This window comes from Lutra lutra, chromosome 3 (genome assembly GCF_902655055.1).
Source record: "Lutra lutra chromosome 3, mLutLut1.2, whole genome shotgun sequence".
NCBI lineage: Eukaryota > Metazoa > Chordata > Mammalia > Carnivora > Mustelidae > Lutra > Lutra lutra.
This window is the reverse complement of record NC_062280.1, coordinates 140,036,705-140,137,642: the sequence shown is the minus strand read 5'-3', so window position 1 is coordinate 140,137,642 and position 100,938 is coordinate 140,036,705. Positions and strand designations below refer to the sequence as shown.

Genomic DNA, 100,938 nt, shown 5'->3' with positions numbered 1-100,938 from the left:
AAGAGAGTCTGACAGTTTTTTATAAAACTAAAGATATTCTTAGAATATGATCTAGCAATTCCACTCCTTGGTGTTTACACAAATGAGTTGAAAACTTATTTCCACACAACAAAACTGCCCACATGTTGTTTATAGCAGTTACGAAAAACTGAAATTCAAAATCTGTTTATTTGTTTGTTTATTTATTTATTTATTATTTGTTGAACATTGAAACTTAAAAGATATTTAAAATAGCACCTCCTAAAATAAAAAAAAAGCCTATAATCTATGATACCTGTGTAGGATCTATATGAGGAAAACGACAAAACATTGATAAAATAAAGCAAAGAAGATCTGAATAAACGGAGAGATATGCTATGCTTCTGGATTGGAACACTCAATATTGTTAAGATGCCAATTCTCCCCAACTTGATCTACACATTGAGCACAATCCCAAGAAAAACCTCAGCAGACATCTTTTACGCTTGATCTTAGCCAAAAGGCCGAGAAGTGATCAGCAGACATATTTTAGATATTGACAAATGGATTAGACATTTATATGGAAAAAGTTATGAAACTAGAAGAGCCAAGTTTATAAAAAATAACAACAGGGGACACCTGGGTGGCTCAGTGCTTAAGCCTCTGCCTTCAGCTCAGGTCATGATCTCAGGGTCCTGGGATCGAGTCCCGCATCGGGCTCTCTGCTCTGCGGGGAGCCTGCTTCCTCCTCTCTCTCTCTCTCTCTCTCTGCCTGCCTCTCTGCCCACTTGTGATCTCTCTCTGTCAAATAAATAAAATCTTAAAAAAAGAAAAAAAAATAACAAAAATGAAAAAAGTTGGAGGAATTAAGCTACCCAATTTTAAGGCTTATTGTAAAGCTATAGTAATCAAGACATTGTGGTAGTGTTAAAAGGATAGATGTATATATCAATTTATCTATTGGTAAGAATAGAGAGGCCAAAAATAGACCTACAAAAATGTAGTCAATTGGGGCGCCTGGGTGGCTCAGTGGGTTAAAGCCTCTGCCTTCGGTTCAGGTCATGATCTCGGGGTTCTCGGATGGAGCCCCGCATGGGGCTCTCTGCTTGGTGGGGAGCCTGCTTCCTCCTCTCTCTCTCTCTCTCTGCCTGCCTCTCTGCCTACTTGTGATCCCACTCTCTGTCAAATAAATAGAATCTTAAAAAAAAAAATGTAGTCAACTTATTTTTGCCATAGTTACAAAGGCAATTCGATAAAGATAGTGTTGTCAAAAAATGGTGCTGGAATAATCATTCATCCATGTGTAAAAAAAGAAACCTAGGCACAAAACTCATATTTCATACAAAATTAAGAGACCTAAATGTTAAACTGTAAGACTTCTAGGAAAAAAAAACCCCATTGGTGATCTTGGATTTTGTGATCCATTTTTAGATATACCACCAAAAGCACAACCATAATACAAAAAATTGAGAAACTGAATTTTATCAAAATTAAAAACTTCTGCTCTGCAAAATAATCTGTTAGGAGAATTAATAACAAGCTGTAAATGGGAACAAAATCTTTACAGATCACAAACCCAATAAAGAACTTGTATTCAGGGATGCCTGGATGGCTCAGTTGGTTGAGTATCCAATCTTGGTTTCAGCTCGGGTCTTGATCTCAGGGTGGTGAGATCGAGCCCCAGATTGAGCTCCACACTCAGAGTCCTGCTTGAGATTCTCTTCCTCTCCCTCTGCTCCTCCACCCCCCTCACACACTCTCTCTTTCTCTAAAATAAAATGAATCTTAAAAAAAAATACACACACACACACACACACACACACACACACACAAACACACATAAAACTTGTATTTAGAATATATGAAAAACTGGGGCGCCTGGGTGGCTCAGTGGGTTAAAGCCTCTGCCTTCAGCTCAGGTCATGATCTCAGGGTCCTGGGATCGAGCCCCGTATCTCAAGCCCCATAGTATCTCGAGCCCGGTAGTATCTCGAGCCCCATATCGGGCTCTCTGCTCCGCAGGGAGCCTGCTTCCTCCCCTCTCTCTCTCTGCCTGCCTCTCTGCCTACTTGTGATCTCTCTCTCTCTCTCAAATAAATAAAATCTAAAAAAAAAAAAAAAAGAATATATGAAAAACTTTTTTTTGGCTGTAATTTTTTAAAGTAGGTTCTATGCCCAGTGTGGGGCTTAAACTCACAACCTTGAGATCAAGAGTTGTATGCTCTACCTGCTGAGCCAGCCAAGTGCCCCTGCTATAATTTTTTTTAAAATTTAATTCCAGTATAGTTAATGTAGTCTTATATTTGTTTCAGGTGTACAAAGTAGTAATTCAACAATTCTCTACATTACTCTACAATTCTCTACAATACTCTACATTACTCAATTCTCTACATTACTCAGTGCTCATCACGATAAATGTACTCTTAATCCCCTTCACCTATTTCACCCATCGCCCCACCTACCTCCCCTCTGGCAATCAGTTTATTCTTTATATTTAAGAATCTGTTTTTTGATTTGTCTCTTTTCATTTGTTTTGTTTCTTAAATAACACACATGAGTAAAATCATATGGTATTTGTTTTTTTCTGACTGTCTTACTTCACTTAGCATAACACTCTCTAGTTCTATCCATGTTGTTGCAAATGGCAAGATTTCATTCTTTTTTAATGGCTGAATAATATTCCATTGTATATATAAACCACATCTTCTTTATCCATTCATCTATCAATGGACTCTTAGGCTGCTTCCATATTTTGGTTACTGTAAAATAATGTTGCAATAAACAGAGGAGTGTGTGTATCTTTTCAAATTAGTGTTTTTATATTCTTTGGGTAGATACTCAGTAGTGGAATTACTGGATCAAAGGGTAATTCTCTTTAGAATAAATGAATAACTCTTAAACCTCAACAATAATAAAACAAAATAACCCAATTTAAAAATGGGCAAAATTTCTGAAAAGAAACTTCCCCAAGGAGATATATGGATGGCAAATAAATACATGGGAAGCTGTTTGATATCTTTAGTCGTTAGGGATACATAAGTGAAAACCACAATGGGCCACTATTACACACCTATTAGAATGGCTAAAATAAAGAGCTAAATACAAAATGTTGGCCATGATGAGCAGCGACAGGAACTCTCATTCATTGCTGCTGGAAAAGCAAAATGGTACAGTCAATTTAGAAAAAGATTTAGCCATTTCTTATAAAGTGAAATTTATATTTATCACATGACCCAGCAGCAATCCCACTCCTAGGTATTTATCTGATCAAAACCTATGTTCACGGGGCGCCTGGGTGGCTCAGTGGGTTAAGCCGCTGCCTTCGGCTCAGGTCATGATCTCAGAGTCCTGGGATCGAGCCCCGCATCAGGCTCTCTGCTCAGCAGGGAGCCTGCTTCCTCCTCTCTCTCTGCCTGCCTCTCTGCCTGCTTGTGATTTCTCTCTGTCAAATAAATAAATAAAATCTTTAAAAAAAAAAAAAAAAACCTATGTTCACATAAAAATGTGTAGGTGAGTATTTATTTGTAATTGCCCCCAAACAAGCAATCAAGGTATAAATTAATAAACAAACTGATAATCCATACAATGGAACATCATTCAGTAATAAAAAGGAACAAACTATTGTTTCATGTAACAATATGGGTGAATTTGAATGCATTTTAGGAAGAGGAACATGATTGTTGGGGCTGGTTGATAAATCCACGGAGATCCATTATTGTATTTTCTATTTTTGTATGTAATTGAGAATTTCCATAATAAAAGTTTTTAAATGGTATTTTGATAGAGTATTTTAATGACATCACAATGTCCAGATATGACACAAACGTGATTAAAGTTCCATATTCTGATGCCAAAAGCCACATCTAAAATGTTGCACAGCAAAATGCTAAATGGAGACCAAATCTGATAATATAATTTCATTTAATATCTTAAGATACATAATCAGAAAGCTTTTGAATGGTTTCCAGTACACAATTCTGAAAGGAAATAAGACTCTGGCTCATTGGTTTTAAGAATTTAACTTGCCTGCATACTAGAAACAGTACGGAAAGCTACGTAGAACAGTCTGGACTCTGGCATTGAGAGTCAGGCCAACCGAGTTCCAGGACAGAGTTCGGGGTTCCAAGTGAGTACTTTTCCTTCTGTGTGTCTGTCAGTGTACCATATGTTACAGAACAAAGAAGTTGGCTACAAGCTGTCTCTACTAGTATTTTCTTTAACTTGAGACTGAGGTTCGGGGCTGCCTGGGTGGCTCAGTGGGTTAAGCCTCTGCCTTCAGCTCAGGTCCTGATCTCAGGGTTCTGGGATCGAGTCCCGCATCCGGCTCTCTGCTAGGCAGGGAGCCTGCTTCCTCCTCTCTCTATCTCTCTCTCTCTACTTGTGATCTCTCTCTCTCTCTGTCAAATAAATAAAATCTTAAAAAAAAAAAAAGAGACTTAAGTTCAAGAACAGCCAGTAATCAATCATTCCTACGGATCTCTTGAGATCACTTCTGAAGATGAGGCTCATAGAATTCAATTTACTCCCCAGTATAGGACTACCGGAAAGTTTCCCCCCACTATTCTAAGCTATAATCAGACCATGCTGAAGTTTCAACACTTCTATCCACCCTCTACCAAAAAAGTCACCACTCTTAAAAAATTCTGAGTAGTTTCTGAGCTAATGATAGCGTTCTATTTTCTTGATAGAGATTTGGGATACAGAGTTGTAAGCATTTGTTAAAATTTGGGGATTTACATGTAAGATTTCGCATTTAATTATATATAAAATGCACTTCAAAATTTGAAAAATTTGAAAAAACCAGGGGCTCCTGGGTGGCTCAGTGGGTTGAAGCCTCTGCCTTCCATTCAGGTCATGATCCCAGGGTCCTGGGATCGAGCCCCACGTGGGGCTCTCTGCTCAGCAGGGAGGCTGCTTCCTCCTCTCTCTCTGCCTGCCTCTCTGCCGACTTGTGATCTCTGTCTGTCAAATAAATATCTTTTTAAAAAATTTTGGAAAAACCATCAACAAATCTTTAATTCTATTAATGATATGCGTGTTGAATTATTTAGGGGGACATATAATGATGTATGTAACTTACTTGGGAATGCATGAAAAATAAGATGAATAGATGATTGGATAGAGAAATGAATAGACATGTGATAAACTAAGTAAAATGCAAAATGTTAATGGTAGAATCCAGATGGTCAGTGTATAATATGTACTATAAAATTCTCTCAGTTTTGCTCTATGTTTCCTAAATTTGCATAATAAAGTGTTTGAAAACTATCAAGAAGCTTAATGCCACCCTAATTCAGCAGGAAATGCAAAAGAGGCCACCACCATGATTAGATCTGTATTCTGATTACCAGGTGTTATATAGTGCTTTAGACCTAATCTAATTTCCTGGATTCTGATCTCTTGTGGTTTTTAGTACTTAAAACTAGTTACCTTATCGTCCCTCCACTTTGACTTTCTGGTTTACCTGTTAATTTGCTCATTCATTTTCAAATACTTATCTTTGCCTACTATGAACAAGGCCCTGTGTAAGTGTTGGGGAATATTGCCTCTGTCCCCACGGGGTTTTCATCTATGGCTTATTCCCAGTAAACAGTACCTCTACTCCCTTAATTCTGTGAGGAATGTTGGTTCCTGCATCTCTGGCTCAGGCTATACCATCAGGACCATTTTATCGTGGAATACTGTTGGCTCCACCCAAAGGGCTAGGAGGTTTTTTTGGAGGGGGGTGTATGAAAAATGTTTTATATTTGAAAAAAAATTTTCCAATTTACAAAAAACACTGGAAAATCCTCTACATTCTCTAGGCTGTAGAAACAACTTCCAGTCATCTTGAGTTCTCCCTTTCTCACAGCTTTGGATCCCAGAGGACTGCCAAGTGGCATTTCTGTTCCCAGTGGCAAATCTGATCCTAATGTGGATGCTGGAGTAAGGAACCCCAATAGTCAGAAGGATGCCTGAGATATCATAGCCTTAACCACTGTGACTTTGCTCTTTGGCCTCCCTTGGGCTGATTCCTTGTTTCCCAGGCCATCTTCTGATTTCCATGTAGGTCTGCAGAGAGAATGCAGTGTTTGAATATTTCCCGTCCCTGTACCAGTGGTGACTCAAGTCAATAGGTAAAGTAGCTTAAAATTAAGAGTTGTTACATCACATGTCTAGAATTCAGGGAGAAAAAAACCACCAGTCATGCCAACATCCTCCCCCCGCCCCATCATCATTATCATCTCTTGTGGGCATTAATTTCTCAGTGTAAATTAAGTTGGTAATATAATGACTGAGGAAGGGGGCGGAGGCATATTTGGGCCCACTCTATCAGCCACAGCCTTAGCTTCAAATGGTTCTGGTTGACTCATGGGTCCTACAGTGTTTTTCTCAGCTTCTGGGTTCTAAATGCCCTTCTTCTCCCCTTGTTGACTTGCCCTCTGACCTCACGCAAGGCCCATTTTACCAACTGGGACTTTAGCTTTTGTTTCTCTACTTTTAGCTGTGTTATTTCAGGATCCCTTGGTCAAGACCCAATCAACGCAGGGCCCTTGGGCCACAGTGATGCTCCTGTGGCTTGTGCTCACCGTGTACGTAGAGCTGGGACCTAGACAAGTTTTTTGAACATAAAACTCTATAAAGATTTCCACCTAGAATGTATTGACAGATACAGAATATTAGTTTTAAAGCATTTGTTTGAACAAAAGCAAACAACAGAATAGTGCCTTATAAACCAGTATTTAATGAAGACTGAGAGCACTGTGGATATTTTATTTTTATTGGTTGGTAATTACGCCTGCATGATTCACAAAATTACTGTAACATTCCTGATTTTATTGTTCCCCCAGGAAATCCTTCTCTCTTTTAAATGAAGTGCATTTTATTTGTCGAATGCATGGGGCACTCTACCCTGTTATAGAATTCAACACGGTAAATACACATAAAGAGCTATGTGGTTTGACTATTTTAACAGAGGATTAGCTCCCTACAGGGAACAGTGATTTGTATCCCCTACCCTTTGGAACCAAAAGGAGACTGATGACAGCAGTTCGCAAAGACTATGTTGAGATCATTGAATCTTGAGTCATCTTCCCATCTCTAGTCTGTTGTGTTCACTTGGATAACTATGAACAGATGGAAATCCATTTCTCTGATAGGGACCCCACAGAACTCACTGCATAGGACCTACCCCAGCCTGGCATTATCTTTTCTGCATTTTTCTTCTGTTACTGTTCAAAAAAGTTATAGAGAAGAAAATGAGTACACGTGTGTGTGTGTGTGTGTGTGTGTGTATAACTTGTTTCAATTACCCTCAGTTTTGGTACTCAGTATTATTCAAATATATTCATCTAATATTATGGCTGCTTAATTGACTCATTTTTTCATGTACTTATATACACAGCCTCGTAGCATATGGTTCAATACAATTTAGCACCTCGATGTGAAAGGCACTGAACCATTTTAAATCTTTTATGGAACGAAGTAGGGTATAAACCAACCAACTAACAAACCATAGAATACAATGTGGGAGATGCAAAGAGCACTATACTAGTCCTAACCTTACTAGAACCTAGGGGATATTCTGATTAAAGGCCAAACCAATACTTTATACTTCATAAAGAATTGTGATATAAAGAATTATTAGGGGCGCCTGGGTGGCTCAGTGGTTTAAAGCCTCTGCCTTCGGCTCAGGTCATGATCTCAGGGTCCTGGGATCGAGCCCCTCATCAGGCTCTCTGCTCAGCAGGGAGCCTGCCTCCCCCTCTCTCTTGTGTGCCTCTCTGCCTACTTGTGATCTCGCTGTCAAATAAACAATAAAATCTTAAAAAAGAAAAGAATTATTAATAAAATAATGATTAGGGGCACCCAGACATAATGTGTCTGTTATGAAGGCAGACATATAACACAGTTATGTATCTGCCTTCAGCTCAGGTCATGATTCCAGGGTCCTGGGATTGAGTCCCACATCTATATCTCTGCTCAATGGGGAGCCTGCTTCTCCTTCTCACTCTCCCTCTCTCTCTCTCTCTCTAATAAAATCTTTCAAAAAATTTTTAAAAGATTTTATTTATTTGTCAGAGAGATGAGAGAGTGAGAGCACAAGCAGGCAGCAGAGTGGCAGGCAGAGGCAGAGAGAGAAGCAGGCTCTGTGCTGAGCAAGGACCCTGATGTGGGACTCGATCCCAGGACCGGGGAATCATGACCTGAGCCAAAGGCAGTGGCTTAACCAACTGAGCCACCCAGGTGTCCCTAAATAAAATCTTTTAAAAAAAGAAAAAAAAAAATAATGATCAGAGCTCTTTTTATAAGTATATGAAGGAGAGTCTACATTTACTCATAAATATTTATTATTTGTTAAGCATTACATAAATAGTATTTATTATTATTTATATAATAGGTAAAGTACTATATGTTAACCATTCTTCAGGATTAACTATTTTATGTTAAAGCTATATGAGAAGATACTGTCTGAACCTCTCTACCAGATATATGAAATTTTAACATAACTATGGAAATTCAACATGTTTTAATTTGTCACCAGGCACAAGACATTGGTCACCATCCCCACCTGCCCATCCTGGCCCTTCATCACTCCCACCCCCAACCTCCCTTGAATTAGGATAGATAAGAGAAGTATAAATGTGATATAACCAGGCAAATCTTCTGATGAGCTTTCACTATCGCATACCAACTACCTTGGTCATTACAGTGGCATTTGTATGTTTCACACACTTTCAGTTTGTTCCACAAAGCTTAATGTGCTACGTGCAAAATTGCTACAGATACATTCTCAACACACATTTAAAAAAAAATGGTTATGTTTTTGATGATTGAATAAAATCCAGAGGTGGTGGTTTTTTGCTGTTGTTTGGTAATAAGACTCACATTTGCTGAGAATTAGGTGAGGATTTTCAGGGGCAGGAAGCTTGTTGAAGCATTTGCTGTTAAAGTCAGCTGACAGCGTTTGTCAAACCACAAGTATCCCGGGCTGGGCTTCAGCAGGTCAGAGCCTGGCCGATTGCCTTAGGTGCTCAGGGCCTCCCGCCTGCCCCTGCTGCTGCACCCTGCCCACTGCCATCCACGGTGTGCCTTTGTGAGGGTGGGGTGGGGGGAAGGGGCTCTCACCTTTCACCCCATGCACTTCTGTGCGGCCGGCATTTCTCCCACATGTGCCTTTTGGTGAGAACCTCTAAGTTCTACTCGCTTTTGTCTGCTCTTTTCAAAGACATGTATTTCTTACACTTTAATTATGAACGTCAGCTGTTCGTCATGGGCCGCCCTGCACCCTGGCTTCTCATACTTTGTACTCCTTCCTGCTTCCCCAGCCTTCTCCTTTCTCCATTCTCACCTTTTGCTTTTCCTCCTCTCTCCTGGGGTTCCAGCTCTGCCTTTACTTTCTTTCTTCTTTTGTGTGGGTTTTGGTGGACTATACCTCTGTAGGATCTGTTTTAGAGATTTACTGAATGTCCTCATTTGTAATTACATCCACTATTTGTTACTGTGATGGTTGTTCCTTTAGGCCTTGGTTTCAAGAGAGTTGTCCAAAGTGACTTCTGCATATTTCTCAACTTCCCTTATTTTCTCCCCTCACATATTTTGAGAAGGAATTAAGGAAAACATATGTTCTTCCTCTTCCTCCAAGTTCTTTTGCCCCCTGGCTTGTACAGCATATTTGTTAACAGCAGAATTTTCTTTTAAAGCAAAAGGAAACCATTGCTAGAGGAGACAAAATTAACTAAAAGGCACACTGAGTGGCTGGGTATGTCCAGAGTCTGATTTAGATGTGAGAAGAGGAGTAGAAGTAGTTTTTGTATTTTAGAAAGTGAGGAGGCCTTCTGGACTAGTTTCAAGAATACCACCAGAGAAACTCTATTAAAAAAAATAAAAAATAAAATCCAACAAAATTGAGTGGGGGAAGATAAGCCAGGCTCTCGTTACTATAAGTGTCAGAGATCCTGGTTGTGTATTTTAAATGCACTTATTTACTTAATATCAAAAGGCATACATATCCTCCTGGCCCCTGTTCTTAACCTCCATTCCCTCTCTGTGGAGTCCTGACCTTTCCGCGGTAGCCCCTCCCACACCGACCTTGGATGGGGGCTGTCAGGATTACTCCCAGGTAGTCTGGGTCTCCAAGGCAACACCAGTTAGCCAGATTGCTCTTAGGCAGGCCATCAGTTTCTGTGCACGGAGAAAATGCTAGAATGAGTCATAGTCCTCCTTTCCCAACAAAAGGACATTGTATCGTGCTGTTTGATTTGGGCTCTTGCATGCCACTTGTGGTTGCAAACTTATGGTAGAGGAGGCACCGTTCCAGGGACACACCTCTCAAGTTACATTATAATGATTTGATTTGGGTGTGCCCCAATAGATTGTGAGATCTTTTAAGGCTGCGAACTTTTCTTTATCTTTGATCCCCAGCCCTAAGCACATTTGTGCCTAGCTCGGGATATGTACTAAACAAAGGTTGCTTGGTTAGAATGCTACAGCAGGCGGGGAAGGGCGAAAGCTGGGCTCTACCCTTGAGGGGAAGAGGTCCCTGTACGTGACCGCAACACCTTCACAGGGCCAGCAGAGGGCGCACTTGCATCAGTAGACAGAGAGCGGTTCCTTACCCCCATTTGTTTACTGGAGCGTTACCTTTTGGGTGAACCGAAGGCCTGAGACGGCAGACATTTAAACTTAAACCTGGCACACACGCATCAGGACACATACACACCAGCTGTACAGATGAATGCCTGTGTCACATTCAGTGCAAAGGCGCAAGAACAATCCAGAATTAACTTAAGGAATACTAAGCCATGACATCTCTTGCAGAATCGAACCTAAAGAAAAATTACCTAGTGTTTAATAATTTTAAAGTTGGAATGCTGCTTACACTCACTTGACAAACTAGTTCCTGTAATCCGGCTACCACATTTCTCCCACAATGAAGCTGACATTTATGAAATTTGTCCTCTAGACTCCTGAAGAGGAGATCCACAGAAAAATTTTCCTTCTTTCAGCATTGGGTTTTAGGCGTGTTTTGAAACCATGCGGAAAGATGGCCATTTGGAAAAACTACATCTAGAATCCTTCTATCTCTTTCGTACCTTCTCATATACTTAAAAATATGGGCATAATGTACATATAAAATATGTAAAATAGAACATGTAAAAATATATAATATTTATATATAAACGACATTGAAATTAAATTTAAAATCTAAGTACATATAAACACACACACGCACACACACACACAGAAAGAGGCAGCGATGCCTAATGATTCAGCCTATGGCTGTGGCCTGGATTTGAATTCTGGTTCTGTCATTTATTAGCTGTGTGACCTAGCAAGTTACTTAACCTCTTTGTGACTTAATTTCCTCATCTATAAATGTAGTTAATAACAGTACATATTTCATTAGATTACTTTAAGGATTCAATGAGTTAATCTTTGTATAAACCTTCTAGGACAGTGCTTGGGACATAAAAAGTACTGTAATAATTTTCTGCTAACTAAAATACATAAAAATTTGGAAAGACACTATTTAAAAAATAAATAAGGGCAACATTCCAAAGGTTCCTTTAAAAGCTTAGAAGTTGGCTTTTAATATATCTTTGCAGGGGGAGGAATCAATTGTGTGATAAATTAAAAAGTGTGAGAAAGAACGTGTAGTTAATTAACCTGACCAAAAGGCCTTACATTACAATTTCAGGAGAGACTCCGGTGTCCAAGGTCCAGAAAAGTTTTCTAATAGCTTTTTTTTTCTTTTCCCTTTTGGAAAGCTTAAAAAAAAAAAAAAAAAACACAAACTAAAATCCTCAAACCTTCCAAGAATCAAGTGCTTGGAGCATTTTAAATGTACCTGCCCCTCCTGTTGGCTTGTTTTTGATGAACCATGACTCTTTCTCTGAGGCCGGTTGTCAGTCCTCATCCTCTTCCTTCTCCCGATGTCCCCATTTGAAGGCAACCTTTACTTGTGTTCTGCTTTTCTATTGGGGCTGTAGGGAGTTACCTGGCAGGAAAAAGAAACAGGATAGTATGTTTATGCTAAGTGGGAAGTCTGGGAGGTCTCAACTTCAAGGCAAGCCATGGCAAAGGGAATCCCTTGCTCTGCATGAGACAAACAGCTCACATCCCTGCCAAAGACCTGGGCGGAGGGCAGTCTGTCCCAGCTCTCAGGGGCTGTCACTGGACAAGTTAAGGCAACTCTAAAAAGGGCAGAAGGGGAGCACTTGGGTTGCTATCATAGGCCCTCCTTGAGCCCAGCAGGAAAGCCACCCTCCAGGAAATGTCCCAGGAGAGGAGCCTGGAGCCTCCTCAGAGCCCAGGAGTGGAGCTGGGGTTCTTGTAGAAGGGAAAGGGGTCTATAAAAGAGACGCTGGCTGTAAGGGGACAGAATGGGTGTTAGAGGTCCTGGGCTCAGGATTCTTTGAAAAGTGAGGACGGGCCATCTGGCTGGCTCAGTCGGTAGAGCATGTGACTCTTGATCTTAGGGTGTGAATTCAAGCCCCATGTTGGGTGTAGAGATCAAGGGAAGGAAGGAAGGAAGGAAGAAGGAAAGAAAGAAAGAAAAGTGTGGACAATGAAGTAGGCTGGGGTTTAAAGGCCCCTTAACAGACCACGTACAAGAAGTTCTCCCTAGTCAGCAGGAAGGGAGGGGTCTGAGCTCCTCTCTGGCTTCTCGAACTTGCTGATGAATGGGAATCACCTGGAGACCTTGTTAAAACTCAGATTCTGATTCAGAGGTATGGAATACTGCCTCTGATTCTGCATTGCTAACAAGTTCCCTGGTGAGCCTGCTGATCCCAGGACCCTGCTTTCAGAAGCAAAGGTCTCTCCCATTTGAATCTGGGGGTCATGGAGCACAGACCCAATCACTAGGCAAATTCTTTCAGCTCCAATTCAAATTCAAGGTTGTCTGCAGGTTCCCAGGTAGTAAAAGCATTTAAGGAGGAGTTCATTTATGGGGCAAGGAGGGAAAGGAGTCTCACGGATTTAGGGTGTCCTCACCAACCTCCCAGGTGCCTGGGGGCTAGGAAGAAGAATGGCCCATCTACCCATAAGTGGGGGAATAATAATAAGGGAGATAATCAGTAATCAGAAGATCTGGTGAGGCAGAAGATGCTAACACCTGAAGGTCCCAAAGCAGCCCCCAGATTCCCCACAGGCAGCTTTTCACATGCTACCTGGAGGCTGCCACTGAGAGGTTTTGAAACAAGATCCTGGGTTACCCCACGAAGCACTTGCCAAACCAGGTGACCCATTGAGAGAAGCTGCTAATTGTAATAGCGGCAGAATGTTATCTGTACTAAGTTTCAAACAGTTTTCCAGGGGGAAATGAGGACAGGCCAAGGCAGCCAAAAAGGGCTGGGTGTTGCCTTTGCAGAAAGCTGAGTTACACAGACAAACAGCGTTGCCAGGTGTCCTGTATTGAACCGGACAGTGTGGTATTTTGGCTTCTGGTGTATTAAAATGCAGCAAATACCTGTTTTTAAAAAATCATTATTATTTCAGATGTACTTTTCTTACATTTGGATTGATTTTGAATCAGCAGAGGTTTGTAATTTTCGCTTTTAGTTACTCCTTCTGCTAAGTATTGAATGGACAAACACCACTTAAAGGGGCCGTAGGATTCTTTTGAAATGTGAGGAATCCTTTTATGTATCTGTGTGCGAGGAAACTGCTCCAACACTAATGTTAAGTATTCTGTTAAGTAAAGTCAAAATCTGTCCCTTGGGAGGGGAGAGTGCGCTCTGCAAATAAAGTGTTTTGTTTCCTCAGTCTCTGTGGGGTGGGTATTTCTGTAATCCTATTTACCCAGGAAGCAGGGAAATGCAGTCATCTTGGGGGCGTAATAGGCACCAACGGTTATTAGAAGGTTTACCATGTGCCCGACACTGTGTGAGACTCAATGTCCTCTACCCCATTCTGCAACAATCCCATGAGGGAGATGCTCTATTTGTCCCCATTTCACAGTTAGGGGAAACAGTGTCACTGAGTCCCCAAACCAAATTCCTCTTTTTCTCTCAGATCCCTCATCCAATTTATAACAAGTTCTGTCTGTCCATGATAACTCTGAAATAGATCCAAAACTCTGACATTTTTTCAACTTAGCTCAGACCCTCCTTATCCATCTTGCTTGAACATTGCATTAGCCTTCAACAGCCCCCAATGCCACTCTTATCCCCTAGGACTCTCTTCTCTACACACAGCAGCCAGAGTGGTCTTTTTATTTTTATTTCTTTAAAAATGTTTTTATTTGAGCCTCGTGGATGCAATGTTACATTAGATTTACGCATACAACATAGCTGATTCCGCTTCTCTATACTCTAGGCTGTGCTCACCAAAGCAAAACTACTATCTGTCCCCATGCGGAACTATTACAGTGTCACTGACTCTATTCCCTGTGCCCTACCTTTCATCCCTGTGACTAATTCATTCCATAACTGGAAGTCTACATCTCCCCAGAGTGGTCTGTTTTAAATTGTAAGTCACACCATGTACTCTCCAGTGACTTCCCTTCACATTTTTTTTTAAAGATTTTATTTATTTATTCGACAGAGAGAAATCACAAGTAGGCAGAGAGGCAGGCAGAGAGAGAGGAGGAAGCAGGCTCCCTGCTGAGCAGAAAGCCCGATGTGGGGCTCGAACCCAGGACCTGGGATCATGACCTGAGCCGAAGGCAGCGGCTTAACCCACTGAGCCACCCAGGCGCCCCTTCCCTTCACATTTAAAATAAAATTCACAGTCCTTTCCAGGACTTACAAGGCTCTACGTAATCTGCATGATGATTCTTCACTCAGTCAACAAGTATTTGTGGAGGGCCTACTATGTGCCAGGCACTATTCTAGATACCAGGCACCTTATTCCTGTATAGAGCTTGCATTCTAGTGGGAGGAAACAATAGCACGAGAAATATGTAGGCTATCAGGTGGTAAAAAGTTCTACGAAGAAAAATGAAGTAGAAAAGGACGATGGGGGCATGCCTGGGTGGCTCATAGAGCTTGCTGACCTTTGATTTTTTGGGGTTGTGAGTTTGAGCTCTACCATGTAGAGATTACTAAAAAAAATAATTAACTTAAAAAAGAAACAAAAGGAGAATAGTGAGTGCTGAGTGGCAGTGAGGGTCCACCAGGATGGCTAAGAAGATAGCCAGAAAAGTCTTCCTGAGAAAGTGACACTACAGCAGAAACCTGAAGGTAGGGGCACCTGGGTGGCTCAGTGGGTTGAAGCCTCTGCCTTCGGCTCAGGTCATGGTCTCAGGGTCCTGGGATCGAGCCCTACATCAGGCTCCCTGCTCAGTGGGGAGCCTGCTTCCCCCTCTCTCTGCCTGCCTCTCTGCCTACTTGCGATGTCTCTCTCTGTCAAATAAATAAATAAAATATTAAAAAGAAAGAAAGAAAGAAAGAAAGAAAGAAAGAAAGAAACCTGAAGGTAAGGAAAGAGTGAGCCCAGGGGATTCTGGAGGAAGAGAATTCCAGATAGGGGGAACAGCAAGTGCAAAGGCCCTGAGGAAGAGTGTGCTTGGCATGTTTGAAGAACAGCAAAGAGGCAGATGTGGCTAAAACAGAGACAGTAAGGTAGGGGAATAAGCAGAGGTCAGAGAGGTCCTGGGTGGGGGTTGGGGTAAGATCAGGCCATGTAGGAACTTGTATGTCCCTACCACACCCCTACTCCTGGGGCCTGGATTTTGAGTGGGTGGGCTGCTGGGGAGGAATGTGAGCAGGGCAGTGATGTGATCCTGGAGAAAGGCACAGAGACTTGCTTGGAATCAGATGCAGGACCAATAATGGAGGCAAAGGTCAGAAGGGAGGCAATGCAGGAAGAGGGATCCAGTGTTGCCCATGGGTCTGGGCAACGAGGATAGAAGATCAAGTACTGGATGTGCCAAGGGCAGAGATCTAGCAAATGAGGCCCTTTCAGTGGGATGGTGGCCACAGCTTGCTGGAGAGGGTCCAGAGGGAACGGGGAGAAGGAGGTAAAGACTGTGAGCAAAAGTGTTCATGCTGTAGAGATTGTCAGAGGCCTGAGGTGGTGGGTCATCAAGAGATGAATTTGTGACAGTGGAGGAAAAGTACTGCAGTTCCTTATGCTGGTGGTATCACAAAGGAGAAAGAAGGACACTTGCTAGAGAAGGCTGGAGGGATGGAGCGTGCATACCTGCCAGAAGGCCTTCAGCCCTGGCACCCACAGGATGGAGGGTGAGGGTGGGGTACAGGTGCAGCTGGGAGCTTGTGGATGTCCTTGATTGCTTTGCTGCTGTTCTCAGTGAGATAGGAAGTCCATCAGTGAAGATGAAGACTGGGGAGGAAGTGTTACAGGTTTGAGGAAAGAAAGAGGACATGTAGCTGGGAGCTGAGTTTATGCAAGGGAGTAGTTAATACACTGGACTTTGGATCTAAGCTGATTAAGGATGAAAGTGAGGCTATAAGGGAGGAGAGGAGCAATAAAAAGGTAGGGAAGGAGTGTACTACTGTAGGATCCAATGGAGCTAAATTTTGATGTTGGGGGACTACAGGGCTAGGAAGATGGGGGACTGGAAATTGGAATTCTTCATGTGCCACCATTCTTTCTCCTATACTCCATTTCAGCTCACTTGCCTTACTGCTGTTCCTCATTTCTGCCTCAGGGCCTTTGTACTTGCCATTCTCTTCACATCTTTTCATGGCTTGTTCTCTAAGTCTATTCAGCTCTCTGCTCTAATGTCACATCCTCAGGGAGGTTTTGTTCGATTGTCCAGATTGAAAAAAGTCTGTCCCTTGACTCTGTTTCATTTTTCTTCATGACATTTATTGCTTCCTAGAATTATGCTATATTCATTCATACATTTATATTCTATGTCTCCCACCAGAATGTAAGCTCCATAAGGGTAGAAATATTGTCTTACACACCATTTTATCTGTAACACATAATAATGGGTACTCAATAAACATTTGCTGAATGAATAGTGAATGAATAAACTGGCTCAAGGTCACTCAAGAAGTAAGTAATGGAGCCAAGATTCCCACCCAGAAGTCTGACTCTAGAGCTTTTGCTCTTAGGCACTCATAGGACTGAAGGTGAAGGTGAAGGAGGAGCTAGACAGAGGGAGAGGCAGATGGCTGTACCTCCAAGGGAGATTTTAACCTCTGAGATTTTGGTTGCTTCCCCATGATGGAGTTTGCGGGGAGGAAGGGAAAAACAGTTATACTGGTATTGGAAAAGGCAGAAAGTAGAAGAAGAAAGATAATTTCCTGGATAGAAAACGCTCTAGAAGGACACAAAACAAATCAATAACATTGTACAGGTCTGAGATTGGGGTATTGATCAAAGGTTCCTTAAGCATTTTGTGTGTGTGTGTGTGTGTGTGTGTGTGTGTGTGTGTGTGTGTGAAAGAGAATGCATTAAGGGAGTGTTTTTGGGATTAAAAATGAAAATGCAAAAAAAATACCCTATTTTTTTTTAAAAGGGAGAAAAAAGAACACTGCAGACTATTTGGTGATGAGAGGAAAGGCTAAAACTTAAGTCACCTTTTCTGGGAGAGCAATGGGTTTAGAAGATTAAGCCATGCAAAGATTTTAAACCATCCATTTTCTGGATGGACATCTTCAAGGTGTCATTGGGAATGACTCAGAGCAGCAATGCTTGTGATGCAAAACTCACTCCTGGGTGTTACTTTCCATTTGCGAACTGGTTGGATCCACTTGAGTCAAACTGTGCTTTTGTAGACTTGGTTGCTTCTTTTGGAAGTGTTCTTTCAAATTAGGTTACAGGAACAAGAGCTGAATTACACAGACAGCTGCAGAAACAGATTTCTCCTTTCAAATGTAAGATGAAAAAGGGAATATTGAGAGTACTCCTTTAGTGTTGAAACAGACCAACTTTCTTGGTAAAGTCGTTTCTTCACAGTCAGGAATTGGGGGGAGTGAGGTGTCCGCAGGCCTTGAAGAGGTAGCCAGGCCGCCTTCAGGGCAGAAGTTGGGGTCCTGCAGATGGGTGTTTGAATTCTGTTCCTCTCCTCATAGTCAGGTGACTTTGGTCAAGGCGTTTTTAAGCCGGTTACTTCCTTCATTTGTAAACTTCTTGCTCCTGAAAACTCCCTCCTGGGTTGCTGTGAGGGTTCATTGAGAGGGTGTGTATCTTGTTGCAGACTACTTGCTCCATAAATGCAAGTTGTTATGTAAATTGCCGGCAGACTACTGCTTACTTTTGTGCACTCACGTTTTTGTTGTAGATCTGTTGTTCATAGACGGCGTGACTATCTAATTTGTCATCCAAACTGAGACCTTTTGAGAATGAAAGAGTACAGCAAACCAGAGTGGACTCTGTCTGGGCTTCCAGGAGTAGGTTAGGACTAACCCCAGCCCAACCTGGATGTGTGGTCACCTTCCCAAAGACTTAACTCCTGGTGAGACAAGAGCCAGTAGGAGAGAGCTGGCTGTCGTCATCCCTTCTGCTGGAGAGATGACAAGTAAAAGGGGGAGAGCTTGGGGAAAGGTGGGCCTTGCCTGTATTGGTAAGCTAGTTAGGAACCAATGACCCAGTGTTTGGAAAATGTTAAGAGTAGAAGAAGCCAGTGTGCCTGGTGTGTCTGCCTTCGGCTCAGGGTCCTGGGATCCAGCCCCACATCGGGCTTCCTGATGGGAGCCTGTTTCTCCTTCTTCTTCTGCCTACTCTTCCCTCTGCTTGTACTCTCTCTTTCTGTCAAATAAACAAAGTAAAAAAAAAAAAAAAAAGAGAGAGAGAGAAAGAAAGAAAGAAAGAAAGAAAAAGAAAAAAAAAGAAGAGAAGAAGCCCTCTTTTCCCCCTCCCTTGCCATCATATGATTTGGCAGAGGCCTTCCCTCTGTTGGGCCCAGATTGGGCTGGAGTCTAAAATAGCCGGCATGTGCCAAGAGAGCATAAAACCTATAGGGTTAGGGTGAAGACCCCAGCATGGTTATAAGTATGCCTTTTCTTGGGAGTCAGACCACATGCATTTATGCTACTGTGTTTATTTCTCTGCTATTTGCCAGTACAGTGGTACCCAAATTTGCAGGAATTTAAGGATAAACCGGCATTACTTTAAAACACCTATTTTCAGATTGCCACTGTAGACCTCTGAATCCAAATCTCTTGACATTCTGTCTGTTTAAACTAGCATCCTGGGGGCACCTGAGTGGCTCAGCTGGTTAAGCATCTGCCTTTGGCTCAGGTCATGATCCCAGGGTCCTGGGGTGGAGGCCCATGTCAGGCTCCCTGCTTGGTGGGGAGTCTGCTGCTCCCTCTCCCTCTGCCCCTTCCCCTGCTTGTGCTCTCTCTCTCTCTCTCAAATAAATAAATAAATAAATAAATAAATAAATAAATAAATAAATAAATAAATAAAATTTTAAAGATAATAATAAGCTAGCATCCTGGCCACACAAAGTTAGAAGACATTGCCCTTGTCCTGAGAAAAGTTGTTTAAACTTTCTAGCTTTGATTTGGTTGTGCCATGGGATGTTAAGAAATGCTTTTTGTACGTAACTTTGTATCAACTGTGCGTCAATTATAAAAAAATTCCTTTTGGGGGCGCCTGGGTGGCTCAGTGGGTTAAGCCACTGCCTTCGGCTCAGGTCATGATCTCAGGGTCCTGGGATCGAGTCCCGCATCGGGCTCTCAGCTCAGCAGGGAGCCTGCTTCCCTCTCCCTCTCTCTGCCTGCCTCTCTGCCTACTTGTGATCTCTGTCAAATAAATAAATAAAACCTTAAAAAAAAAATTCCTTTTGTTATCTCATGCTCGGGTCTCATATGAAAGGAAGAAAGCATCCAAGGAGCCTTAGCTGGAGCAAAGATAATGAGGCCAAGATTCCCAGAAGAAAGATGAATGCCTGGGACAGGGTTTAGGGTTTGGTGGTCTCTGCTTCTGGCTCTATAGTCACCTGCGGGCTCTTTTTTGGTGTCAACCTTGGAGGAACTGAGTTTTATTTTTATTAGAAAAGCAGTGATTCCATATCCTTATACTTTATCTCTCTATCGCTCTTTGTCTTCTTTCCCCATCATGATTCCAGAAAGAGTTGTTCATACTTTCTGTTTTCACTGCCTTCATTCTTTTTTTTTTAAGATGTTATTTATTTATTTATTTATTTATTTATTTTTTAATTTTTTTATTTTTTCAGCATAACAGTATTCATTATTTTTGCACCACACCCAGTGCTCCATGCAATCCGTGCCCTCTACCATACCCACCACCTGGTGCCCCCAACCTCCCACCCCCCACCCCTTCAAAATTCTCAGATCGTTTTTCAGAGTCCATAGTCTCTCATGGTTCACCTCCCCTTCCAATTTCCCTCAACTCCCTTCTCCTCTCCATCTCCCCTTGTCCTCCATGCTATTTGTTATGCTCCACAAATAAGTGAAACCATATGATAATTGACTCTCTCTGCTTGACTTATTTCACTCAGCATAATCTCTTCCAGTCCCGTCCATGTTGCTACAAAACTTGGGTATTCATCCTTTTTTTTTTTTTTTTTTTTTACAGCTTTATAAACATATATTTTTATCCCCAGGGGTACAGGTCTGCGAATCGCCAGGTTTACACACTTCACAACACTCACCATAGCACATACCCTCCCCAATATCCATAACCCCACCCCCTCTCCCAACCCCCTCCCCCCATCAACCCTCAGTTTGTTTTGTGAGATTAAGAGTCACTTATGGTTTGTCTCCCTCCCAATCCCATCTTGTTTCATTTACTCTTCTCCTACCCCCTCAACCCCCCATGTTGCATCTCCTCTCCCTCATATCAGGGAGATCATATGATAGTTGTCTTTCTCCGATTGACTTATTTCGCTAAGCATGATACCCTCTAGTTCCATCCACGTCGTCGCAAATGGCAAGATTTCATTTCTTTTGATGGCTGCATAGTATTCCATTGTGTATATATACCACATCTTCTTTATCCATTCGTCTGTAGATGGACATCTAGGTTCTTTCCATAGTTTGGCTATTGTAGACATTGCTGCTATAAACATTCGGGTGCACGTGCCCCTTCGGATCACTACGTTTGTATCTTTAGGGTAAATACCCAGCAGTGCAATTGCAGGGTCATAGGGTAGTTCTATTTTCAACATTTTGAGGAACCTCCATGCTGTTTTCCAGAGTGGTTGCACCAGCTTGCATTCCCACCAACAGTGTAGGAGGGTTCCCCTTTCTCCGCATCCTCGCCAGCATCTGTCATTTCCTGACTTGTTAATTTTAGCCATTCTGACTGGTGTGAGGTGATATCTCATGGTGGTTTTGATTTGTATTTCCCTGATGCCGAGTGGTATGGAGCACTTTTTCATGTGTCTGTTGGCCATCTGGATGTCTTCTTTGCAGAAATGTCTGTTCATGTCCTCTGCCCATTTCTTGATTGGATTATTTGTTCTTTGGGTGTTGAGTTTGCTAAGTTCTTTACAGATTTTGGACACTAGCCCTTTATCTGATATGTCATTTGCAAATATCTTCTCCCATTCTGTCAGTTGTCTTTTGGTTTTGTTAACTGTTTCCTTTGCTGTGCAAAAGCTTTTGATCTTGATAAAATCCCAAAAGTTCATTTTTGCCCTTGCTTCCCTTGCCTTTGGTGATGTTCCTAGGAAGATGTTGCTGCGGCTGAGGTCGAAGAGGTTGCTGCCTGTGTTCTCCTCGAGGATTTTGATGGATTCCTTTCTCACATTGAGGCCCTTCATCCATTTTGAGTCTATTTTCGTGTGTGGTGTAAGGAAATGATCTAATTTCATTTTTCTGCATGTGGCTGTCCAATTTTCCCAACACCATTTATTGAAGAGGCTGTCTTTGTTCCATTGGACATTCTTTCCTGCTTTGTCGAAGATGAGTTGACCATAGAGTTGAGGGTCCATTTCTGGGCTCTCTATTCTGTTCCATTGATCTATGTGTCTGTTTTTGTGCCAGTACCATGCTGTCTTGATGATGACAGCTTTGTAATAGAGCTTGAGGTCCGGAATTGTGATGCCACCAACTTTGGCTTTCTTTTTCAATATTCCTTTGGCTATTCGAGGTCTTTTCTGGTTCCATATAAATTTTAGGATGATTTGTTCCATTTCTTTGAAAAAAATGGATGGTACTTTGATAGGAATTGCATTAAATGTGTAGATTGCTTTAGGTAGCATAGACATTTTCACAATATTTATTCTTCCAATCCAGGAGCATGGAACATTTTTCCATTTCTTTGTGTCTTCCTCAATTTCTTTCATGAGTACTTTATAGTTTTCTGAGTATAGATTCTTAGTCTCTTTGGTTAGGTTTATTCCTAGGTATCTTATAGTTTTGGGTGCAATTGTAAATGGGATGGACTCCTTAATTTCTCTTTCTTCTGTCTTGTTGTTGGTGTAGAGAAATGCAACTGATTTCTGTGCATTGATTTTATATCCTGACACTTTACTGAATTCCTGTACAAGTTCTAGCAGTTTTGGAGTGGAGTCTTTTGGGTTTTCCACATATAGTATCATATCATCTGCAAAGAGTGATAGTTTGACTTCTTCTTTGCCGATTTGGATGCCTTTAATTTCCTTTTGTTGTCTGATTGCTGAGGCTAGGACTTCTAGTACTATGTTGGATAGCAGTGGTGATAACGGACATCCCTGCCGTGTTCCTGACCTTAGCGGAAAAGCTTTCAGTTTTTCTCCATTGAGAATGATATTTGTGGTGGGTTTTTCCTAGATGGCTTTGATAATATTGAGGTATGTGCCGTCTATCCCTACACTTTGAAGAGTTTTGATCAGGAAGGGATGCTGTACTTTGTCAAATGCTTTTTCAGCATCTATGGAGAGCACTGCCTTCATTCTTATTGACTCTTAACTGATCTGGGCAACCCTGGGCAGGTTAATGAATGACTCTGGGTCTCAGTTTGCTCACCCTGACTTGTGGATGAGGTCATGCCAGAAACATCGTCCCTGGCAGATAGCAAAATGTGCTCTTGATTCCTTCACTTCCTTTACCTACTTCTGCCCCCCAGAAAGAGATGAACTTTCTCCTCCTAAAATTGTTAGTTACCTCATTGGAAGATTCAGTGGTACACTTCTTGTCAATATTCAAGACTATACTCAGTTCTTGAAATTCTTATTCTTTTCTCATATTTATGCCACTTTTCCCAGTGTTTGTCCTTGTTCTTTTTCCTTTGCATACACCTTACATGTGGTTGTACTGATGAAATTATATAGTTATTAAAAAGTAATAGGGGCGCCTGGATGGCTCAGTGGGTTAAAGCCTCTGCCTTCGGCTCAGGTCATGATCCCAGGGTCCTGGGATCGAGGCCCATCTGGCTCTCTGCTCAGCAGGGAGCCTGCTTTCCTTCCTCTCTCTGTGCCTGCCTCTCTGCCTACTTGTGATCTCTGTCTGTCAAATAAATAAATAAAATCTTTTAAAAAAAATAAAAAAATAAAGTATCATCGTGAAGACTGTGGAAAGATGCAGGAATGATTACTTTAACATCCTAAATAGAAAGAGTGCCATAGAGAATGCTACATGTTAAAAATAGGTAAGGAGCTTTTGGTCTTAAGAAGGTATTATGACAGCATTATGTGATCCGAGGACGTCCTACCCAAGCCACAGCCACAGCCACACCCACAGCCAAGATCCCCCAAGGGCAGCAGACGTGCAGGAAACACCAACTCATGAGAATTAAGGTGCCTTTTGCTGGCCCTGAGTGCCCCTGTGGGCGTCAGGCCTGAAGACTGGCTTTATCTTCCAGGCATAAATAGACTCTTACCTCTGCAGGAGCAGGTCAGAGAGAGATGCAGGTCCTCTGCCTGAGAAGGCAGGGTTTCAGCAATGAACAAAGGAGCTGCAAAGAAGAAGAGAGATTGTCTCTTGGGTGTGCTGGGGCAGGCTCATATAAGCTTGAGAGAGCAGACTCTGATCATCTCTTTCTATTTTTTTTTTTTTTTAATTTGACAAGAGAGATCACAAGCAGGCAGAGAGGCAGGCAGAGAGAGAGGAGGAAGCAGGCTCCCCGAGAGAGCAGAGAGCCGGATGCGGGGCTCGATCCCAGGACTCCGAGATCATGACCTGAGCCGAAGGCAGCGGCTTAACCCACTGAGCCACCCAGGCGCCCTGATCATCTCTTTCTAATTCTGCGTTTAGCGGATTTCAGATTGAAATTAGTCCTCGCAGGAATATTTACATGGTGGAAATTGGTGAACACTACAAAGTGTGGCCTCCCACTCCCTACCTTTGCTCAAAGTTGAATGTTAACTATTTATCAGCACACCACCAGGGGAGGGCAGGAAACATGGCCAGAGAACATGCAACACTCCCTTCCTCTGAGTTGGCTCTGGATATAAAATGGGGAGAGCAGGGGCACCTGGATGGCTCAGTGGGTTAAGCCTCTGCCTTGGTCTCAGGTCATGGTCTCAGGATCCTGGGATCGAGTCCCGCATCGAGCCCCGCATCAGGCTCTCTGCTCAGCGGGAACCCTGCTTCCCCCTCTCCCTCTGCCTGCCTCTCTGCCTACTTGTGATCTCTCTTTCTCTGTCAAATAAATAAATAAAATCTTAAAAAAAAATGGGGAGAGCATTAGATCGACGTCTGAGTTCACATCTGCAACAACAGAGATGACAATGACAGCCCACTGAGCGCGGCTGGGTACTCTGCATCACTGTATCAAGCACTTCCCATGCATAACCTTAATTTGTACTCAAATCCAAGCACTTCCCATGCATAACCTTAATTTATACTCAAATCGCTTTATGAAATAGGAACTGTCATTACCTCTGTTTTACACATGAGGAAACTGAGGGTCAGAGAGACTAAATAATTTGTCTAGTGTTATATTGTTGGTGAATAGAAGATTCTGGATTCCAGTCCAGGCAAGGCCTCTCTAGAACATCAGCTCTGACCTCCACTATAACCCCTTCCTGAGAAACGTGGGCAGAGAGAGTGACAAAGTTCCTTCTCCAACTTGCACTTGACAGTATGTGTTACTATGATAGAACATTTATATTTTAAAAAATAGATTCTTTTGTGTTTTGTGATACAGTTTGTACATAAGGGTTTTAGATATGCAAAGTAATACTATTTATTTTCACGGATATTCACATAGGTAGTAAAGGTATAAAGACATACATGGAGATAATGTAGGTACATAGCTATATATATTTATTTTAAAGATTTTTATTTATTTATTTGACAGACAGAGATCACAAGTAGGCAGAGAGGCAGGCAGAGAGAGAGGAGGAAGCAGTCTCCCAGGGAGCCTGATATGGGGCTCAATCTCAGGACCCTGGGATCATGACCTGCGCTGAAGGCAGAGGCTTTAACCCATTGAGCCACCAGGGCGCCCATAGCTATATTTTAATATAACCTTTCTGTATATTTAAACTATTTTATAATAAAAATTTCATATATTTCTGTATAAGGTAATCAGACTGCTTTTAGAGGGATATGGGTAGTTCTAATCATTTATTCAAAGAATTTTAATGTTGTTATACAGTCTTTTCAGCTAAAAATTATTTTTTAGAAGTGAGTGCCTGCAAGATCTGGTAAAAGTGAATAATGTCTGTAGTCAGCAGTATTATGCCAATATGAAGGTCTTGGTTTTGAGAATGTCTTGCAGTTATGTTAAGATGTCATTATTGAGGGCACCTGGGTGGCTCAGTGGGTTAAGCCGCTGCCTTCGGCTCAGGTCATGATCTCAGGGTCCTAGGATCGAGTCCCGCATCGGGCTCTCTGCTCAGCAGGGAGCCTGCTTCCCTCTCTCTCTCTGCCTGCTTCTCTGTCTACTTGTGATCTCTGTCAAATAAATAAATAAAATCTTTAAAAAAAAAAGATGTCATTATTGAGAGGACTGAGTGACACAATGGACCATTACTGCTATTTTTAAATGAATTAGTAATTTTATTTATTATTTGCAAAAAGTTTGAGAATCTCCGTTTTAATCGAGGTCTCCTCTAACCCCCAGGTGCTTTCCCTCTGTTCCTACCCCTCCAACACTTACCACTTGGTAGGTTATGTTTATAAAGTAGCATTTACTTAAAATGCTATTTCTCTTTTCCAGAAAACTTTGATAGGCCACCAAATTTTTTCCACACTTAAAAACTGAGATATGATTCATATGCCATAATAACGCTCCCTTTTAAAGCATTAAAATTCAGTGGGTTTTAGTATATTCACAGGGTTGTGCGCAAACCATCACCACTATCTAATTCCAGAATTGTTTCATCATCCCCCCAAAGGAACCCTGTGCTCATTGGCAGTCACTCATCATTTTTCCCTCTCCCCAGTCCCTGGCAATCAGTAACCAACCTTCCATTTTTATGATTTTGCTTATTCTGGACAATTCATCTGAATGGACTCCTACAACAGGTGGCCTCTTTGACAAACTCCTTTTACATTTAGCATAATGTAATCAAGTTTCATCCATGTTGTAGCATGAATCCGTATCCTCCTCTATATGGCTGAATAATATTCTATCGAATAGGCATAGGACATTTTGCTTATCCATCCATCAGTTCACAGACACGTGGGTTATTTCTATTTTTGAGGGGAGCTATTCTGCATAATGTTGCTATAACATTCATGTGTATGTTATTGCTGGTACATATGCCTTCAGTTCTCTTAGGAATATATCTAGGAGTAGATATGTTGGATCATACAGTAACTCTGTTTAATTTCTAGAGGAACTGCCAAATTTTTTTCCAAAGCATAGGCCCGCAGCTTTTAAAAGAACTTTTTTTATGACTGTAAAGATAATACATTATATAACCATTAGAGAAACTTTGAAAAATGCAGGGAAGAATCAGGACAAAAATAAAAGTCATTCCCACTTTATACTACTTATGGATAATGATTGTTAACACTGTGATCACTTTTTACTATGTGCACACACACAATCTGCATTATGCTATATATACTTTTGAAATTTGCTTTTTCTTCACTTATAAAAGATATGCATTTTTTGAGTTGTTAAATGGCCTTCTAAAATATGATTTTAAAATGGCTACATACTATTATTTTGTATGAATATACCAGGATTCATTTAATTCATATCCTTTTGGTAGATAATAACAATAATTCTAATTTTTCCGATAGCTGTGTAAAAAATATTCTTGGTATATAAATTGCAGTGTTTATGATTATTTTCCTAGGATAAATTCCTAGAAATTGAATTAAGTATGTAAATTTTTGAATGTTTTTTATACAGATTACCAGGTTGTCATTTAAAAAGGTTGTATCCACCTATGTTGGTTTCCAGCAGCAAACAAGATGGACTGTCTCCCTCATGCTGGCCTATTGGTCATTATGTTTTAAATCTCTGCTAATTTAATGAACTAAAAAGGACTGTATCAATGCTTGCTTGGCATTTCTTTGATTATCATTGAGAATGAAATTTTTTTTCTCATGCCTATCAGTCATTTGTATTTCCTTTTTTAATGTCCTGTGTTTCATGTATTTGGCCTGTTTTTCTATCTCAGTGTTGCCTCGTTATTCAGTTGGAAGAGTTTGTTCTAATCGAGTGTCTTTTTTTTTTACACATTTTTCTCTTCTTTACAAAAGTAATAGATGCTCAATGTAAAAATATAAGAGAATTGTAATAATATAAAACATAAACACTGAAAATCTCCAAAGTTATACCCTCAAATTGATAATTTGGTGTATGTTCCTCCAAATTTTTTTTCTATCCATATTCTACCAATTACATTTCTTCTCAAAATTGGAATCATACCTATTGTATTTAACTTGATTTTTGACTTACTAAATCTTATACATATCCCATTGACAAATATACAGCTTTATTTTCTTTTTAAAAAATCATTTTATTTTTTAAAGATTTTGTTTACTATTTATCTGAGAGAGAGCCCGCATGCACTTGTGGCCTGTGCACAAGCAGGGGGAGCAGCAGAGGGAGAAGCAGACTTCCCATTGAGCAGGGAGCCTGATCTGGGCTCAGTCCCAGGACCCTGGGAACATGACCTGAGCCGAAGGCAGCTGCTTAACAAACAGAGCCACTCAGGCTCCCCCAGCTTATCTTTTTTAATAGTTGTGTGCTATCATGACTATATTATGTTTTAAACATGAATAGTTGTACATTTTTACTGAATTATATTGTCCTTTTTATGATGTATTGCTTAACTTTTATGTGTAGAAAGAAGGTTCTCAATTTTTTATAGGAATTCTCTGGACTGTTCAAGAAACTACCCTCATTTTCAGAGACAAGCTATGCTGTGAAATTGTGAAGACTGTTGGCCCATTTTGGAAACTGTAGGAGGAGTCTAAAAAACTGCTTTGCAAATGAAGGGGGGAAGACACTGTTTTGAGCAAATAAAATGGATTAAAGTTCCTGTTTTAAGTGAATAAAATTCAGAGTACATTACCTTTTTGGCTGGTCTCAACAGCTCATTTCTAGAAGGTTGAAATGCATCAATAGTCTTTGAAAGAGAGAATTCTTACTTCCCTGAAACATTCATAAAAAAAATTTATGATCACTGGGTTAGGTGCTAGGAATGCAATGACAAGGGAGCATTGACACACACACACACACACACACACCACACACGGTCCCTGCTCTTAGAGTTTCCAGTCACATGGAAACAAACATTATTCAAATAATCATACAAGTTAATATATAAAAACGAACTGCAGTGTGTGCAATGGAAGAAGAGTAGAGGACAGAATTCAGAGGGATCTGCCCCAGGCCTGGAAGATTTTGGAAAGCTAACTTTTGATGTGTCAGTAGTGCAGGAGTTGGGGGACTAGGGTGGGGATGTGGGGTTTGGTGGCAGGGGGAGGGTACATTTCCGGGGGAGAAACCCTGAAGCCAGCCGGAAGGAGCTCAAACCTTGGGCAACAGAGGGCTAACTCAACTGCCTACAGAGAAGAAAGGCTGTGGGAGAGGAAGAAGCATGCTTCTGCTGAAGTATTTAAATTCAAACAGTTTTCGTCATCTACAAATGGTACGATGGGGGTGCCCCTGGCTGGCTCAGTCAGTGGAGCGTGCAGCTCTTAATAGTGGGGCTGTAAGTTTGAGCCCCATGCTGGGTGTAGAGATTACTTAAAAATAAAATCTTTAAAAAAGAAAAATAAATGGTATGACTACAGGTTATCGGTTTGTGATCCCTGCTTTACAGGGAATGTGAGATCATTAAACGGTGACTGAATTCCTGAAAGAGTTCTGAAACAGCAGCGTCTTCAAAGAATTCCAGAATTTGAATGCTGGGTAGAAGACAATGACCCAGCAAGTGTTCCTGAGTTGGGAAAGGAAAAGCCAGGAATGAACAAGACCTTACTAAAGTCCAGGAAAAGAAGGCCTTTTAAGGAGGACGCAGTTGAGTACTGTTAAGAGATCAAGGAAAATGAGGAGCTGAAGTAGTGACTTCTGCAAAATGCCTAAACTGTGCTGATACTGTTTAAGAAGTCCCATGCATCTTCTGAATTGTGTCTTTTGCCTGATTGGGAGCGGGTGTGGCTGGGTTAGATCCAGCACAAGCTCCTAGAGACCCCACCTCATTCTAGCAACAACCAGCATGATGTAATAAACAAGACAAGTACAAGATAAACACATTTTTGACAAGGTATTTATTACCACATGCTTTAATATCAGAGAGACTCAAGTGGGCTCACATCAAAAACCATGAAGCATGTATTTCTTGTGCAGTGCTGTAAAGATAGGTATCTGATAAATCTAGGTGTTTAGAACCAAAGCTCTATGAAATGTACTATTGCCTTTATTTAACATAGACTGTTGAAGGTACAGGAATCAGCTACTGAAAACTGCAGAACCCTACCCCTGGTGTATCTTTGTGGAAGAAGTATTCTGAAAAATGTCCCATAGAACAGGATGAAAGTCATTTTCTAAGTTGCAATTATAAGACTTTATTATCAAAACTGACATTTTCCAAGATAAAAACAGAGCACATAATGATTAATGAACTCAACAGAAAGATTCCAAAATAAAGTTTCTACAAATTTAATTCTCTAGATAGTATATGTAGCTTTTACCTGAATTAAAAATTCTCAAGGCTCTCACAAAGTTACTCTTCATCAAGAATAAAATTCTACATGAATGGGAATTAAATTCAGAAAAAATTTAGTTAACATAATTGAATGTAATTAATCATTATTAAAATATCAAAACAGCAGTACATTTGAGTATATATATGTAGTGCTTTTTAAAGCTCTAGTGAGACACACTTTAAAATGTAGCTAAGCAATGTAGTAATAATGTATTAGTCATAAATGTAGTTAAGATTATAGAAAAATAAGTTATGGATATGATTGATGTATAAATAAATCAATATATATAAACACATATAATTTTCTCATAGGATTTTAGGAAAATATGTGTCATAGTTAATTCTTTCTATATTGTATTTTATTTACAAGTTAAGAACTTAATGAATAATTATTTGGTATTAAATGGTTCAGTAGGACTTACCCATATATGCTGTCCTTTATATACATTATTGCATCTTTGAAAATCTATAATTTTCAACAACAAACCTCAGAAGTATTATATTTCTTCTCCCTTAAATCTTGGATCCTGTAATCAGATTAATCTTTCTAAAATTCTTTCATCTTATTAGTGCCACATAAATAATTATTCAGTGGCTCCCATTTTCTACAGAATAAAGTTCAGCTCTTTATTCTGGCATTCAAAATATTCCATGCTTTGACCTCAAACTTTATTTTCAAACCAGGCCATGCTCTTCACTGACTCAGTATTAGCGAAGCTCATTCCAACCCTGAGCTGTATTCCTCACTTCAATGTTGCACTTTTTCATCTTCAAATCCTTTGGTTGGTTGGTTTGCTTGCTTGTTTATTTATTTATTCAGTAGGCTCCACACTCCACGTGGGGCTTGAACTCACAACCGTGAAATCATGAGTCCCATGTTCTACTGACTGAGCCAGCCCAGGTACCCCAAACCCTATGATCTTTAAATGTTCCATTTGACTCCCACTTCCCCTGTGAAAATTTCCCTAATGTTTCTGATGCCTTTCTCTAATCTTTAACACTCATGTTGACTTTTAAATAGCCACTCTCATGGACTGTTACCGAACTAGTTCCTGTTTTTAAGACTTGTCTCTTCACCCAAATGGGAAATACCTTGATTAGTGCCTGTGGTGCCTAGCACAATCCTGAGTATATAATTATAAGTACATGCTAGTATCATCTTAATTCTGACATTTTATTCTTACAATTTTTCTTTCCATCTACAGAAACAGCACAACTAAAGGCCAAGTTTACTGCTGCTATAGTGTGTCATTCTCTTCAGAAGCCAACTGACTTTGCTATTTGCTCCATTTAATGCATGAAATTCACTGCGCAACTAAAATATATGGAATCTGGAATTTTCTTCAAACCAGGGGCTAACACCTTTAATTTCATCAAGTCTTAAGTAAGTTTCTGTCTTTTGTGATAAATATGTATTTACAGATAGATTTTTTCCTTTTATTTATTTATTTATTTATTAGATTTTTATTTATTTATTTGACAGAGAGATCTAGTAGACAGAGAAGCAGGCAGAGAGAGAGGAAGGGAAGCAGGCTCCCTGCTGAGCAGAGAGCCTGATGTGGGGCTCAATCTCAGGACCCCGGTATCATGACCCGAGCCGAAGGCAGAGGCTTAACCTACTGAGCCACCCAGGTGCCCCTCCTTTTATTTTTTTGAAGATTTAAAAAAAAAAATCATTTGTGAGAGATAGAGACCGACAGCACAAGCAAGGGGAGAGGAAGAGGAAGAGGGAGCAGCAGACTCCCTGCTGAGCTGGGAGCCTGACATGGAACTCAATACCAGGACCTGGAGATCTTGACCTTTAGTGAACGAAGGCAGATGCTTAACCATCTGAGCCACCCAGGCACCCCAGATTTTTTTTTTTCTTTTAATGGAATATTTTGGATGTTCAAGCAATTTCTCTGACATGATAGAGTTTTAAAATAGCTGCCAAGTTTTTCCTTCCACTGAGTGTGATTTTTTTCCTTTTTCCTGTCCTTTCTTTAACAGAGCAGAGGGAAGGGGGTATAGAAGTGGTAGGATATATGCTTTTAAAAGGCCACACTGGGCTGGGTGTAGAAAAGCATAAATTATGGTCCTAGCTTCCTCTACTGCACAGACAGCTTTGCTCTGCTTAAAATCGTTATGCTGGAGCTTCACATCTACAAATCCAAGGCAGCTGTAATCCCAAACCAGCATGGTTCTCTTCCACCATATAACTGTAGCGACCATTTATTAATCACCTCCTATATGTCAGATACAATGTTGATTGCTTCATCTATCACATAATTATCATAATTAAGGGAATTGTGATTCTCATTTTACAGAAGAGAAAACAGGCTTAGAGATGTTAATTGGAACAACTAGTAAGTGGAACAGCTGAAGTTTGGATGCAGAACGAATTCTAAAGTCTCTGCTGTTTTCACTACCCCTTGCAATGTTGGTACCGTGTATTGCCAGGAATTCTACTTGGGGAATGTTGGGGCTTGTACTGATGACTTTGGTGGCTATTGGGAAGGACAGAATAATAATAAAATGTTTCAACGTGTTTGAGGAGGCTCACCAGCACTCCTCTCCTGCACACATTTGCTCCAGTCTTATTTAGTTGTTCCCCACTCTGACAATTTACATTACAGTTTACACCAAATTTGGCACTGTCCCTTTTGTAATGGAATATCTGATCCCATGTCTTGGTAGGTGGAAGGAGAGCTGGCAGTTTTTACCTTTGTTAAGGCTCAAGACAAAAACAATAGAATGAAATCAACACAGCAATATAAGAATATATATACATGTATTTCTTATGTATTTTAGAAATTCTCCCTGTAATAGACCACAGAAGACAAACTTAAATAAGACTATGTACTCTTCTTGTTCTGACAGATGAATTTTAATCTTCAGCTGTTAGTTTACTTATTTGAAAAAGTCAATAGAAGGAAATTCCAGTGTGACAAGAATTTTGACAGTCCCTCAGTATTATCTCTAACGAAATCTAGTTACATGGTGAACTTTCAGGAAGGATGTAGCTGTGGATGTAGGTTTCAATCGGGCCGTTACTCTTACTTTAGTTATACTGTATGTGGCAATTCCCACTGCTGTTTTATTAGGGCCATGGGAGGAGAGAGGCTATTCTTCTATATTTTTCTACACTCGAGAGTTTACCATATAATGTTCTCTTGGTAACCTAAGAGTCTAAAGATTTCTATGCTGATTTAACCAATGTTTTACATTGAGTTGGGCAGAAGTTTATTAATAAGTATTTGCCACCAAACAGATCTAACTATATAAATATGTATTATATAATTACATTAAGGATACTTTGTGTTTATGAGTCAATAACCTTTCACTCTTGCATCATTTTTACTATTAGGTATTTAAAATGCTTTTATAAATCAGATTTTTTTGGTTTAAAAAAATACTAATTTAGTAGGAGACTGGGATGCAGTTTTCAATGGCGTCGACAGTTATGGTGCTATAGAAAGAACCTATACCTGGAATCTAACTTTATAGAGTCTAGGCTCTGCCTCTTTTTATCTTGGACAAATCACTTCATTTATTTACTCATCTACAGGAAGGGAATCATAATTCCCATCCCACAGTGTTTTTTATGAAGACTATTTGGCATATAGGAGCTGTTCTACAGAGGCAAAATTGGGTTTAAGGGATAGGAGCATGGCAAGGAACTTTACTCAGGGGGAATTGGGGAGGGGCTTTTTATGGAGTTTGAACTAAGCATTATTAGTCACAGAACCCAAGTACTATGTATGGTAGGCCTAGAATACCTCTCCCTGAAATTCTACTTCCAAAGACTAGACTTCCCTACTGGGGGTGAACTCAACGCAGGGGCATGTTTTGTGATTTTTGTCCTTGTTGCCCTTTCCCCAAGACTGGAAATTTTGGAGAAGCCATTCCTTCATCTTTGTATCCTCCTGGGAACCAAACAGATCATTAGTCTAAGTGCTTAATGTGCTCAATATTAGACAAAGTCCCCATACAGAACAGTGAGTCAGATTAGCAACTGAATAACCATTAGCAGCACTTAAGTTAAAGCCAATTTTAAGTTATTCCTGTAAGGACCTATTTAGCCAGAGCGCTTCCATCCAGTTAAACAATAATTTTGTTTAAAACTTAAACTGTCCCTGCCCCCCCTTCCCCCAGGCGACTTATTTAAAAACAAGTCCTGGAAACCAGTCCAGGTAACAAAGCCCAAATACAAGGGTGGATCTGGCCAGGTGGAGACATCCAATCAGTTGGGGGGCGCATACTGTCTCCCTAGTTACCAAGGAGTATGGGCCCCGCCCTTTGGGCACCTTCTGGGCGCCAATTCCGACCAAGGTAGCCTGGTTCAAATATCTACTGGGGTAAATTGTAATTCAGTTGGTCACTTACGTGTGACCTCACATGACCGCAGCTTTCTCTGTGTTACAATTTCATTGGCCACCTGTACGAGGCCAGACCCAACCACATGGCCTTTGCCCTTAAAAGCTAGTCTGTGAAGCCTAGAGAGGTCGCCCTCTCTGTAAGGGGCGTGGCCCCAAACCTTCCGTTTGATTCTTGATGCTTGGCTTGAAATCAAGCTTTGCTTGACCTTAGCTTTGTATCAGTCTCGCTCTTTTAATCACGGACTCATTATTGGGGGACCTAACACTTCCTTCTCTCCAAAGGAAAGAACGGTGGTGTTTTTCCTAAAAGAAAATCTTAAATTGAATTGGGTCGCTAGCGTTCAGCCTAAAGCCTCCAAAGAAATTAGGTGCAAGGTTGGGGAGGAGGATAATTAACCTTACTTTGAATGCGCTCTGGTAGGGTCCATAACTAGAGCCTGGGCGTTGGTCCCAGGAGGAATGCCCATCCCACCCAACCCGAGTTGTGAGGTGTCGGGCAGAAAGCTGTCTCCATCCCTCCAAGCCACTGTGGCTGGGTTTCTGGTCTTGAGAGATGCAGATGAAGTGGTGTGAAGGGTTGGGCTTTTTTTTTTGTTCCTAAAAATGCAACGAACAAAAAAAAAAGTACAACAATCCAAACCCAACCATCTTGTTGCGCGCCAGCTTTCTTCCCGGGTGGCGCCGCCTCTGGTCGCCCGCGCTCCGTCAGGCACAGCGCCCGCGTCCTAGCGAGCACCATCAGCCGCCCAGCGGCCAGGCTCCACCGGATCCCGGTACCGCGCTCCGCGCCGCCCCTCTGCAAGGAAGAAAAGCCAGTAGCCCGGGACCCTCCCCTCTTCCAGCCGCACCCCTGGCGCCGCCAGTTATTGGTGACGGTTGTTGACACCGGAAGGACTCCCGGCTCACCTCACCCACTGCCCCTCCCCACCCCCACCCCGGGGAAAGGCGAAACTCGGGAGACGGAACAAAGGCAAAGCCCGGCCGAGGAGGCGGGCCGAGGGAGAGGAGGGCGCTGGGGCGGGGCACGGCTTGGGCCGCGAGTCCATTTTGCAGCCGTGCCCAGCCGGTAACCCGTGCTCCCCGCGGGTGGAGGACAGACGACCGCAGTGCTCCAGGCTGGGCCCCTCCCGCGGCCCCCGAGGTCCGAGGTAAGTACCCGCCGGGTCCCTCTCAGGGAAGGGGGGCGGTGTTCCTCGGGGCTGCTGCGAGGATGGGGACTTGCCCTGGCAGGACAGCGACCTGCGTGGGTGGGGGGCTGGCGGAGAGCTCAGTTTGAGCTGCACTCCCAGATGCACAGCGGAAGCCCGCTGGGCACTGGAACAAGGCGTGAATTGGAGCGGCGTGCAGGGGGCGTCCGCTGGGCCGGTGCAGCGTGTCTGTGCTCCAGAAAACCTGCTCCGCTACCGATTATGCCCGGCTTCACGGCCAGAGCCTCGGAATCGCCTACGAAAGAAAAGGCGACCATGAATCCTAAATCGGAGCGCTCAGCCACTTTCTGGCACCGAATCTGGGGAGGTGCCTGGCGTCGGGGGAGGGCGCCCTAACCGGGAAGCTCCTTAGTACAGCACAAAGATCTCGTGCCATGCTCCTGGCTTTTTCACCAGGTCCTACCTAGCACGCTGGCTTTATTTGTGGGGAACGACTGAAAAAACTGAGGATCAAGACTAAGGGTCCTGTGTAAATAAATGCATATTACTGTCTTCTTTGTTCTTTCTTTGCAGTAGTCTCGTTTGATTGTCGATCAAAACGTGAGAAAAAAACCCAAACCTGATTGCTTTGTCCTGGGAAATAGTAACGCTGACGAATACACCTGCTCGCAGGGGACAGAGGTAAACTACAATAATTCTCCCTACATTAAGAAACCAGGGGCGCCTGGGTGGCTCAGTGGGTTAAGCCTCTGCCTTCGGCTCAGGTCATGATCTCAGGGTCCTGGGATCGAGCCCCGCATCGGGCTCTCTGCTCAGCGGTGAGCCTGCTTCCCCCTCTCTCTGCCTACTTGTGATCTCTCTCTCTCTCTCTGTCAAATAAATAAATAAAATCTAAAAAAAAAAAAAAAAAAAACGAAACCAAAAAAGCACCCAGGTTTTTTTTTTTTTTAAGGCCGGGAACCACGCAAAATTCAACTAAGTGTATAATATACGTGTTCCGTCCTCATGGGTGGTCTCTGTCCTTTTCATATTTTTTCAAAACTCAGAAGAACAGATTCAGTATTTGGAAAATTTTTATGTAGCAGTTATTCTACAAATATTACAGTACACAGATTTATAATGAAAAGGAAAAGAGATGCCTCGGTAGCTTTTTTTTTTTTTTTTAAGATTTTTTTTTTTCCTTCTTCCATACCATGCTGCTAGGGCTTGTACAAATACTGAGTTTTCTAACTCTAGAGACTTTTATACAATAGGTATTTTAAAAACAGAATTTTATTTACATAGCCACTCCTCCTGGTAGAACTTGATGGAGCTGTTGATTAACTGGTTATATTTCTGTCTTACGCAATGAGAAGAGACATTTCTTAAGGCTCTCTTTTTCTTAAAAACACCATCTTTTTTGTACTAGCTGAGATACTAAGCCTCCCTGGTAAGTCCTTACATAACACCAGGTTATTCTTTCCATTCTGTACATTTATGTACCTGGTCTTAACTTGTACCACAGCTGTGTTCAGATATGCCCATTTCTGTGAAAGTGCTTTGTATGTGGTATCCTATATAATGGCTTTACCTTTTCATGAAATTGTAGTTCAGGAGTCCAGTTCTCTTTCAGGACCTTTCTTGGTTAATATACTCATGCTCTAAAATAACACTTTAAATGTGAATTTACATTTTGTGTATTTGTTCACCTGTAATCCATCCATCTTATATTTATATAGTTTAGCAGTTTACAAAACTGGCACTCATTAATCTGATGAGGATGAGGTCGATAATGTAAAAATCCTCATTCTATGGAGGCTAAAACTTTTGCTTGAAGTTAGATATTCAGAGACAGGTTCAGTGCTCTATTTCCTCTACTAGAGAGCCTGTTATAGCCTAATTTGTAAAAATCATAAAATTTTAGAAGGGAATTTAGAGAGCCATGATTAAACTTCTCCATTTTATGAATGAGAACACTGAATTTTTTTATTTTTATTTTTTTTAGATTTTATTTATTTGACAGAGAGAGAGAGATCACAAGCAGGCAGAGAGGCAGGCAGAGAGAGGGGGAAGCAGGCTCCCCGCTGAACAGAGAGCCCGATTCGGGACTCGATCTCAGGACCCTGAGATCATGACCTGAGCTGAAGGCAAAGGCTTAACCCTCTGAGCCACCCAGGTGCCCGAGAACACTGAATTTTTGATCCACTTTCTGGATCGTGCTAAAAGCCTAAGAATTGGGAAACTCAGGTCCTATGCCTAGCTTGCTGTGTATAATTGGGAAAGCTCCATATTTGGAGCGGGGGGCGGTTCAGTTTTTTCAGTTATAAAGTTAGGTCTTTTCTAGGTAGTCTCTAAGATACTTTTAGACCCAGTACTTTTTTTTTTTTTTTTTAGGATTTTATTTATTTGACAGAGATCACAAGTAGGCAGAGAGGCAGGCGGAGAGAGAGGAAGGGAAGCAGGCTCCCTGCTGAGCAGAGAGCCCAACGTGGGGCTCCATCCCAGGACCCTGGGACCATGACCTGAGCCGAAGGCAAAACTTTAACCCACTGGGCCACCCAGGCGCCCCTAGACCCAGTACTTCTATTTTATTCCTACTCCATAACTTTTATTATCATATATTCCCTATCCATATTGGTAATCCTAAATACATATTAACTGCCTTAAACTTTTATATTTTAAATTTGGGTAGGTATGGTAAAAACGTATGCCTTATTCTTGTTTTTTTTTTGTTGTTGTTGTTTTGTTTGTTTTGTTTTTTTTTTTTTAACTAAACTATAAAAGTAGGTTCTGTTGTAACATCAGGAACTGCATGGAGAAGTGGGGCACTCATACATCATTGGTTAGAGTTCATAAATTGGTATACCCGTTCTTGAGAGAAACCTGGTAATCTTTTCAAGGTCCTTAAAATTCTTCTCATTGACACACCTAACAGTACACTTATAGGAACCGTCTAAGGAAATAATCAGAGCTGTCTTTTCTGCAAGATGTTCATTTAAATGTTATAACCCAAAAAGACATATAAGCCAGTAAGAGCATATCCATAAGATGGACTATCACATTTTAGAAGAATATGTAACCATAGGGGAAATATATGTAATAAAGTGAAAAATGGTGGATACAAAATGGTGTGAAGCTACCAGTTTTGTTAAAATAGGTATGTACACAAACACAACACACACAAGATTGGAAAAAATAAAAAAATAATAATGGTTATTCCTTGCTGATGTGATTATAGGTGATTTCTCCCCTGTATTTTCTGAATTTTCTTTACTCACAAATTACTTTTATAGTTTAAGAAAATAAAAGTTGGTTGCTTGGATAACCTCTCTAACTTCAGTATGTTGTCAACTTTCTGTGTCCTTTTTACAAGGCATTTATCATACCTTGTACAGGAATAATATCTTTGTAAATGTATTGTTACTTCTGAATTTAGGGCAGGAATTGAGTTTTGGCTTATATTTCATCTTTTTAAATATCATTAGGTCATTGGATTATTCATTCTTTTTATTCCACAAAGACACTGCATCTTCATTACCTTGGCCTTGAACTCTGGATACTAGAATGGTACTGAAGAATAGAGTGCTATCCCCACTTCTCATGATAGTTAACCAAATATAGGCATCCTTTGACATACAGAATCCATTAAGCCTTCTATAAAGCAATTTCCTATAAATTTTTAAAAATAAATTCATTTCCATTATAGATGAAGACATACTACTAAGGAAGAGTTGAACTGCAAATTTTTGTTGACAGTTTAAATTATTGTCTTTCCTGTGTTATTAGTGCTGCAAGTATATTCTGCTGCAATAGCCAGGTTCCCCATTGTAACTCCATTAGGAGCTTTTTTATTCACCCTGCATATTTGTGGTATTGAATATGAGCGAGGAGTGCCAACATAGAATATATAATATAGCCACCCTAAAAATTGCTCAAGTTTAGCATAATTGGCTTTCTCCTTGATATATTCTGTAGCCCACATTTACTTTAGAATGAGATGTATACATAATTCTATACTGAGCAAAAGGACCTTTGTTTAAACTAATTGCATTTCCAACAGGCATCTCAGAAGTAAGTTCTTATTAGATGATAAGTAGTGCTTATCAGTTATCTACAAAATGCCTCTTTTCCCTTCTACGGTATTACATATGACGTAAGTAACCTCAGTTATTTAGATAAATCCAGCTAGCTACCTACCAAATGATAGACTTTGATAGTACTTCTGAAAGCTGGCATTAACCTGAAATACAGATTTAGATGATGGAGACTTTTTATTAGATACCAACCAATAGTGATTGCCAAATTTATAGTCGTAAAATAAGAAGCTGTTTTAGGGGTAAAAATTTTCCATCTTAATTAAACTCACTTGTATTTATTTAGGGGAAAAGAGACCAGACATTTCTGGTTTGACCTTTCCAGAAGTCATTAGTTCCAACTTAACTGGAACTCTTTAACGGGTAAAGATAAAGATCTGAATCTGTTTGGTACCAGAGTAGGAAAATAACTTAGTCTATATATATGTTTTCCTCAAATTCAGACGTATTCAAATGGATTTCACCTGGTGATTGAATCAAATGGATTTCCAGTGCCCTAAAATGGGTGGGAGAGAATAGCCTTCAACACCGTGTGGAAAGCACAGACTTCTGTGGGGATTTTTTGTTGCTAAATTAAAAATTTTTTTAAATAATTATAGCATCCAACATGGGGCTCAAATTTATGATCCTGAGATCAAGGATGCATGCTCTATTGACCAAACCAGCCAGGAATCCTCCTCCAGATTTCTTGACAGTTGTACAGAGGTGGGATAGGGATATCTGATGGAGCTATTGTCCTAAAATCCTATTGATATAATGCTGTGGATTACGGAATAATAGCTGGGATAATTATCAAGAGACACAAGGCAAAGATAAAAGGGAAAGAAAGGTAAGTAAGGTGAAGAGGCAGGTAGGAGATAAAGAATAGGAGGAAATCAAAAGACTATACACCTTGACATTGGCAGTATGATGAGTTAAGAGAATAAACAAAGGAAAGAGTCAAGGCAAAATAGTGGTTCAGAAAAGAGAATGAAGGAAAGGAAAAAAAAAAACATTTTTTTGAGTGGTCTGGTTAAGTAGTAAGGATAATGACCTGGTTTTTATATTTCTGAGAATGTTATCATAGTCTAAAACGTTTTACTACTAGAAATACCCTAGAAACTACTAATTCTAGGATAATGCCAAAAAACAGAAGTTTCTTATTGTCTTACATTGACACATAAGTAACTTTTATGTTGTGTTTGCAGGAGCTGCATAAGAATTAGACAGGCTATTTTAGACACTATATCTTCCATAATCCTTTTTTGAGATTCTTAAACTCACTTTATCCTGTTTTGATCATGTAAATTATGGAACAGTCTCTAAAAGCCAAAATAAAGTATAACAACACATCGATACAGAACACTTAAATATTTTTAAGTAATTTTCATACATTATTGACTTTCAAAACAGTTGTATAATGAGGAGAGAAACTGCAGTATGTCTATGTGGTTTGTCAAAGGCCACTGTCTAAGATCAGATGAGTATGTCAGCCTCAGGCCTGGATCGAGATTCTTGTAATACATTTTTTTATTTTATAAAAGAAAACAATACTGTAGCAGATCAAGCTCTTTAAAGCTTATCATACTTAGCTAATGCTTCTGAAGTTTTACTTTTTAAATTCAGTATGGTTTTCTTATAATTGGTCTCCCTTTTTAGTTTTTTCCTAAAGAAGAAAAGAATTTTTTGTGAAAATTTTCAAATATACAGAAAAATTTTAAAATAACTACAATAAATATCCTTACATCCTTTATCTAGATTCAGTAACTTGACCCTAAGTTTCAAGAAAGCATTACTAGTGGATCTCATACTAGCAGAATACAGTATACTACTTGAAAAGAAATTAATATGCTGAGAGGAAATGCTTAAAAAAAAGCAATCCTTTTATTCCAAGCATTGTTTCAGGAAAGATCGATGGCTCCCAGTTTAGTAGAGGTTTGCATAATTTAGTTTTGTCTATGAGGTATGTTTCAATATTTGCTATGTAGTTTTTTTTTCTTTTTGGTTTTTATTTGTTTAACACACAGAGATCACAAGTAGGCAGAGAGGCAGTTAGAGAGCTGGATGTAGGGCTCTATCCCAGGACCCTGAGGTCATGACCTGAGCCAAAGGCAGAGGCTTAACCCTCTGAGCCACCCAGGCGCCCCTGCCATGTAGTTTCTTATTAGGTATCTACTTTGGAATTCCTGAATCCAGAGATGCCTCAAAGCAGGATGGAAATTTGATTTAAATCCTTAAGATACAAAGTATTATTAACTTTTCTTTTTGTTCTCTAATGGGATTTGGAAGGAAATAATGGGTAATATCTTGAACAACTTTATATTCTCACTATTAAATTCAGTGGCTTAATAGGGAAGTTTCTTTGACTAGTTTATTAAAATTAACTTTGAGTGAACAAATGAGCACCTTTTGCATTATAGTCTTTTTGAGTTGATCATTTAAAAGCAAGGGACTTCTAGGAGAGAGAAGTCTAATACACATATATAGGTTTTGCTTTTTATTTTAAGACTACTTCCCTTTTTAAGTATTGACTTTTCCATTTTTAATATTCTGGTTATCATGTTTCAATTTTCATTTGTAGAGACTTGTTGCTATATACCCACTCAAGGTAGAATAGTTTTCATAGTCTACCTTGAGTGCAGATATCATGAATATTTGCCTAAAAATAAATCTGCAGTGGTGTTATACAATCATGCATTTGTCAAAACTCACAGAACTGTATACCAAAGAGTGAATTTTATTGTATGTAAATTAAAAGTATATTTAAAAATACACATATGGCAGGAAAATGAGGTTAAAATGAGAGGTGGTAGATAATGATATATTTGCTACTTGGTTGGTATAAAACTTGGGAAATTTCTAATTAGTGGGTAAAATGATTTCTGTGCTTCAAAATTTAGACTTTCTTGGTTTTCAGAAACACGTTCAAAGGAAAAAAAGAATCTTGGAAATGTGTTTGCTATTGTACACTGAACTTGACAGTGCTTAAGTTGAAATTTTTATTACTGGGGAGGAATAATTTTGTTTACATAGTTTCTTGACTTCTATACTGGTAAAGAAAATTAGCTATAGAAAAGAGGGGAATGTACCTTAGTTCCTACAAAGGAGTATGTTTTATTGACTTCTCCAGATTTTTATGTTAGCCACACTTTTTAAAAATTTTTTTATTTTTGTTAACATATAATGTATTATTTGCCCCAGGGGTACAGGTCTGTGAATTGTCAGGCTTACATATTTCACAGCACTCACCATAGCACATACCCTTCCCAATGTCTATAACTCAACCACCGTCTCCATACCCCCAACATTAGCCACACTTTAAGAAAAGGATCTATAAGTTCCTTTATTGCAAAGTATACTCTTCACTTAGTGAGCCTAAAAACCTTATTAGTGACATATTTTCCTTTAAAACTTTTGAGGCAACAAACTTTCTATGGTTTTTTGGATTCGGCTGTTTCAGTTTTCTCTAAAAGTTGGGTGTGGGAGTGGTCACATTAATTTCACAGAGAAAGTTTTGAGTATAAAGAGAAGAAAAGAAAATGTTTAGCTTTAAAGTCAACAGAAATAAGAATCTTTAAATTATAAACCAAAATTTGTAAGCTGCATCACTAAAAATTAGAACTGGATCCACGAGAATTTTGATGTAATTTTTATTTTTTTAAAAAGATATGAGGCGGGACGCCTGGGTGGCTCAGTTGGTTAAGCAGCTGCCTTCGGCTCAGGTCATGATCCCAGCGTCCTGGGATCGAGTCCCACATCGGGCTCCTTGCTTGGCAGGGAGCTTGCTTCTCCCTCTGCCTCTGCCTGCCATTCTCTCTGCCTGTGCTTGCTCTCTCTCCTCTCTGACAATTAAATAAAATCTTTAAAAAAAAAAAAAAAGATTTGAGGGGTGCCTGGGTGGTTTAGTCGTTAAGTGCTTGCCTTCGACTCGGGTCATGATCCCAGCATCCTGGGATCGAGCCCCATGTTGAGCCCTGCATTGGACTCCCTGTTCCGGGGAAGCCTGCCTGTCCCTCTCCTGCTTTCCCTGCTTGTATTCCCTCTCTCACTGTCTCTCTCTGTCAAATAAATAAAATAAAATAAAATAAAATAAAATAAAATAAAATAAAAGATTTGAGAGAGAGAATGCTAGAGGAGGAGCAGAGGAAGAGGGAGACAAAAAGACTTCCTACTGAGCAAGGAGCCTCATGGGGGTCTTGATCTCAGGACTCTGAGATCATGATCTGAGCAGCAATCAAGGGTCAGTTGCTTAAGCAACTGAACCACCCAGGTGGCCCTTGATGCAGATTTTTAGAAAGGGGCTTTCTAAGTAGTTTTTTTTGCTCTTTTCCTTTGATTAATTTTCGGAGCTATAAGGTGATTATGGCTTTGTGATGACTGTATGACATTTTCCTGTTTATTTTTTCATACTTGATTGCCTTAAAATTCTTTCTGGCCCCTGTTGCAGTATCTTATTTAGTTTTCCTCAAAGTTTCTGTTTGCTTTGGGTGCCCATTTTTTTCCCACTGCATCCCAACCACTTGGTATTCTTTATTTTTCCTCTCATTTAATATGATTGTATAAAATTCTCTGGGAATATTAACCTTGCAAGAATGAGCAAATTAGTTTATTGAGTTTAGTTTATTGAATGCTGCCCCCTGTAACTTTCCTGTTTCTACTACCTTCTCCAAACTCTAGTTTTAGCATGGAATTCTTAGGTGAAAGAAGACAAAGAACAGTGGAGATGATAAAAATATAAAATAGAACTAAGGTAGCAGGATCAGCAAATGTTTTCTTTCTCTGTTCTAGAGTCAGAATTTTTAAATTTTATTATTTGACAGAGAGAGCAAGCAGAAGCACGGGCAGCAGCAGAGGGAGGAGGAGAAGCAGACTCTCCACTGAGCCGGGAACCTGATGTGGGGCTTGATACAGGGTTCAATTCCAAGACCCTGGGATCATGACCTGAGCTGAAGGCAGACACTTAACTAACAGACCCACCCAGGCATCCCCAGAGGCAGAATTTTTTTTAAAATATTTTTATTTATTTATTTGACAGAGATCACAAGTAGGCAGCTAGACAGGCAGGGGGCGGGGGGAAGCAGGCTCCCCGCTGAGCAGAGAGCCCGATGCGGGGCTCGATACCAAGACCCTGGGATCATGACCCCAGCCGAAGGCAGAGGCTTTATAACCCACTGAGCCACCCAGGCGCCCTGAGGCAGAATGTTTTATAACTGCTTCATAACTTCTCTTAGAACACTAACTCCATCCTGTCTGTATAGCCGTTCTCCTCCCAATGCTTTTAAAAGGTTTTATGATTTCTTATGTCACAAAAGATTGTTCTGAAAAATAAGCTCATCACATATTTTTGCCTTTTGACATTAAATTTGACAGAATATTCTTTGTTTTAATTCTGCATATAATTTTATTATAATTTATTATACATCTCTCTCAAAACTTAATGTAAAGCCCTAAACTAATTAATTATCCTCACAAACTCAGCTAATCTTTTAAATACAATTTATCTTCTAGAGTATAGCTCTGATTGTGACTTAAAATTACTGCTAAAATTTATTTACTTATTTTTCATTATAAGATGATCTGTAGATTATTAGACCCTCTTTTATTTATTAGTTTGGTGGTAATGTGACATAATTTGTCTCTTAGTAAGTTGAATGAGGACACAGCACTATATTTGGATTTAAAACTTTAAAGATAGAAGTTTTAAAATGTACATTTAAAAATAATTAATGAGCTGAGAAGTGGTATCTAGATCAGGATTCTCAAATTTTTTTTTTTGTCTCTGGATGACTTTATACTCTTAAAAACTGAGAATCCATATATATAGATAGATATAGATAAACCTATTACATGTTAACATAATTTGTGAAAAATAACATTTTCAAAAGTTGTGAGAAGACTGGCATTGCTTTACATATTTGTATATCTCTTTAATGAATTGTTATTAATAGATTATAACGAGTCTTTTATCTGTCCCTGCATTACACCTGTTAAAATAAGTTATTTTGGTTGAAATATACAAAGATCATATTTGGCCTTACACAGATAAATAGTTGGTGAAGGGAAGAATACTTTAATAGCCTTTTCTGATCATTGTGGATCTTCTTTGATACTATACCAAAACTCAAAAGTGGTAATTTCTTAAAAAGTTGCAATATGAATCTGAAATCATATTATTGAAGGTGTTGGTCTTTTGATCTTTTGCCTGATTTGCATGATTTGTAACATGCATTGATGATCTGAACTAATTAGTTAATTGTGTAATGCAGATCTACAAATGTTAACATTTTATTATACAGTAATGTCCCCCCTAAAAGAGTAAAAGCCCACACTTGTTAAATTTGCCACTTATTTCATTAGAAAATAATGGGAAGTAAGCACTTACGTGGCAAAATGTTTTCCAAAATTCTAATTTTCACTCAAAAACTTAACTTTTATCATTGGCCAGAAATACCATGTTTTCCTTGAAGTGAAGGGCTTATTTTGTTCTTTTTGTTCTTTTTTTTTTTTTTTTTGACAGAGAGATCACAAGCAGGCAGAGAGGCAGGCAGAGAGAGAGGAGGAAGCAGGCTCCCCGAGAGAGCAGAGAGCCCGATGCGGGGCTCGATCCCAGGACTCCGAGATCATGACCTGAGCCGAAGGCAGCGGCTTAACCCACTGAGCCACCCAGGCGCCCCTGTTCATTTTTGAGTAGATGCTTTACCTAAGTCTAAATAGCCAGTTTGTCATTCATTTTTCAAATAAAATTGTGTTCCATAAAAAAAAGCAGCTGGTTCAGATTGCGACTCAGTCATGAAAGTGCTTTTTCTCCAGACAATATCTGTTGGGTGCAGCAGAAATGCTTTGTTTAACTTCCTTTTTTGTCACTGAAAATATTAAAAAGGCATGTACACACTGATCAGGATTTAATAAAATGAGTAATTTTTGCTGCTTCATAAAGAACATTCTTAAATGAAGCTGGCTACTCCCACCCATACCATGGGTGTGTGGTAATGAAGAGTACAACAACTGGTAGTACAGTTTGGTACTGCCTTTTGCCTTGTTTGATTCCCACTAAGCCTCCAGCAGTGTCTACTCACCATTGCTTTTACAGTACAATTGTCAACATGGTGCCAAAAGCAAATATCATCTCAGTATTATTGTGAAAAAAGTATTGACCTTCACAAATGACTTGAAAGAGTCTTAGGAACACCAGATCTCTGCTCACATTTTGAGAATTGATGCACATTAGACAGTTGTGGTGGTTTAAAAGAAAACTTCATTTAATTCTCTGAAGAATGAATTGCAACTCTCATGTTTTTACTTACAATTTGAGTAATTATAATCTTGCCTCTGAAATAGAAAAATTTGCCAGTTTTTAATAAAAGTCTGCATGAGATGCATGCTAGAATTTATATTTCTGTGCTTCTTTCTTTTAAATAGCATACCATTTTATAATTGTGGGCCCAGACTAAAGAGCTCATTCTATTCAGACACTGAGTAGCTTTGTTTCTGACAGCTAGTAGTCAGCTTTCTGTTTTAAAACAATCAGTTGGGTCCTGCTGGCTCAACTTGCAGTTGTCCTAGACCTAACCCTATCTCAGCCAAAGACTGTTGTTGGAAAGCCCACACAAAGGCCTTGTGTACAGGGAGTCCTGCTAATAAGGAGTGTGTTCTAGTCCCAGCAGATTAAATCTGCTTTGGTGTGCATTCCCTTCCCAAATTTCTCACTCATTTCCTTTGTTTGCCTGGTTATTTCTGTGAGAGATCATTTTTTAATGCTTCTGAAGATGGTTTCTTCTGATTATTACATAGTCTGAGTGGAGGGGATTACTGGAGTAAAATGTTTCTTTCTCTGTGGTAGGATGTGATGGAGCTGCTTGAAGAAGATCTCACATGCCCAATTTGTTGCAGTCTGTTTGACGATCCTCGAGTTTTGCCCTGCTCACACAACTTTTGCAAAAAATGCTTAGAAGGGATCTTAGAGGGGACTGTGCGGAATTCCCTGTGGAGATCCTCTCCGTTCAAGTGCCCTACTTGCCGTAAGGAAACTTCAGCTACTGGAGTTAATAGCCTACAGGTTAATTACTCCCTGAAGGGTATTGTGGAGAAGTATAACAAGATCAAGATCTCTCCCAAAATGCCAGTGTGCAAAGGACACTTAGGGCAGCCTCTCAACATTTTCTGCCTGACTGATATGCAGCTGATTTGTGGGATCTGTGCTACTCGTGGTGACCATACCAAGCATGTCTTCTGTTCTATTGAAGATGCCTATGCTCAGGAAAGAGATGCCTTTGAGTCCCTCTTCCAGAGCTTTGAGACCTGGCGTCGAGGAGATGCTCTTTCTCGCTTGGATACCCTGGAAACTAGCAAAAGGAAGTCTCTACAGTTACTGACTAAAGATTCAGATAAAGTAAAGGAGTTTTTTGAGAAGTTACAACATACATTAGATCAAAAAAAGAATGAAATCCTGTCTGACTTTGAGACCATGAAACTTGCAGTTATGCAAGCCTATGACCCAGAGATCAACAAACTCAACACTATCTTGCAGGAACAACGAATGGCCTTTAACATTGCTGAGGCTTTCAAAGATGTGTCAGAACCCATCATATTTCTGCAACAAATGCAGGAGTTCAGAGAGAAAATAAAAGTAATCAAGGAGACTCCTTTACCTCCTTCTAATTTGCCCACAAGCCCTTTAATGAAGAACTTTGATACCAGTCAGTGGGAAGACATAAAATTAGTAGATGTGGATAAACTTTCTTTGCCTCAAGACACTGGCACATTCATTAGCAAGATTCCCTGGAGCTTTTATCAGTTATTTGTGGTAGTCATTCTGCTTAGCCTTCTTATTTTCTTTGGTCCCACTGTATTCCTAGAAGGGTCTTTATTTGATGAATTCACAAGTTGGAAAGACCATCTCTCAAACTTCAGTTCCTATCTGACTAAATCAGCTGCTTTTGTAGAAGAATCAATGTTTTACTGGGAACAGGTGATGGATGGGTTTTTCATTTTCAGTGAAAGATTTAAGAATTTTACTTTGGTGGTGCTGAACAATGTGGCAGAATTTGTGTGCAAATATAAACTATTATAAAATCTGTTGCAAGTGTATAGTTCTCTGTCTTTTGTTAGAAATTTGTTAGAGAGCTGAATGGTAGTTCAGATTTGGTCAAGATTTCAGTCAGATATTTTCCTGCAAAAGTATTCCTTTCAAAAATAATGTCTTCTACATGTTGTTCATGTAGCATAAAGAAAAATGTGAGATTTAATAGTAAGTCCTGACCCCTCTTCCCTTTTTAAATAGTGCTTTTGTAATACACCTCCTATCCCCAGTATTGGTTGTGTTTATGCTATGGAAAAGAGGTGAAAGCACATGATCTAATATTGTGTAAATGAGGTAGTTTAACAGTGATTGTTCATTTAAGCATGTAATAAAGACTATTCTTGTAAAGTAACTTTTTTGGAGATGGGACATTCTTTTAAAAAAGGAAAGAAGATATGGGTGAATTGGACTTCACATTTTTCTAGATTTGAATTTTTAAATTTTACTTTTCTGTTAAAATGTAAATTTCAGGTGAACAAAAAGTGGCATTTTTCTTCTATTAAGTTTACATTTTTAGGAGGGTGGAGATTTCTGCTTGCCTTTTTCCTCCTTTGGTTTTGTGAATTTATCACAAAAGGAATTCAAAGGAAATGTTAGGTGGCTGTGCAAGCAAAGGTGTAGGTTATATAAAAAAAAAAAAAAAAAAAGCTTAACACATGGTAAGAACAGGAAATGGGAAAGTCTTTTTACAGGCAGCTAAGTGTTATGCTATTCCAAAGTATCATGGCAACTGTGCAACCAAACCAATCCACCGTTTAACATCTTTTCAAAGAGTAGTAAGATTAATTTGACAATAGATGGAACAATCTTTCAGCTATTATAAGGTACAAAGTAATCAGCTAAAAACGTATTTGTTAACTAACTAGGATTTAAATAAAAATAAAATAGCAATACATACATACATACACTACTGGGGGGGAATTAAAACCCTAATGCTCACATGAGATAAAGATGTCCTACCTCCCACAGTTTCTTTTTTGTTTGTTTGTTTTTAAATTTATTTGAGAACGATAGAGCCAAGAGCAAGGAGGAGAGGCAGAGGGAGAAGGAGACTCCGCTGAGTAGGAAGCCTGATGCAGGGCTCAATCCCAGGACCCTGGGCTCATGATTTGAGCTGAAGGCTGATGCTTAATGGACTGAGCCACCCAGGTGCCTCCTACCTCCCATAGATTAAAAATACTTCATGTACTTATCTTGCTTAGAATCCAGATGAAAACAAGAAGTGATCTTAGAACTGCTCTCTAGTCCCCTATTTCTGTCATGGAACAAGATAATCCTTGGAAAGCCCAGAGTGTCTACCCTGTTCTTTAATTTGGTTGAGAGGAAGCAACTAAATTTAAAGTACAAAAGGATCCAGCAATGGGAATAAGAGTCAAATTAAGCTGCTAGTTGAGGTAATGGCTGCCTCATCCATAACTGATAATTCATGATTTAGCCACTAAATTGCTAAAGGGTTTATAAATTACGATAATGTTTCTCTATAAATCTTATGCCATGACAACTTATTATAGATAAGAGATCTGGGGAAAGGGGAATGCTTGTCTGCTCTCAGCATTTTTTCTAAAGATTTTTAAAATCTTTAAATCTTTTTTAAAAGATTATTTGAGAGAGAGGGAGCAAGAGAGAAAGAGCATGAGCAGGGGAAGGGGCAGAGGGAGAAAGAGAAGCAGACTCCCCACTGAGCAGGAAGCCCAATGTGGGGCTCAATCCCAGAACCCCTGGATCATGACCTGAGGGGAAGGCAGACATTTAACCCACTGAGCCACCCAGGCATCCCTCCCAGTACTTTTTTTAATATAGAGATTTACAATAGGTTTTCGTGGATAACTTTTTTTTAAAGATTTTATTTATTTATTTGACAGATCACAAGTAGGCAGAGAGGCAGGCAGAGAGAGAAGAGGAAGCAGGCTCCCTGCCGAGCAGAAAGCCTGATGTGGGGCTTGATCCCAGGACCTGGAATTAGGACCTGAGCCAAAGGCAGAGGCTTCAACCCACTGAGCCACCCAGGTGCCCCCATGGATAATTTTTTCTTAATGGGATACAGGAAAGGGATCTAGTTGACATCTATCCTTAGAAATATTAGCCGTTTTTCTTAAACACTCCAGTTCCTCGTCTGTTGCTTTTTCATTTTGTATACTGCAAGTTCCCAAGCAACACAAATTTGCAAACACAGCTATGGATACACTATTTGCTTTAGAGTAGTTATATGGGAATCTAGTTCTCTTTTGTTATTTTCCCCACCCATTCATTTCTTAATCATATATAACTAGCAACATTTATGGCTAGAGGTTGATTTGCAAGTTCCTAAGTCTGTATAGCCTCTAGTTTGAAGCAAGAAAAGGATGAGTAGTCAGGAACTGGTCACTTTGAATGTGGGAGGGAAGATATTCACAACAAAGTTTTCTACCATAAAGCAGTTTCCTGCTTCTCGGTTGACACGAATGATAGATGGCAGAGACCAAGAATTTAAGATGATTGGTGGCCAGATTTTTGTGGACAGAGATGGTGTTCTGTTTAGTTTCATCTTGGATTTTTTGAGAACGCACCAGCTTTTATTACCTACCGACTTTTCAGACCATCTTAGGCTTCAGAGAGAGGCTCTTTTCTATGAACTGGATCCTCTGGTTGATCTCTTAAACCAAGAACACCTGCTACAGCCAAGACCTGCTCTTGTGGAGGTGCATTTCCTAAGCCAAAACACTCAAGCATTTTTCAGAGTGTTTGGCTCTTGCAGCAAAACAATTGAGATGCTAACTGGGAGGATTACAATGTTTATAGAGCAACCTTCAGCACTGACCTGGAGTAGTAACTCCTTCCCTCCTCAGATGACCTTACTTCCACTGCCTCCACAAAGACCTTCTTACCATGACCTGGTTTTCCAATGTGGCTCTGACAGCATTACTGATAACCAAACTGGAGTCAGGTATTTTGTACTTTGAAGTATCTCTCTTCTAATATGAGTTCCTGATGTTTCCCCTCAAAACTGCAAGTTTCTCATGGCTGAAACTTTTCTTGGAAAAAATTATTACTCAAATGCTTTGGAGGTAATAAGTAGAGTTGGGTAGAATGATCAGATAATTATTGTCCAAACTGGGCTATTTTTCAGAGGGAAAGAGGGTATTGTTACTATGTAGGACAATAGGAATAAACCAAGACTGTCTAGGGAAAATTGGAACCATGGTCATTCAAGTTTTAAGAGGAAATAATTTTATAGATTATGTTCCCATTGTTAGTGAATTTGGCTTAGGACTGAGACAACGCCTTTTTTCCCCCCAGAAGATTCTTTTAGTGGTTGGCATATAGGAAAGTCTCAGTAGTTTCTCTTGATTTCCTTACACTCTACATATATTTGTTCTTTTAGTCCTTATGATTTGACTACTGATTTTCCTCCATCTCACTTTACTTTTAAACACCATTATGGCAGATATATCCCATAGCAAATTTGGTATCCATTACATCTTTGGCACTCCGAGACAACTCAAAATATTGGGATAGGCTGTCAGTATGTTAAGGATAGTTGCTCCTGAGTCAATTATTCACTTTCTTCCCCTGTTGTTCTTGGCTGAACACTAAGGCTGATTTCTACTCTGCTGTCAGGGACACTTTTTTTTCTTCTTAAAAATGTCTTAATGTTTTAGTAACTGTCCCACCATTGTTTTAGTAACTGAAAGCTGGCTTTAATTTTCAGGAGGGAAAAAAGTAGTCTGCATATGGTCTTTACTGATACTACTTAAATTTTTTTTTTTTTTTTTTTTTTTTTGGCGGGGGAGAAAAGGTACACATAGTTTAGGAATATTTTCTTGACTTTAGCAGTTATCATCAGGAACTATCAATGTTTGCCTCTCCCACAACACACTCCTTTGTTCTACTTACCAACTGAAGAACACTGGGCAATATGACAATTCTTCAGTTAAGTACACTTAATAATTTCCTGCCCTCCCACGAAAGGTTGAAATGTCACTTTGGGAAAAGGGAGCATGAAGAGAAATTAAGACCCTATCTTTATCTCAAAGTGTTTTGTTGTTGTTGTTGTTTTCTAAAAGATTTTATTTATTTATTTGACAGAGAGAGAGAGAGATCACAAGAAGGCAGAGAGGTAGGCAGAAAGGGGGTGGGGAGCAGGCTCCCTGCTGAGCAGAGAGTTCCATGCTGGGCTCAATCCCAGGACCCTGAGATCATAATCTGAGCCGAAAGCAGAGACTTAACCCACTGATCTACCCAGGTGCCCCTCGAAGTCAAATAAACAAACACTGAGAAGACTCAAAGACATAAAAATAACCTTGATAGTATTTAAAAGGGTAATACAGCTATATCAGTGTGGACATGTTATGCTGACATTATTAAAACTAACATACAGCCAATCTGAAAAGTTCAGGTTGGTTTTTTTCTTGAACTGTGCATATTGGTTCCATAGAATTTCCTAGGAAATATAAAATTTTGTCATTTTTGACTCCAGAGGCCTTTTGACCCTGTGCTTTACTCTTTAACAACGGATAGTTACTGAGTAAAAATTGACAATAAAATATTGACATTTTTTATCTGCAAAATTGTACGTGAAAAAATGCATTTGATAGAAATAAGTTACAAAAGTAAAACTCTGTAAGGTCAGTGCTTATAATGGGTAGAATTAGATGGGGGGGGAAACTAAATGTATTAAAATATTCATTAAAATGATTGAATCAATTCATTTAATTAAGATGATTAAAATAACATTAAGTAAGTTGAAATGAAATTAGAAATAGTTAAATAATATTAAAAGATTAAGCTAATTTGTTTGGACAAATTGCTCCAGAAAATAATTTCTCAATGAAAATTCATCAGTGTTGGTTATATTCCTAAATGTGGATTTAAGTGACTTTGGAGATCACACAAAGGTCTCTATTTTCAGTACCCTGCAATTACTAATTTGGATTTATAAAGGAAGTCTCAAAAAAACTGATCAAAAATGGTATGATGACTTTGAGGTTTTAAATCAAATTGGTATGTTTAATTTTGCTAGTTATTAAGGGAATGCTTTATAATCAAACATTTGTTGTGTGTCCTAGGTATGTTTCTATAAAACCAGATAACCGAAAATTGGCCAACGGAACTAATGTCCTCGGCTTACTAATCGACACTTTATTAATGGAAGGCTTCCACCTAGTCAGCACTAGAACATTATCCTCTGAAGACAAAAGTGAATGCTATAGCTTTGAAAGGATACAAAGGCCTGAAGCTCTCACCATGAACAAAACATTGAAATCAGAGATTACCATCATGTCAGAGCAATCTCAGAAAAAGAAATGAAGTTCTCTGTTCTTTTTTAGAGTAAAGAGAAATTGCCATTTTCTTGTTTGGAAATTCCGTATTTATGGCATGTGTGTTAGTCATGTATGTACTCATCCTAACTTCTTGGTCTTATCTCCTAGTATGCCATCTCGGGCAACTATACCTCAACGGTGCTTTAACTGCTTGCTGCTCTCTAAATAACACTGTCCAGTTGGTGCTTTGGCACATGTTCCTTCTACCTTCAATGCCCCTTTCCCTTTCTTTTCTTCATGAAAAGAAGCTTTCAAGAGTGGGTTCCGGAATCAGACTGCTTGATTTCAAATCTCAACTTAATCAGTTACTTCCTATATGACTTGGGCAAATTATTTAAGCTCTCTCTGCTTCAACATCTTCATCTATCAAATGGGGATAATGTATCTCCTTATAGGATATATGAAAATAAAAGGAGATAATGCAAAGTACTCAACACACTGTCTGGCACATGGTAGACACTAAGTAACTGTTAGTGACAGCGATGATGATGATGATGATGAAGAAAATGAAGACTGGGGTCACCTGGGTGGCTTAGCGGGTTAAGCTGCTACCTTCGGCTCAGGTCATGATCCCAGGTCCTGGGATCGAGCCCCGCATCGGGCTCCTTGTTCAGCAGGGAGCCTGCTTCTCTCGCTGCCTCTCCCTGCCACTCTGCCTGCTTGTGCTCTCTCTCTCTCTGACAAATAAATAAATAAAAATCTTAAAAAAAAAAATAAAAAAAAGAAAATGAAGACTGGTGGCCTACTTTCAATTGTACCTCTTCTGTGAGGCCTTGTTTTCCTCTTTCCCAGGCACATTAATCAGACCTTTCCTCTGTACAGACTTATATGACCATCATAAAAACAAACTTTTTTCACTTGAATGTGAGCTCAATCAACTCAATAGTTTTAACACTACTGTGTGTAAAGCACTATTAAACATTTGGTGAGAGCAATAAACTGTTACTAATTAGCACCTACATTTGGTGAAAAGCTTCTGTATTACCTCCTTACATTTAAAATATCCATATACCATGACTTAGTGATTCCTCTTGTAGGAATTCTTCATATATATGTGTGTCATTTTGAACCCTAGGATAAACATCTAGAAAAGGAAACTAACTCAAAGAGCACCAAACACACAGCAAGCTTAAAAACCTACATGGAAGCAGTTGAGTACCTTTTTAAAAAGTACAATTAATTCGTTCAAAGACGTATGTTAAACATTTGTTAGACATCCTAGTAGGTTTTCAGGATTAAAAAATGAGTAAGACAAAAGTTCTTATCCTCCAAGAGCTCATATTCAAGAGAGAAAGTACATCATCATAATAGCAAAAGGTAAGAAATAAACTTAGTTCATCAATGGGAATGGGTAAATTATGGTCCACACAATGAAATGCTATGTAGCCTTAAAAAGAATAGGGCAACAGGTTACAAATTAAGGAAAGACTGTCAAATATCTGTAAGTGGGAAAAATGCAAGGTGCAGAATGATGTATAAAGGGGAAAATATATTTCTATTATACGTGTGTGTGTGTGTGTGTGTGTGTAGTTTCCATTTGTGGAAACATTCTCATTTTCTTATACATGTATAGAATTTTCAGCAAAGATATGGGACACCTATGTAGAAGGGAACAGGGTTAGTGGGGTTTAGGTGTGGAAGGAAGACCTACTTTAACCAGATCATGAAGATGTATTATCTATTTAAAAAAAAAAAAAAAAAGAAAGGAAGAAGATACACCTGAAACATGTATGTGTGTGTGGAGAAAAGAATTTTAGGGGGACTATAATGGCATAGTACAGCCCATTATCTTATATTGATACAAATGTTTATCTACCTTTCCTGTGAAAACCCTCCACCTAGTAAAGAATTGCATTCCTGAAATTTCTACCAATTATAGATTTGTGTACTAGATTGTAGAGAAGAAATACTTTTATAATTTCCTAACAGTATCTCAACAGGTTATGTATAATGTAGAAGTGAAAAATACTTCAAGATTAGTAACATCAAGGTTAGCAGTTGAAAATAATGACCTAAATAAGAGAATAAGCCCCATGAATAAGTATTTTGTTTTTGGTGGCACCTATCCCCTCTTTTTGGCAAAAAAGTCAATTTAGTTGTTTTACTGTGTCATCTTAATTTTGGGGATGACGTATTTGGTTTCCTTGCTAGCACCATATTCTAGGGCACAATATTTTTATTCTGGTAAGTTTCCGACATTTTGTGACTTAACTAGTTGGATGCAGTTGGCATGTTTATATATACAACACTGTTTAATTCTGTATAGAGCTTTGCTGATAAGAGCATTAAAAAACTGATAACTGGTTAAAAAATACTGAAACAAAAAATATTTTAAAAGGTTGGCAAATAATAAGACAGGAAATGTTTAAACTACTGTTAGGGGATGCCTAGGTGGCTCAGTTGGTTAAGCATCTGCTTGCTTCTCTCTCTGCCTGCCGCGAGTGCTCATGCTCTCTCTCACACTCTCTTTCTCTCAAATAAATATCTTTTAAAAAATTACTGTTAATATGTTCTCAGTCATTCACATTTGCAGAAAACTACTCTGAGTTGAGAAATAAAATATTCTTTTTTTTTTTTAAGATTTTATTTATTTATTTGACAGAGAGAGATCACAAGTAGACGGAGAGGCAGGCAGAGAGAGAGAGAGAGGGAAGCAGGCTTCCTGCTGAGCAGAGAGCCCGATGTGGGACTCGATCCCAGGACCCTGAGATCATGACCTGAGCCGAAGGCAGCGGCTTAACCCACTGAGCCACCCAGGCGCCCCTAAATAGCTTATTCTTGAACCTCAATAATTTTACCTTAAAAGTGATTGGAAGATGTTCCTAAAAAGATTTTCTAAAAAGGAGATCTAATGTTGAAATTTACTCTTGAATTTAATATACAAATCACAATTACAAAGAGTTCTTAGGTTATGGTAAAGTTGGAATTAATTTGGGGTGCTTCCAAAATATATCTGAAATCAGGAGCCTGAAATGACATAAAATGGTCAAAGGAAAGCAACTAGAGCAATAATACATGTTTTAGGGAATCATAAGATATTTCAAATTTATCTTCTATACTGCTTACAACTGACAAACTTCAGTTTTGCTTTGTAAGTTTTTGTATTGGTTCTCTATCACAAATAATAGAAATGGTCATCACTCACCAGAAACATTGCTGAGATAACGAAAGACTTGCTTAGAGCACTCTAAACCTCCCATATTCTACTTTATTTTTCCTCTGTGCTGGGGGAGTTGCCTCCTTACCAGCAAGTTTAGCAATGTAGAAGAGCTACTATGGGAGAATTTTTTAAAAGATAAATTTAGGAAATTTTATCACCTTTCTGGAGCCAAAGAACCCATGAAAGAGAAATGTGATATCAAACTTAGTGTTTCAAACAAAGTTCAAGAAATAGAGTTGACATGAGAATACATTACTAAAAATACTTAAGATTTCTGGACTACCAATGACCTAGTAAAAGCCATAATTACTAGCTTTGCCACAGAACTACACTTCAAGAATTATTAGGCCTTCTATCAGACCTATTAGAGGTGAAAGTTTATGTAAAAATTTCACCAAAAAACTCATTATGTCATAAATATTAAGCTTAGGAAATGTCTTAATATTTACCTAAACTATGAGATAGATCCAACCACAAAAATCTTTTAATGGAAAGAAAGTTAACACCTTACATGGTAAATGGGAAGTAAGTATTAAGCATGGCACAGAGTAAAAGAGCAACAACATGCAGCAAAATAAATAGGATTTTGCTCCCCAAACTAAAATGTGCCTAAGATTTGTCTCATTACACAGAAATTTTATGTAGGCAGCATTCTGTACCTTCACATTTCATACCAACACCTCAAATCCAGAAATAATTATATTATTTTTTTAAGATTTTATTTACTTATTTGAGAGAGAGAGAGTGAGAGAGAGCACAAGCAGGGGGAGCAGCAGAAGGAAAGGGAGAAACAGGCTCCCTGAGCAGGGAGCGTGGTGAGGCTGGATCCCAGGACCCTGAGATCACGACCTGAGCCCAAGGCAGACACTTAACTGACTGAACCACCCAAGTCCCCCAGAGATCATTATTTTAAAGTGCTTTTTATTCTTAACAGTTGAGTAAAACACACCCAAAACCAAGTGTTTCTATTTCATATTACTTTCCACTACTTCACACTCCAGCAAGAATCTGAATTTCTTTGGGTTCCCAAGTTGGAAGCCAAACAGGAGAGGTTTGCTTACTCTCCTTGTAGTAAGACACCCCCAAGAAGTCTGGCTGCAATGAGCTTCTACGAATTTTTTTTTTTAAAGATTTTATTTATTTATTTGACAGAGATCACAAGTAGGCAGAGAGAGAGAGGGGGAAGCAGGCTCCCTGCTGAGCAGAGAGCCCGATGTGGGGCTTGATCCCAGGACCCTGGGATCAGGACCTGAGCCAAAAGCAGAGGCTTTAACCCACTAAGCCACCCAGGCGCCCCTCCACAAATTCTTTTAAGATGAGGACTGGGATTGTGCTTTATACTGATCTTTATACTCCCCCACAGTGCTGGACATTTAATGGTCTCAACTGAACTGAAAAATTTGGAACATTGTAGTCTCACTGAATAAGCACTTGGAAAAACAAGTATTATAGTAGATTCAAAGACGGATGACACTTTATGTAAAAAGAGTCTGAAGGAACTGATTCAAGCTAAAGACTACAGGAAAAAAATCCCATAGTATTTTTCTATTAAAAGTTTATTTGTGTATAGGATGTGTGGGTGGCTCAGTATATTAAGTATCTGCCTTCAACTCAGGTCATGATCTCAGGGTCCTGGGATCAAGCCCTATGACTAGGTTCCCTGCTCAGCGGGAAGTCTGCTTCTCCCTCTTCCTCTCCCTCTGCCCCACTTTTGCTTGTGCTTTCTCTCTCTCTCTCAAATAAATAAAATCTTAAAAAAAAAAAAGTTTACTTGGGTAATAGCATACCCAATGAAATGAAAATACAGATGTATATAGGAATACTAACAAGTTGAAAGTTACACAAAATTACACATTTAATCAGAGTAGAACAGTCCAGGCAAAATTGGAACATACATAATTTGCTAATAAAAATGCAATGCTATAAGAATGCTTTGTAATTAAAGAAATGTTAAGGGAATACAGGTTCAGAATGAATGTTATATGACCATAATTGATATTAAATCTTGACTTACCTCCACAATTTAGGAGTCATAAAAAGAAGTCATCAGACCAGGCATGTAAGTCAGATGTAACTAGGAAAGAAACAGAAAAAAATGTTCCCAGTTCTATATAACCTGATTTGAAGTCCTAGGTTTATTGAACTTGAATTAGTCAAATGATTCAAAGGTTGAGGTGAAATGGTCTAAAAGATGCTGATATATCCAGAAGACATATTACTGATTAACATTTTAGGGCTCCTTAGATAGCATTAAAATGGTATATATATTAAAAAATCAATTCAAGATGTAGAATAATGTGGAATTTCTGTCTGATGAAGGTGGCTGTTTTTCACAGCAAGTAGTAACTAGGTAAACAGAACAAGATACTTTGATACTCTAAGTAGAAATCCTACAACACACTGTTTAGCTCCTAGAAAAGCAAAATATTTTCTTTCAATTAAATTTTTTTCCCCTTTGGTCACTTTTAAATTCCTGGCTACAATTTACTGAATCCCTGTTGGATTTGTACTGGCTAACACCTTTTTTCAGAAGCAAACCTGATTTAGGGTGAGAAGAAAGTCACAGCCTCTTAGAACCTTCATTTCTACTTAACTGTGTTTCTCCATCAAAAACAAGTATTCATATAAGGAATCTCAGTTATCTAAACCTATTTTTGGCCATCTTCTGGAATTTCTTATATCTCCTTTGAAATGCCAAAACTGCACATTTGGAAAACTTGTCTTCCTGGTTTTCAAATTTCTGTTTATTATTATAGCTCTTCAGCCAGAATGCCAGGTCTTTGTGTTTTACTGTTTCTTGAAACTGGAGACCAGCACATTTCCCACAATTCAATTACCTGTCTTTCCATTTGAGAAATTAAAGCCATGTCAATTTTATAAAGTTTTAACTGACTCACTTATTTGAACTTTAAGTTCTCAGTTTCATTCCCTCAATCTAATACTGGGAAAGATCTCTGTTTTATTAATAGACATGAAGGTAAGGTTCAAGAATATTAACACACATTAGTTATTAACTCTCATAACTAATGTAAGTGTAGGGATTTTCTTACAGGCATAAGCTTGGAATATGACAGTTTTAGGCAAAAAGAGAGTTGATTTTTGGGAATGTTTATTTAAGATTATATACCTAATGAAATAATTTCTTTATGTAAAGTTATGTGTTACATATTTCTTTTTAAAAGAAAGGGATTGGGGTGCCTGGGTAGCTCAGTCAGTAGAGTGTTAGACTTTTGATTTCAGCCAGGTCATGATCTCAGGGTTTTGAGATCAAGCCCTGAACAGGGCTCATGCTTGGTGGAGAGTCTTCTTGAGATTCTCTCTCTCTGCCGCTGCCCCCTGCTTGCACACTCGCAAGTGCATGTGTGCTACTAAATCTTTTTTTAAAAAAATATTTTATTTATCTGTCATAGAGAGAAAGAGAGAGGACAAGCAGGGGGAGGGGCAGGCAGAGGGAGAAACAGGCTTCTTGCTCATCAGGGGGCTGGATATGGTGCTGGATCCCAGGACCCTGGGATCATGACCTAAGCCAAAGGCAGATACTTAACCAACAGAGCCACCCAGGCGCCCCTAATAAATCTTTAAAAAGAAAAGAAAAAAAAAGAAAAAATAAATAAAAGAAAGGGATCTACTGTCCTTAATAGTTTCAGTTAGCTGATCTACTCTTACCAGCTTTATGAGGATAACTGATAAATTTACCTTTCAAGGTTGACTTTTACATAGAATTCCCCTTCTTTATATTCAGTGTTCTTTAATTAAAGGATTTCAAATGGAATGCCTGGATATCATCTTAAATTCAGTATTACCAAAATGGGACACATCTACCTCACACTAGCCTCTCTTAAACTGTCCTCTTTCAGTGATACTGCTGTTGTCTTCCAATATCAAAAACATACTTTTTGACACCACCCTTTTATCATGATGATGATTTACTCATGATGATGTTCTACAAATTTCTTTAAAATATCTTAAATTTATTATTTCATCTCCATTCTCAGTGATATTATTCTGTTCAGGTTTTCTTTACTCCTAGATTACTACAACAGTTACACATGCCCAGTTTCTTTGCCATCGGAGTTTATATCTCAGAATCCTTCTATATATTATATAGTACTGTTATATTTAATTTCCAAAAATTCCATTACTTTGTCAACTTCCATTGTTTTGTTGGAAGAGGCCATAATGTCTCCCTATTCTATGCTATATCAAGACTGAAGTTCTCTAATTTTTTTTCTAGGCAAAGGCCCATTTACGTAGTTTTAACCCAGTTATCCAAATTCATGTAACCTTCCTTTCAGGTCTTAAGGCAAAGGTTCCCAGTTCCTTTTTCAGGGAATATTGCACTTTCTTTTACCTTAAATTCTTATTCACAAACTAGGAAAGTCCACTATTTAACAGTTCAGTAATCTTAATTTATGGCATACAGGCCACAAATTATAAAATGAAGACAGTTTTTGAGTCAGTAGGGACAACGGTCTAATTCCCCTGTGCTTCCTCAAATTTACTTACAGTTTTGTGATGAGAGATCATCTGGTGTGGCATTTACTGCCCTTTTCTAGAGTGAGCTGTTGTCAGGCACTCTGCTCTATATGGACAATGTCTGTTTTCTGTTTTCAGTCTCAGTCCTTTCTCCACATGGTCTAGGTACACATGGAATAGTCAGTTCTCACCTTTGGAGGGGAGGCGGTGGTGGTATCAAAATACATGCCTAGAAACAGGTCATAAAGCAAATCAATAGAGGGGAAATTGCTTTGCCATATAAACCATTATTTAATTGCTGGTTGAAATTCTGGCTTTTGGTTAAATGTTAAATACAACAAGTCAACCACCCTCAAAGCTAAATCAAACTCAATAGCAACAACAGATCCTTCAAAAAAATGTAATTTACATATAGGTTTTCTGAAAAAGACATAAATGTCATACAGATTTTGTATAAAAGCTCTAAGGGTATATACAATAAATCCTTATCACATAAATACGATTTAAATGTTCTAATGGAAAATAAATGCTAAATATTTGAGCCACAGTTTCATCTTAGATTTAAAAAAAATATTTTATTTATTCATTTGAGAGAAAAAGAGACAGAACACAAGCAGGGGGAGAGGCAGGGAGAGAGGGTGAAGCAGACTCCCTCTTGAGCAGGGAACCCAACACAGGAATCAGTCCCAGGACCTTGGGATCATGACCCAAGCTCAAGGCAGATACTTAGCCATCTGAGCAACCAAGCGCCCTAGTCTTAGATTTCTAAAAGCTTTCTCTGGGGTGCGCTTCGCTAACTCAGTTGGTAGAAAACGAGACTCTTGATCCCAGGGTCTGAATTCAAGCCCCATGATGGGTGTAGTAGCACTTAAAAAAAAAAAAAAAAAAAAAAGCTTTCATTGGTTTGATGTGGATAGTTACACACTGTCCAAGAAAATTAGATAACTTATTTCACTCAATAAGGTGGTTCCAGTAATCAGAGGGATTCAGAAGGATATAATTTACTTTAAAGACACACTTCAGGGGCGCCTGGGTGGCTCAGTGGGTTAAAGCCTCTGCCTTCGGCTCAGGTCATGATCTCAGGGTCCTGGGATCGAGCCCCACATCGGGCTCTCTGCTCAGCAGGGAGCCTGCTTCCCTCTCTCTCTTTCTGTGCCTGCCTCTCTGCCTACTTGTGATCTCTGTCTGTCAAATAAATAAATAAAATCTTAAAAAAATAAAGACACACTTCAAAGAATTGCAGCAGGTGCTCAATACATTTTTTTATGATTATGGTAATGGTGTTTCTTGAGAAGTATTTTTTAATGTAAGTACTTCCCATTCTATCATCTCCCATCTCCTCAGAGACATACAAATAAAGGCCAACAGAAAACAGTTATACTATACTTCATTGACAAGCTTTAGATTATCAATTAGATTACCAATGGCTCTCCAGAGGGATACTGAAATTTCAGGGGCCTTCTAACTGTTCATAAAACTACCCACAGGTTTTGGCTTTGATTAAAAAAATTTTTAAAGGGGCGCCTGGGTGGCTCAGTGGGTTAAGCCGCTGCTTTCGGCTCGGGTCATGATCCCAGGTCCTGGGTTCGAGCCCCACATCGGGCTTTCTGCTCAGCAGGGAGCCTGCTTCCTCCTCTCTCTCTGCCTGCCTCTCTGCTTACTTGTGATTTCTCTCTGTCAAATAAATAAATAAAATCTTTAAAAAAAAATTTTTAAAGACAACATTTTAAGATCAACAAGAGTTGAGGCATGAGTGTTAGTAGGTTAACACAGAATCAAAGGAGCTTTGTAAACATAGTAAAAGATGAAGAACTTTTTATATTACCAGGAAGGAGCCTAGGCATTTCTGTATTTATCTAGCTGGTATTCAGCCTTTCCAGAATAAATTTATCGTAAAGATATTATTGCTGATTTTCAGCAACCAACTGCTATTCATCAAGCACCCACTATGTTAATTTTGTGGAGTATACAATATAGAGTTAAGATAATCCATGTCCATAAAGCACGATATATTAATTGTTCTAAGTCAGGTATATGAATGAGCACAAAAGAGAGAAAAGGCATGTCTGGCTGAGGAGGAAAAAATGAACTGGGAAAATTTAATGCACAGAGTAGGTAGCCTGAGAAGATTTAGACAAGTGAAGATGAGGGAAATGACACTCTTGAGTAAACAACCTGAGCTAAGGCTTGGTTGCAAATTAGAGAGGAATTTGGAAAAGGAGTATTTCTATTTGGCTTAACAGTACTTTGGTATTAATTCACAATCATTCATAGCATAGCTTAATTCATAGCATTAATATTACTCTTATCTACAGCAAAAAATATCCCTGGTAATAAAATATTGGCTATGAAATCCTTTCCTCTCAAGATTTCTCACTTGATTTGCTGAGTAAAAATCCACAGACTGCCTAATATTTAGGGTACACTTGTCTAATTTAATTCTAGATTTCCTTCCAATTGTGTTTTTTCCCCCTTCAAGTCATCACATTTTGGCTCACAGGGTTGCAGGGAATTCAAATACTCTTGTTTTCTTCTATTAGAAATTAGGGCACCTTAGGCAAAAGAAAAGAATCTCAGGGGCACCTGGGCGGCTCAGTTGGTTAAGCATCTGCCTTTGGCTTGGGTCATGATCCTGGTGTCCTAGAATCGAGCTCCACATCAGGCTCCCTGCTCAGTGGAGAGCCTGCTTCTCCCTCTCCGTCTGCCTGCCTACTTGTGCTATCTGTCAAATAAATAGAATCTTCAACAAAAAAGGAATCTCAAACATGGTTGCATTCATTTCCCTATCTATTCCCCAATACCAATCTCTGTTTTTGATGTAGTATGTGTTATTCTTTCCTACTTGATGATGCACTGACTCATGTTTCTTATACTTGAAGTCTCTGATTTCTTCATTTCACTGAATTACTTCTACCTTTTCTTTAAGGCCAGGTCATCTCCCACCTAAGAAGTCTTCTTTGATGAGTCTAAGTCCACATTTTCTTTGAGCTTCTACTGAACTTCGTCTGCATGACAGAATTTACACTACACTATTTTCTAGTTGTTTCTTGTATGTTAATATATTATTTCCCTCTAGGCTATAAGTTCTTTGTTGACAGTGACAATCTTTTTAGGACTAGAGTGGGCATAGAATAGGCCCTTAAAAATTACTCAAAAAATGCAAACAAATTAAAAAAATTTTAAAGTAAACTCAGTGCCACATGTGGGGCTTGAACTTATGACTCCAAGACTAAGATTTGCATGCTGTACTGACTCAACCAGCTAGGCACCTCAACTTTTAAAAAATTTTAAAGTTGCATTTAGTAACTATTTTTTTTTTTAAAGATTTCATTTATTTATTTTACAGACAGAGATCACAAGTAGGCAGAGAGGCAGGCAGAGAGAGAGGAGGAAGCAGGCTCCCTGCAGAGCAGAGAGCCCGATGTGGGGCTCGATCCCAGGACCCTGGGATCATGACCTGAGCTGAAGGCAGAGGCCCTAACCCACTGAGCCACCCAGGCGCCCTAGTAACTATTTTTGATGACTTAAAATTATATTTATTCTCATGCACAGAATTTGAGGCCTCAAATTGCAACCAACTCAGATTTTCACACTATCCAAAAATAGATTTGTGTATTAGTAAAACTGTCCCACTCTACCACATATACATAACCATGATCAAAATCAGTGGCCATTCTTGTAATCTAATCCCTTCTGATCCAATTTCTGATAGTAGGAGAAATATACAAGTACATGGCCTTGCTTATAAGCAACAGATTATAACAGAAAGTTTTATAATTCAAATCCTTTAGAATGTACATCTTTAAGTGTGTTGTCAAATCACGAATACCAATATAGTAATGTTCAGCTTGAAAATAAAGTGAAATTTTGCCTAGAGGAAATTGAAATTCTTCAAATCAACTCCTTAGTTAATCTGAATTAGTTTTTTGTACTATACCTCACAAAAAAACCTGTAATCAAATACCCTCTGGTATATATGGCTTAAAACACATTGAAGATAATTCTTAAAACTTCTATACCTATTATTACAGAATATTTTATATGACTTGATAATGATTCCTTACTCATAAAATTTAACAATATTAAGATAATATACTGAAATAGTGTAACTTTTTATGTTTTAGAAAATATTCAAACAAAAGTAGGGTAATTGTAAACTTCAGTTAACTAAATCATCTAGTACTCCATATTGTCCTATTAATTCAATTTAATGCTTTATCTGGTAAACTTTAAAAATTTTATTATTATTTTTCATTTACAGTACAGCAAGTGCTTCTCCTTCTCTAAGTTCCAGGAGGGAATGTTTTTCTTTTCTTTTTTTTTTTACTGTATCTCACAGTCAAGGTGTCAGTTTGACAAAGGGTAGGAGAAACAAATCTAACAACTTTTTCTACAATGGCAAAGTTAAACATAATTTCCCTTAATTCCCAAAATTCTAAGGTGATATTAAACTTTCCACACAAACCTACAAGATTTAACTTTTTTCCTTTGCTTTTGTAATATGTCAATATAAAGAATTATTTGCAGTGGGTATACTGGAGGCTGACTTTGTTTAGATTCTAAAAATATGGGACAAGACAGAGCCAAATTCAATCTCTTACAATTTTAAATGGAGGACTGGAGAGAGATAGCAACTTACATAAGGTGACATAACTAACGCATAGTACCACAGCCAATTTTTAATTTGAATATGACCACACTTAACGTCTCTTGGATAGGAACAGTTTAAGCTTCTGTTTACATCGTCAATCCCCTGGCAAATTGTCCAAGCTACCCAAATACCTCTTTATCATAATATTCACAAATATGAATTTATTCTACTGCATTACAACCTTTTGCTCTGCTTCATTTCATGGTCTTCTAAACCAGTGGGAAAGTTTAGCTTCTTTACATGCTGAACTGTTATATGAATAAAATGGCATTTCGATGACATTGAAGAGACTGGTATAGGAGGCAAGTGCCTTTGAACAAAGTGACTTGTTAAATCAATGAATAGCTATGCACACATTACTGAATGAGAATGAACTGATGGAAGTTTTAGTGTCTAAGACCTTAAAGATAAGGACAAAATCATAGAAAAGAACCTGCAGATTTGCATGTCTAGAATCCTCAAAGTAATGTAATGAAAATTTTAATTTCTATTACCTGGTTTTCCACATTATTCCTAATTCTTATATGAATTCTTGAATGAATACCAATTCTAAGTTATTTCTTAAGGGATGCTTATATTATTTTCTATAGGAGCAAGTATCAGAACCAAAAGCATAGTCTAAAAAGAATTATTTAATCTAAAAAATTCATTTTTCTATTTCCAAGAGACATTTCATCTTTTCAACCGTGAGAAACTAAATACAAAAATATTACTAAAAGTAATATTAAAGTAATTAAAAACTAAAAGTAAAAACTTTGAAAGTACAGAGAAGGTTCTAAAGTTATAAGATGATTTGTTGATAAAAGAATTCTAAAAATTCTGACTTACCTTTAAAAACTCCCATGAGAAATAACTCAGAATTATGCTATATTAATTAAATGCTTACTAGATATCTACTATGTGAGATGTATTTTCAGCTTAATTTTTTTTAAAAAAGATTTTATTTATTTACTTGACAGAGATCACAAGTAGGCAGAGAGAGAGGCAGAGAGAAGAGGAAACAGGCTCCCCGCTGAGCAGAGAGCCTGATGCGGGGCTCGATCCCAGGACCCTGAGATCATGACCTGAGCCGAAGGCAGAGGCTTAACCCACTGAGCCACCCAGGCGCCCCTCAGCTTAATTTTAATGTTGTTCTTACATGTGTAAGGAAATTTTGTAACTTGAAATAACATCAGATATCACAAATTGTAAAACTATACAGTCCATGTATGAATAAATTAAAATTACAAAAATGCAAATAGTATAATTTTATATAAAAAGATTATCATACTAAGACAGGAAATGAAACAAGATGAAAAGTACACTTAGCCAGAAAAAGTAATTACCAACCACTTTAGACCTCTCCATGGCTAATAATTACAGTAGTCTCCCTTGTCCTTGGTTTTGCTTTCCATGGTTTGTTATCTGCTGTCAATCAGTCCAGAAGATGATCCCTCTTCTAATGAACCATCAGATCTACCGTAGCCTAATGCTACATCACAATGTCTACATCATTTACCTTACTTCATCTCATCACATAGGGATTTTATCATCTCACATAATCACAAAAGTGAGTACAATACAAGGTATTTTGAGACCACATTCACATAACTTTATTATAGCAATTGTTATAATACTTCATTTTATTAGTAGCTATTGTTATTAATCTTACTGTACCTAATTTAGAAATTAAACTCTACCATGGTTGTGTGTGTGTGTGTGTATGAAAAACAGTATGTATAGGAAAAACATACTATATATAGGGTTCAGTACTATCTGTGGTTTCACACATCCACTGGGAGTCTTGGAACATATCCCCCACGAATAAGGTGGGACTACTATATGCAGGCCTGTATTGAAGACAAGGTTATAATTTCATCATTCTTATGCTTCCTTTGTGCCATGTGTCGTATCTAGAACCTTGATGTCAAAACCCTATTCTAACACAATGATATCTCAGGCTTTTACTTGTCTAAAAATGAGGATACTGTGTATTCTCTGGAAGTGAGCAGTTAATTTTAGAAAAGTTATTAAAATAAAAATTAATTTTAGAGTAGCATATGTGTCAGGTAAATTATCAAGGAATTCATTTGTTAACTATAAAACACCCAAATATTTGACAAGGTAGGTCTAGTTTGGGAGGACTTAAGTATGAAGAGCAACAGAAACTACCATGTGAAATACATTCGATAGGCTACGTACACAGCAAGCAAGGTATTATGAGCTTTGGTAGTTTGGGAATATACTTGGGTTCCCCCAAACAAAGTAGAGGCCAGAAGCCAGATTTCCAAATACAGAGCAAAGCATCTGAATGTCATAGTTTCAGGCAGACAAGATTCAGAGGCTGGGTACTGTGGTTCAGGCAAGCAGCGTTTGGGAGATCAGCAAGAACACAAATCCAGTGCTAGGTAAAGGAGTCACACCCAGATCTCAAGTAAAGATTCAGGTGAAAACATCTGTTTCTTGATGTGGTAGAGTTACAAAGAGCTATTTTGGTTGGATTCTTACATACAAGCTTGTATGAATTCATTGGCTTAAGCAAGGCTGACTTGGATTTTGAAGCTGTCTTAAGCAACCAGCTATAGGGTCAATCAGATATCAATGAAGTAGAAAAACAGCCGTTAAATAATTTTAATACTTTTAAAATACTTAATACTTAAAACTCTGAATCTTGAGGGCTGCCTGGGTGGCTCAGTGGGTTAAGCCTCTGCCTTCAGCTCAGGTCATGATCTCAGGGTCATGGGATCGAGTCCCGCATCAGGCTCTCTGCTAGGCAGGGAGCCTGCTTCCTCCTCTCTCTCTCTTTCTCTCTCTACTTTTGATCTCTCTCTGTCAAATAAATAAAATCCTTAAAAACAAAACAAAACAAAACTCTGAATCTTGAGATGATAGAAAAGCTAACCAAAATCCTGACCTCCATAGTGCTTTCTTGTACAATCTGAGAAAGAACATCTAAGAATCCATTTCAACCTTCTTGGGACAATTTTTCTTAAGACTTAACATCAGATATGTTGTCAAAATTTTTCTTGCCTGTTACCTAGGAGATAAAATGTTTTGTGAAATTCTTTATTCCTAACGAGTACATCATCACAATGAGAAATAAAGAGCCCTTACACAGACTTTATTTCACACATAAAACTATATTACCTGGCAAACACTATTTCATGTTTCTAACTTATCTTTTCCTTCTGATCCTTTAGTGAAATTATGATACTTGTGATCTATAAATAGATTTGACCTAATTGAGCTTGGGAGAATTTCACTGAAAAGCAAGATCTAATGTCTAGCTGACTAGTGAGTTGCTTTGAGTAGCCATATTAATATTGGTATCAATGTATTATATAATAAGGAAAGGAACTAACATATTTAGTGCTATGTGAAGTCATCAATTTTATTTATACCAGTCATAAATGAGCAGAGTTAAGATATATAGTCTCTGGGCTCAAGCACGTTAGGCTTTTAGCCCAACAGCAGAGAAATAAGAAAATAATTACAGTATGGTGTAACATAAGCAATAATAAAACTACTATAATGATGATGGTACAGAAAAGGGAGTTACTAATTTTCTGTGCATGTACATGGACAGGCTGGGAAGAGGTTGCCTTTCTGAGGTAATACCTGAGAATGTTTCTAAATGCTAAGTAAGGATTTGCTATACTGCCTGGAATTGCTCTGAGATAGAAGGAAGTTTATTATTAAGCCCTTCCAGAAGTCCAATTCTTTAAATTGATAGGAAATAATAAGAAAATAGAATGTGTCATAGCTTACAGGTAATCTCCAAAACAAGTCACAATTTATATTGTATAGTTTGGAGCCTTTTAGTTACAAAAGGTTTCTTAGATTTTGATGAGCTTTCAGACACACTGTTTGGGATGACAATGATGTTTGATTGATGCTTTAATGCCTTAAAAATAATACAACTAAGTGGAACATAAAGATTGTGTAGTCTTTACTCTGGACAGTTAGGTGGGAACAGTTTTCTCAGGGGAGGACTACATGATTACACTAAAGCTGTCTGAATTCATATATCTTCATGTATATCCATGGACCCAGAAACAAAAGGACATGGATACATAAGCACACCCCATGTCAAAAAACACTTCTAAGAGTATGTTTCCTTTCAGTTGGACAGTAGTACCATAATGGAATATTTGAGAAGATAATTTTTGTTTGGTAGAATATTTCCACATACAAACCTATTTTTAAGGTATCAGTATTATTTTTAGCATTTTAGGGCTTAATATTTGTTAATTTTGTCTCCTCTGCCTCCTATTAGCTATGGGACACAGGCTGTAAATATAATTACTAAGGGAATGATATCTGCAACCAAACCACCTAAGCTTGAATAACTGACAGCCCCTGCCCCCTAACAAGTCATGTGGCTTTAGGCATACTATTTCCCTTCAAGTCAATTTCTTTACTTATAACACGGGGATAATGATATACCTCCCTCACCGGTTGGTTATGAGACTTAAATGGGTTACAAAATGTAAAAGTTTCTGGCAAAGGATAACCATGCAGTTACTTCTAGCACTAATAGCAGTACCTAAAGCTTGAGTGGTTTTTATATGCACATAAAAAAATTAATCCTAGAAGGTATTAAAATAATGATAGATTTGGGTCATTTTCACTAAAACTACCATTTAAATAATTAAAAAAATTACTGGATTTCCCAAAGGGGCAAATACACCTTAAAAACTGTGCCACGGCTGATGTTCATTATTGTATTTACAATTATCTCATATTCATAATCTCTTACCTTATTTGGAAGAGAACCAGAGTGGTTTGAAAAAGTACTTAACTGTAAGAACTAATAAGAAGCCTGCATTAAGAGATGTTATAAGAATTATCTTCTTAGCCAAGCCGTAACATTGTTTAATTGTGAGCCCAAAAATTATTTGGGCTCAAAAGAACTGTCAAAGACTACAAAATTATTTCCTGCATACCTGATGCCAGAATCAACTAGACCACATTGCCAATTTCAGAGTGATACTGATCCTTCTGGGAATACTCCATCTAGTAAGTAACTGAGCACCTACTATGTGCCTGGCAAGAGGAAAAGCTCCAGTTGAAGTTGGATTCCCCTATATTTAAATACAAAAAGGGAATCTCAAGAGTGTAATTCTAAGTCCAAGCTATGGACTTTCAGTCTTATTGACATCCAAATACCACAAAATATAAACATCAAAGAATGTCCCCATTGACACTATAAATCCTCTCAAACCAAAACTGTACAATTAAGAATTTGTGTAGAATTGATTTCTGTCGGTTTTTCTAATTTTTTTTTAACTTTACTCTCCTTTGAAGTCTTTTTTTTTTTCCCTAAGATTTATTTATTTGACAGAGAGAGATCACAAGTAGGCAGAGAGGCAGGCAGAGAGATGGGGAAGCAGGCTCCCTGCTGAGCAGAGAGCCCGATTCGGGGCCCGATCCCAGGACCCTGAGACCATGACCTGAGCTGAAGGCAGAGGCCTAACCCACTGAGTCTCCCATGCACCCCTCCTTTGAAGTCTTAAGAGGAAAATGAAAACTTAATGATCTAGTTCTATAGTGGATTTGTCCAATAGCCTTCAAAAAGTAATCCTTGAAAATAAATTCCAACTAAAAGCTTTTAGTATTTAAATATTATGTTCCAACTCCAGTATTTAATAAGTTAACATTTTCATTTATTTCATAGTTCTCAGACAAGTGACGTGTTTCTGGAAAACTTGATCTTGAACTTCTTAGAGCACTTTCCTCAGTGTTAGATCGATTAAAAAAATGTTTTATCAATAAAAACTGTCCAAAAGCAAAACAAAAAAAATCCATGTTTCCCTGTAATTTCCTTTAGTCAAAAATTGTCCTATTAGTACAAATGCCCTTACATTTTAATGGCAAGGATTTAATATGATGTATTCATTGTCATTTCAAATAGTATCTTTAAATCTTACTATCCCCATCCCCATTTCACTTTTGAGGCCCCTGGTAAAGCAGTTCACTTCCACAATGCACGCATCCAAAGCAGTAATTTGTTTTAAGGAGATGTTTTAGCATCCCTGAAACTTGGGTCTCCCTGCTTTTGCCCTCCAGTGCAAAACAAAATACACAAGCCTCAAGATTTGTTATGTCTTTTTTCAAGAAAGCTTCTCAATACCTTCAACCATTCCTTATGACATTTCAACACCCCATATTTCTCAATTCTCTGGATGCACTCTAGTCAGTTCCCATCCATAGTTTATAAGACTTCTAATCAACAACGGTTTGCAGAACTAGTGTTTATTAGCATAATAGGTTAACCTAAATAAATGAATTTTCATGCTAGTTTTGAAATTTGTTCAAACTTTACCTAAATTCCAAATTACATCATCCAACCTGGCTATCCAGAAACCAAGAACATCTGGTATTATGGAAAAAAGAGTACATTAAGGGTGTCTGGGTGGCTCAGTCATTAAGCATCTGCCTTCAGCTCAGGTCATAATCCTGTGGTCCTAGGATAGAGCCCCACATGGGGTCCCGGTTCAGCGGGGAGCCTGTTTCTCCCTCTTCCTGCTGTTCCCCCTACTTGTGTTGTCTCTGTCAAATAAATAAAATCTCAAAAAAAAAAAAAAAAAGAGTACATTAAAGGAACTTTTTTTTTTTTTTTTTTTTTTTGCAGTGGGGGGATTTAGTTTCATAATGAATATAGGAAGCATAGTAAAACCACCATAAATGTTTCCTGAAGAGCATAACTGTGTAGCACTTTCTAAAATGAGTAAGTCATTACATTTTAAAGATCCCAATTCCTTGAGTTTTAGAGGTAAATGTATCTAAGAATCACTAATTTAAAAGAATGGTACAGTAGCTTATTTATTATGGACCATAATAAATAATGGCTTTACTTTTAGGCATTTTTCCTATTCTTCCAAAGGATACAATAAACCACTAATGCTGATAAAAGTGGCACAACAGGGAATCTGACTTGAAATCTGTACCATAAACCTGTTTTGCTGACAAAAACCCCTCCCACATATGAAGATTTTTAGATTTCAAAAAAAAATATTTTCTTTATTCTATTAGCCAAGTTGTTTTCAGGTTCTAAACCTTTCTAAATTACTACTGTACTTAAGAGTTTTAGTTAAGTTCTAAAATATTTGCATGTGAGAAAAACAAGTTGAGACATAACATTTTTGCTTACATTTTAACTGGGTCAAAGTAACAGAAAGGTCATACACTATGAATTCATAATTTGTGTCATATTTACATTTAGCCATGTTTTGAACTGAAATGTCCATAATAAATGCTTTTTGAATATCAAATAAAAATTTCACAATTTCAGAATAGCTCAGCTTTTTGATAAATTTGATAGGGCAGTAGAGATACAAAAGAAACAAACTCATAATTTAATATACCAGTCTTAGATTTCTCTTTGAGAAAATCTTGAATTACTACACATACTTCAGTAGTTATTTTTCTTACTGTCCTGCTAAAAAAACTTCAATGACTTCCCTTGCTCAGAATGCTTTCACATTACGGAAAGGTACCCTTGGGGCTGGCATGAAGGTGTGGTAGAGGAACCCACAGGGTCAATTAAGATGTACCTTCTCATATGTTCAAGTTTACTAATATTGAGAAAAAAGTTACTAAATTTTTAAGCATTTTTACAGTAAAATATTACGGAAATTGCTATCCCTGGCATAGTTACGGATAGGATTAAGAAATAAAAATTCACTAATCCAACTATGCAACTAGAAGGGAATAAGGCTAATAATAGTAGCTGCTACTAGATGGTAAAAATGTGATTTTTAAATAGAATTTTTTTGCCTTTTCCAAAGTTTCTATGCTTCTGTATTACTTTCATGCTAGGAGACATTAAGACAAATCTTTTTAAATAGGAAAATTCTTTTTCCTTTTTCTTATTATAGAATTTTTTTTTTAAGATTTTATTTATTCACTTGACAGATCACAAGCAGGCAGAAGCAGGCAGAGAGAGAGGAGAAAGCAGGCTCCCCACCGAGCAGAGAGCCCAACACGGGGCTCGATCCCAGGACCCTGGGATCACGACCCGAGCCGAAGGCAGAGGCCTTAATCCACTGAGCCACCCAGGTGCCCCACAAAAAAAATTTTTTTTTTAAAGTAAGCTCTACACCTGAAGTGGGGCTTGAACTCATGACTCCAAGATCAAGTCACATGCTCTACTGACTAAGCAAGCCAGGTGCCCCCAAACAGGAAAATTCTTAATTTTTAGATCTAAGTCAGTTTAATTGCTGTTAAATATTTATATCTATGAAATAAACTGATTTTTCTTTATATAGTTCATTAATATGGTTTCAAAATTATAATAGATTCATCTACTTCTTTTTTATACTTACCTTTTGAGGTTTTGGGGGCTGGAGAGTGGAGAAATGACAGCAAAACCACTCAACAAATTCTTGAATTCTTTTCAACACTCCTTTGAGAAAATATAGATTGCTCTCCTACAGCTGATTTTAAAATTATCTGATTTTTGAAATTACCTGTTCTGTTCTTCCCTGATAGTTAATTCTTCATTGTCACTTCTAAAGTCCCTGAACCCAGTAGGATTTCCGTTCACAGATTTCCAAAGGGGACTGATTATGCAGTTGTAAGTCTGCTTCAAATAATTTTTATTTTTCAAGGATTTCTGTATTCCTTTTCAGAAAACAAACTTTCCTTTCCCTGAGTCACAAAATCATACATGCTTATTTGTAATCATGAAAATAAGATCCAACCCACCTTAACCCTAATAAAATTTGTCTCACACCTGCAGTAAACCAGTATTAACAGTTTAGCAAATGTATTCTTTTGAGCAGTCTGTTTATAATATCTGACATATCTTTACTTAATCATGAACAATTTTCTAGCTGATTAAATATTCATTACATTATTTTAAATGGCTGTATAATATTTCACTCAGCATGTTAATTAGCCTTTTATTACTGGACACTTTAAAAACTCTTTCAAATTTTTAATATCATAAACAACACTATAACAAACACATGGATTACATCTTAAAGGAGTATATTTATTAACTGCTTTTACAATATTAAAAAATTAAAATAGAGAATTTATTATTCTTTTAAATATGCTAAAATCCTAGAAATGTATATGGTTGGTCCATACTCAATTATAGGTGAGAGAGAGAGAAAGAGAGGGAAGGGGGGATAGAAAGGAGAGAGAGGGGGCCGAAGGCAGGGAGGGAGGGGAGGTGCTTTTCATACAACAGGAAAAAAAATCAACTATAACACTGATCAGCATAAAATTAGTATTTAAACTTTGGACCTGAACTTTTGCTGATGTTTTCAAGTTCTGGACATCTTAGTCCACTTGCTTTTCTTCATTCTGTTTATAAAATTTTAAATTTTTATTCATATGGCTAATACATTTAAAAGGTTAATATGTATTAACAAATGAGGCACAATTAATGAGGAAGTGTTGTCCCTCGAGTGTGTTACATTAGAGAAAAAGGCTAAGAACTACAGATATAAATTGTTCATATCACAAGAAGGAGGGATAATGTCAAATGTTAAAGTAAGGAAACGTTTACCACACACAAGAGGTCTGGCCCATTTTTAAGCATGTATAAGAATTAGTTGGGAGAGGGGCGCCTGAGGGGCTCAATTGTTAGGTGTCTGCTTTCAGCTCGAGTCATGATCCCGGGGTCCTGGGATCAAGCCCTACACCAGGCTCCCTGCTCAGCAGGAAGCCTGCTTCTCCCTCTCCCTCTGCCTGCAGATCCCCTTGCTTGTGCTCTCTAGCTCTCTGTCAGATGAATAAATAAAATCTTAAAACAAACAAAAGAATTAGTTGGGAGAGAGTTGTAGTGGGAGAAATGGCATAAATAAAGGCAAAGAGAAAAAAAATGGATGGATCAAGACTAGTTCACTTAAAGAAAAGTGGAAAAACTTAAAGCCAGGGCAAGATCATGAGGCAAACTAAGGAGTTTAAATTTTATCCAATAAGCAAAAGTAGTGTTTTAGGAAGATTAAATTAGTGGGATATATACCATAACGAATGAAGCAATTACAGGCAAAGAACTCCTCATATAAGATGTTACAGAATAGGTAAGAAATAATGAAATACTTATTATATTATTTATTATACTTATTATTATTATAGCAGCAATTCCAGAAGGGAGGAGTCAAAGATGGCAGTGATTGTTTGGGTAAATGACACATGAGTAAGGTCACTGTCTCTTGAAGCCATTAGCATTGACAAGCTAAACCAATCAAGTGGAAAACTTCAAAGCCATGAAATACAATTTGTAAAAACCTGATCACCACACATGTACATATTAATCAACTACTTAAACATTTTGTTTATATTATAAATTGTGTCAGATGGAGGTACTAATCTTGAGTCAGATTTGTAAATACTGTTCTACCTACAAAGGTCAAGTAGGCTAAAGGCCATACCATCGTCAAGGTTCTCTTAAAGAAGTATGAAAAATTAAATCTGTAGAGCAAGCTAAAAGCTTCAACAGCCATAAAATCTAGCCCCTATAAACTCTTCCATCCCATGATCTATGAGTATCCCTCTTGTATATTTAATTATGGCCACCCAAACCTCCCTACTGTTCCTTGTACACAGCAAAAATCCTTCAGCCTCAAAATCTTTGTAGTTATTATTTCATCTGCCTGAAAGGCTGTTTTCTCAGATACCTAATGGTCTGCTCCTTATCATTTTAAAAATCTTTGTCTTACTAAATATCATCTCTGTGAGGCATTTTCTGACCATAATATTTAAAAACATCTCTCTCCTGACTTCTAAACACCTTTACTTCATCCTTTCCCCTCCCTTGCATTATTTTTCTACATAGAACTTATCACCATTTGACATATCACATACAGTACCTATCCATTTTTTTGGTCTATTCTATTACCTATGTCTCATTCTCAAGACTGTAAGCTCTATGAGGGTGGAAATTAGTTTCGTTCAGTGTGGATACTCAGCATTTAAATAGAATTAATTTGTACCTCTCTCTATATAACTGTTTCAAATCTATTTTTAATGCTCCCTGTCAAACACAGAATTTTCACACTGCCACAAAAGATATCCATGAAAGTATAAACAAATTAATATAAAAATCTGCACTAACTATTTTAAAATTTAAAAATTCTCTTAAGAAATGATGCACTTAAACTTTCTTGCCTTAAACTACAGGACAACAAATACCTTTCTTCTTCATTGCTTGTTTCATACTAAAATGGCATTTTTAAATGATGACAGGGAAACCTAAAAAAAACTATAATTTACTATCATATGCATTAAATCCAAAAAAAGAAAAAAGTTTTAGTGGCACTATAAGAACTTATAAACCTGAAATGCTATAAGCATTCCCAAAGATTATAAAATGATGAAATGTGGAAATAAGCAAACTCTGGGGTGATTCAGAATTTCTACTACTTCCTGAAGATTCTTTAATAGACTAACCCATGGTAGGTGGTTAAATTATAAAACAAAGATATAAAAAAATACCTTTAAATAATATGTTAATCATACTGAGTAACATTCTGTGTAAAAGTAGCTTAAAAGTTCTTCTTTCTCAGCATAATTTCTTAAAATCTAACCCTACAGCATATGATAAATAGAAACAATAACACAATTTTCCAGGTATAGTTTATATTCCTTCAAAACACAAAAGTTCAATCACAAGAATACAATAAATATCATATTATTCAAAGTTCTACAGAATTAAAGGGGACGTATAATCATTAATATGCTAATTTAAGTATTTTACTCATAAAGACTTTGAATGAATTCCATGTATTAGTAATCAAGAAATAGACCCAAATAAAAATTATAAATGTTGAATTTAATTTCAGTAATAATGAAGACAAAAAAAAAAAGGAACTCACTTGTCACCATGAACAGTAACTTTAACATAAAAAGTTTAAACTTGTTTATTTTGTCAACATTTTCTTCATTGTATATAGCTCAAAAAAAAAAGACATCAGAAATCTGTGAGATATATTTATAAACAAACAAAGCAAGAACATATACTCTCATATTTCTGGTGAGTTAGTTCTTCATTAAAGGGGCTCAAGTTATTAGTAATAAAACATAAATTGCAAGAAATCCTTTTACAGAGGTAAGAAAAAACAATTTTGGCTGGAAATGATGATGGTCTCATTTCTTCTCCTAGATATGCAAATAATAGGTCTAAATACTTACTAGAGCCAAATCTATCTCAAAAGTTTGGGACACTAATTTTTGTCCATTTTGTTAATACTCAATGAGAAAATACACTTAGAATTAATTAAAACTTTTTCGATGAATAAGGGATAGTAATATCCACCTGCAAAAGGAAAAAAAATTGATTTAGAATGTCAACTTTGAAATAAATTATTAACTTAGAGATCACAGTTTAGGAAAGTTTAATCTTGCTAATCCAATTATGGCTAACCTGGGCATGTATCCATAATGATACTTAGTGGCTTAAAAACAACATGTAATTCTATAATAACCAAAAGGATATACAATTGATTAAAGAAAACCTTTGCAGTTGAGTACAGAATTTAGTCTAAGGCCAAATTTTCACACCTACCATCACATATCCATATGTGTGATCTTAAGAGATCTACATTTAAATATGGAATGTAAACTGACTTATTCAACTAATAAAATATTGTTCTTGCTACCTCCTGGATACTTGCCTGAATCCTCTGAGTTAGTTCCAAACTCAACCCATATTCCATGTAAGAGATTTTAGATGTTCAATTTTGAAGTTATATGTCATCAACTTAAAAGAAAATGAATGAAAAAAATGAGGATTTTTTTCCAAAGAAGATGGAAAAAATGAATTTAATACACACCCATAGTTATTTTTCTTTGTAAAATAACCAAATTAAGGTCATTAAAAGGTATAACTTTTATTTTACTATTTGCACTTTATGTGCTCACAATTATACAAGGATGGAAGTGTTAACTCATACAAATAAAACTTCCCAGTTTTGCTGAATTACCTAAAATGTGTGCTTCATTAGGTACTGACAGGCCATTTCCTCTTCTTTAGTAAGAGACTGGAAAGAAGCTGTATGCTGTTATGATAAATTTCAATTTAACAGTCTTTCTATAGTTTCTCACTTTGCCAATATTTCAATTTTTCTTTAATTCATTCTCAGGATTAAAACAAGAAAGTTTTCATTTAGTTATAATAGCCCCAAATGTTCCTTCTTCACATCTGGAGGATCTAGATATAAAGATTCACCTAGTAAATGTAAAATCCAGGTTTTCTTTCTGTCATTTAGAAAGCAGATAAGACTAAATATAATTTTCTAAAATTAAGTCAAAATATACTTAGGAAAATAAGAACAGAAAAAGGAAATCTAATTCCTGAGTTCTGGAAAATATTAGACAAACTTAAAATAGTTGAAATGAAATAAAGGAAAACAGGTTAAAAGCTTGATGATGATTTTTCAAAGCACCAAGGCAATACTTATTTCCATGTAAATGCTGGCATTTAATTCTAGCTACCACATATATGGTATGCTGCTTCCTTATTTGGGTTAAAAATTTTGCAGGAGAAAAGCTGTTCTTAAAAATGAATGCTTTATCTTATATACTTTCTTTACCTTCAAATTAGAATTTAAACAAAAGATCCTCAAATACAATTCCTTAAATTACATCTGAAATACTTTTAGAGTTTCTAAAAGAGACAATAATTGGAAATGATTCATTAAGAACTGCTTTCATTTTATAGATTTTTTGCTTGGTTACAGTTGAAAAGGTTAGGATACTCCTTGTAGAAAAGAAGACCAGAAGTGTGTATATTACACAAACATGCCTGTCTTACCCTGAACATTAATTTTTAGTTTAATGACTTAATAAAACTTAATAAAGTAACAAAGTAAGAAAAAGAAGGTAAAGAAAAATTTTCCTGGGGCGCTTGGGTGGCTCAGTTGATTAAGCGGCTGGCTGCCTCTGGCTCAGGTCATGATCTCAGGGTCCTGGGACACAGCCCTGCATACGCTCCTTCAGTGTGGAGTCTGCTTCTCCCTTTCCCTCTAATCCTCCTCCCTGCTTGTACTCTCTCTCTCAAATAAATAAAATCTTAAGAAACAAAAAAAAGAAAACATTTTCCTTCAAATCTTTTTTTTTTTTTTAATTATTTTAAAAGATTTTATTTATTTATTTGAGAGAGAGAGAAAGTATGAGAAGGGGGAGGGTCAGAGGGAGAAGCAGACTCCCTGCCAAGCAGGGAGCCCGATGCGGAACTCGATCCCAGGACTCCAGGATCATGACCTGAGCCGAAGGCAGTCGCTTAACCAACTGAGCCACCCAGGCGCCCTTTTCCTTCAAATCTTAAGTTAAAAATTTTGACTGTGTTTCCATCTATAAAATAGCTATATAATAATTTTTACTTTTACTCTGAAGTTAAATATTGGATATAAAAAAACAAATAAGGACTTCATATTTCCGACTTGTCAAAAATCTTCAGCCTAAGAATTCAGAAAAACATTTAATAAAAAGGAGGAAAAAATATCATAGTATACAGTTAGAAGGCATAGGATTAAGATCATAATCTGTCATATGGGGTAAATTACTTAATTTGAGTTTCTGTTTCCTGAGCTACCCAACAAATAGGCTGGTCATCTGTAAGGTCTTTCCTAACTTTGAAGTTATGATTAGGAGCATTTTAAGACCCAGGATTTCAGGAATTTAATTTACATGTTTTGATAGTTCCCCCTTTCTTTATAAGGAAATATTTAGAAACATTACTAAAAACTGTCTTCTAATTTCTGTTAATGTATACTTTATAATGTACACTTATCTGTGAGATAAGCAAATATCTTAAATTTCATTTTACTAGAGAAACAAAGGGAAAACTAATATTTAAGTAAAAACTTCAGTATTTACATTGAATACAAATAGCATTAAAGTAAATTTGATTCTGTATAAGCTCTTTCAATAAACTCTTGATGGCATTCAACGCAATTATTAAATTTCAATTATATTATTTTAGTCTATTTTTAAAAAGATTTTATTTTATTTTTTTAAATGTTTATATGTAATTTCTACACCCAACATGGGGCTCAAACTAATGACTCTGAGATCAAGAGTTGCATGTTCCTCTGACTGAGCCAGCCAGGTGCCCCACAATTATATATTACTTTAATACACATACAATACATCGGAAAAGTTAGCACTTACTTTTATAGAATCATTCTAAATATAACAAGATTATCAATAATAGTGAAAATACATTATCAAAACTGAAGATATATCAGCAATATCAATACATATTAAGACATATTAAACTGTAAAACATTAGATTGTAGAGTATGGCCAACCTTACTTCAGCAGCACAGTTAATACTGGAGATAATTTTAGAATCTTAACGCCAATATTTACGTGCTGCTAAGGCACTGCTGACATCACTATCATAAGAGCCATGAATAAAAAGAAATATATTTTCTTCAGAAGATCAGATCCTTGTATTTTTGAGGCAGCACAATATGGCCTGCACCTTTTCAAAATCCACAAACCATTATGTGCTGCTACTTTACTCCAAGGTTTTTGTTTTTTTAAATACACAATAGCACCTAAAGATACAAAAATTTTTTTCTTTTAGAAGAGAATACATTAAGAAACCTATGTTTAAAGATTAAAACTGATGAAAAACTTCAGAATAGCGTAATAAAATTTATTTCTACATCAAATGTTTAAGAAAAGCCTACTATGTGCCAAGCATATTGCTGTCGGTTAGGAACACAAAGATGTGTAATAGATGAATATGAAAAGCATTTTCATCCTTTGTCAACTTAATAAGCCAATACTATTAAATATTTGATTAAATTTTTGAATGTTATAATATATAGAAGTTATTTTTTCCTTTTATAAACACAAAGTGAATTAATAAAATTTGGTCTTTACCTTCATAAACGTGTTAATTTACAGAGAGCATTGCATCCCTTGCAGTACACCTTTCAAAAGACCTCTTCATCAAGTAGGTTAAGACTTCATGTCAAGGGAAAAATAAGAAATGACATACAAACGCTAAGTTTCAATAAACTTAAGTGGGCAAATGCAAATATACTTTTATTTAGATCTATCTAATCCATTTTGAGCCAGAGTGCATGCATGACTGTGAGTAGGGGTGGTGGTGGGTGAGAGGCACAGGCAGACAAGAGAATCTTAATTGGGATCCATCTCATGACCATGAGATCATGACCTGAGCCAAAATCAAGAGTCAGATGCTTAACCAAACTGAGCCACCCAGGTGCCCCCAAATACATTTTCAAAGGAAAAAGCCTGCTTAAGATCTTAAGATTCTGTCTCTCCCTCTCCCCGATACCAATCTCCTCCCACAAAGGTAATTCCAGATTATGAAGCCTTGGAAAGATGAGTTAACTTTGTATTCAGAGATGAGAAATAAACTGGAATCTTGTGGCTCTAAATCTTCCTATATCCTACCTGCCTCCTCTCTTCACTAGGCAAGGAAGTATACTCCTAAACAGTTTCCACTTACTCAGATGTAGGAAATGCAATTACTTCTCTAAAAGAGACTATAAAGCTACCATCATTCTAGTTCAAGCCTTGACAACCTTTGCTCCAGTTTTCTTACCATTAAAATGGCCATGCTAAAGCTATGGTATAGAGGAATGGAATAAGGAGATGTACAGTGAAATGTACATCTTCTCATATCTAATTGTTTACAAAAGCACAACTGTCCTATACTCTACATTTTTTGTGAACATCTTCCCATTAAAAAATATACATAGCTAATCTCCCGAGCAACCTCTATTTCATATACTGCTCTGCTCTATTACTGTCTCAAATTTCCTTTTTTTAAAAGATCTTATTTGTATGTGAGAGAGAGAGAGAGAGCACGTGCACGCATGGGTTGGGGGGAGGATGAGAGAGAAGTAGACCCTGCTGCAATGAGCACAGAGCCTGATGCAGGACTCAATCCTGGAACTCTAGGATCATGATCTGAGCTGAAGGCAGTTGCTTAACCAACTGAACCGCCACCCCTGTCTCAAATTTCTGCACAATTTTTTAGTATATAATCAAAATAAATCTGTTTGGAATGACTTTGAGAAATACACAATATTTACTTGCATTTATCAATTAAGGAACAGTTCTTCAGGCTTTCTCTCCCATAAACCCACTTCCCAAACAAAAAACACAAACATGCTTTTTCAAATATACAAAATTTAAATATGTACATTTTTTCATTTAATAAATATCTTACTGAACACCTACTATGTGCCAGGCACTGTCCCAGTCGTTACACTAGTTAGTACACTAGTATAGAGGCACAGTCCCTTCTCAGAAAGAATTTAAAATCATTTAAATTATAAGATACAAAATCATTAAACAACTACTCAAGACTATATATTGTTCTTGCTCCCCATAGTATATGTATACATTAACTCATGTATACATACACATGATAATAATAACTAACGCACGATAATTTCAAAATCAAGAAGAAATCCATTGGTCACTTCTTCAATCTTCTTTCTTTTCTTTTTTGCTAAGTCTATATATTTTAAACAAAGTCAAAGGTGACAATCTTGAAAGAAATAAATGTGAATATTGCAAAATGAAAGTCACTTTCATAAAATTTTTTTTGTGTTTTCTGCTCTGTACTTTTTTTTAAATTACTTTCATAAATTTTTTTAAACTTCACAGTAAGAATATAGTTTTTTTTTTTAAATTGTGGCTATAATACACATAAATTTTACCATTTTATACAATTGTGTGGCATGAAGTCCAGTTATGCTGTTGTGTAACTATCACCACATTCCATCTCCAGAACCTTTTCATCTACACCAACTGAAACTGTACCCATTGAACACTGTCCATGCCTTCATCCCCTCAGCCCCTGGACACCACAATTCTACTTTCTGTTTTGATGAACTTGCCTACTTTAGGTACTTTATATAAATGGAATCATAAAGTATTTTTTTGAGTCTGGCTTATTTTACTTAAGATAACCTTTTCAAGGTTCATCAGTGCTGTTGCATATATCAGACTTTCCTTTTTATACCTGAGTAGCATTCAATTGTGTATATATACATTTTGTTTGTCCATTTATCTGTCTATGGACATTTAAGTTGCTTTGCTCTTTTGGCTATTATGATTAACTTGCTGTTATAAACATGGTACACAAATATCTATTTTGAATCCTGCTTTCAATTCTTTTGGGTCTAAACCCCAGGATTACATGGCACTTAATTATATTTTTCATTTTTTTTAAAAATTGCCACACTGTCTTCCATAGTAGGCTCTATCACTTTACACCGCCATCAGAAATGCAAGAGTTCCAATTTCTCCACATCCTTGCTAACATTTATTTTTTTTCTTTTAAAAATAATAGCCACCCTTATGGATATGAAGTAGTATCTTTATGTGGATTTTTTACTTCCGTAATGAGTAGTCTTTTGATCATCTTCTGTTTATTGGTCATCTGTATATCTTCCTTAGTGAAATGTCTATTCAAGTCCTTTGCTCATTTTTTAACTGGGTTGTTTGGTTTTGTTGTTGTTGTTGAATTATAAAAGTTCTTTATGTATTCTGGATATAAGTTACCTATCAGATATATGATCTTCAAGCATTTTCTTCCATTCTCTAGGCTGCTTTTTCACTGTTGATAGTGTCTTTGATGCACAAAAGTTTTAAGTTTTGATGGAGTCCAATTTACCTTTTTGTTGTTGCTGCCTGTGATGTACTATAAATTGCTACGAAGTCCAATGTCATCAGGTTTTCCCTATAGTTTTCTTCTAAGAGTTTTCTTACATTTAAGTCTTTGATCCATTTTAATTTTTGCGTATGGTATAAGGTATTACTTTATATGTTGATATCCAGTCCTTTTCCCATTGAAATTTTTTTTTAAAGTAAGCTGTGCCAAATGTGGAACTTAAACTCGTACCCCTGAGATCAAGAGTCACACGTTCTACCAACTGAACCAGCTGAATGGTCTTGGCACACATATTAAAAATCATTTCATCATATATGTGAGGGTTTGTTTCTAAGGCCCTCTAGTCTATTCCATTGGTCTATATGTCTGTCTTTATGCTAGTACCATACTGTTTGATTACCAGGACCTTGCATGAACTTTTGAAATCAGAAGTGTGAGATCTCCAAATCTGTTTTTTCAACATTGTTTTGGCCATTTGTTGTCTCTTGAGAGATTCTGTATACATTTTAGAGCAGTTTTTCTATTTCTACAAAAATGTCATTGGGATTTTGACAGGGATTGCATTGAATCTGTATATCATTTGGATAATACTGTCATCTTAACAATACCAAGACTCCCAAAACATGAATACAGGATATTTTTCTGTTTGTGTCTTAAATTTTTTTTTAGTAATGTTTTGTAGTTTGCAGTGTAGGAGCCTTTCACCATCTTGATTAATTTTATTCCTAAGCATTTTATTCTTTTTGGTGTTATTATAAATGTAATTGTTTTAATTTAGTTTTTGGATTGTTCACTTTTAATGCAAAGAAATGCCACTGATTTTTTAGTGTTGATTTTGTATCCTGCAACCTCACTGAATTTGCTTTATTAGTTGTAACTTTTTTTGGGGGGGGGGACCAAGGGTTTTCTACGTATAAGATGATGTCACCTGTGACCAGAAATAATTTTACTTTATAAATATTTTATACCAAAAATTGGTTCAGAAGCTGTTTGGCAGCCTTGGTCTATTCATTTTTTCATTCTTCTAGAAAACCATGACAGAGGTCTCTTCTCTCCCTTCAAATTTCTATAATCTCTCTCCTTTCCTCCTCATTTTCACCCAGGAAACAGAAGCTATTAAAAGAGAATTTTTGTCAATTTCTACTACATCTACTTATATATATATGCTGATATAACTCTTCCTTCTCTGTATAATGGATAAGCAATCACTGTTCTTAAGATACAAACCTTCTCTTATATACTATATTTTATCCTCTCTTGCTCACTTAAGGATATTCCTTTGGCACTCTCCCCTGCATCTTTAGTTTTTCTACTGGATCATTCTTATCATTAAAAAAACCACTATAATTTCTCTCATCTTAATATCATCTCTTAGAGGTTACTGCAATTTTATCACTGATGTTTTAATAAACACCCTCAGGGGAAGATATTTTCCTATTTTTATTTCTACTTTTAACTGAGATAATAAAAAAAGAACTGCTTTCTATTTGAAAGCCTGATAGATTTAAGCTATTAGCAAAAGTATCTTTCACATTCAAGAAAAATATGGAAATTCTTGATTTAAATGTATGAATAAATTGAATAATTCCAGTAGAGTAGTTCCAGCCAGATAAATCTCCCTTTACCTGTGTTTAACAATAAAACAACAATAATCTCCCAGTCTGGTAAGTTTTGAGTCTTCTTTTCCACTTATAATGACCTTCTAAAGTAGGTTTTATATTATGATTTCAAGGAGTTTTTTTTTTTTTTTTTAAGATTTTATTTATTTCAGAGAAAGAGAGAGGGAGGGAGGGAATGAGCAAGGGGGTAGGGGTAGAGGAAGAGGAAGAAGCAGAACCCCACTGAGCAGGGAACCAGATGTGGAACTCAATCCCAGTACCCTGAGATCATGACCTGAGCCAGAGGCAGATGCTTAACTGACTTGAGCAACCCAGGTGCCCCAAGAAGGGGTTATTTTAAACTATAAATTTCTTTGAATCTACAGAGGGCTTCATCACATGATAGAGATATTCAAATATTAATACATGCCATGAAAATATTTTTGCTCTTTTGTTTGGACATACCCACTATGTATTAGTACATTGCACTGGGTTTTTCAAATATTTAACTTCACTTTTAATCTGGTATCAAGACTATTTGTAATAACTACTTTCTTCAAGTATGCTTCAAATCCTGCAACATAAACCTGTAAGGAGCTGGCTACATAGTCCCTGGGTCACAGAATGACTATACTTGCTCAGGCCAATGGAATACTACACTCATGGGGGGCGCCTGGGTGGCTCAGTGGGTTAAGCCACTGCCTTCGGCTCAGGTCATGATCTCAGAGTCCTGGGATCGAGCCCCGCATCGGGCTCTCTGCTCAGCAGGGAGCCTGCTTCCTCCTCTCTCTCTGCCTGCCTCTCTGCCTGCTTGTGATCTGTCTGTCAAATAAATAAATAAAATCTTTAAAAAAAAAACAAACTACACTCATGGTATGAAATGTTGATACTATACCTGGAGAAAATTTAAAATTAGTCATGCTGTAATATCTTCAAGAATAGGCCTAAGTTATGGGGTTTAACTAAACTGTGTGACAATTTTATTTAACGTAGTAATTTTTTATTACCCTATTAAGAAACTGAAAGTTTTGGGAGCTTCGGTGGCTCAGTTGCTTAATACAGACAGATAAACACCCAAAATATCAAGGTTTGTGTAATTAGGACCTATCCAGTATTTCCTACGTCTTTCCAATTAGAACCCTCTACCACTCCAGTTAAAAAGTCTCTTTTAAGAGACATGACAACCCAATACAGTATGTGGACCTTTCTGAAATAATCAGGAATTTCAAGAGAAACTAAATGTTATTACAGTAAGGGATTATTATTCATTTTATTATTATAAGTATTGGTGGCTATACATTTAGGGAAAAGATTCCTGTAAGTTAGAGAAGCATAGAAAGTATAAGTGGACAAAAACTGATCAGGCATGTGCTGTGGCCACCAGGTAAATAGCAAGTGGAATAAAATTACTTATCATGCTTTTAATAAATTGTTTTCAGTTCTTTATTCTCCTAAGCTATATATTCCCACCTGCTCTCTGAATCTTCACTGAAGCTGCTGCTGGAGGCTAACATACTCCTAATCCCCTTTCTATTTATTCCTACTTTGAGGACAACTTAAGTGTATTCTCTCTAGTGCATTCTTACGTCAACCTTTCTGGCTGATACTGGATTGCCCATTTATAAGAACTTCTGAATAGAGAAAATTATTCTCAAATCTAAGTACTGTGTTGAGCAAATAACTGGCTTAATTATTTTATATCTATCATCCATTCAAACTATTCAAACTGGACAACCTATATATCTACCAATGCTTCCTGGTATGGTCCACACCACTTTTCTACTTTTATATCTTAGTCCACTACAAACATTACGGTACCTCCATTCCTTAAACTGTGCTTTCCATTTTGCTGGCTAAAAGAAAAGCCACATTCCTTAACTAGATATGGGAAGAGCCTTACTGGTTAGATGCAGAACCAAACAAAGAGCTATTAAAAAAAAATTAGAAAACAGTACCATTCAGTTCTTGTCCTTTACCTTTATCAAAGTCTTAGTTCCAAGTGTGGTGGTTTATATTCTGGCTTGTAGGCTTTTAATTATCTTTACTAGTTTTTGATATATATCAACTTTTCATTTTTATGATCTTCTAAGAAAAAAACAGTCATTTTGAAAGGTTAGACAATAAATATGTTTAGCTTAAGAAGATGAATTCATCTTCAACTTGAAGATGAATCTGAGTACACAGAAATCTTTAAATACCTTAGTTTTCATATTAGGTAAAAAATTTAATAAAAATTTAAAACACAATAAAAAAAGCTACAAATTTATATGCACTAATGGTTTTCACCCCTCATCTCCTTGTAAATGATTTGTCACTCCAATTTTGATTCCATTAACATTTTTGTTTGGGCATATCTACTTTCTATCTTAATGCTGCTGTAATTTCAGTTAATCTAGTTTACATAAGGCATTACTTCACTTAACAAAAACATAAAAAATTCTAGGTATCTCTCCTAGGCTCTAAAATCATCCTGAGTGCAAAAGAGTTTAATAGTAAATTTCTGCATTTCCAATTTTATCAATATAATAAACAGCAGAAATAGTTTACTGAGGCAGCAAAGATACAGAACAGTGAATCTGAATCTGGGAGACCCAAGATGGAATCCTGGCTTTACACTTCATGAATCCTTATCTTCAGTAAGTTATTTCAATACATGGAACCTTGAGTTTCCTTTTTATAAAATGGATTAGTAATGCCCAGTTCATAGCCCTGTTAAAACTGTACAAATTTAAACTTTTATGAACACATCTAGTAGTGAACAGGTATTTAATAAATGACTGCTGAATCTAACTTCATAGGTTTTGCAACATACTTTGGACAAACAGAGTTTCAGTGGACTGTGACTGAACATAAACCAACAGTGCTGAAGACAAAGAGAAAGTTTGTGGAATAAAGCAGGGTGCACTAACAGATCTTATTCATAAGAGAAATACTGTATTGTGTACCTCAAACCACACAGAGAACACTCAGTTCTGTATGCAATATTTTTGAAGGAATGACAAAACGTAGTGGATCCAAAAATGGAATATGCAGGATACTAGTGATCTAGAATTCATACTATGAGAACCGGTGGAAAGACTTAGGTATGCTCAGCCTAGAGAAAAGACAGAAAAACTATTTTTAGAAGACCTATCTAGGGCCAAAGGATGAAATTATATAATGAACTGAAATCTCTCTTATGAGAATTTTATTTTTTTATCAATTATTACAACTAACTTAATTTATACCATTAAGGAAAAAAGTTTATCTATTATGGTTCTAATTCTAAAACTCTGAGGATTAAAATAAAATGACTATAGATCAATTAAAAATTTGAATTTTAGGAGTGCCTGGGTGGCTCAGTGGGTTAAAGCCTCTGCCTTCAGCTCAGGTCATGCTCCAGGGTCCTGGGATGGAGCCCCGCATCGGGCTCTCTGCTCAGCGGGGAGCCTGCTTCCCCCCCTCTGCCTGCTTCTCTGCCTACTTGTGATCTCTCTCTCTGTCAAATAAATAAATAAAATCTTAAAAACAAAACAAAACAACAACTCAGGTCATGATCTCAGGGTTGTGAGATCAAGCTCGGTGTGGGCCTCTGTGCTTAGTGGGGAGTCTGCTTAAGATGCTCTTCCTCTCCCTTTCCTTCTGCCCCTCTGTGTGCTCTCTCTCTCAAGTAAATAAAATTTTAAAAAACTGACTTTTAGAAAATTTCAAGCTGTCTTATTAAGGGTTTGAAGAACAATCTGCATTTAAGTTCTGACAATAGGGCATTAACTATAAGGGGCATAAAGAAATAACTTGAGGAGAAAATTAAATGAAAATGAAACCGAAAAAAATTTTAAGAAATTTATTTACTGGATGTACCAGGAAGACTGAAACTAACAGTCTAGACTAAAAAGTCAGGTGTGACTACTGACAACCTGACATGTATCTGTTTCAATTCTGCATTCAACTTATTCCTGTTTCATACAGAAATCACCTTGAAAACTCAATTTCAGGCAAAAAGATAGTGTCAAGGGCAAGATTGCATTGAATAGTCTAGGACTGTTACTTATATAGTATGTACACTTAAACTTGAAATCCCTATTACAGCAGAATTTATCGTATGTGTATGTTTATTTCCTATTTTAATTAAGGCCTGTGCTATTAAATTTTGCCTTGTTTTCATTTTCCTAAGAAAACATCAAAAGTAACTTCATAAATAAGAAATTCCCTCTTAATATTCTTTGACTCATCCATCTTGAACTGAGAAGTTGCTCAGGAAGGGTAAATAATGACTCCAACTCCTTTCTGTAATATTGGCACTAAAACTCAAATTTTATGGCTACCACTTTGTTGACAGCAGAAACAGCCTTGCATAGACAAAAGATCAGATTTTATTAATTTAAATTACTCTGTTGAACACATATATGTCAAACATTTAAGATCTTAAAGACAGGAACAATTGACATTTAATTAAACATTATCTAATTCTCAAAAAGAGCAGTTATTTGACCAATGACTGAAAAACGGTTGTAGCACATTGTAAATTTTCTCTATGTTCATAACCTTAGGACTTACCCTTGTAAGAGCTTAGACTTGATATTAACTAAATTAATATCAAATGGTATTTGCAAGCCTTCTTTACTACCAAATGCTGACAGTACCTAGCTCCCTTATAAATTTTTTTTGATTGTAAACACTGCTTACCACTAATCGAAGTGCCGAAAGAGCAATCTGTTCTTTTTTTTATCTCCTTTGTCACAAATCTTTCTCCCAGAAACATTCACATTATAAAATTATTCAAGATAATTAAAATTTCCTCATGAGTGCCACAGGTAGACAGTAATTTGTACAAGAGTAAATTTCAATCACAAATATGTAAAAATAGACTATTCAGCTATATTTAGTAACTCATACCAAAAGCATTACATTTTTATTGAAAATACAACAGAATTTATATCAGTTGCAATATTAATTACTTACTGCCCTGCTAACATTCTGATTTTACTTGCAGTACTTTTAGTCAGCCCCACATTTACATTACTTTTTGTAAAGATTTTACTTACTTATTTGTGAGAGAGAACATGGAGGAGGGGGGAAGGGAATTAGAGTCTTTGCTGAACAGGAAAGCTGGGCGGGGTTGGGGGTGAGGGTGGCGGTGGGGTTGTACTCTGGGGCCCTTGATCCCAGGACTCTGGGATCATGACTGAGCTGAAGGCAGATGCTTAACTGCCTGAGCCACCTAAGTCTTCCTACATTATTTAAAATTCAAGAAATGACAATTTTTTTCTAATATGGTATAACTGCATGCCATTCTTTATTAACTTTGATAACATTTCTAAAAACTTTCCTACTCAGTCCAATGTGAGAAATAATTTTTGTCATTTATATTTATATTAGACTAGTTCTCTATAGCAGGAAAATAATCAGTCTCCTAAATTACAAGGTCACTTGTTTCCATGACCTTTTTAAAAATTTTTTTATAGGACTAACAATGACAGCCCTGAATGAACTTTTTCTGCTTTATCTTCTGTTTCTTATTTAAAAAGTCAGTGTCTTAAAATTTCTGCTGTTATAGATTAGAAAGAAGCAATGATCTTAACTGCTGACAGTACAAATAACACTAAAGGTGTTATTTCATTTAGCACCAAATGACATACCTAGTTATTTTAAGTTTATACAACAGAAGTATGTAATTTAAGCATATGTACCCCAAACTGCAACGTAAAAAAGCAAAATACTGCTCAAAAAAGAAAAAGTGGGAAATTAAGGAAAGAAATATGATTATTTCTGAATGTTTTATGTTAAGCAATAAATATAAAAATGAACCGAAAATATGTAAAAATGAGCCTGAAACACTGCTATTATTTAATTCTGACAGCATTAGATATAATGAAACACCAATATTCTATAAATTCTGGAATATCCACATTCCTCAAGTGGGGAATAGTTTAAAAAAATACCCCTTTCTTGAAGAAAGAATGGCATTAAACAAACATAAGAGAATGACAGATGAGGGGATATACCCACATAATCATATAGAATTACTGAATACTGTCACTATGTACCCATTTTTCTAGGCACCGTTTAATTGGAAAAATCACCATTTTAATAACTAAGATTAAAGAGAACTCCACACATACTACCTAGAACAACCAGAAAACATTGCAATTATAAAATATAGCAAATGACCTATCTTTAAAAGATGCTGGACAATATGCAAGAAAGGCTATTTGCTTAGAAATTTATAAAGGAGATGAAATAAGATTAGGAATGTGACGTTATCTATGCTTATAAATCTGTTAGAAGTTAAATGATACCTATTTCTTTTTGAAAAGTTGACTGTTCTCCAGTATATATAGTTGGAAGTTCGATACCAATCAAAAAGATTTCTTTTTCTAAGATTTAAGCTAAAGTAAAACTGAGCTGGCTTCCAAGGGACCAATTAAGGAACTTATGCCTAAGCTATATAGGATTCTTTGGGGATTTGTAAATGTTTCCATTCTAGTTTTCCAGAGACAAAAATATAAAAAGGAAAAAATCGGAGAAAGAAGTGACCTGTGGTATTTGGCTACTACTCTTCCAACTGGCTCATTACTAAAGGTTTTCAATATTTAATTGATTTCTACCCTAAAAACTACTTACTGAGTTCAATGGCTGATCTTCTATGATCATAAGGTCACTCCTCAACACATATACATTATTTACCAAGTCACTAATATGATGGTATTAGATGAGATAGGAGAAGAATCTGATGCACTGGTTTTCACCTCAATGGGCGATCCCTCAACACCAAGGATAGAAAATAGATGCACGTGAGTTCTTTTATTTAGAGATATAGAATTAGCTCAAGAAAGAGATAGAAATGAATCTTTTTGGTAACTGATTACCAGGAAAACAGTTATCTTGTACAGTTACCATGACCTTGATTTTAGAGTTTTTCTAGGGGTATGACATTGATTTCAGCTAACCTGTTAGAATTTTTAAGTTTCTCGGGGCACCTGCATAGCTCAGTTGGTGGTTAAGCGTCTGCCTTCTGCTCAGGTCATGATCTCAGGGTCCAGGATCAAGCCCCAACAGGGCTCCCTGCTCAGTGGGGAGTCTGCTTCTCTCTCCTTCTGCTCCTTCCTCTGCTCATGCTCACTCTTTCTCACTCTCTAATAAATGAAAGCCTAAAAAAAAAAAATCTGTTTCTCAAAACTTAAATCAATCAGGGTAAAAACATTTCTTATTCTCAGAAAGGTGTGTACATGCATATATCAAAGGAAGGAAAAGTGACTGCCTTCCTATTTTTCCTACCTTCTGAAGTTTAAAAGTTAAATTTTAGGTATCTCACAAAAAAGTCTGCAGTGCAATCTAGTGAAATGCAAAAATAAATGAAAAAACTGTTTCTCAAGTGAATATTTATAATTTATAAAGCCATTAAATAATTGTTAGTAAACCTGATTCATGATGATAATAAAAAAGATAATTAGTCATATATAAGGTCCTTTGAAGGAAAGTGTTTAAGATTGTGATTCTCAGATTCAGAGATGATAAGGCCTGGCTGTAAAATACTTCTCAAAATTGAAACTTACCCAAAGCAATGACATTATTCTTGCTCTAAGTTGGGTTAAATCAATACCAAACTTCAATGTGTAGGGGGTAAGGGGAGATCAGAAAGTTGTCAATCTAGGGGTGCCTAGGTGGCACAGTTGATCAAGTGTCCCACTCTTGATTCCGGCTCAGGTAATAATCTAAGGGTCATGAGGTTGAGTCTTGCATCAAACTGAGCACATGGGGCCTGTTTAAGATTCTCTCTCTCCCTCTGCACTTGCCCCCCCCCCCCACCTGACTTGCTCTAAAAAAAAAAGTTGTCAATCTAGGCTAGTAGGAAAAAAATTCAGAAATAAAGCAAAACCTGTAACCAAACACTCACTTTTTATAAAAATGGTTGAGGTTAATACTAAATATTAATTGAGAGTTAATACTTACAAGATAAGAATTGCTGGGCTAAGTAGGGGACTGTTTTATTATGGTCTTCATTTTATCAATATCAAACCTAGGAAAAAAATAAGAGTGAAGACTTTAAAAATTTGATTACATTATGAAAGTTAGAAAATTTTCAATGGGGGTTGATAATCATGATTTTCTGATCCTTATACAGCACAACCATAGATTATAAACACCCAGCAGCATTTGTATATTTTAGTCCAGAGCAGCTTAATTTCTTAATTTCTCTTCTTAATAGCTTCTTAATAGTAATAGCTATTACCTTCTCAAAGTTTAAAAGTCAAATATGTAAATGCAACTAAAACTCATACTTCAATGTCTAACATGGAGCACACTGAGCTCTTAATTTCTTTTCTCCATTACTATTACCTTCTCAAAGTTTAAAAGTCAAATATGTAAATGCAACTAAAACTCATACTTCAATGTCTAACTTGGAGCACAGTGAGCTTCTAGAGGACATCACACAATTGCAGATATTTTAAGATAAATTCAAGATCATACCTCAAGACTGACCAGTCTTTTTCTCAGGCATATACATACACACATGTACACAATTGCAAAATCTAAAAATCCACATATTGCCCAAGAATTCTACTGTGAAACAGTATAAATACAGAGCTTAAATTGGGGTTTCAAATGCTTAAAGATATGTTGGAAAATAATGTTATGATCTATAGCCATAGCAATAGAAAATACTATTATGAAATTACATGAAAAAATGCAGGAGTAGTGATAAGAAAAATTGTTTCCAAGGTTGTTCTTTATTTACAAGAGCAGGAAGTATTAAAAGCCAGTATGCAAAGAAAGGAAACATTACAGCTTATCTTTAAAATTGAAAAAATTTAAAAATATACTAATTTAAACTGGCTAGAATGTTTACTTTCTGTGGGCCATGACTGTAACTTGTAGTTCTTACACCAATTAATGCTTAAGCACTTACTACAAGATATAGAATAGAGTAAGTAAAATAAACTCATCTGTGCTTTTAATAGAGCATTCTAAGTAGACATCTTATTGTAGAATATCTTCACCAAAATAAAGACAGCACATTTTTTTGGATATATTTGAAAAAATATCTCAAATCCACAGAAAAATCAAGCCAATACCAAAATGAATCCCCACATTCTACCCGTGGCCTGCTGACTGAATTCTAATATACTACCATGCTTATTTTATGTGTCTTTTTTTTAAGAAAAAAAGACAATACATACAGTTGAGTCCTTTCTGTACCATCCCGATTCCATTATCCTTCCTAACATAAAATCACAATCTTGAATTTGGAATTTATTTCCTATGCACGCTTTTACACTACTACTATTGTAAATTCAAGTACTTAAAATGTATCATTGTTTTCAAAGTTTATTAAAATGTAGTATCATATACACACATTCTATAAATGTTATTACACAATACATATCCTTTTGTAGTTTGTTTTTGCTGAAGACATTCATTCATGATCATACACAGAGCTCACTTTAATAGCAGTAATAAACAGTTCATCATATGACTATGCCACAATTCACCATTCTCCTGTTGCTTAATGTTTACAGTGCTTTTGATTTTTTTCTATTAAAAATAAAAGTAATAAGACTTCACCATACATGGCTCAGTTTATCTAGAACATCTACGAAATGGAATTGTTGGGTTCAAGCCTATGTATACTCAATTTTACTAAGATATTGTCAGATGCTCCCACAAGGAGCATATGAAAAGTTCATTTTCTCCAAGATCTCAAAGTACATTTAAGAAAAAGAGCCACTATCTAGAGGAGTATTTTCAAAATTCTTAAGTGATCAAATCCTTCTGTTTTTATCAAGTGTAGGTCTAACATAGGTATACTAAATGTTTTAAACAAAAGAGACTAAAATTTGCCCTAAGGTACCTGCACAAAAATAAAGCTTTCATGATAGAGATTTTCCTCATATGACTGAGGAAATACCAAGACTTCATCTAGAACTACTGTGGTAGAAATTATAAGATTCAGCATTAGTTACTAAGCTTAGATCCACAATGACCAAAGAGGGTAGGGGGAGCAGAAAATATAAATGGTTAATTATTGTGAAGAATCCTCCCCCATTTCATTTTGGGCAGTGGTCCTCGCATATGGTGCTTCTAAAAAAACTCACTTGGAGCTTGTAAAAAATACAAATTCCTGAGTCCTAGGGCTCCAGAGAATCTGATTCAGCAGGTCTGATAAAATGCTTTGTTCTTCTAAGTTATTCTGGTCCATAGACACTTTAGTAATTCATAGTAAAAACAAGGTGTTTTAAATATAAAGGATTTTGTAACTCACTTTTTAATTAAGAGAGGTAACTAATTAAAATGTTATCTGTTAAATTACATCAACATGAATTACATCAAACATCCTGGTAATAGCAAAAAAAAAAAAGTTATGGTTGAATATGTTTGACACTTCATGTTAGACCAGGTTTTAGGCTCATTTATTATTTCAGGTAAGCACATACTACAACAAAGCTTGTTTTGATAGTATTAGGAGAAAATTCATATTCTGAATTTACTGTTATTGGAAATGGAAAACATTAAGAGAGGGTGTGATTAGTTGTGATTTTAATGAAGGTAACCAAGGAAAAACAATGATTACCTTTTTAAAAGAATGCTACTGCAAATGTCAAAACTTTAAACTGGGACATTAGGTTTATACACTAAAAATGTCATTTGTAGTTTTCCATCTAGAATGCTACAAATAAAATTGGAACTTTAATAGCAATTTAATATTCACTTCCCTGTAACTACGACCTATTGTAATTTTATTCAGGTACAAGATGAGAAAAATGCACAGATATTTAGGTTATGCAAATATGTGCAAATTCAAATTGTAAAAATAAAAAAACCCTATTTATGTTACAAAGCCCTATTTCCAGAAGATTTAGAATAATCTTTATTTCTAGATATAAAGTTCAAATATACATTTTAATAGAAAATGTGAAGACTTACTGAGTTTCCAGCTGTAGCCTGCTTTGTGATTAAATTAAACACTAAGCAGTATGGGGTATTCTTTTTTAGTTATAGTGAAATCAACAAGAATTTGGCCTTGTTTAGACTAGGCTACAAAAGAAAGATAATATGGGCCCAGAATATGGCTCCAAAGTGAAAGAAACACTCCTGTGTGGCCACAGTCAACTTTTCTTTCCTTAATATAACACCTAACTTGTGCTATCCAGTAACTAATAATTTTTTTTCAATCTACCAGCTTAAAAGTGAAAAACACGAAACACACCAGACATACTTCCAAAAACAAGAGGATTTTCCATTCAAACAGATGGAATTAACTGATAAAAATTAAATGAACTAAAACCACACAGTACATAATAGAAAATAATGTAAGTCTACGAGCTATAAGCAGAAAACTAAGTTTTCTTTATGCAGCTTGGAAGGAAGTAACTTTTTGTCAAAGAATATATTCATTATACTATATATGGGTTATAATGACAGTTGGGCCCTTCCTACCTGGTCTGTAAAAGCTCCTGCAGGCTCCTTTGGCCACCATTATTGCATATTGATGCTATTCTATGCAACAACTGACAAGCAGTAGCAATCTCCCAGTTCCTGTTCCCAGCTGTAAGGGACAAGAACAAGGGCTGTGGTGATACTTGTTTATTCATTGTTGTTGCTGCTGGTACTGAAGCAGCAAGCTAAGAAAAGCATATGCAACTGACACAGAAGACAAAAATGACTCTAGTCCAACCTACCTAACAGGTCAGCTTTCATCATTCTATGATAAAATTGCTTAAAGAGAAATTTTTTCTTTAAAAATTAGGACGGGAAGAGAAGAAGAAAAGACAAAATGAATGTTCTGATCAGAAAGGGAACCTATAATGTATCTAAGGAAAAAAAATTAATGACACTTGTAATGATCTTCAGCTCCTAGTTTAGATTTAATTCAATTATCAACATTCTCAGAAGAGTTTTAACAAGGTTTGGCATGAATTCATAAATCTGTATTATCTTTCCTATCCACTCTACTGGAAAATAAGTACCTAAGCTTTAATCAAGAAATGAAATTATATTTTGCTTATAAAAAGTTCCAGGCTCCCAAGTTCCACATATCTAATCATCACCATATGTTTGACATCAGATCCTATTAACAAAGAAGTAAAATTTTAGTCCATAAATATTTTTTAACAAAAACTCCAACCTTTAAAAAAATTCCTACTTGTAATTTATCTACTTTAAATGTGTACTACAAAGCTAAAAACCGAGTATAAGTACATAAGATCAATGATGAGTAACAGAGAAATATTTATTCTGTCAAATTATCTTTAAATTTAAATGTGATGTTAATTATAGATTTATAACTTCAATTTTAAATGCAATCTTTATCCTTTAATACCTTAGGCAATTTTTGATTTTGAAAAATATTTAAGAAGTCAGAAAAATTAGGAATCTATAAATTATTTTTAAAATGCTAGAATTGGCTGATAAGTCTAAAGATCTAGTCAAGAAGGCTAGATTTGGGATTTTTTAAAATAGAAGTATCAAATACAGTAATATTGAAAATTCAGATCAAAATATTTTGGGAAAAAGGGGAAAAATATTTTATTTTTATAAAAATTACAAAAACAATTGTTCTGCTTAGCAGCAGTCCAAAACCAAATAATGCTAATAAAAATAAAAGAAATAATTCTGAGGATTACAGGATAACAAAAGTACTAAATATTTTTATTATGAAAGCCAGAGAACGGAAAAAACTGACAGCAAATATCAAAAAAGGATTTTTAAAAATTAAGACATTTATAAAACAGTAATAAATTAATAAACTGTTAACTAGCAGATTAATCAGTCTCAGGAACTACATTTGAAACACACTGCAAGTTTCTCTTCCAAGTGACTCTCATCATGAAACAAGAAAGTAAAACTAAGTCAAATCATATATGTTAATGAAATACCAAATGTGATTTGGGGTGCTAAGGACTGAAATTCTACTTCAAAATATTTAATGAAAAATTTAAATCATCTCATTAATTAAATAACACAGTTTGAAGATGCTTAGAAAATAAAATTTTGAAAAGAAAAAATAGATTAAGTATATATTTTATTTGTTGGTCAGAAAATAACCCCAAATATACACAAAATTGCTTCAAACAAACATTTAAAAAAATTTTAAGAAAGTTAATTGTCTATTCTTTAATGATTCTCAGCAACATTAGAAAATCTCAATAAAGGAAGCTGTTACAGCTGAGAAATTGCAAATATGTTGTCCTTATAAACTAGAATTATGCATCAATGACAAATAATGAATAATTTCAAGTCCCTTCACATGTAGACATGTTAAATTACTTCTGTTCTAGTTTATCCAAAATATTCTTTTCCCCCAAGAGTAACTATTTCAACAAAACAGGAACACTGACAGTATAGCTATATTTTAGGAACAATTAAGAATTTTTTCTTGAGAAAATGAATGTCATTTAACCCAGAAAGTGCATTTAACCAAAAATATAACTGCTGCACAAAAAAGAAGTCTATCAGTGAAAAAAAAACATAGTAAATCCTTTCCTCCAAATTGTGACATAATAAACTCTACTTATCAAGGCTTAGCTAGATATAATCAGGTTTGCAAATTTAAAACACTCAAAATCCTTAGAAAATGTCCTTTAAGGGGTAAAGGCTAGCCAATCACGCATAGCAGTAAAAGCCTTTATTAACTTGTCTCCTAAAATAACATACACTACTAATTAGGTTAAAGTTTCTTACTCTGTAAGAGCTGACCAAATACAAGAAAACTATTAATATTTGCATCAAGTCTCTTAGATGTTAAATTATTTAGGAAGCTAAAAATCTGGAAGTTTATAAGCCAATATATAGCTATAGAGGGATGATTTTATGATGCTAAATATTTGTGTTCAAACAGTAAGTTTTGACAATTTCGAAGATCTCAAATCATAAACACTCTAAATCAGAAAGAAGTCTGTGGATTTATGTCTTTATTTAAAATATGAATTCAAAAGCTATGTTTATTCCTCCCTTTAATAGTAGGCTGTGTGTAAAAGATATCTGGAATGAAAGTGATAAACTGTATCTAGTTGTTTTTTTTTTTCCCAGACACTCAGAAACCGTATTTTTCACTTTTCATCTTAATGTTGTCTAATCTGAAAATCACTGGTTAAATCTGGGGGGGGGGGAGTTGTATTCGATTTGATCCTATTCAAACTAGACTGCTTTTTCATAACATTCTCAAGTCTAAGTTATAAAGACATTCTATACCTTGTATTTATCTCAAACAATATAGAGACACTTTTCAGTATAATGACATCAATACCTGAACGTCACCCTTACATTAAACTGATTTCTATTAAATTTTAACATTTTATGTAACATTAACTGTTAGTGGATTCATATTCCTGGATTATCTAATATCTAATAATAAATATCAAATATTAGTTTTTAATATTTTGGTATTTATCCCAAATGTCAAACACACATTGGAGAATTTGTTTGGAAAAAACTGAACGTTGTTTAAAGATACAAGCAGTTCTATGACCACAATTACACTTCGTTCTTAAGACTAAATTACATTTTTCTATGAAAATAAATCTTTATCTCCCATATCTAATATATATAAAGTAAATATTTTTAGGTGAAAAAAATTTAAAGAAAAAATTGTAGTATGCTCTATTTTAGAAGACCTCACTTTAGCAAATAGTTTTTTTTTTTTAAAATTATGGTTAGTACTTT

General features: G+C 37.0%; 2 protein-coding genes and 2 long non-coding RNA genes across 8 annotated transcripts; 2 read left to right on the top strand and 2 right to left on the bottom strand.

Moving 5' to 3' along the window:
* The first annotated feature begins 3,813 nt into the window (after positions 1–3,813).
* On the top strand, positions 3,814–48,861 carry TRIM13 (tripartite motif containing 13). 5 transcript variants are annotated; one of them, XM_047723357.1, is made up of 4 exons: positions 3,814–4,084; positions 31,078–31,256; positions 35,952–36,059; positions 47,271–48,861. In XM_047723357.1, exon 4 carries the CDS (start codon positions 47,277–47,279, stop codon positions 48,498–48,500), a length of 1,224 nt encoding a protein of 407 aa, XP_047579313.1. In that variant the 5' UTR covers positions 3,814–4,084; positions 31,078–31,256; positions 35,952–36,059; positions 47,271–47,276; the 3' UTR covers positions 48,501–48,861. The 5 variants fall into 5 exon arrangements, with proteins under 5 accessions (XP_047579313.1, XP_047579312.1, XP_047579314.1 ...); XM_047723356.1 differs by lacking the exon at positions 3,814–4,084 and adding an exon at positions 29,481–29,528; XM_047723358.1 differs by lacking the exons at positions 3,814–4,084; positions 31,078–31,256 and adding exons at positions 34,974–35,371; positions 39,738–39,814.
* On the bottom strand, positions 11,767–28,316 carry LOC125096406 (uncharacterized). The gene is made up of 3 exons (XR_007126176.1): positions 28,235–28,316; positions 23,632–23,706; positions 11,767–11,938 (listed from the first exon to the last, which is right to left on the bottom strand). It is a non-coding gene; the product is annotated as an uncharacterized LOC125096406 (long non-coding RNA).
* A 1,590-nt stretch (positions 48,862–50,451) lies between the features above and the next one.
* On the top strand, positions 50,452–54,368 carry KCNRG (potassium channel regulator). The gene is made up of 2 exons (XM_047723359.1): positions 50,452–51,432; positions 53,555–54,368. The coding sequence occupies exons 1-2, from the start codon at positions 50,852–50,854 to the stop codon at positions 53,793–53,795; spliced, it is 822 nt and encodes a 273-aa protein (XP_047579315.1). The 5' UTR covers positions 50,452–50,851; the 3' UTR covers positions 53,796–54,368.
* Positions 54,369–77,649: 23,281 nt separating this feature from the next.
* On the bottom strand, positions 77,650–89,234 carry LOC125096402 (uncharacterized). Its single transcript, XR_007126167.1, has 3 exons — positions 88,272–89,234; positions 81,925–82,008; positions 77,650–79,240 (listed from the first exon to the last, which is right to left on the bottom strand). It is a non-coding gene; the product is annotated as an uncharacterized LOC125096402 (long non-coding RNA).
* Positions 89,235–100,938: the final 11,704 nt, after the last annotated feature.

What these genes read in the sequence shown, in the direction of transcription:
- TRIM13 (XM_047723357.1), top strand. Translation starts at nt 47,277, where the DNA reads ATGGAGCTGCTTGAAGAAGATCTCACATGCCCAATTTGTTGCAGTCTG.
- KCNRG (XM_047723359.1), top strand. Translation starts at nt 50,852, where the DNA reads ATGAGTAGTCAGGAACTGGTCACTTTGAATGTGGGAGGGAAGATATTC. An exon ending in GATAACCAAACTGGAGTCAG is followed by an intron (nt 51,433 to 53,554) that starts GTATTTTGTACT and finishes TGTGTGTCCTAG; the next exon opens with GTATGTTTCTATAAAACCAG.